The 144,179-nt window shown below is 34.8% G+C and overlaps 1 long non-coding RNA gene and 1 other non-coding gene across 2 annotated transcripts; one reads left to right on the top strand and one right to left on the bottom strand.

Moving 5' to 3' along the window:
* Positions 1-31,868: 31,868 nt before the first annotated feature.
* LOC140848699 (uncharacterized) lies at positions 31,869-113,882 on the top strand. The gene is made up of 4 exons (XR_012129806.1): positions 31,869-31,910; positions 32,310-32,352; positions 33,138-33,257; positions 113,773-113,882. It is a non-coding gene; the product is annotated as an uncharacterized lncRNA (long non-coding RNA).
* Positions 73,035-73,141, bottom strand: LOC140849331 (U6 spliceosomal RNA). Its single transcript, XR_012131071.1, has one exon. It is a non-coding gene; the product is annotated as a U6 spliceosomal RNA (small nuclear RNA).
* Positions 113,883-144,179: the final 30,297 nt, after the last annotated feature.

Genomic DNA, 144,179 nt, shown 5'->3' with positions numbered 1-144,179 from the left:
AACCAATTCTTCTTGTGTTTAGTAATAATAATTCTAGATATTAATATCCTAATGAGCCTAGTGCTAGTCAGTTTTCCAGTTTAACAGAATACCCAGGGTCAAACTTTGATAAACACAATATTTTGATGTAATTAAGAACTATAAACATTTTATTTACTTCAAATCTAAAGTCAATTAATGCTACACTATAATTATCTAGTATTTATTATATCCCAGGAACTATATTATGATTCAGATGCTGCTCATCAAAAATGCCAGCTGTCGACATTTGATGTGACATAAACCTGATATCTAAATGCTGAGTTTAACAAATATGAAGTACAAAATTGCTCCTATACTTGATGCCAAAGATGTTAGTGCTTCCAAAATTCCAGAGTAAAACTTTATTAATTTGCTCAAAATGGACTACTAAGTTACTAAGTTAATTGTTTGGTGTCATGAAGCCAGTGTAACAGTTTAACTTGTAATAGTTTGGGGAAAATCAAAATCCACTTTGTTTTCCTCCTTCCTTCTGCTGTGCTGATCATGCATTATGTTTGAGAACTAAGTACAATATTAGATGTTCTTTTGCATCACATCCTCCTCTCCATCAATATTCAAATTAAATATTGGTTTGCCTGTTTTTCTCCCATTTTGGTACACATAGTAAAAACAAGTTTTTGTATCAAGTATACTTCAATAAAAAAACTTTTTTTAATAAAAATGAATTTTTTGTTCACTTCTTGAAAAGGGAATATAGTAGCCACAAGGAGAGTTATCAGGACTATTAATGGTGCAGATTTCTCCGTAAAATTGGGACTATATAGTACCTAGACAATATACCATGAGGCCACAATTCTGTCTTCCTGGAGTCCAACAAGAATGATAGATTAATGTTTTATTGTCATAAACACATCCAATCAAACAGGAAATATGTGTTTACCAATTCCAGGTCGAGAACTTTTTAGTTTGTCTAGAAATCCTTAGTTAGGAGGCTGCAAAGGTGTAATCCTATTCCTGTGGTGGTTACAAAATAGGTGACCATGAAACGTGCACCTACATACAAATGTAGCTAACACGTATTCATTTATAGTGGATCTCAGAATTAATGGACCTAATACAAATACAACAACAATTTTAAGGAGCTGGAGATTACAAACCATGAGGAATAAATTATTCAAAGAATCGCACATGAATGTTCAGAAAAATAATATTCAGGAAAAATCTCTTATTAAACTTGGAATTACCACATTTCATTATGTAAGAGATAGTAGTTGAGAAGAGTAGGCAATTTGGAAGACCTGGCTTATGTGGAAATAGAATTTTAGTCCAGCATTTGACTTTTTTCATAATATACTGCTGAAAAACTTGGGAAGCGTGGGAACAAAATTAGTCCTAGTAACTAGCTAAACAAAATATCCATAAGATGCTGATAATGAATTAACATCAATGTAGAAAGTGTCCAGTGAAATACCACAGGTGTTATTTGACTTGTCTGGGTGACCATTTTTCATTAATGTAGCTGATTAGTATTCAGAGGGCATTCTGAATACCAATATACCAAGCTTGTAACTGACACAAATATCAAAATGATATCATAACCAGGATCCAAAAACAAATCATAGCAGGCTTTTTATTTTTATAGGCTCCAACATTTTTTAAAATTTATTACATTCAACTAACAAAATTATACATTGATTGGAAATCATATACATGTCAAATTGTTAGAAGTTTCTAAATTATTGCTCTCTATTTCTATATTTATCTCTTTTTGATCAGGTAACACATGAACCATTGATCCATTGACCAGCACTGCTTTAAGGAGTTATATTCCTATTTATTTTTTCAATGAGTAGTATAACACCCTATGGGTCTTAGTAGGTAATTAGCTTTTGAATTCTGTGTATAGTGCCAAGTCTTTTTTTTTTGTTTTTTCAGCCTATATTTTATAAGGTGAAATTTAACAGGAGTGAATCAAATATCCTAAAGCCATTTATTCAAGTAGATGATGAAAGAAATAAGAAATATCATAGCAGCTTCTGCAAAAGTTTATAAAGGCTTAGTTTATAGTAAGATCAAAATAAGTCATTGGGAATTAATAGAAGTTAGATGGTTTCTTCTGATTATTGTAGTAGTATGTTTGGCTCTTTGTTTTTGAGAAAGAAGCAAAGGCCCATAGAGCGGGGAAAACTGGGCCATTGCAGAATTGAATAGAATTCAGGAATTTTATAGCATAAATAAAATTTATGAATGGGTCTGGGGGGAAAATGAGGGTAGACATTGCAAGCCAGAGCAGAGGCAGAAAATCAGAGGGAACCAAAATAATGTTTAAAATAATAATAAAAAAAGATTAGTTTTTAATGATTTTAGAAAAATTACTCTTGCAACAGTGAAACCAGATTGTAGCCTGAGAGAGATGAGGGAGTAATAATGGGGAAGGACATGAAGAGATAAATCTTAGCATAAGAAAAAGGCAAAATCTATAGGACTTGGGGACTAATATCAAGTGAGAGTTATATTTAAATTTTCCCTTCACCCAGGAAGAAAAACTGGAAAAGGTTTTCATGGACAACTACCAGATGCTAACTTGTTGACTTCTTCCTATAAATGGCAAGAATCCATGCCAAGCAGGTGTGGGGATATAGAAGGACAATAACAGCAATATTCATTATCTTAGTCTCAGTAATTCCTCTTCTGGCCACCTATCATTTGGAAATGATCAATGTTCAAAGATATTTATTGGAGTTTTATTTAAAATTACAGCCAAATATAAGAAATAGTCTAAAGAACCAACAATGAGGAATGGTTATAATGGTTCCAGAAATAGAATGATCACAATAAAATACCATGCAGCTAAAATGTAATGTACAGAAAAAGCAAGTTGCCAAGCAATATATATATATATAAATGAACATTTATTTTTAAGACTTGAATATGATGCATTCAAATATTGACAATGTTTATCACTTGGCTATGACATTATAGAGGTTCTTAATTTTTTTGTTTTTATACTTTATGATATGAATTTGTTTATGCAATCAAGAAAAAACAACATTTAAAAAATCAGATCAAGCTCTATTATCTAAGACTATAGTTTCCCGTCTAACAAAGTAAGTTTACCTTTTCCAATTTTAAAATTTGTTTTTGAGTAAAAAAGACAGAAGCAAAAGAGTTGAAGTATAACTTTAACTGGTTCATTTGTAAATATTGCAGAATCTGCCCACAGAAATAAATAAATAATTTTTTGTTGTCGTTTCAGTGATGGAGAGTGAGAATGAGAAAAATTGTCCTGACCTGTATCATTTGCTGATTGCCATGTTATAAAGGCTCCCACTACAGCTGATACCAAATTCCCAAATTTTAGCATCCACCTTGCTAATTATCTGATATTTACCAATTGGCCCTCTCCAGGCAGCCTGAACCATCTCCAACTCTTCACTAACAGGTGCTCAACGAAGTTGTTGAGCTAAGCCAGTAAGGTTTGGTTATCTTCTATGTCAAAAGCTTTGTTCCTTGTGGGCTTAGCTTCCCTCATGCAATCATTACCACTTTATGCCATACTTAAAATTTTTCTCTCTTTAAATATTTTAGACATACACTTTCACTTCTACCCATATGATTGAAATTATTTAAGGAGACTATTTTTCTTAAAATTGGGAAATAAGAGAAACGTTTTTTATGGATCAACTATTAAAATCGATTTTTAAGAGCCTCCTGTCCTCTTTTTTTAAAATTATTGGTTGTGAGCTCATGTTTAACCACTTTATAATAAAAAAAAATACTTAACTAAAAGTTTAAGGTACATTCTACCTGCTCCGGTATTGACTTACTATTTTTTGTTAAAATTATTTATTTTGGGCAACTTCTGACTCTAAGTTGAATGGTCACTTTCTCCATGTCACCTTTTGTCATCAAACATTTCTTTCTTTTTGGTGAGTTCTGTATTAGAGGGATGTTCCACTTGTCCTTTCAATTATTCACCTCCCTTTCGAATGTTTCCTACTGCATACACGTATCATTCCTAAGCATTTGATGCCTATTAACTTCTTCATGATTATTTAAAAGACAGTAGTTCATTAACTATGCTCAGTGCTCAGGGCTCATGGACTCAAGTGTTGTAAGTCAGCTTTATTATAAATGATGATCAGATTTTCCCATACCTGCTCAGTAAGGAAAAGAGCAATTGCATTTTTTGCATACCTTATTATCTCTTAGTTATTTACATCTTCTGTTCATTTTTTTCTGTTGATGTATGATAAAAGGATGGAATTCAATAACTCAAGTGTATTATTGCATCATTAATTTTATTCCTCTATTTGTTATTAGAGGATCTATTTTTCTCTTTGCTATTTGCCTTTCACTTTATTTACTTTTAAAAACTAATTTTAATTAAGTTCTTTAGCTATAATTATCTCATTTATCTTATTTATTTTTGGTTGTCATCTTTTCATTGTAGAGATTAACTTGAAAATCATTTTGTTTTTCTCTTCAATACATAATCTTCTTACTTTTGTTTTTAAAGGCAATCACTTTATATTAAAATTGTCACATTTTAAAAGTGATTCTTTTAAAAAAGAATATTCAAAGCATTATCAGCACATGATATCTGTGCCAAAGATTACTTGAAAAGTGTGTTTTTTTACAACCTATATTAAGGGGATGGAGATAAAAGCAGGGTAGAATTCATCTAGTTTAGAATTTCAGGTTCTTCACTTCCTGTCTTTAGAACAATTGCCTTAAATACTTCTTCCTGTAAAAACATATGAACACTTGGAATTTATTTTCAGAAAGATGGCTAATCCTTTATTATGACCACATTTTATACAAATTTACAAAAATAATCTCTATATCTAATGGATGAAAGTAACATTTCCCTTAGAGAAGTCTTCCAATTTCCATATCATTGGGAGATAAATTTCCTTGGGAGATAACATCTCCTGTTTTTTGCACATCTTGCAAAGAGTAAAATTGATTGCTCTTGTTCTGGACTCTTCCTCCAAGGATATTTGCATAAAGAACAGCCTTGGATGATAGAGATTGTATCTTCCTTGAGAGTAAAGGAAGGGCAGGCATTCTTACTGTCCATTACAGAAGATGTGGGTTCCCTATGCTTAGTGTTTTCCTGTAATGAATCTCACTGCATGTGCAGGTAGCTTCTGTCCATCTCTGCATCTCCCTGAGACTAGTACTCAAAAAACTAACACAAAAATGCTGCTAATCTTGCTACTGCTCTTGCTGTGAATAAAGAAATATGTTTTGTCTCTGACCTAGGAAACTTCTTTCACTAGCATCCCTGAAACTATGACAGATTAACTTTGTACTTGCAAGTAGGGTAAAGTATCATACCCTTAGCCATTCTTCACATAAATACTGAGCCATCACTGGCTGTGGAAACAGATTATTGTACCAAATTTCCAAACTTCCTAAAATCATATGATTACTTCCTGATCACTTTCTTCTTGTTCCATGGATAAGCCAGATTTTAGCCATGAAGAAAAGATAGATTAAAAAAAGTATAAAGATAGATTAAAAAAGGTATAAAGAAGTTAAAAACACAAAAGATTTAAAAAATTAGAAGATAGATTAGAAGTCAATTTAAAACTAATTGCAGAGAAAGGTGATGAGGTAAATGCTGGATTGAGAACCACAAAAATAAGTGATTTTAGAGGAAACTAAAGTCTCAGCTGTGTAACTCTTAGAATTAAAAACTGTAAACAGAAACCCACAGTAATTAATAAATCAGAAATGGGTGACAACTTCGACCTAAGATGCAGACCTGTGTGCAAGTCTAAGAAACATTATTCTACTTCTATAGGTGGCTGGATAATGTGATCAGAGTGGAGACAATAAGGAGTTTTTGTGAACTTAAAAAATGCTACCATCTTGGAAGCTTTATGAGTAGAACCTGGTGATTTCCAAACTCAGGCAATCCTCCTGCAGAACATCTTAGGGAAGATCACAAAAAAACCCACAATCTCAAGCAGCAGCCATGTATTCTTTGATTTCAATGTGTGCCTGTGACTTCATAATAAGAATAGCTACTCTTTATCAAATATATATCATGCAACAGGCATTGTTAAATACTTAAAATGAGCTATCTAATTTTACCCTCAAACAACCATCTAAAACAAATACTTTTATTAACCTCATTTTGCAAATGAAGAAAATGAGATGTAGAATGGACATATAGTGTTAAAGTAGCAGAGGCAGGACTGAAATTCGGGTGTGTTTTAGTCCAAAGCCATGCACTTAACCATCACCCCATTGTCTTTAGTATCTTTATCTGCTAACCTGAAAGGAACAGATGATATCCAGGTTATGGCTTTCATGACCTTTATTTCTCCACTTTTTCCCTACTCCTAAGTTTCTCTTCAATTAATTTATACTCATAAAGTAGTTCTGCTTCTTGCTCTCAATGTGATAATGTTACAAACCATATGCCAGTGTTTAACTGCAGTGTTAATCCCTTTGTACTGTGCTGTTTGCTTTGTTATGCCTCTGTTCTGCTGCAAAGAAAAACTTGTCTGTTTCTAAAATTTAACATGTTTAATATTTTCTGTATTTTCATTTGTTGATTATAACCACCTAATATTTTGAAAATAAAATTCTTTACATGAATTCTATTATTCTTAATCTTGTGGCATATTTTGCCAATCTTGTTTTATGCAAAACATTTCTGACTCTTCATAATCAAACCAAATTGTCTCAATTAATTCTGTCGATTTTCTATTCTCATGTCTAGAGCAACATATTTCTTTGAATTCTCTGCTTCCCAGAATTCAGCAAAAGCTCATTAATTTTTTGGTCTCTTGAATAAAGAATTAATTATTACTTGAAATTAAATAGGCTCAAATGATCTATATTTTAAAGTTAGATCATGTGTCATGGGGGCAACTTGGTTCTCCTTAATCCACTGAGTTTTTCTTTATTCTCTCTATGTACACCACTTGCTTCGGTGAAAGAGAATGAGGACGTCTTTTGAGGGAGTCTGCCCAAAGTAGCCCCTTCTGCAACTAAGGAGATTTCAGCTTCTGAGGATCAAACCAAGCCTAGACAAACACAAGGATGAAACTCTACCGTGAGAGTCCCAAGGCACACATCCTTTCATGTTTGTCCATAGTCAGTCATGCTTTTCTTTTATAAGAAGGATCAGCTTGTCTTTTGGCATTAAGTTTTGCCAGCTCCAAAAGAAAAGCAGTATGTAAAAATTGTTAGGACATTGTGATGAATAAAGTTACTTTCACTTAAATAGGTATTTGAAAAAAAATTTAGAATAATGAGCTCCTACCTGAAACTTTCTATCTCTAGTGACTGATTCATATTCCAAGTAATATATTTTTCATCCTTCTATTTTTGGATCTGTAATTAATGGACTATGAGACAATTCAGAAATGTTAATTCTATGGGAAAATTTTTAATCATACAATAAAAGTCAAGCATTAATATCTATTGACATCACAGCATCAAATTTAATGGCAAAATAAGCCATCATTTTTATTCTTTACATTCACATTCTTATTCTTCTTGAATGTCCCTGAGTTTTAGTTACAATGATTTCTTTCAGTACTGTTTCATCTATATCCAAGTATCATCTCACTCAAGTGCAACTTGGTATGATACATAAAAATAGGTCATTATATAAATACTTTTAAAATATGAAATTCTAATAGTAGCAGTACAATTAACTCATCACACTCAGGATATTTACTAATGTATCAAATAGTATTAGCTAGATATCTTAATAAATTCCTCTGCTTTGTGAGAAAATTACATAGAAAATAAGCCTCAAAATATTTTCCTGTGTAAGGGATGCCAAAATATGATTCACATTTATTAATTTTATGAGGCATAATAATTTCTAATGGTACAGGAAACTGAAAATATGCAGTATTACCATGGAGTTAAAGTATCTTCCAGTTGTGACAGCAGCTGACTTAACGAGCCGATTCTAGCAATAATTGAGTTTCTGTGCTTTTCTTTTAATTTTACTACCTGATGATACCTGAGAGCAGTAGACTTTATTTCAGAATCCCATTAGGTACCATTATGAGATCCTGTTTCCTGGGGTTTTAAGATCTAACTGTCAGTCAGTGTGTTACAGTAAGCCTGGCTTTCGTTTGATTCTCAGGGCTCCACACAGTGGGAAAAAACAAAGAAGTATGTTCCATCATCCTGTCAAGGAGGTTTCTTAACAAATTACCTTTCCCCTCAAAAGAAAACAGAGAGACTTTTTTGTTGCTTTAACAATCTTCCTAGTTCATATCTTCTTTTCTAAGCTATTAAAGGGAAGAAAAACGGAATACCCACAGAGCACAGACATCCTGACAATTGATGTCCTTAAGATTTAGGAAGAAATTTAAGTAGCTAATAACTGTATAACAGTAAGCTGAGCTTCTTAAGGATATTTAGATCTGTTCATAAACCTCTGCTTTGTCTATAAAAAAAAATGGTATGTGGTATATATTTCATTTGACCTGTGAGAATACTGGACTTAAAGTTTAACAGTTGATTATTTCTTTTTCCTTTAGATAGTGTGTGATAGAAGATGTTCTCTACATCAGTTTTTTTTTTTTTTTTGGTCCATAAGACATCATAACTATTTTCTAGTTCTATCATATTGATGGATTTTTTATATTTTTAAACCTCACATTTTCAGTATCGTCAACTTAATGGTTAATTTCTGTAAGTCTCACCATTGCTACAACTCTAGAGTGAACAACCCAAAGCTAGGTGAAGATTAAGTCACATATTGAATTAGCTGGAAGTTTTGTTAACTCTCTCTGGGTGAATAGAACAAGAATTACTTCATATCAAAATCATTTTGGCAAAAATAAAAATGTATCTATGGCTGGTTCAAGTTATAGATTTCTATTTTTTCATTAAATGTAGGAATAGTCTTTCAATTGTTTTTAATAAAAGCCCATCAAAGATCTCAGAAATAAACTGCTGCTTAAGCATTAGACAGGATTATGGCTTCTTCTGGTTGTACTAAGGAAGAAGAAATGAAAACATATCATCTTTCAAAATTGTAAAGATCTAGGCCAGTTGCTTTTACCTTGAATTGGGGAAAAAAGTGTATAAATGGCCTCAAATTGATCTGTCAAAACACCATGATGTGGTCCTTTTCTGGTTAAGGACAGTATGGCACTGTATTATTCTCTGCTACGTTTACAGCCTTTCTGTGATTTTTTCAGGCTTCACTAAATGCATTAGTTTACATAACGCTAAGTCCAGCACTCAGTTCGCTTCAGACAGTCTGTCATACATCCGATCTACATTACATCACTCCCCTCTAGCAACAGCCGCAAGGGCAATACATAAAAACAAGATATGATATGCATTCTGGTCAAAAGCTGGCCATATGTGGGACCTGGACCCCTCCCTTTCTGCAGTTCCCATACAGAGTTCTACCTAAAACCATTAAACAGCTCAGACCAGTGAGCTTTTTCCCTAATGAAATGAAAAATAAATGCAAAAAAGTAGGAAGTTACATCATCTTCCCTTTGGACAGGGGAAGTCTTGAGTGAAGGCATCACCAGAGAAACTCTTAAAATAAATCTACAAGTTTCTAATTGTTAGAAATTAGGGATGAGCTTTAGTCATAGAGAAAAATGTTAATTCATATCAATGACATCATTTGAACAACCACTCATGCCAAATACTGTTTAGTAGTCTGCATATTTTTTTCATTAACTACTCACAGTAGTCTGATAAAGAGGACATGGCTTTCACCATCTTACAAAGAAAAAATCACATTGTCAGAGACTTTTAAGGTCACCTAGTTAGTATGTAACAAAGGTAGCTTTTAAACTCAAAAGTCTATGCTAGCCAGACTCCATAGTGCATTAAAACCTGTAGTCTTAAGTCAATGAAAAATATAAGTAATATAAATTCTAGGAGAAGACAAACAGAAATTTTGGTTTTCTTTTGATTTTAATATATGACTGCTTATCATACCTTTCATTGACTTCTTTGACTCCAAAGGCATTGATAAATGCTTAACCACAAGCATTTTATTTTGTATATTTTGCTTAACTCACTCTACTTTAGGCTGATGCCTTTGAAATATAAATAAAGGATAAATAGAATTGAAATATGCCATGGGTTCCTGCTATACAAACAAAGATTTAGAACATCAGCATTTCACATTATGAGGAAAACCAGACATGAATATCAGATCAGATACTGTCCTTTAAAAGGCAGAAAGCAAATAGATGTTTAGCTACTACATTTTTTCAGTTATTAGGCCAAATATGAGAATTCATTATAATATGATACATTTACATTAACATATATTAACAGTTGTTGGCTTACGTCTACAAATTTAAGTCTGTTTTAATGGTAACTAATACACACATGACTTTAAGGGGCAATTTTGACACTCAAGTTATCTATTAATAGGTAATTTATTGTCTAAACTGTGACACTTTAAGAATTAATAGGACTGTTAATAGTATTCTGGAGCAAAAGACATTAATGGCAATGTCCCAGGAAAGTTATGGTATGTAGGCACTCTATTTAGAAAAGGACTACTTTGTGTTAAAGATTTTTTAGGCACTATGAAAGATGTAATGAAATTAGAAGATGACCTCAAATGTTGACAGTATAATAGAATAATAAAGTTCACCCATTTACCTCTAAAAGCTAATGCAGAAAAGTGTATGATTAACTGCTAAATATAAGAAACTTTCTAAAAGTGCTACAGTAATTTCAATAAGGGAAAGTTCCTTGTAGAAGAAATTAACTTTGCTGATTATAGGAATCTGGATTGATATACAAAGAAAAAATAAAATGTCAGTAGCATTGACTGGTAACTTTCAACTTCTTTTCTATCCCCACTACCCAATTAATAATTCCTTTAGTAAACAAAAAGATAATGAATAGATAAAAAAGATGATGGTTTTAGAAGAAGCTGGATTATCATCCATGGTTAAAAATACCCTATACTTAGAGTAGAAAACAGATTAATATCTTTCAGCATTATATCACAACTTTAAATAAATTTATCAACATCTTTCTTTTTGTATTTAGTCAATTCACCCTAGGGGTATTATTTCACAAACTTATTGCCACAACATGCTGCTAACAAATTACCTCAAAACTCAATTCTTGCAAGAAGAATTTATTCTCATTGGCACAAGCCTGCAGGTTGACAGTGGTTCAAACGATCTAGTTGTGTCTTGGCTGGGCACTTCCACTTCAGGCTGTGTATTGGCTAGACTTGTATCCAGGCTGTGGTCCAGTTCAGTTTTCCTCCATTTTTGCTTGTTCTGGAAGTCAAGCAAAAGGTGTGCGGCAGCCACTCCATACATATTATTTTCAAAGTAAAGTACTAAAACACAAGCATGAACAAAATCACATATGCCTATTTAAGGCTTCTACATGGCTATGCCAATTAAAACTAAATTGGCAAAAGCCAGTTATATAGTCAATCCTGTTATGCTCCCCATACTTCCCTACAGAAGTGTGGATAATTTTGAACAATAATTTAAACTATCACAGGAATTATCCACAAGAAAACCATCTTTCCATCCAGATTTTCTTTAGAGTTTCCATGTTGCCATTTCTGATTGTGTTATTGATTCTCCAGAATTAATAATTCTAGGTACCACATGGTTATATGCGAAGGTGAGAAGGGTTTCTATTTTGCTGGTATATCATTAAATAGCTTTTATATTTGAAGGAAGAAAAAAAATGATACTATCTTCATCATACCAGAGATCCAACTCAAGATCTGCAGAAACAAATTTCTGTTTAAATAAACAACTATAATTTATTTGTCCAAATATTTTCCTTCAAGCATATACTCTATGCTTTGCCCTGTTACTAGTATGAGCTATAAAAACAGAGATATAAACTTTGCCCTGGAGCAGCCCATAGACTACCCTTGGAGACAACATATGAACAAGTACAACTTGTAATAGAAGTTCAACTTCTTTCTAGAGCTATTAATGATGTTATAAATAACTGCAGATCTACAGAGGGATTACCACCAGTGGGACATGATGTTTTCTGGAACCAAAGTGAAGTGGCTGAGTAGTAGTGACTTTGGCTGCAGGTTGTTACAGAACAGTCTTCCGGACAGTACAGAAAGACCTGCTTTCCTGACTGCTTTATAGGCACAGAGTTAGAATCTTCAAAGAACTGTTCAATTGTTTAATAATACAATTCAATCTGGAGAGTTACTTTCTAAATATTTTTACTGTCCAGTTTAAATGATTTGTCCAGTATCCAATGGTTTTGAGGGTAGAAATGATAGACTTAACATTGACATTTTTATAAAAAAGTACTAAATAATTGAGGACATTGGTTGTTAAAGTTGAGCTTGCTTAAAAACAACCCAAGTTAGCTTGTTGAAGGTAAGTGTCAGGCCTATATTCCAAATATTGTGACAGAGTATTACTGGATGAAGCTTGAGAAATTTCACTATTAACGATCAACAGGCTCTATCTAATGCAGGTGAGATAGGGCAGAGAGAAGGGACAAGCATCATGATTAATTTCCCCCAAAAATGCCGGGATTAGCATAATAAGAATAGGAGGGACTTAAGGCTAAGAAACCACTCCCTTAAATGGCCAGTCTGAGAAACAAAGGGGTTTTCTGATCCCCTGTCCCAGCCCTAGCAACAAGTCCTAGCCAACCAGGTGAATTTCCTCCTTTCTAGTGTTTATAATTTCCGGACCCTGCAGCCCAAGCAGTTTTCCCTCTCTTAGATCCCCTTCTAATTAGTAGGAGCCCTTTTTTTCACTCTTCATTAAACACTTTGCTGGTTGTTCCATACTCTTGTCTGTTGGCTGCATTCTTCATCTCCTCCAAGACGCAATCCTGGGAAAAACAGCATCTCAGCCAGTAACATCTTGATCATCAGGAAATAGTCAATGTTTTGGGCAAAAATCATAAATATTAATTGATAATACAATATTAACCAAAGGCCCTAGGTATCTCAGTTATTTTCTGACAATAATATGAGTGGTGTGATTTTCAGTTTTTGTCACTCAAATTCATTTACCTACTTACTTAGACATTGCTATGACTTAATAAATATTAGGCTGTTTTTCCTTCCCTTCATTTATTCACTGCTTTGACAAATATTCACCTGACACATTCTACCATGTATCAGGAGATGTAGTAGGTGTGGGATACAATAACAAACAGGATGAACCAGGTGATTATTCTAATGAACCCTATGTCCTGAAAGAAGATTCAGAGAATAAAAAATAATCAGTGAAAATATCAGATAGGGATATGTGCTTTGGGGAGATTTCATTATGTTGATATGCTAAGGAGTAGCTACTCTACTAAAAGAGCTGGAGTAGACTTCTCTGAGGATATGATTTTTTGAAGGTAGGCTGTAAGTCTCAAAAGTACGCTACCCTTCAGAGATAAAGGGGAAGACAAAACACCACAGGAAAAGGCTTAAAAAGGCCATGAGCTTGACATGTTCTGGGAACCAAAGGACAGCCAATCTTCAGGAGCAGAGAAGAGAAGGAGAGGGATCAAACTGGCTAAGTATAGGGGGGCCAGATTGGAAAGATTCCTGAATGTGGTGAGAAGGTTGTTTTGTATTCTAGGTAAAACAGGGAGCTACTGGAGGGTTTAAGACAGGGGACTGGTGTTGCCTAATTCACATTTTTAAAAGATCTCTCTTGCTGTTGTGTGGGAATGGGTGAAACAGGGCAAAAATAGATGTAGATTTCAATTGGAAGGCTGCAGGACAGGCAAACAGGTTATCATCAGTGGAAATAGTTGGGATATGGGGATATGAGGGATACATAGGAAACCTCCTTTGTATAGATTACATCTAGCATGTCTGTGTAGTTACAGCCGTGTCATAATCCTGAGGTTCTGGGAATGGTGAAATTAGAGCTTGAATTGAAGATGTGGGACTTGTTGGTTTGCTGATTCTTTAGAAGCTGCAGTTACTTATTCAGCTCCTTTGTTATTGTTTGTCATCAGTGTTTTCTAAATCGTTTCTGTTTGTAGTGATTTTTACAAGGAGTAGGCTAGACCTGTATGTCTACACTATAATGATCTAACTTTTTTAGGGATCATTCATTTGCCCATCCCGACTCTCAAGTACCTGTCCTATGACTCCGTATGACTTGTGTTCCTAGAAAGTGTGTTTTTTAGTTTATGAACATTGTCCACCTTGTCTATTTCCCTCCATTTCTTAATCATCGATTGTCTAGGAAGGCTTCCAGTTCCCTAGAAGCTTCAGTTCTTGGTGATAAGTCCACTCTCTGAAATCTAAATCCAACAGCATATTTCCTATTACAGTTTTTCCATCTCTACAAAGGGATAGAATTACCATTGACCTCTTAGGATTCTTAGGAAATTGAGATACTTAAAAAAGGTCTTTATGTAGATTATTGTTTTCAATATTGTTATTGCTGCCAAAATAGCTCTTGCTGTCCATTTTTTCAAATTCAGGGAAAATAAAACCATATTATCAAGAGTTTTATCTATAGTGAAGAAATCAAGTATTAATATTTATGTTACTATGAGATTATTTTGGTTAGCTCACCTTAGCAAAAGGGAATTTAATGAAAGACTATTTAGGTATTTTAAGAAATTAACAGCAGTTTGGGAGGACAAGTCTTAAGTGTGGGTCTGAATCAAGGAGGCTCTTGCTTAGACATTGCTATGACTTAATAAATATTAGATTTAGAGCAGGAGGTACACTGGACTTCTACCATGATGGTCTGGGCTGTGCCAATGAATCCTTCAAAGAGTATTTGCTTGTCTTATGTCTGCTAAATTAACCTGCAACATTCTGGAAGAGAGAACTCTTGGCTGAGCTGCTCCTGGGTGAAGGACAGGTTGACCAGACTAATTTGATCGTCTGCAACAATATAGGCAAAAAGCAAATAATTGACACTAAAAAAGAGTGTTTTTAAAAAGAGGGAAGAGATACCAATTACTATAATCTTAAATACTACTGCAGCTTTATAAAGTGCCTCTTCCCTGTGAAATTATGTACTTTGAAAACTTATATTTATTATAGTATTTATATGTAAGTTCTGGATCTCAAAGTTTGAGATATGTGAGTTTGAGTCTTAGTTCATGGACTTATTATTAATAAACATTATGACATTTTGCAAGATTTGAATCATATCAGTAAAATACTAATACAATGCTTGGAAAATGTTCAGTAAACATAGACAATAATTATCAGTGCTGTTATTAATATACGTATGATGCAAGCTGCTTGTCTCATCAACATAAGGAAAGTGAAATACATATAATTTAGCAATGTAATAGTTTACTACCAAAATCTAAAAAACATAACTTGTGACCAATATAGATCCCCTATCCTTTTACTATGCATTTGCTCAAATGTGCAGAATTAACTTTTAAATACATAGCATTTATTTTTAAAGAACCAAATATCTGAAATATAATTTGAAACATTAGCTCAAAGTGCAATGGTTTATTTCAATATAGTAACTCCATTTCCTAGTTACTGCATTTTTTATTTTAATATACTGTTGGTCCTATAAAGTACTATTCTCACCATCTCCCCACTTAATCAGTGTTCAGAAAGATGCATCCACCAATATTAATCAACAAAAGTTTCTGTCAGTCTCAGCCCTCAAATGTTAAATTATATTCTCCCCAGCAAGCCACAAAGCCCTTTTTGATATTAAAATATCTTTAATCTCATCATGGTCTATTGCACAGTCCATTCCTTTAAGCGATTAATCTCATTATATAACCTCCCTGGCCAACTTGCTCACTTTAAAAGGACTTCCCTTTTGCCATCATTGTAAAGACCAAAGGAAGATAGCTCTTTCCAAACCTCAAAGGGGAAGGATGTGATCTATTCTTTATTATACTTTATTATGTCCTTTTAAAAATCTTATCATATATTAGCAGTAATATTCATGACACTGGAGTACACTTACAATAGTCAGTTCTCATGGTTATCAAAAAGCTTCATTTTAGCATTTAATCAACTCTAAAAGCCATTCATTGCTTTGGATATTCCCACTGCAATGAATATTATCCATCCTTTTTTTTTTTACATGGAGAAAAAGATGGCATAGAGGATGGGACAGCACTCTAGTAGGGCCTTATCCAGTGCTTAAAAGGACGTTTTAATTTCCATAATGTGTTCTCCAAATTGCATGCTGAGGGGCTGTTTGATCTACGAAGTTTAGGAAAAATTTAAAAGTGTTGTCTTGCTTTCTGCAGTTAGGGCTTCTTTCAGGAAAGAGCAGCTGTCTTGGTGTAACCTCTAGCAAAGTATATGAAAGGCTGGATTATGTAGTTTTGGAGGAAGTGTCTTTCTTGTGTGGTGGAAAGTTCTGTCAAATCCATATTATCTCTTTTTCTGGTTATAGTACCACTATTATTTCTAATGCAATAGCTTCTTAGAAGCATGCTCATTAAGATGTTAAGCATCTTAACCTAGATTGGTTAAGAGACTTAAATTTTTGAAAGAGTACGAAGCCCTTCAACTTCTACTCACATCCACTTATCTCACAGAACATTATCCTGAGGGCCTTGAGGAGCAATTAAACTATTAATTGTCATCTCATTACTATTCCTATATTATTATTAGCCTGACGTAAGTTGGGGTTCAATAAATGTTTGTGATAAAATAAACCTGTTTGTCAGCTTGGAACTAATAACACTGAAGAAAAGAGATTCTCTGTTCTCTAGGCAACCCAACCAAAAATCCAAAGGCTTTTTTGTTTGAATTGTTTTCTATATCATATGTGACATCTAGGATGCATTTGACACTTGAGTAAATCTATTCTTATATCTTTTATTTTCTATGTTTCCTCCTACATTTGTAACCACTTATTACCTATTTTACTAATTCGTTTTTGTTCTTCTGAAATCTGTTTTGAGGATGTACACCAAGCTCATAGCCTTAAAAAAAAAAGAGAAAGTAATCTTTTTACTTTCTATGTAATTCAAATATTGTTTCTATGCCTGAGCTCCAATCTGACATTCTAATGTTATTTTGAACTTTATGCTGGGAATTCCTACATGAATACCCCATTAGCTCTCACATACAACATTTTTAGTTTATGTATGTTTGTCTCTACAGCTATACAGTAAGATCCTTGGGAGAAGGGACAATGTCTTACCGTACTTATTCCATTATGATCCCTCATTATTTTAACATTACTAGTATTGTTTAAAGACTCGTGATGATCTGAGTCACTGAGTATAAAATAGACTTCTGGTGTGCTTTGTGTTTCTTGATTGTTTAGTTTTACCATGATCTATGTCAGCATCTTCCAAGGACTATGTGGCTAAATAGATATGCTGCTACCAAGCAGCTAAACTTCATTACAATGTGCTCGGCAGGTGGCAGCATGCTAAGTGATTTACCTACATTACCTTAGTCAATGCCACAGCAGAGTGACAGCACAGTCACTCTGGTAATTTTTCATTAACTATATTAGAGCTGACGAATTTGAGGCTCAGAATGAGTAAACAACTTGCCCAAGGTTGTACAGCAAATGAGCAGCAGACATAAGGGTCAGGTCCATAACTGGCTTATTCCAGGATTTTATGTGCTCTGGGAGACAGCAAGTCTTCAGAGGGAAGAGGCTAAATAGTGTGGTATGGTAAATGCAAGGTATCAGACTGGAAAGAAACACGTCAAATGGGATAATCACATTCATGGAACATCATGGTACTGATAACAGATGAAGAAGAGGGGCTTCCCCGATATGTCGTCATTGGATATGGTCCCAGTGTCTTGCCTTCACTGAAGGATAGGCACATAGAAAAGGCTAAGGCTGGATCATTCCAGTACTGTGAGTTAGGTATTCAGAGTAAAAAATATTATCACTTAGAAAAAATAATGATATGCATTATTTTTATATATATGATCATATTTGGAAAGATGAATTTTTTGTATTTTCATCTTTATGTATTATGACTTTGTATTATAAAAATGTTAATTATATGTGGGGGATCACAGGGAAGACAGTGTAGCTCAGAGAAGACAAATAGGGACTCTGTGGCATCTTAGTACTCAATCATAAGGTGTTGTATGTATGTAATAACCACATTGTTTTTCTTGTGAAGCCTTCATAAGAGTGTATATCAATGGTACCTTAATAAAAAAATGTTAATTATATATAGTTTCTAAATTTACAGAACAGTGTGATAAAATTAAATTGCTATTTGTGTTAGAATTTGCAAATTCAAAAGCTTCAGTTTAAAATTAAAGATTACAAACTTTCTTCTCTTTGCCTTACCATTTTGTTCTTCTGGGATAGAGGCTGACAGGCAAAAACCAGGAGCTCTGTTCTCTAAAGAAAGCAGACATACAAGCATTAACCTCATTTAAATTTCTGAGTGATTTGATGGTTGAATTTCCCAACAGTGAAGTTGCAACTAAAATTGGTCAGCTTTAGTGTCATCAACAGATGTCCCTAAAACTGTTAGCAACTAATGGATTGCTTAAAGGCCCTTAATAGCTCATTTGTCTAGTCAAAACTCCATGAACTCATCTGTTGAAAACTGTATTTTCCTGTCATTAGAAAACTGAGTCCATTGTCCTTTAATTTTGAAATGACATGTATTTCAAATCAATTAAGGCAGAAAGACCAATTATCTGGTAAATTTGTGTCAAAGTGTTTTGAATTAGCTGGTGAAAAACATAAATATGGTAGAGCAGGCTGTGTATTGATCAAACAGGTAGAGGACCAAAAAGGAGGTGTATGAAATCTTAATACAAATATGTTAGCTCCCAAAGGGCTATTAAGTAAGATGTGTGTCTTCTTCCAAAGTTTCCCAGTACTTTTTAATAATTAAAGCTTATATTTAAAGGCTTCTATCTTTTCTGTATTTCTTTGAGGGGTTTGGGAATATTAGTTTAAAAGTTCTCCATTGTATCTTAATTTTAAACACTTTCATCTCTCTTTTTTCTTGTCTTCTAGTAGTCATGATTATAATCTACATTTTTTTCTGTAATTGGAATGTAACAACTTTTATTTATAGAAGTCGTGCTTAGAAAAAAAATGAGAGGTCTTTACCCTTCATGTTTCTATATTATCTATAATGATACATCTGATCCAAATTATGGTCAAATACATGCACATAGTTATGCAGAATTTCAGTATGGAATTTTTCAAAATACTACAGCCATGAGATATTAATGCACTTTTAACTGTCATAGTGTCACTGAAAAGGTAGCTATATTTAGTAACTTATCAATAATGGCTTTGCTATTGCTCTTGAAAAGCAGTTACATGAATGTAAATACGTGGTGAGAAACATACTTGGATGTGGAAGGTAGTCCAACTACATAATAGATTATTGAAGTTTTTACTTTATAATAAACATTCCCTTATTTTTAGTCATAAACTGACTTCATGTAACATGTTTTATTGGGGGAAAAATACAAGGTTTTAATTTAGAAATTAATTACCTTTCATAATATAGAGATAAATGAAGAATATTCTAAGTTTGACTTAATACAGGCAAATTATTTATCTTTTAATTCAATTGAGCTGTTTTTTAGAGGAGACTAATTTAAAGGGGTCTGTTAGGGAATGCCATGTTGAATAAAATGTTATTTTCCCCAATTTTTTTAAATTAAAATTTTAATTTTTATAAAAAGTTATTTTTTATTTAAAAAAGTAAAATTCAGACACAGTAAAAGTAGCTTTTTTAGTGTACAATTATGCAAATTTTGGCAAATGCATATGATTGCATAACATTATTAAGATAAAGATACAGAACACTTTAATTATACCAAAATTTTTCAAGTCACTTTGTAGTTAACCCCACTTTCACCCTCAGCATTTAACAGCATTGATCTGTTAACTATCCCTATAGTTTAACTTTTTTCCAGATGGCATTATAAATGAAATTGCTCAGTATGTAGCATTTGGAGTCTGACTTCTCCACATTGCATAATACACTTTAGAATAATACATGTTGTACTCACCACTGGCTCATTCTTTCTTACCATTGAGTAGAATTCCACTTTTGGATGTACCATGGTTTGTTCAACCACTTCTTTTTTTTTTTGAGAGGGCATCTCTCATATTTATTGATCAAATGGTTGTTAACAACAATAAAATTCTGTATAGGGGGGTCAATGCTCAATGCAGAGTCATTAATCCATCTCAAGCATAGTTCTCTTCAGTCTCCAATCTTCTGAAGCATAACGAACAAGTTCTTACATGGTGAACGAATTCTTACATAGTGAATAAGTTCTTACATGGTGAAGAGTACAAGGGCATTCATCACAGAAACTTTCGGTTTTAATCATGCATTATGAACTATAAACAATCAGGTCAAATGTGAATATTCGTTTGATTCTCCCACTTGATTTATATGTGGATCCCACATTTCTCCCTTTATTATTATTTTTATTTTTAATAAACTGCTGAAGTGGTAGGTAGATGCAAGATAAAGGCAGAAAACATAGTTCAGTGTTGTAAGAGAGCAATTGTAGATGATCAGGTGTGTGCATGTAGACTATGTGCTAATCCGAGCTAGACAAGGGCAATAAAACATCCATGTATGCAGAAGCTTTCTCTCAACACAGCGGGGGGGGGGGGGGTGAGGTTCTAAGCTTCACCACTGTTGTTCCCCAATTTCCCACCTGATGGCCCCCCCGCGACTGTGCCTGTCTTAGGTTGTTCCTCCCTTGAGGAATCTTACCCGTCTCTGGCTAACCAGTCATCTTCCAGGGCCATGCAGGGAAATGTAAAGTTGGTAAGTGAGAGAGAAGCCATATTGTTTGAAAAGGTTAGCTTTTTACTTCTTTGCAGATTTATGCCCTGTGGCTTCTATGCCCAGCACTTGTCTCGAGGTATCTTTACCACCTGGAGGAATTATGATACTCGGTAAATTCGATATGAGGCACGAATTCTATTTAAGGGTTGTAATTAGGAAGGAAGAAGAAAAGCTATAGAGGTAGCATATGGAAGAAAACATGGGAGGATTGATTATTTTTTTGACATATCTTCTTGTAGAGTACCTTAAGTATGTATAGGTTTTAAACTACTAACTAACTTGAGCACACATATTAACATAATAGGAATACGGTGACATAAACAAAGCAAATCTATAATTACCAGCCATCTCCAGTGAAGCCAAGAAAACCATTTAGGCACCCTAGGCATTTGTGAAAATTAGTCTATGATATGATGGATATTGTCCAACTATACTTGAACAGTCTGAGAGAAGTCAGACAAATTAAAGCAACCCATTTCTGGGATCTGTTCACATCCCGTAAGTTCTTTTAACTGTAGATAGTCTATACTGGTAAGATTTTGGAGCGCTACAATTTGCACCCCTCCCAACTCCTGATTGAGTTCCAACAGTACAGATCCGGTCAAATTCGTTGTCTCACTGTATGCACATGCCAGCCTAGACATCTCCCTCCTCATTCCAATGGCAAGTCCAGGAAACGGTGGGGTGGACGCAGCCACAACCGCAGCATCGCCCGGATCCCTGTGGAGGCTTTTTGATGATCATCCCCCGGCACGAGTCCTCCAGAGAGTGCTGATGCCGGAAGCTCCTCCTCATATGGTATCTTAGTTCTTTTTCTGGGTAGCCAAGCTAGACCTTGATCTTCTGCATAGAAACAAACAGACCCTTTGCCCACACTTTGACATGCCCTCTATACCACTGTGTAGAACTCATTGGAGGTCAGCACACAGGAACTGATTTTTTTTTTAATCTTTAATCTACACTTACATGAAGAATACTATGCTCTCCCCTATATCAGGTCCCCCCTAAAAACCACATTACAGTCACCGTCCATCAGCATAGCAAAATGTAGAATCACTACTTGTCCTCTCTGTGTTGTACAGCCCACCCTCCCCTTTCTCCCTCCCCCCCATGCATGCTAATCTTAATACCCCCCTTCTTCTTCCCCCCATTATCCCCCCTGCCCACCCATCCTCCCCAGTTCCTTTCCCTTTGGTACCTGTTAGTCCATTTTTGGGTTCTGTAATTGCGCTGCTGTTTTGTTCCTTCAGTTTTTCCTTTGTTCTTATACTCCTCAGATGAGTGAGATCATTTGGTATTTCTCTTTCTCCGCTTGGCTTATTTCACTGAGCATAATACTCTCCAGCTCCATCCATGTTGCTGCAAATTTGACCACTTCTTAATAGAGAAACATTTCTCTCATAGTATCTAACTGTAGTTTTAATTTACATTTTCCTGATGGATAATCATGTTGCACATTTTTTCATGTGCTGATTTGCTATTCTTTGGTAGAGTGTGTTTAAATGTTTTTTTTCTATTCTTTTATCTCTTTCTGTTTTTCTTGGTTTTCTTATTGAGCTTTGGAAATTTTAAAAAATACATTCTATGTATACATGTTTTGTATTACATGAGCTTTGAAGATATTTTCTCCCAGTCAGTTTTCTTTCAATTCTCTTAGAAGTGTCTTTCAGAGAACAAATGTCCTTAATTTTGATCAAGTCCTATTTATTACTTTTTCCCTTTTATGACCCATCCTTTTGGTGTGGTATCTAAGAAGTTTCACCTAACTCAAATTCAAAGGTTTTCTCCCAGATGTTTTATAATTTTAGGGAGTGCTCTTAGGTCTGTGATTGATTATATATTAATTTTTAATGTGGTATACGGTAGTAATAACAATGCACTTTTTTACCTATGTACTTATATTTGTTCCATCATCATTTACTGAAGAGACTATTTTTATCCATTGAATTGTCATTGTAACTTTGTCAAAAATCAATTGAGAATATATATGTGGGTTTATTTCTAGATTCTCAATTCCATTCCGTTGATCTATGTGTCCATCCTTTCTCTAATAACATACTGTCTTGATATGTACAGCTTTATAGTAAAGTCTTGAAGATTTTGCTCTTCTTTTTTGTTTATTCTTATTCCTTTGCATTTTCATATACATTCTAGAATCAGCTTGTCAGTTTCTATACTCATAAAAAAGCTACTTGAATTTGGATAGAAATTGCATGACTCTTAGAACATTGACAATAATATTGAGTCTTGCATTTCCTGAACATAGCAAATCTCTCCATTATTATTAAAGATCTTTCTGATTTCTTTAATCAGTATTTTGTAGTTTCTAACAGATATATCTTACACAACCCACTGTTTTTTTCCACCTTTAGTTTTAGGTTTTCACATTGCATCTATGTTCAAAGAAGGTTTCTCTTGATTATTTTTACTGGGAGTAAACTGCTGTTATTCTTTACATAACTCTTGCTAGTTTTGTGGAGGTGAGTGGTGGGGGGAATCTCTGCTATCCTGGTCCAGCTTCACTCTTAGGCACATTGCTATTCCTCTGTTCTTAGCGATGGAAATCTCTCAGTGATCTCACTCCTTTTCCAGCTGTAAGGGGTCTCAGGGTCTGGGTTCATGATGTATCCCTTCCTCTACCCCAGGAAGAGAGGATATTTTTGGTTGGTTGTTTTTGTTTTTCTATTCCTCTTCCCTTAGCTGTAATGGGTTTTATCTATGGCCTGAGGATGGCAGTGTTCATTATGGGTCCCTTACAAACTTTAGTCTTTCATTTCATGGGTGATATAAGGGACAAGGATGCCAGTGGAGATCTATATCTTTTCCTCAGTAGCTGTTTTTCTCCTCCTCCAGTCTTGCATCATTAATGAGGCTTTCTCTAGACCCTTGTCCCCTAATCAGTATTTTCTTTTGAGCATATAGTAAAAGACTGGAAGAGTCTGCAAGTTGGTATGAATTCCTCTTGCATCTGTAGCATCCCAGGTTTCTTTACTCATTTGTGAACTATTACACTCAGTACTTAGCCATTTATTAAATATTTCATCTGAATTCTTACTAGCTTGTATCACATTTAGCAACTACCACAGGCAAACAAGTGGTACCATTTAGTGTCTCCTTGGAGATGCTGGTCTTTCAAATTTTGGGTTATTTGATGGTCATGTAGCCTTACATGGCTGATGGATTTGATAAAAGACATAATCTTAAAAATAAACCAGTTTTTTTCTTTTTTTGTAGTAAGTGTAAATGATGGTTCTTCCAGGTTTCTAAACCCAAGCTAAAGCCAGTGGTGACAACTTAAGGAATTCTGCAATTACAAGTAATATCTGAGTTAGACATATGAGTGCAGTAACATAAATATGTCAAGACAATTGGAAGAATTGCGTTATTTTATTTAATTATTTTATTATGGGCTATCTAATTTTTTTACTGTGTTTCTATGCACACATGTGAATGAGTGCAAGATTATCTATGTGTAAAATGTATTATAAAATATAAAACATATTTGATAAACTTATAAAATTAGAAAACAATGGCATGCTTTTATTATGAAAGAGAAGTAACCCAATGATTTGCTTTCGTCTGACCTAATAGAGATCTCAGTTTACATACCAGAACAGTAATTCCTTACAAATACAAAAAAAATGAGGTTTCAGTCTATCAAACACTGAACATTTGTAGTTCATAGAAACATGAGCTTCTAGGAATTTTAAATAAAAATATGAGATCCCTAATTTCAGTATTCATAATGCAGTGTATACTGATATGTTTAGATGGCTTCTGTGTTTTGAATACTGTGTTTTGTTTTGTTTCCCTCCTTTTAAAAGAAGGTCCACTTGGTTGTTCTGAGAAATTCAGTATGAAATTTCCATTAGTGAATATGCATAACATTTTCCAAGGTGGGCCTTTGCTTTAAATATTTAACAGTATTTTTAAAAGCTGCAAAATTGGACAAATTAATGCATTTCTAATAAAAATGAAAGATTACATGTTCTGATTATGTTGAAAAGACTGATGACAGGAATGATTTGGGGCACACATGTTTTGCCTGCTTTCCTGCCATGGATGGTTCTAATAAAAATATTTAAATCTGAACCTTCTGGTTTTTATTCCAGAAATGGAAATATCAGAATTAAAGAGCTTCTACACCCTCCTTCATGTTATATAATATAAGATGTGTATAATGGGGTACAGCTTGAAATGGAACTTTTCTATTAATAAAAACAAAGAGAAAATACATACAATAGCATAAAAGAGAACTATATTATACAATGAAAATATGGACACTGATGAAAAAGAGAAAACCTCTCCCTCTCCACTTTTTAAAAAAAATGTTGTTTTGAAGTTAGTCAATATCCAGAAAGGATCACATATCACAAGCATATAGCTTGATTAATTTTCATAGCTAAATAACCTCATCTTATCAGCTCAGAGATAAAACCCACAAACAAAACAAACATATACTCCAGATCATTAGCAACATAATAGAAGCTTCTTTCTTTTTCCTTCTAGTCACTACACCTGTGAGGGTATTCTTTACCCTGAGTTCTAACAGCATAGATTAGTTTTGCATGTTTTTGTACTTCCTATGAATGGAATCTTGCTGTATATGTTCTTTTCTTTCTGACTTCTTTAACTCAACACTTTGTGTGTTAGATTTATTTATACTCCTCTATGTAGTTGAAAACCATCCGTTCTCATTGTAATCTGGCATTTCATTTGGTGAATATAGCACATTTTGCCCAATGATAGGAATTAGGGGAATTGCCAATTTTGTGAGAATATTATAAATGTTGCTATTTACATTCTAGTACATATCTTTGGCAGTATGCACAATGCTTTAGGTATACACCTAGGAGTGGAATTGCTGGGCCATTAGGCATGCACATTTTTAGCTTTGGTAAATGCTGCTATGAAAACTTACAAAGTGGTTTTACAAATTGATACTCCCACCAGCAGGGTATGAGGGTCCCAGGTACTCTGTATCCTTGCTAACACCTTACATTTTCTATCATTTTTACTTTTACTAATTTATCAATGTTTTTTCTTTTATGATAAGTGCTTTTTGTGACCCATTTGAGAATCTTTGCCTGTTTACCTCAACGTTTTTCTTTTGTTTGTCTCCCTAAAATTTTATTGATTTACCTTTCATATTCATCTGTGTTATTGATCTTCAGCTAATTTTTGGTTAGGTATGAGGCAGAAATCCAGGTACATTTTTTTCCCCATAAAACAGAGCCTGTACCACTTACTTAAAAGATCATTCATATCTTAAAGCATCACTTTCACATTTCTCATAAGCCAGTTATATTTTGGACAATTTTGTAACTCTTATTCTATTCAGATGGTAGAATTGTCTGTTTTTATATTATATCGCATTGTCCAAATAGTATAAAGTTATCTTAGCTACTGGTAAGTGAAATGAGTTTTTCAGTTTTTCCTAACTTCTTTAATATTGCCTTGGCTTGTATTAGCAATTTTCATTTCCATATGGATTCTGGAATCTGGTTGCTCATTTACACATACATATCCTTGCTGGCATAAGTTGGAGCTACATGAAATCTGTAGATTAATTTGGGAAAATTAATATTTTTGTAATTTTAAATTTCCAGTCAAAATGGTTATCTCTTGTTTAATTTGTCTCATGCTCTTTTGGAGTTTTTAGTCTAGAGGTATTGCACATCATTTCTTGATTTATTTAATCACCTGATGTATTTTTCTAATTTATATATTTTTATTTCAATTTTACCTGTTTGCAAATATATAGAAATATGATTTATCTTTTGTTGACTTGTTACATCATCTCCTTGTTAAAGTCAATTTTTAATCCTTGGAATTTGTAGATTATTCTGAATTTTCAATGTAAACAATCATCTTGTCTTCAGATAATGCCAGTTCATTTATTTTATCTAACAATTTTATCTCTCCTTTTGTCCCCTTGCCTTATTGTACTGGTGAGTTAAAGAATTAGTATAATGAATAGAAGTGAGGATAGTTGCATCTTGTCTTGTTTTCATTTCTAGGGAGAAATTTTGCAGTAATTGAGTGTGATGATTACATTTGTATTTTCTGTAATCTCTCTTGCTTAATCTTTTTACTTAATCAGGATACATTTAAATGTCCAGTGGATCCATTAGTTCAAAGGTGAAAAGAGGGAAGGATCAGCAGGTCAGGAGAAAATGGACAAAGGAATGATAATGGTTTCTTTTATTAGTTCTTTCCTGCTCTTTAGAGAACAGGAATGTCTAAAGAAAACAGGAAAGCAGAAAAAAGATTCAGAGATTAGAAAAATTCTGAGTAATAACTGAAATCCTCTCAGAACTCTGATGTTAGGGACTGTAAAAGAAAATATCAAAGAAGACTTGCTTTAGTGACTTCTCCATAACTAAACAACTTCACTTTTGAAATAACATCTGTAATTGTTGTAAAAAAATATAATGTAGAAATTTGGTGTATTGTGAAGAGATGCTGTCCTTTACATAGTCTGTGTCTATTACAAAGTGAGATTATTCTTTAAATCCAATAATCATTCTTACAATCCCACTTTTATTTACAATATGCATCACCAATGAAACTTTAAGGCCCGACATAATAGCTCCAGATTTTTATTTATCTTTTCAAGCCATAAAATAGTTGGACCAAAATTTGGATGCCATATATTCACTTTATAAGTACAATATTTTTTGTTTGTTGTGGTATGATCCATGGATTATATAATGGTATAACTCAAAGAAGCATATTCATTAATCAATTTAAAAGTGTTTATTGAAATATGTCCAAAAAACCAGGATGGTAGATGCGAATACAAAAATAAAACACATCAGGTGTTTATTTATATGGAGCGTACTTTGTGGCATAGACATAAGGTAATTTCAAGGTTTTATCAAAACATTGTCACAAGGGTTTCAAGCAATATTGTTGCTAGTAAACATTTAATCAGTGGTTCTCTGGTGACAAAAACCCAATTTTGTAGCATTCACCAATTCCCACAGTGTAAATACTCTTCTTGTAGCTATTTTAAAGCTACCAATGATTTAGCAACTTGCTCATGTAATTCCTGTAAATTTAAAAATTAGTTTTTTTAAGACCATGTGAGCTAGCTCTTGTACATCACTAGAAAAGCTACAGGTGAGGACCAAGGACTAACTAAAGGTATGGCCTAAGAATAGTACATATAAATATAACTGGTCAAAGACTTTTTTCTGAAAGAGGTGTATAGTAAGAAATATTTGTTAGCCTAAGAGTGAGGTGTTGCAACAAACACAACTTTCACTTTATAACTACCTGCTCTGATGTATAATGTGCCGAACAATATGACAGTCTTCAACAATAACAGTGAGGAAATCAGTTGTTTTTCTTCCCTCATGTTATTATATGTATATGTGTGTGTATGTAATTGCCGTAAAATACAATGCCAATTAGTAGAAAGATAAAGTGATACTGGAGTATTGGAGGTAATAACAAGGAAACCTAACACAGTCAGGAGGTGGGATATGGGAATTAGTTAGTCACCTAGTTAGTAAATTGTATTCATTCTTTCTTCTAATATATATTGTGGGCCAAATATATTCTAGACAACATGAAAACCATGTTGAAATAAATAAATATTTTTCTTATGGTCATAAAACCTTGAGTCTGGTCTTTTCAGGGAAGGAAAACTAAAGCAAATAATCACACAAGCAAGTATGTATTTCTAAGATGTATAAACTACTATAAAAGAAAGGTGGGAGGTGCTTCAGGAGAATGTAAGAGGGAATACCATTTAATCAGTGGGTCAGAAAAGGTTTTCCTAAGAAAGTCTTTTGAGTTGAGCTCAGCAGGATGTGTAGGAGTTAACCAAATAAAGAATGGTGTCAAGAGCTTCTCCAGCATAGATAACATCACTTGAATGCCCTGAAGACAAGGAGAAACATGTTGTTACTTAGTATGTCATCCTGAGAAGAGCAAAAGAAATAAGGACGAAGAAAGCAGGAGGTGAGGCTAGCAAGGTGGGCAACAGCAAGCTTAAAGGTTTTGTAAAATCTCAATAAACTTGAACTTGACATTAAGAGCTATATGAAATTCTTGAAGGGTTGGAAAAGGAAATGATTAAAAAGAAAAATATTAACATATGTTCCAGATTCTCAACACACCTACTGACAACTTCAGGAAACTAAAGTTTTTCCCATTAGTCAGTGGTGGCTGAATCTTCTCCAGTGGAATTTATTTAGTGCAGATTTTATAGATTGATTTCAAAGAGAATCACTGTACCCAACTCTTGTATTTAGAAAAATTTTACACTAATATTTGTGGTAAAAAAATTAACAGCAAAAATGAGCTATTTACCTTAAGTTTGATTATGTCTTTAAGTCTAGCTTGTGGGGACATCTACCACCCTCAATTTTTGTCCCTTGTACTGGTTTTTCCCTCTCTCTAAAATAACATTTTTGAGTAAAATAAGAATTAAGACAGAATATTTCATTACAGCAGCTTCAAGAGCCAAAATGAATCTTAAGCAGACTTTGAATTTAGAAAACTTTCCTTGGCCTTATTTACTAGGTGCTTCCTTTAAGTAGCTAGAGCCTGCCAGACAGATGATACATGCAATTGCATGAGATGGGAGAAAAGAACCTAAGTCCAGTGCTGATATCTACTGTTTTTCACATTGGTATTGTTTGAACTCTTAAACTCTAGATCTCATAAAATAGTTATTCATTTGCTATTTATTCAGTGTCTACTATATGCCAGATGTTCAGGATATATTAGTGAACAAATCAGACAAACATCTCAGTTCCCGTGGAGTTTACATTTTAGTAGAGGGAGATAAATAATAAACAATAAACATAAGTAAATGCAAACATATTAAAGAGTGATAAATATAATACATTGTGTGGTGGAAGATGGTAAGTGCTATAGAATGAAAAGCAAAAGAAAGGGTAAGGTGAATTGAGAATGTTAGGAGGGGGGGGGAAGGATAGAGTATGAAACAGAGTGGCTGGGATAAACCTTGAAAATTCAGATGAGGTTTGAGCCAGGACTTGAATGAGGTGACGGGTGGGCAAAAACAGTGCCCAGAGAAAGAGTGTTCCAGGAGGGAAGGGGACAAGGGGACAACTAAAGCAAATGTCCTAAGGCAGAAGCATACTTGGTATGTTCTAGGAATAGCAAGAAAGCAGCTTGGCTGTAGATGAGTGAGTGAGGGTAGAGTACAAGAAGGTGAAGTCAAAAAGTAATGAGGATCTAGTTTATGTAGGACCTACGAAGCAATTTAAGGACTTTTGGCTCTACTCTCAGTAAAAGGAGGAGCCACTGGGGATTTTTCTTCAACATTTTGGCTGTTGTGTTGACAATAAATTTTAGGAAAGTAAGGGTAAAGTCAAAGAGAGTTCTGCAGAACTCAGGTAAGAGATGATGGCAGCCCAAGCAAATGGCTATAATAATTAGTAAGGGAATAGGATTCTGGATATATTTTGAAAAGAGATCCCAAAATATTTGTGTGATGGATATGAGACAGAGAGGAGTCAAGGGTGACTTTATGGTTTTTTACATGAAGAACTGGAGCTTTGCCATTAATAGGGACCATTAGAACCATTAGATGGGGAAGACTATAAGTAAATGATAATTATCAAGACATTAGACATTCCAAGGGAGGGTTCATGAAAGCAATTGGATACATAGTTTAGAATTTAGAAAGAAGTATGAATTGGTGGTGTTATTTTGAAAGTCATTAATATACAAAGGCTATTTAAAGCAATTAGACTAGATAAAAATCACTAAAGGAGTGAGTATAGAAAGAGAACAGAAGAGGAAAAAACATTGAGCTCAGTCAACTTGATATTAAAAGGTTGGGGGGATTTTTAAAAAGTAGTAAAGGATACTGAGAAGGAGTGACCACAGAGAAGTTAGAAAACCAACAGTGTACAATATCCTGGTATCCAAGTTAAAGTCAATTATTTAAGGAGTGAGTAACAACTGTGTCAGCTATTGCTGAGGGGACAACTGAAATGAATGAAATATAACTATCGGATTTAACAAGTTGGATCATAATTACTTAGCAAGAGCTACTTCAAGTAAAAGATAGACTTTTGTCTAGAGGAGAGGAGTAGGAGAGTTTCTGGAAACAGTATTAAAATCATATGGTGTTTTCCTATAACAAGGAGAAAATGAATGTGGAAGTTGCTAAAAGGGGAAGGGAGAACAATAAAGAACATTTTATGTCAGGAAAAACAACAGCAGTCTGTTTAATGGATTGAGAGTTGTAATAAGATGAAAAAAGAAGATGATATAGAAGAAGTGAGGAGAATAGCTGGAAAGAAATGATTGAGAAGGTAAATGGCATCTAGTGCAGGAGTTGTAGAAAGATAGGTTTATGTACAAAACATGGAAACTGATCTACAGATAACAGAAATGGAGCATGTGGTGTACGTACAGATGCTGCAAACGGTATTGATATGGTCTTGGGAATCTGTAATCATTCTCTTCTGATCACTTTGGCTTTCTTAGTAAAATAAAAGTTCATCAGCTGAGAGAGGAAAAGGGAGAACATATGTATGAAATATGAGGATAATATAAAAATAATCAAGAATAGTGAGAAAAGGCATGGACTGTGTTTTTATATGCTTAGTTTCAGCCAATGAGAGGCACAGTAGAAGATCAGTGGAGTACAGAGAGGTCAGAACTTTTAGTCCCTCAGCTGCCTGCTTCCAGGTTGCAGGTTGGCAGGGACTGCTTTCCCCAGAACCTAGTAATTGCTCCTTTATTCTGCCACTTCCAGCCTACAGAGGATAACAGCTTACCACTACCTGTTAGCCCTAGGGTGCTTCACGATCCCTTGAAGGTTGACTTAAAGGAAAAATGGTGCCTGTACTAAGCTTTTCTTAATTACCACTTTAGGGTGTGCCACCTGTTTTCTTATTAAAAGACTAATTGGTACCAGGAGTAGTGCCAGGAAAGAACCTTAAAATTAAGATTCTGAGATGCATTTGTATAAATTTTTTAGAAGTATATATATAATATATATATATTCTTCTTGCCGGGTAAGGATGATAATGGGCAAGCTTTGTTACCTCAGTTCCAAAAAATGATCATCAGCAAAGAAACAGGAGAAAGTGCTGATGGAAGACAAGGTTTTGTGGTCAAGTGTCTATGACACTTGGTAGCCATGGTGACAGTAGGGTCACAAACTTTGCAACATGGGACAGCTCAGCTCCTCGGAAGGTCCCAGGGATCCGACAAAGGTAAAATGAAAAGCTGATTGTTTTGGATGCTTTATTGCAGTGTTTAGATGGAAATCTTTAACAAGACATTTTGAAGGGGTCTTGTATCTCCCTCAGAGATAAATCAGTCCTAGAGCCTAATCACAACCACAGTAGATTTACAGAACTAATTAAATGTACAGTTCTACCAGGTTTGTGTATTAAGAAATGGTCAGGATTGTGAAAGAGTGGAAGACTGAGGCACTGAATGGGAACCTTAGGGAAAAAAAAAAAAAGAAAACTAAGAATTGAACTCCCAAATACACCAGAAACATTCTTGTTTATGGAGGTAGATCCTGTCTACATGAGCTGGAGTAGTTACTCCTCAAAAGATTGCCAATTATTCTCAGTCTTAATTCCCAATCCTTTTATGTCCTGCAGGTATAAGAAGAGCTAGATGACAACATAGTTTAAATGGACACATGTGAGTACTGATCTGGAAGGAAACAGCCTGTCTGCTGAAAGAGTTGCAGAATTTTGCTTATTTGTATCATTGAGTCTGAAGAGCATGAATGAGAGGGATTCTAAGGTTGTTAGGCCAGTAGCATGAAATGTAAGACTAGTATGGCTTGAGTTTATTGAAATAAATCTATTATCAGCATTCACAATTTGTATTGATTTAAGAACTGGAAGTGAACATGAATAATATGCTAAGATGTTGAGTTGAAGGCAGGTCAATGAGATGTTGAAATTTGCAGAACATACTGAACAGGAAAGGTGCTCAAAGGCTCAAAGAAATTTAGAATGAATGTATTATTGGAAATCTGCTTAACCAATTCCAAGCTTCAACTCTAGGGGAATCTGAGGAGACACATTTTTCTTCAGGTCTTTGTAGAAACTCTGTGATCAACATTATTTTGTAAGCTGGAGATGATGGTGGGAGATGTTACGGAATTGAGCTCCCAAATATCCATGGGAGTAGTGGAATCCTGACATCCTGGGGTAACAGAGATGCCTACCTGCATGCAGAAAGGCAGAGACAATTGCCATAGTAAACTTCAGAGAGAAGTCCTGTTCAGAGTACTGCCCCAAGAAGAAATATACAGCTAATTGATCATACAAGCTCTAGGAATAAAACAGGTGACAGGCTATTAAGATACCATCTGAAATATATAAATGGGAAAATTCTAGACCTAATGAGCAGAAACCAGATTCAAATTTCTCTAGGGAATTTATGGTCTCTTACTCAAATTCTAAGCCTTTTCACAGAATGCAAGATACTAGTTTATGGAGAAAGCTACGTCTCTTTGAGGAAGTGTTCTTCAATGCAGCCACAAGTGAACCTGCCTCCACAATTTCACCCTGAGAAACATACAGCAATTTATGAAAGTAAGTACATACAGGAGAAAGAGTAAAATGCAGCCCGTGTTTTTCTTTAGACACTGGTTCTAGACCAACACTAACCTCAGTGACGTTAAACACACTGGACCAATTTGGAGCTTAAAGAGTTCAGAAGACAGATAGGGCCTCAGGTCAAGTCAAACTCACAGCGATTGTTTTCCTAGTCCCAAAATAAATAGTGAAAATAGGTATATTTAATACATAACCAAATACTCATATTAGTTCCTTGATTAATGAAAGATGCCCTGCAATGGTAGAAATGGCTTTGTGGAAGCTACTGAAGCATCCCACCTTCTTGTAATATATTAAAAGCAATACTGTACTCCTAGGGAAATTTCGGAGATTAGAACCACCATCAAAAAGTTGATTCCTATTATCTGCCTATTTACCTCTCCTGTTCAGCCAGCACAAAAAGGCAGACAGATTGGTCTTAAAACAGGGCTGTATTTTGCCAATTTAAGGGGTCTTCCCAAAATGAGCTACAGTTCAAATGTTGTGTTCACTCACTGTTTCTAGTATACAGCTTTAGATATAACATTTTTTTACCCTATTTTTCTGTTAGCAAATATCAGAAGCCATTTCCTTTTATTTGGCAATGAGAACAATACTTTCACTGTCTTACCTGAGGATTATTTCTAATTTCTTGCTTTCTGTCATAATAGAACAGAGAGACCTTGGCTTTCTGGCTATTCTACAAACCATGGCATCTGGCTATTATATTGATTACATTACGATAACTGAATATACCAGGCAAGAAGTAGCAACAAGCTAAATTGCCTTAGTATGATACATGATTGCTAGAGGATGGGAGATAAACTCCAAAAACCATCTGTCAAATCAGGTGTCAATTATGTCTCGATAAAGCTGGGGAAGAAATAAAAAATAAGGCACCACTTGACACTCTCAAAAAAAAGAAAAGAAATCCTCTGAAAGTGACAGATAAATTATTGAACCATTTACAGCCCACAAAGTTAACACATGCTTGACAAAATTGCTAATGTTGTAGATAATACACATCACATCTAAGTGTGCAGCTCCAACTTTGCTACATAATTAAGAAGGCAGTTTTAAATTGGGAACAAATAATAAATGTTCTGCAGCATCTCAAGGCTGTAGTACAAGCATCCCTGCATTGGACCTCATAATCAGCAAACCCAATAACTCAGAAACATTTGTGTCAGATACAAATACTGCGTAGAGCTCCTGGCAAATTCCAATGTGGGATTCTATTATGAAAGCAACTATTTTCCATTGGAAAAATAGACTAGATTTCTGTTAGGCCATGATAATGTCTAAGCACTTGACCATAGGGCACCATATAACTATGTGACTTGAAGTTTCCACTATGAAATGAGCGCTATTTTATTAAAATAATCTAAAATGTGAATGTGCACCACAGCATCCTATGCTGTTTCAAGCATGTCTGAAGAGTACAATTGCATAACCAGCTGTCTTAGACTCCCATGATATGTGCTTCTGTTAAGTGCTACAGTTTTTTTTCAGGAAAAATTCTTCCCTTTGAGAAGGGACTGTAGCTCCGGGGGTAAAATCTCAGGGCAAAATCCCTTTGAAATCTAAATCAGTCAAAGGAAGAAATGAAGTTGTAGAAATCCTTTTGTTTCTTACAAGCAGTGTACTTCTGCTCTCCTGTATCTCTTATGACCAGGTTGCAGAAGAAGAGGCCTCCACCCAAACTCTCCAGTCCAAATAAGCCCTCTCTCGCCCTTGTAATTAATTACCTATTGACTACTTCTCTCCACCCCTTGGAAACATCTACTGTATGGAGATTCACTAAAGCCAGCGAGAGATTCTGGAAATATCACAATTTTACCCACAGGACAGAATATCTGGTTGTCTAAGACAAGCTAAAGGACATAAATTCAAGATACACTGAGTTACATGCAGTGGCTAATGGGTTAGCTAGAAAGAACGAGAATCTGAATGGGCAGAGTATGAAGATATTCCTATGGAAGTTTCCTCACTGCAAGTCTGTAGTAGAGCAACTTCTCAATAATCTGATAAACAGCATGACGCTTCCTCTGGATGCCAATCAGCTTCTTTCCAGACCCCTTACCCCATGCTTGTTCACTAGGTTCATATACAAAGCGACAAAGAAAGATTGTACGTTAGCTCAACAATATACAATATAGTCTTCTTACAAAGGCTGATGTAATTACAACCCTGCTTATTGCCCAAACTGATGCTGGCTGATGGTGAGACTCTGATATAGCACTATTCCCCTGGCATACCAGCCAGCCACCTGGTAGAAGTGTGGAGACTTTCTATCATGGAGGAGACAGCAGTTTGTCCCCATAGGAAGAGATGTATTTTCACAAGTGATGTGCTTTACATGAACAGAATTTTTGTTAGTGCCTCCTTATGTGGCTGGTCTTTTGCTGTTGCCTTAAGTGATTTTGGTATTGCCATAGTATTTATACATTATTGCCTCTATTAAAAACAACTCATTTTATAGCAAAATAAGTACAATAATAGTTATATGGGTTCTGCCACATGTGCTAATACCAGTGGCATTTAGCTACACAGAATTCTGGAATGGTCTGCTGAAGGCCTGTTTAAGGGACCAGTTGGGAGCTAATGGTCTGCAAAGCTAGTGAAATTTCCTATAGGATGTAGCATATGTGTGAAATCAAGGCCCAAGAGATGGTGCCTTCTTCCTCATAATCAGAATTCACTGTTAAGGAAACAATGGGTAACGGTAAAATGGGATTTATGTTGCTAACATATCTACTAACTGGACTAAGGGATGCTGTGCACTGAATTGTGCCCCCACCCTCAAATGCATATGTTGAATTCCAAATCTGCAATATGATTTTATTTGCTGATAGGGCTTTTAGGAGGTAATTAAGGCTTAATGAAATCATAATGGTGGAGTCCTAATCTGATAGGATTAGTAGACTTGTTAGAAGAGAAAGAGACCCTCTTTCCAGGTACATATACCAAGGAAAGTTCATGTAGAAGTCAACTGTCTCAAGAAGGAAGATAGCCTTCATTAGAACCTGACTGTGCTCCTACCCTAATCTCATACTGCCAGACTTTGTGAGAAAGTAAATTTCTGTTGTTTAAGATACTTGATCTTTGGTAGTTCGTTATGATACCCAAGCAAACTAAGACAAGGGTGTTTTGCTTCCATCCCATAATCTTATGCTGTGCACTCTTAGAGGCATTAGTGATCATGGTAGAACATGCTCCTTATTGTATTAAGATGGAACCTGAAACTGCCTTATTACCATTTTGGATGCCACAGGCTATTAAACAGTCAGAGAAAAGGTTCATTCTTCTCTTACGGTGGTTGAAAATGAGGTTAATTCTAAAGTCTGTAAGCTAGGACAGCACAGATCCCAAAGGATTCACTGAGGTGCTGCTTAGTGCAGTATCCAATAATCAGGCCAGTGGGAAATAGAGGTGGTCTACAAAAAACACTTGGAGTTGGGTCATCTCACTAAGTAAAGAACACTGTCCGATTGAGGTGCTGTCAGATAGCAAAAAGAATATAGAATTTGAGGACAAAAACAGGAATGATGCATACCTACACTTGCTTAGTGGCCAGCTACAGACTGGAACAATTAAATATGAATATTAAATTATTTATTTTCTCTCCATTTTTTCCTTGCTATTTAAAAAAGGAATAGAAATATTAGCTAGTATTTTAGATTTCAGGTGTTAGTCTGACTGAACTGATAACATGACTTGCCAATCATAAGATAGCTAAGAAGATATTGTGCATTCCTTGTTGGCAGGACAAGAGGAAGAAAGATAACTGGGTCAAGGACAAAAAGGTGGACATTGTCATTTATCTTCCATGTTCACCTCCAGGTCCATCATGCCCCTTCCTTATTTACTGTTGACCCTCAAAAGCTCACCTGTATGGACTGGGCTTCCATGATCTTTGGTTACTGATTGGGAGAGACCAATAGGAAGCCTTCACAGAATATCAGAGTGAGGGAGAAGAGGGATGTCAGAAGTTTTAAGTTTTGAAGCTTCTATTTCATCATCTCCTATTTCCACTTTTGTAAGTGCCTAGCATCTTAACTATGCTAAATAACCTCTGTGCCTATTCATGTAATATTCTCTGAAATTTGCTTCCCTCCTTTTCCTTGGAAAATTCTTATAATTCAGGAAATGTTCAGGGGTAGCCTTTTCTAGGAAACCTTTCCTGATTCTCCAGGTCACTCTCACTACCCTTCCCTTATACTTTTATTTAAATTTTGCACATATCATGATCAATTGTCCTAATATGTTATATTCTAACCACCAGTCTAGTAGACTCTCTCTTCCCTGAGACTGGGGACCAGGTTTTTTTCATACTTGTATTCTAAGACACAGACATCGTTTTGACATTTAGTAAATTCTCAGTAACACTTGTTACACCAAAGTTTCAATAAGTAAGCAGAAGGAAAAAGGTGAAGTACAACAGTGGGAAGCACAACTGCTGGAAGGCAGAGGCAGTTAAGATTCCTGGTCTCAGGGATGCTCATAGTGTGAGGTAAAGGGAGTCTCAGGGCATTAGGATGGTATTGGTAGGTGCAAGGATAGCCTCAATTATAGATGGTGAAAGCAGCTTTACAAGTTCTAGTTTGTCTACAGACAAGTTTTAATGCAAAGGCTTTGATGCAATGGAGGATTCAGTATATTCATCAGTAGAAGGTTAGCAGAACTGAGAGAATGAAACTATGTTTCTAAGAAACAATAACCTAGAAATGCCACTATTGATTCAATACACCTTTCTCAGCTGTGCCTAACCTAGGTATTTCTGAGCCTAGAGAAAAACTGTTTTGTCAATGCCTACTCCCAGCTCCAAGTACCCTAGTTAAATGCTGAAGGCACTTTAAAATCGAGCAATTAAGGACTCAAGAGACATCCTCATAACATTTTAAAAACACTCACTGGCTTAGCTGTCCCTGTTTCTGTTAAACTCCTGATCTGATCTGTTCAGTGCAAAGCTGCGAGTGTTAACTCTAGCAGTAATACACTGTAAGTTTTTTGGAAGAGACACAATGAGTTATTTTGATTTATAATTATGTAACAAGTTAAATTATGTTATAAACTTGTCTTCTGAAAAGTTTAGAGAATGACATCTGTAGAGAAGCATTTTTTTCCCAAAAGAGTTTGATTATGATGATCTAATTTAAGAAAACTTATAAAATAGAATTTAGAAAAAAAAACTAAAATAGGATATACACATTCTAAAACAAACATATATCTTCAAGCCAACCATAGAGGAGATATTTAATAAGTATTTATTGAGTGCATACATCCTTAATTAAATACACTGAAATTGAAAACTAATGAAATTATTTATATTAACAGAAACCAGAGGCTATTCTTTTCCTTTGGTTTCTGCAGATGTTCATAGCAGCAAAAGTTGATACTAATGCATTATAAGTAAACGTGCTATAGGAATCACTGCCAATAATCAGCTGTGAAAAGGTCATCTGCAGATGCCTCAAGTATATTTACGCACTTCCTCTCTGGGTACTATATTCAAGCCTGGTGTCTCTTTCAACTAATATGTTGAAATGGCTTGGTTCTTGGATTAGTAATTCTGGAAAATTTTTCCTGAACTTTCCTTTAAAGTAAACACACTGTTGTGAGAAATATGGTGAGCAATGTTTCTTGGGAAACTTAACTAAGTTTCCACTTATCCTAAAGCATAATAAGATATTTGTTTTCTTTATTTTTGATAACCATCTATAACTGTACCATCTTTAACTGTGAGCTGCAATGTACCATACACACTTCAACATGCACACATACCTTTTCTTTAAAAACAAACAAACAAGGAGAACAAACCTCCAACAAATCAACTATATTCTAATATGGGAAAAATGAGCTACTATCAACACCATAAATGGGCAGAGCCAGGCTTCTAGCTAGTGACTTAGAGTTGGCTACTTAAATTAAGGTAAAAAGATGTGCAATATATGGATGATTGAGATACCAGTTTAATCACTTTCTTCATGGGTTGGAGGTTGATTGTTATTTAATCCAGCAGGCTTTTCTTTTCTCCCTGAGTATCTCTGTTGCTACTTATGTTGCGAAATGAAAAACTAGGATAGAAGATATTTTTTTTTTGAGAGGGCATCTCTCATATTTATTGATCATATGGTTGTTAACAATAAAATTCTGTATAGGGGACTCAATGCTCAATGCACAATCATTAATCCACCCCAAGCCTAATTCTCATCAGTCTCCAATCTTCTGAAGCGTAACGAACAAGTTCTTACATGGTGAACAAGTTCTTACATAGTGAGTAAGTTCTTACATGGTGAACAGTACAAGGGCAGTCATCACAGAAACTTTCGGTTTTGATCACGCATCATGAACTATAAACAATCAGGTCAATTATGATTGTTCGTTTGATTTTTATACTTGATTTATATGTGAATCCCACATTTCTCCCTTATTATTATTATTATTATTATTATTATTATTATTATTATTATTTTTAATAAAATGCTGAAGTGGTAGGTAGATGCAAGATAAAGGTAGAAAACATAGTTTAGTGCTGTAAGAGGGCAAATGTAGATGATCAGGTGTGTGCCTATAGACTAAGTATTAACTCAAGCTAGACAAGGGCAAAAAACATCCACAGATGCAGATTTCTTTCAGAACAGGGGGGGTGAGGTTCTAAGCCTCACCTTTGTTGATCCCCAATTTCTCACCTGATGGCCCCCCTGCGACTGTGCCTGTCTTAGGTTGTTCCTCCCTTGAGGAATCTTACCCGTCTCTGGCTAACCAGTCATGTTCCGGGGCCATACAGGGAAATGTAAAGTTGGTAAGTGAGAGAGAAGCAATATTCTTTGAAAAGGTCAGCTTTTTACTTCTTTGCAGGTTTATGCCCTGTGGCTTCTATGCCCAGCATTTGTCTTGAGGTATCTTTACCACTTGGAAGAATTATGATACTCGGTAATTTCGATATGAGGCACGAATTCTACTTAGGGGTTGTAATTATGAAGGAAGAAGAGAAGCTATAGAAGTAGCAGGCGGAAGAAAACATGGGGAGATTGATTATTTCTTTGACATACAGAAGATACTTTTTTTTGAAAGGTAAAGAAAACACAAACTTTGATGTTTATGCTAGACAAAGCAGTTTAAGATATGTAATTGCTGTGTGGGTCAGCAAAAGAAGATGTGCATTTCATTCAAAGATTTCCTGAATTCTTGAAAATCAAGGTGCTGGCTAAAATATGTTTTATTTCTATGTAAAGAAGGTAGTTGTTGCTCCTTTCTAACTTTTTCTCCATCAAAATCAGAGTTTTAAAATTGTCAGGCCACAGCAGGTCTGATGATGAGATGGAATAAATGAGCTGACAAGTGAAGGAGAAGTTTAAATGTGTCCTACATCTGTCTCATTTACCTTTTCTTCTCTAGTCTAGTTCATTTCCACAGAGAGGGTGCAAATTTCAAAATAGCTGTTTGAAACACTTTTAGAAATTTCAATTTCAGGGTGTTTGTAAATTGCCTTGTATAGTAAAAAGTTATATTTACTCTATATAAGGGAGCAAAAGGAATACAGAAGGAAAAAGGGAATAAGGGAAACAATATATTCGCTGCAGTTGGGACCCAAGCCCTTCCCTCACTCCAGCCCACAATCAGGAGGGAGAGGTACAGCGTGGGGAGGATATAAATGCTCAGGAATCCTGCATGCCTGACTCTGGAGATCTGCTCCAGAAAGACAAGTCCACATTACACTGGGCTTTGGTGATTAATAGGATTGCACACCGTGGAGAGTTGGGGCACTCTGGGGAGATAAGATTCTTGTCACTTGTGCTGGAAAGGCATGCTCTGTTGATCCCAGTGAGACCCAACACCAGCAGTGGGAAGTGCACCAGAGTTGCAAGGGTCTGAGGAAGCTCTGTCTAGAGAAAAATGACACTTTCCGAGCTCTCCCTCAGACTAACTGGATGGGTGCTTGAGAGAGCCAGCTCTGAATGCTCCATCTCTCTTGATGGTGGCTCAGTCCTTGTGGCAGTGTTCCCCTGCACACCCACACCACCTGGCACACTCAGCTCAGCAGTGGTCCAAATTTGCTGCCTGGCAGACAGTGAGCAGACCATACTTTCCCAGCCTTTCCTCAGCCCAACTGGTCAAGGGATTGTGGAAGTCAGCTCTGAAACGCTCCAGTTGCCTTGCTCGGGGCTCAGCCCTGTGGCAGTGCTCCTCTGTTTATCTATCTGCCCTTCACAGCCTGCTCATACCAGAAACAAGCAGCCATTGCTGGCAGGCAGAGGATGGCCTACCCACAACTAATCACAACAGAAACAACTCTGCTCCCTCAAAGGAGATACAGAGACAAGATGGGGGAATCGGCCATTGCCAGCAGACAGGTAGAAAGGCAGGTACCACCCACAGCCCACTAACAGCAACTGTGGCTCAACCATAAAAGAGGACCAGGCACTGGTGAGCAAGCAGTCTTGAGCTTGTGGGCACCATATGATGCCACCTCATAAAGTCATACTTTCAAGACCAGGAGGCATAGCTGATCTATCTCATACAAAGAAAGAAATATTGAAACCCATACAAAATGAGGAGGCAGAGGAATATATTTAAAAAAACATATGACAAAACACAAGAAAAGGAGCCAAAGGAAATAGAGATGATTCTTCTTAATAAAGAATTAAAACTAAGTATCCTAAAGATGCTCACTAAACTGGGGGAAATAATTGATATCAGTGAGAACTTCAACAAAAAAGATATAAAATAAGAAAACAGCCACTCAGAGCTGAAGACTATAACTGAAATGAAAAATACAATAGAGGAAATGAATAGCAGATTGCTGGAAATAGAGGAAAGAATCAGTGTGATGGAAGATAGAGAACAGAATCAAGCTGAGGAACAGAGAGAAAAAAGGATCTCTAAAAATGAGAAGATGTGAAGAGAAGTGTATGGCAATTCCAAATGAAAGAATATTTGCATAATAGGAGACCCAGAAGGAGAAGAGAGAGACAAAGGAATAGAAAGTCTCTGAAGCTGAAAACTTTTCCATCTGGGGGAAGGAAATAGACATCGAGGTCCTGAAAGTACAGAGAAGCCCTAACAAGAGGAACCTCAAGAAGATAAAGCCAAAACATATATTAATTAAAATGGCAAAAATTAAAGACATAATTTTAAAAGCAGCAAGAGAGACAAAGGCAGTTACTTACAAGGGAAACTCCATAACGCTATCAGCAAATTTTTCAGCAAAATCTTTACTGGCCAGAAAGGAGTGGCACGAAATATTTAATGTATTAAAAGGGAAGAACCTACAACCAAGACTTCTCTATCCAGCCAGGTTATCATTCAAATATGAAGGAGAGATGAAAAGTTTCCCAGATAAGTAAAGTTAAAAGAATTCACCACCATTAAACTGGCCTTGCACAATATGTTAAAGGGATTTCTTTAAATGGAAATGTTCTTAAGCCTTTATGTTTTTCTTCAGTCAAAATATACCTACAATAGAGGTGGTAGATCAATTACTTACTAAACAACTATGAAGTTAAAAAAAATTAAATCAACTATACACAAAATTAGTCAAGGTATACACAAAAGTAGATTATGACATGTAATGTGGAGGAGAAATCATACAAAGTTGTACCTTTAGATTGTGTTTGAAATACAGTGACCATCAACTTAATATACACTCATTTATTTGGAAACTATCTGTGGATCTTATGGATCTATGGGTCTTATGGATCTTAGACAAAATAGATTTCAAACATAGTAACAAGAGGCAAAGAAGGACATTATATAATGAAAATATATTTCATGCAAATAATAGGGAGAAAATCTCAGGAGTAACAGTACTTATATCAGACAAAATAGATTTCGAGACAAAGTAACAAGAGGCAAAGAAGGACATTACATAATGAAAAAGGGATCAGTCTAAAAAAAGGATATAACCATTATAAATATCTATGCACCCAACATAGGAGCAACTAAATATGTAAAGCAAGTACTAACAGAACTAAAGGGGGAAATAGACTACAACTCAATCATATTAGGAGACTTTAACACACTGCTTACATCAATGGAGAGATCAACCAGACAAGAAATAAATAAGGAAACAGACACTAAACAACCCATTAGACCAGATGGACTTAACAGATGCATACAGAACATTCCAGCCAAAAATGGCAGGACACATTTTTCTCAAGTGTATAAGGAATTTTTTCCAGAATGGATATCACATATTAGGTCACAAGAAGAATATAAATAAATTCAAAATGATTGAAATAGAATCAAGCATCTTTATAGATGGCAATGATATGAAACTAGAAATTGATTATAAGAAGAGTACTGAAAAAAACACACACACATACAAACACATGGGGGCTAAACAACATGACTGAATAGTCAACATACAAACACATGGGGGCTAAACAACATGACTGAATAGTCAGTGGATCAATGAACAAATCAAAGAGGACATCAAACAATAAATAGAGATGAATGAAAACAAAAACATCAGGAGAATAATTCTGTTTACAGTTACATCAAGAATCTAGTGGCTCAAAATATGTGGAATGCAGCAAAAGCAGTTCTAAGATGGAAGTACGTAGCAATACAGGTCTGTCTCAAGAAACAAGAAGAATCCCAAATAATTTAACCTCACAATTAAAGAAATTAAAATAAAAAAAGAACACATAAAGCCTAAGTTGGTAGAAGGAGGGATATGATGAAGATTAGAGCAGAAATAAAATAGAGAAGAATAAAACAACTGAAAAAAATCAATGAAACCAAGAGCTGGTTTTTCGAGAAGATAAACAAAATAGGTAAACCTCTAGCTAGACTTATCAATAAAATAAGAGAGAGGACACAAATAAAATTAGAACCAAAAAAGGATTAGTTATAACTGACACCACAGAAATATAAATAATTATTAGAGAATTCTATGAAAAATGATATGTCAATAAATTTGACAACCTAGAAGACATGGAAAAATTTCTATAAAAAGTATAACCTTCCAAGACTGACCCAAGAAGAAACATAAATCTGAACAGATCAATTACCAGTAATAAAATTGAACTGGTAATCAAAACTCCCCCAACAAATAAAAGTACAGGACCAAATGGCTTTACAGCTGACTTCTACCAAATGTTTAAAAAAAGAGCTAATATCTATCCTTCTAAAAGTATCCTAAAAAGTTGAAGAGAAGGGCATACTTCAAATTCATTCTATGAGGCCAGCATCACTCTAATACCAAAACCAAAGACAAAACAAAAGAAGGAAACTCTAGACCAATATACCTGATGGACACAGATGCAAAAGTCCTCAACAGAATATTAGCAAACTGAATTCAAAACTAAATAAAAAAGATCGTCTATCATGACCAAGTGTGATTTACTCCAGGTGAAAGGATGGTAGAATATTTGTAAATTAAGCATTATCATACACCACATTAACAGAACAATTAAAAACCATATGATGATCTCAATAGATGTTAAAAAAAGCATTTGACAAAATTCAATGTCCATTCATGATAAAAACTCTCAACAAAATGGGTATAGAAGGAATATATCTGAGCAAAATAAAGGCCATATATGACAAATACACAATTAACATTACACTCAATGGTGAAAAGCTGAAAGCTCTTCTTCTAAGATTAGGAACAAGACAAGGATGCCCACCCTCCCCATTTTTATTTGACATAGTACTGGAGGTCCTAGCCATGGCAATCAGACAAAACAAAGAGAGAAAAGGCATGCAGAACTGGTATGGAAGAAGTAAATTGTCACTCTTTATAAATGACATGATACTATATTTTAAAAACCCTAAAGATGCCACCAAAACTATTAGAACTAATAACAGGATTCAGCAAAATTGCAGGATACAAAATCATTATACATAAATCTGTTGCATTCCTACATACTAACAATGAACTAACAGAAAAAGAATCAGGAAAATAATTCTGTTTGCAGTTACATCAAGAAGAATAAAATACCTAGGAATAAAACTTATCAAGCAAATTAAAGACCTATACTCTGAAAACAATAAGACACTCATGAGAAAAGTTAAAGAGGATAACAATAAATGGAAATCTATCCCATGCTCATGGATGGAAATAATATTGTTAAAATGGCCATCCTGCCACAGCAATTTAGATATTTGATGAAATCCCTATCCAACTGCCAATGGTGTTTTTCAATGAATTAGAGCAAATATTCCTAAAATTAGATGGAATCACAAAAGAACCTGAATAGACAAAGCAATCTTGAGAAAGAACAAAGCTGGGTTTATCACACTTCTTGATCATACTACAAAGCTATAAAAATCAAAACAGTATGGTACTAGCACAAGAACAGACCTGCAGATCAATGTAACAGAATAAAGAGCCCAGAAAGAAACCAACACATGTCTGGTCCATTAACATACAATAAAGGAGCCATGAATATATAACGGCGAAAAGACAGCCTCTTCAAAAACTGGTGTTGGGAAAACTGGACAGCTACATGTAAGAGAACAAAACTATATTACTGTCTAACTCCATACACAAAAGTCAACTCAAAATGGATCAAAGTTCTAAATTGTAATTCATGAAACCATAAAACTTTTAGAAGATAAGTAGGCAAAAATCTCATGAACATAGGCATGAGTAATTTTTTTTTTGGATACATCTCCTTGAGCAAGGAAAGTAGAACTACAGCAAACTAAAATGTTTCTATACAGCAAAGGACACCATTAACAAAACAAAAGGCAATGTATAACATGGAAGAATATATTTGTAAATGATATATCCAATAAGGGGTTAACACCCCAAATAAATGAGGAACTCATATGCCTCAATACCAAAATAACAAATAACCCAATTAAAACATGAGCAGAGGACCTGAACAGACATTTTTTCCAAAGATGATATTCAATGGCCAACAAGTGCATGAAAAGATGCTTCACTTCATTGTCACGGAATTGCAAATCAAAACCACAATGAGGTATCACCTCACACCAGTCAGAATGGCCACTATCCAAAAGACATGAAATAACAACTGTTGGTGAGGATTTGGAGAAAAGGAAACCCTCTACACTGTTGGTGGGAATGTAAATTGGTGCAGCCAGTATGGAAAGCAGTATGGAGATTCCCTAAAAAATTAAAAATAGAAATACATATGACCCAGTAATTCCACTTCTAGGAATTTACCCAAAGAATGCAAAATCTCTGACTTGAAAAGAATGCACTCCTATTTTTATTGCCACAGTAGCCAAGACATAGAAGCAACCTAAGTGCCCATCAATAGATGAATGGATAAGAAATTGTACCATTTCCAACAACATAGATGGACCTAGGAGGTATTACCCTCAGTGAAATAAGCCCAGCAGAGACAGTCATATACCATATGATTTCACTTATATTTGAAATCTAAAAACAAAAAAATCCCTAAGGAACAAAATGATAGACTCAGAGACACCGAGAAGTGACTAGCAATTACTGTGGGAGAGGGGTTAAGATGGGTGGGTGAAATATGTGAAGGGAACAAAGAAGCACAAAATTTCAATCATAATATAAATTAGTTATGGGGATGAAAGTACAACATAGAGAATATCGTCAATATTCTGTAACATTGTTCTATGTTGACAGATTGTAGCTACACTAGTTGGAGTGAGTATTTAATAGTATATATAACTGTTGAATCTCTAATTTGTATACTTTAAACCAATGTAATATTGTATGTCAAAGAGTATATAAATTATACTTCAATAAATATATGTCAACACAAAAAGTAATGAACTATGACTTAATGATTTTTTATAGCTTATAACTTTTATTATTTTAAAAGAACTTTTTGAAGTAAAGATGCAGATTTTTATCATGTATCAAAATTGTGTATTCAGATTAAAAATATAAGAAAAACAAATTGGTTAAGATATTTCTAAAATTTCTTTATATACAGAATCTGACATTCTCAAGTCACTTTTTGGCTCACAGTCACCAATTTTTTTCCCATGAAACACAATTATTTGTGTATTTCTTAGGACATTGCTCCAGAATTGCTACCAGGACTTTTTCCCAAGGCTGCTGATCCCCATTTTGTATGTTTTAAGGCATAGGTACAAGTAAGGACAGCTGCATAATGGTAGTTACCTGCTATACAAAATGTTCAAGGTACTCCCTGATTTTAGAAATGTTAAAAGATGAAAAAGAAAATGTGACTCAGAATTAGCTAGATTATAAAAACAACATGAGAATATTTTATGTGTCATGAAATAAAAGATAACCAATTATAGCAAGGTCAGCTCTGTTATTCCCACCTTCCTACAAATAGAGTATAATTTGACAATTTAGAGAGCGATAATAGAAATTCAAAATACATGATGAAAGACTGTGTGACTGAAGGTAATTAATATCTGATATTAGAGGTTTGGGAAAATAAAGTGAAATAAAGCAAAACACTTCTTTTTGTAGACATGGTTGACTGCTTTAAAATACTTTTCTATTGACTACTTTATGATTCTACGCCACCCAAATTAAATTCTCTAGATGTCATTCTAAACTGCTCTACTTCTCTTAATCAAAATATTCAATAGATCATGTCACAGCTAATTCACTGCAGTTGCTTAATTAAATAACAATTCATAAATAACAATGTTTATGAGAACAATAAATTGGATAAAAGATGGTCATTGAAAATCTTTAAAATTGAAATCATGTCATAAACCTTGTTTTTTTACTTTTATTTTTTTAATTCTATAGCTGGGCTGCAACATTCAATTGGATTTGGTTTTGTTTTACATCAAGAACAGCATATACTAAACAGGCAGTCCAAGATGGATAGGAAGATCTTGGACTCACCTTCTCTCAGAGACACAACAAGTCTATAACTACATATGGAACAATTCCCTCTGAAAAGAGCATAAGAACTAGCTGAACAGTTACTACACAACAAGGAATAAAAGGGCCAAGCTGAGATTGGTAGGAGAGGCAGAGATGTGGTCTTGCCCAAAACCCCAATGCCTGCACAGTATCCACCATTGGGAGGGGCCTTACGAATATTGAACTCCTCCATGAGGAGTGAGGGGTTTGTGCCCCACATCAGGCACTCCAGTCATTGAGACCTTCACTGGAGAGGTGAACCCCAAAAACATCTGAATCTGAAAGCCATTAAGGGCTTATGTCCAGGAAAACCATAGGACAATAAGAAATGAAGACTTTGCTCCCAAAGGGTTTACATGCAGATTTAGTCATCCTGGGACTCAGCACTGAAACAGCAGTTTGTAAAGGGCTCTGATATTATGGGAAGGAGATTTATTTGCTAATCTTAAAGCATTTTCCAGAAGGGCAAAAGCCTATTGGGACTTTATCCAGGAAGGGAGGTGCTAACCTGCACCGTTTTTATATTCTCTCTCTACCTTGCTACTGCTGGTGCTGGCAGGCACTGTTTTTTTTACTGCCTCTCTTATGTCTGTCACTCATGCCCCTGCACAGATTCTACAACGCCACCAGAGGCAGTGAACAAGTACCACACCACTCCATATTACTGCTATGACAGGTGAACACCCTGACCCCCACCATGTTACTGTTGCAACCCCCACTGAGGCAACAAGTGGGCACCCCACCTGCTACTCTTGCAGTCAAGTCAGAGGTGACAGGCAGGCACCCTGCCCCCACGCTGCACTTGTGGCCCTGCCCCTGCAGTCCTCAAAGAAAAAGAGCAAGAGAAAAAAAAGAAACAGAGAGGAACTACAAAACAGCTAGAAAACAATTAACAAAATGGCAAGTATATATATATTAATTATTATTTTAAATGTGGATGTACAAAATTCTCTAATCAAAAGACAGAGCGGTTGAATGGGTAAAAATGCAACCCATCTGTATTTTGCCTGTAAGAGATTCACCTCAGGTGTTAAGAGACTCACAGATTGAAAGTGAAGGGGTGGAAAAAGATGTTTCCTGCAAATGTAAACAAAAAGAAAGCTGGGGTAACTATACTTATATATGAAAAAATAGGCTTTAAAACAAAGACCTTAATAAGAGAAAAAGATAGATGTTACATAATAATAAATAGGTCAATACAACAAGAAGATGCAACACTTGTAACTATTTATGTATCCCACATAGGAGCACCTAAATATATAAAGTAAGTATTAACGTAACTAAAAGGAGAAATTAACAGTGATATAATAATACTGGGAAACTTTAATGCACCACTAACCTCAACGGATAGATCATAGACAGAGACCATTAAGGAAACATTGGCCTTAAATGACACATCAGAACATCAGACCAAATGGTCTTAATAGACAAATGTAGAACACTTGATCCAAAAGCAACAGTACACGCATTCCTCTCAAGTGCACATGGAGCATTCTCCAGGGTCGATTGTATACCAGGCCACAAAATATGCGTTAGTAAATTTAAGAACATTGAAATCATATCAAGCATCTTTTACCAAGTGGTATAAAGCTAGAAATCAATTATAGAAGAAAATTGGAAAAATGATAAATATGACAACATGCTACAGAACACAGTATGGATTAATGAAGAAATCAAAGAAGAAATTAAAAAAAAATACCTTGAGGCAAATGAAAATGAAAATGCAATGTGCCAAAATACATGGGATACAGTAAAAATAATCCCAAGAGGGATATTTTTAGTGATAAAGGCCTATTTCAAGAAATAAGAAAAATCTCAATGAAACAACCTATCTTTATAACTAAAGGAATCAGAAAAAGAATCAACAAAGGCCAGTGTTAGTAGAGGGAATAAAATAATGAGTGGAAATAGAGATCAGCAAAACAATGGAAAAGGTCAGTGAAACTAAGAGTTGCTTCTTTGGAAAGATAACCTTAATTGACAAATGTTTATCTAGATTCACTAATAAAAGGAAAAAAAAAGATCAAGTAAATAAAATCAGAAATGAAAGTAAACATTACAAGTGATACCAAACAAATACAAAGGATCATAAAATATAAATACTACTTGATCTTTCTTACATGTGGAATCAAAAAGGCAAAACAAAACAAAAATCATAGACATGGAATAAATTGATGGTTGCCCGTGATGGGAGTGGCAGTGAAGGGGTAGGTGAAACAGGTTAAGGGGATCAAAAGGTGCAAAGTTCCAGTTATAAAAGAAATAAGTAATGTGAATATAATGTATGTTGTGGTGACTATGCTCAATAATATTGTATTGCAAATTTGAAAGTAGCTAAGAAAATGTTAACATTTCTCACCGCAAGAAAAATAATTTTTTAACTTTGTATGTTGACAGATAGTAACTAGACTTATTATGGTAATCATTTCACAGTGTATACAATGAAAATCATGTTGTATACCTGAAACTAACACAGTTTGTCAATTATACTTCAATAAAAAATACCATATATTGCCATAGAGACAAGACTTGACACAACCATTCATCTTAATAAATGGTTTGTGAAAATCTGAAATAACATCTCTCCACAAAAGACTGCCTAAAATCATCATACTTAATATTTAATACTTCCACCTAAATTACGAGTAAGTATTCACTTTGTCAAATTTTTAAAATCAAATTTAATTGCATTAGAAGACATCCATCATACTATGACACTGTATTATGTCTTCATTTGTATTATTTCCAAAATGTTTACTTAAAAACACATTGTGTATCTTTCTGAATTTAATTATGATACTTATAGCATCATTTTTCATTTTTCAGAGGAATGCAAATATAAAACATGCATCTTTTATAGTCTAGATCACATAAAATGTGATCATGCCTCAGACTTTGTTGAGGAAATAGCCCTGAAACTCAGAAAATTAAAAAAGCAACAGTAATTTGAATGACGAAAGGAGGAAGACAGGCATCAGTCACACTGATGTGAACAAAAAAATAAGGGGATAGGTCGACTCTGATTGATGTTCTAGAAACACCAGAAAATTTCAAGCTTGAAAACTGGTTTTTAATATGCCAAGCATCTGCCAACAATCTATTATAACTAAAGATACCTCTACTGAGCATTTTCTGATCAGGTACAGTGTTTCAGACATGAATTTAACTTTAGGCTTGAAGTTAGCTACTGTGACCGATTCTTAGATTTCCTTGAAGAAAGTAGCTTAAAAGCTCTCAGATAAAATGAAAACCATGAATTTTAATTTAGGAATGTAAATTTAAGTTTAAGAATGCAAAAATAATATTTTATTAGGCTGCATTTCCTTTTAAGAGCAGATTTTATAATGAAAGGGCAAGCTATCCAAACACAAAAATCTAATATTTAGTTATTCTTATTTTCCTTGTGAATAAAAAGTCTGTTGCCACAGGGAAAATAAAGACCATCTGTAATATTATGAAAAACACTTTTTGGGGAGTGTTTTAAAATCGCAATCATTGGATTTTAAGGTTGTAAATGATTCTGAATTATATTTAGGCAATACACTAAACAGAAAGTTGAAAATTAAAATTTCCAAAAGGGCAACTCTGCCACTTGTTTAAAGATATTTGAAAAAACAAAAACAACATTTACCCTTTTCAGCAATTTATTTAAATTAAATTAAAAATCTCGTGGAATGTCCAAACACTGGTTTATTCTGTGATTTGAGCTATTTTTCATTAGCTTCAGCAGAAACAGAAAACATTTGGTTACCCTGCTCAGTACAAAGGAGGAAGGATAAAATTTCTCATTTATAGAGCAACTACTGCTGACTCTATATTCTTCCTAATAATATCTCATTCAATCCTTACAAAGTGATGCATGTCATACATATACATGTATATGTACATATGTGTGTGAGAAATTAAGTGTTCAGATAGAATTAAAGTTGCTATTCAGTAGACCTTAAATTAGGAACATTGTTACCGATTCCCAGTTAGACTCAGTGTAATCCCTTCGGTCCTTGAAGTGGAAGAGAAAAGCAGAAGAGTAAGTCAGAGATGAAGGAGTGAAGAGGAGAGTTTTGAAGCATGAGAAAGATTCAGCCCTGTTGCTGGTTCTATTGAAGGAAAAGACCATGAGCCAAGGGTTGCAGATGACCTCTAGAAGCCAATACAGGCCATAAATTGACAGCCATAAGGAAATGGGGCTCTTAGTCTTATTATGGCAAGGAAATTCTGCTCACAACTTTAAATAAATGAGCAAGGAAATGGATTTTCCCCCAACAACCTCCAGAAAGGAAAGGAACTGTCTTGTCTATACCCAAGATTAATATTAATATATATATATGTATGTATATGTATGTAACATGTAATATAGAATATAATGAAATATTTATAAACTTGTTTTAGACATTGTATATAAATTATATTTAATTCTGCTTCAAGGAAATTTATTTTAGAAATTAGAATTGGCTAAGTCAATATTAAGGAAGTGTAAACATGTCTCCATGGGGGTGAACTCAGCATTTGAAATGTTTCATAGGAAAGCGATGGTGGTAGTTGGGACTGTTGATAGTCACAGATAGCTGCCGAGGGTGAAATAAAATCATTACATAGAAGAAACTTAGAAAAAACAGTACTTTTAAACATATTAAGCTAAATGAATATTTAAGAGCATTTAAATACATGAGATTTAGTGGGCTGTTTTTACTTCTCTGAAAACTATAATAAATGTGCCTTTTCTTAAAAAGAGCATAGGTGTAGTAAACTTCAACTTATATAAATCTAAATATGAGTTGAACATTCTGCTTACAGGACAAACAGAAGAAATTTATCAAACTGAAACAATATGTATATAGCAATTAGAGAGTTTTACAATCAATTTTTTATTTATAACAGCTTAATGGCTGTATAGTTGACATACAATAAACTGCACATACATAAGTAAACAATATTACAAGTTTTGACATACATACATACTTGTGAAACACTGAACCAATCAAGAGGAAGACCCTACAGTCTCCTTTCACCTTGTAATCTTTTCTTACCATTCTTCTTTCCAGCCCATTCCCTGACAGCTGTTTATATACTTTCTGCCACCAATGCAGACTTGTCTAAAATTTTATGTAAATGAAATCATAAAGTATGTAACCTTTTTTGGGGGCTTTTTTACTCTGTATAATTATTTTGACTCATCCATGTCTTAGTATCTATAATTTTTCATTTCTTTTTATTAGCATTGCCTTGCTTAGAAATAAAATCAATATGTTATAGGAATACCTTCTGAAGATGGGAACTTGCTGTGTTTCCACTTTTTGGCCATTGAAAATAAAGCCATAACCATTTGTTTTTGTATGGAAATACACTTTCATTTCCCTTGGATAATTACCTACAAGTGGAATGGCTGGATCATTGAATCATTGTAAGTTACCTGTTTAAGAAAGTACCAAACTCTTTTCCAAAACAATTATACTATTTTACATTTGCACCAACTTTCTTAAGAGGTACCAGTCTTTCACATCCTCACCTATAATTGCAATGGTCAATCTTTAATTTTAGCTGTATGCCATTTGTATATCTTTGGTAAAGAGTCTGTTAAAATCTCTTGCCATTTATATTGGTTTGTTTGTTTTCTTGTGGAGCATTGAGAGCTCCTTATATATCTTGGAGATGAGTCCTTTATCAGATAAATGATTTGCAGATGTTTTCTCTCAGACTGTGGCTTGGCTTTTCATTCTCTTCAATAGTGATTCTTGTTATAGTGGTGTTTTCAATTTTGATGAACTATAATTTATTATCTTTTATTCTTTTCTCTAAAATGTACTTTCAATATTGTACCAAATAATATTTGCCTATTTATCCTATGGTTTCTTCTATAATTTTCATGGTTTTAGGTTTTGCATTTAGGTCTATGCTCCATTTGGAGTTAAGTTTTCTATGAGACAAGGTAGTGGTTTAAGTTCTTTCTTCTTTCTGTTTTAACATATGAATAAAAAATTTGTACAACATTTTTTAAAAAAAAACTATGCTTTCTCCACTGAATAGTCTTTGCATCTATTTCCAAAATCGGTTTTCTATATATGTGTGGGTCTGTATTTGCACATATGGTTATATTCCATTAGTCTATTTGTCTACCGTAAGCTACCACAACATTGTTATTTTAGCTTTATAATGAATCTTTAAATCAGGTTATGTTGGTTTCCTCACTTTGTTCCTCTTTGTCTAGTCTTTTCTAGTTCACTTGAATTTCTATATGAATTTTATCATTGGCTTGTCAAGTTTTGACAAAAAAAAAGAACTGGGATTTTCATTGGTATCACAGTTAGTTATATTGGGTAGAACTGTCCTCTTCATGATTCTGAGTCTACTGATTCATGAAAATATCACTCCATTTGTTTAGGCCTTCATTAATTTCTCTTAGTCATGTTTTGAAATTTTCAGTGTTCAGATCTTGTACATATTTTGTGATATTTTTGCCAAAGAATTTTAGCTGTTTTGACGCTAATGCAAATGGTGTTTTTAAAAATTATTTTTGATTATTTCTAAAGTATAGAAATACAATGAATTTTTGTATTGATCCTGTGCTCTGCAGCCCAGCTTAACTCATTTATTATTTTAATTGGCTTTTGTTCAGATTCTGTTAAATTTTCTTTATAGATGAATAAATAACATTGATTCTCCAAAATATTTATCATCTTTGCATAAAGAAATTTTTACTTCTTTTCCAGTCTGGATGGATGCATTTCATTTCTTTTTCTTGACATATTTCACAGGATAAAACTTCCTGAATGATGTAAATAGAAGTGGCAAGACTTGTCTTGATCCTGATCACAGGGGAAAACATTCTGATTTTCACTATTAAGTATCATGTTAAGTGTAGATTTTCCCCGGATCCTCTTTATCAGGTTTAGGAAGTTTGCTATATTCCTAGTGCTCTGTGAGCTATTATCAGGTATATATATAGAACTTGTCATATGCTTTCTCTGCATCTATTGGTATGACTATAATTGATATGACTATACAGTTTAAAATTTTAATTTGTTAATATAGCCAATAATACCAATTTTTGAATGGTAAACACATCCTGTGTTCCTGGGATAAACTCCAGTTTGTCCTGATGAATTGACCCTTTTATGTATTGTATTTACTTTGCTAATATTTTGTTTAGATTTTGAATACTTTTTTGTGCAATACATTGTTTATTTTCTTGTAATGTTTTGTTAGGCTTCAGTAGTAGAGTAATGCTAAGCTCAGAATAAAGAGAAATATTCCATTCCTTCAGTTTTCTGGAAAAGATTTTGGAGAACCAATATTATTTATTCATTATATATTTTGTAGAATTTATCAGTGAAACCACTGTGACCTGGAATCTTCTTTGCAGAAAGACTTTAACTACATATTCACTTCCTTTAATAGATCTAGAGTACTGAGACCATCTACTTTCCTGGAATGAGCTTTGGAAATCTGTATGTAAATTATTACTGGCATAAAGGTTCTATTTTTTTATAATTTTCTTTTTTTTTTAATTTTTTAAATTTTATCATAAATCTACAATTACATGAAGAAGATTATGTTTACTAGGCTCTCCCCTACCCCAAGTAACCCCCACAAACCCCATTACAGTCACTGTCCATCAGCATAGTAAGATGTTGTAGAATTACTACTTGTCTTCTCTGTGTTGCAAAGCCCTCCCCTTTCCCCCACCCCCCACATTACACATGCTAATCATAATACCCCCTTTCTTCTTTCCCGCCCTTATCCCTCCTTACCCTCCCATTTTCCCCAGTCTCCTTCCCTTTAGTAACTGTTAGTCCATTCTTGGGTTCTGTGATTCTGCTGCTGTTTTGTTCCTCCAGTTTTCCTTTGTTTTTATACTCCACAGATGAGTGAAATGATTTGGTATTTGTCTTTCTCTGCTTGGCTTATTTCACTGAGCATAATACCCTCTAGCTCCATCCATGTTGCTGCAAATGGTAGGATTTGTTTTCCTCTTATGGCTGAATAATATTCCATTGTGTATATGTACCGCATTTTCTTTATCCATTCATCTACTGATGGACACTTAGGTTGCTTCCATTTCTTGGCTATTGTAAATAGTGCTGCGATAAACATAGGGGTACATCTGTCTTTTTCAAACTGGAGTGCTGCATCCTTAGGGTAAATTCCTAGAAGTGAAATTTCTGGGTCAAATGGTAAGTCTATTTTGAGGATTTTGAGGAACCTCCATATTGCTTTCCACAATGGTTGAACTAATTTACATTCCCACCAGCAGTGCAGGAAGGTTCCCCTTTCTCGACAACCTCACCAATATTTGTGGTTGTTTGTCTTTTGGATGGTAGCCATCCTTACTGGTGTGAGGTGATATCTCACTGTGGTTTTAATTTGCATTTCTCTGATAACTAGCAATGTGGAGCATCTTTTCATGTGTCTGCTGGTCATCTGAAATTCTTCTTTGGAGAAATGTCTGTTCAGCTCCTCTGCCCATTTTTTAATAGGATTATTTGCTTTTAGTTTGTTGAGGTGCATAAGCCCTTTATATATTTTGGATGTCAAGCCTTTATCGGATCTGTCATTTATGAATATATTCTCCCATACTGTAGGGTACCTTTTTGTTCTATTGATGGTGTCCTTTGCTGTACAGAAGCTTTTCAGCTTGATATACTCCCACTTGTTCATTTTTGCTTTTGTTTTCCTTGCCCAGGGAGATATGTTCATGAAGAAGTTGCTCATGTTTATGTCCAAGAGATTTTTGCCTATGTTTTTTTCTAAGAGTTCTATGGTTTCATGACTTACATTCAGGTCTTTCATCCATTTTGAATTTACTTTTGTGTATGGGGTAAGACAGTGATCCACTTTCATTCTTTCACATGTAGCTGTCCAGTTTTGCCAGCACCATCTGTTGAAGAGACTATCCTTTCCCCATTGTATGTCCATGGCTCCTTTATCAAATATTAATTGACTGTACATGTTTGGGTTAATGTCTGGAGTCTCTAATCTGTTTCCCTGGTCTGTGGCTCTGTTCTTGTGCCAGTACCAAATTGTCTTGATTATATGGCTTTGTAGAAGAGAGTGATATTGGGGAGTGAGATCCCCACCACTTTATTCTTCTTTCTCAGGATTGCTTTGGCTATTCGGGGTCTTTGGTATTTCCATATGAATTCTTGAACTATTTGTTCCAGTTCGTTGAAGAATGTTGTTGGTAATTTGATAGGGATTGCATCGAATCTGTATATTGCTTTGGGCAGGATGGCCATTTTGATGATATTAATTCTAACTAGCCAAGAGCATGGGATGAGTTTCCATTTGTTAGTGTCCTCTTTAATTTCTCTTAAGAATGTCTTATAGTTTTCAGGGTATAGGTCTTTCACTTCCTTGGTTAGGTTTATTCCTAGATATTTTATTCTTTTGGATGCTATTGTGAATGGAATTGTTATCCTAATTTCTCTTTCTATTGGCTCATTGTTAGTGTATAGGAAAGCCACAGATTTCTGTGTGTTAATTTTGTATTCTGCAACTTTGCTGTATTCTGATATCAGTTCTGGTAGTTTTGGAGTGGTGTCTTTAGCATTTTTTATGTACAATATCATGTCATCTGCAAATAGTGACTGTTTAACTTTTTCTTTACCAATCTGAATTCCTTGTACTTCTTTGTTTTGTCTAATTGCCATGGCTAGAACCTCCAGTATTATGTTAAATTACAGTGGGGAGAGTGAGCACCCCTGTCTTGTTCCTGATTTCAGAGGAAAAGCTTTCAGCTTCTCACTGTTCAGTATGATGTTGGCTGTGGGTTATCGTATATGGCCTTTATTATGTTGAGGTACTTGACCTCTATACACATTTTGCTGAGAGTTTTTATCATGAATGGATGTTGAATTTTGTCAAATGCTTTTTCAGCCTCTATGGAGATGATCACGTAGTCTTTGTCCTTCTTTTTGTTGATGTGGTAGATGATGTTGATGGATTTTCGAATGTTGTACCATCCGTGCATCCCTGGGATGAATCCCACTTGGTCATGGTGTACGATCCTCTTGATGTATTTTTGAATTCATTTTGCTAATATTTTGTTGAGTATTTTTGCATCTACATTCATCAGGGATATTGGTCTGTAATTTTTTTTTTGGTGGGGTCTTTGCCTGGTTTTGGTATTAGGGTGATGTTGGCTTCATAGAATGAATTTGGGACTCTTCCCTCCTCTTCTATTTTTTAGAAAACTTTAAGGAGAATGGGTGTTATGTCTTCTCTGTATGTCTGATAAAATTCCAAGGTAAATCCATCCAGCCCAGGGGTTTTTTTCTTGGGTAGTTTTTTTGATTACCACTTCAATTTCTTTGCTGGTAATTGGTTTGTTTAGATTTTGTATTTCTTCCTTCATCAGTTTTTGAAAGTTGTATTTTTCTAGGAAGTTGTCCATTTCTTCTAGGTTTTTTAGCTTTTAGCATATAGGTTTTCATAGTATTCTCTAATAATTCTTCGTATTTCTGTGGGGTCCGTCATGATGTTTCTTTTCTCATTTCTGATTCTGCTGATGTGCATTGATTCTCTTTTTCTCTTAATTAGTCTGGCTAGAGGCTTATCTATTTTGTTTATTTTCTCAAAGAAACAGCTCTTGGTTTCATTGATTTTTTCTATTGTTTTATTCTTCTCAATTTTGTTTATTTCTTCTCTGATCTTTATTATGTCCCTCCTTCTGCTGACTTTAGGCCTCATTTGTTCTTCTTTTTCCAATTTTGATCATTGTGGCATTAGACTATTCATTTGGGTTTGTTCTTCCTTGTTTAAATATGCCTGGATTGCTATACACTTTCCTCTTAAGACTGCTTTTGCTACGTCCCACAGAATTTGGGGCTTTGTGTTGTTCTTGTCATTTGTTTTCATATATTGCTGGATCTCCATTTTAATTTGGTTGTTGATCCATTGACTATTTAGAAGCGTGTTGTTAAGCCTCCATGTGTTTGTGAGCCTTTTTGCTTTCTTGGTACAATTTATTTCTAGTTTTATGCCTTTGTGGTCTGAAAAATTGGTTGGTAGGATTTCAATCTTTTGGAATTTGCTGAGGCTCTTTTTGGGGGCTAGTATGTGGTCTATTCTGGAGAATGTTCCATGTGCACTTGAGAAGAATGTGTATCCTGTTGCTTTTGGGTGTAGAGTTCTGTAGATGTCTATTAGGTCCATCTGTTCTAGTGTGTTGTTCAGTGCCTCTGTGTCCTTACTTATTTTCTGTTTGGTGGATCTGTCCTTTGGAGTGAATGGTGTGTTGAAGTCTCCTAAAATGAATGCATTGCAGTCTATTTCCTCCTTTAGTTCTGTTAGTATTTGTTTCATATATGCTGGTGCTTCTTTGTTGGGTGCATATATATTTATAATGGGTATATCCTCCTGTTGGACTGAGCCCTTTATCATTATGCAATGTCCTTCTTTATCTCTTGTTACTTTCTTTGTTTTGAAGTCTATTTTGTCTGATACCAGTACTGCAACACCTGCTTTTTTCTCCCTATTGTTTGCATGAAATATCTTTTTCCATCGCTTGACTTTTAGTCTGTGCATGTCTTTAGGTTTGAGGTGAGTCTCTTGTAAGCAGCATATAGATGGGTCTTGTTTTTTTAGCCATTCTATTACTCTGTGTCTTTTGATTGGTGCATTCAGTCCCTTTACATTTAGGGTGATTATCGATAGGTATGTACTCATTGCCGTTTCAGGCTTTAGATTCGTGGTTACCAAAGGTTCCAGGTTACTTTCCTTACTATCTAAGAGTCTAACTTAACTCACTTAGTATGCTGTTACAAACACAATCTAAGGGTCCTTCTTTTTTTTCCTCCTGCATTGTTTATATATTAGGTATCAAATTCTGTACTTTTTGTCTACCCCTTGATTGACTTTGGGGATAGTCAAATTAATTTTGCATTTGCCTCACAATCAGCTGCTCCACCCTCTCTACCTTGATTTTACTACCTCTGGTGACAGCTATCCAACCCTAGGAACACACCATCTATGGCAGTCCATCCAGAATAGATGGTAAACTCTCCTAGCTTTTGCTTATCTGGAAATTGTTTAATTCCTCCTTCAAATTTAAATGATAATCTTGCCAAATAAAGTAATCTTGGTTCCAGACCCTTCTGCTTCATGGCATTTAATACATCATGCCACTCCCTTCTGGCCTGTAAGGTTTCTGCTGAGATGTCTGATGTTAGTCTGATGGGCTTTCCTTTGTATGTGATCTTATTTCTGCCTCTGACTGCTTTTAGCAGTCTGTCCTTATCCTTGATCTTTCCCATTTTAATTACTATGTGTCTTGGTGTTGTCTTCCATGGGTCCCTTGTGTTGGGGGATCTGTGGATCTCCATGGCCTGACAGACTATGTCCTTCCCTAGATTGGGGAAGTTTTCAGCAACTACCTCCTCAAAGACACTTTCTATCCCTTTCTCTCTCTCTTCTTCTTCTGGTGTCCCTCTAATGCGAATATTGTTCCGCTTGGTTTGGTCATGCATTTCTCTCAATATTCTTTCATTTTTAGAGATCCTTTTTTCTCTCTGTGCCTCAACTTCTTTGTATTCCTCTTCTCTAGTTTCTATTTCATTTATTGTCTCCTCCACCATATCCAACCTGCTTTTCATACCCTCCATCGTGTTCTTTAACGATTGGATCTCTGACCTGAATTCATTCCTGAGTTCTTGGATATCTTTCCATACCTCCTTTAGGATGTTGATGATTTTTATTTTGAACTCCCTTTCAGAAAGAGTCATGAGGTCCATATCATTTAAATCTTTCTCGAGAGTTGTATTAACAGTTTTCTCTGGACAAGGTTCCTTTGGTGTTTCATGTTTGTATATGGCGCCCTCTATAGTCTGGAAGCTCTATTCTGGAGCTGCTGAGCCCCTGAAGCAATCAATGTCAGGGGTTGCAGGGGAGAGGTACTGGTGCCTGGGGGTAGGAAAGAGCTCTTCCCTGTCTCCTGGCTGCTGTGCCTGTCTCCCCTGCCTGCATGAGTGGGTCAGTCACACAGCTATAAGTTTATGTCCCAGAGCAGCTGGATATGAATCCCTGCTTTCCACAAGCAGCTGGAATCCCAGTCTCCCCAGGAACTCTGCCTGTATTAACTTTCCAACCCAGTAGTCATGCGAGTCTCATGAAAGCACAATGAAATGTAGGTTTGTGCTCCCAGAGCAAATCTCCGGAGCTAGGTATTCAGCAGTCCCAAGCCTTCCACTCCCTCCCTACTCCATTTGTCTTCCTCCCGCCAGTCAGCTGGGGTTTGGGAGGGGCTCGGGTCCCGTGGAGCCACAGCTCTGGTACGTTACCCCATTCGCCGAGGTCTGCTCTTTTCTCCAGGTGTGTGCAGTCTGATGCCATCCTCTTTCCTGTTGCTCTCTCAGGATTAGTTGCACCAATTCAATTTTCTAATTGTATCCAGTTTTAGGAGGAAGCCTCTGTCTCTCCTCTCATGCCACCATCTTTTACTACAATATTCTTTTAGTGGCCTTATAATATTTATATAATCTGTCCTGACATCACCTCTCTCAGTCCAAACATTGGTCATTTTTGTCTCCTCATTTTTTTTTCTATTGGTCAATCTGGATGAAGATTTGTCAATTTCTTTTTACCTCTTTAAGGATCCAGCTTGGTTTCATTGATTATTCTCTCTTGTATTTTTCTTTTTCTTTGATTTTTCTCTTGGATTTTTCTTTTTTATCGTTTCTTCTGTTTACTTGGATTTTAATTTGCTCTTTTGTGTGTGTGTAGTGTGTATGTGTGTGGTAGAAAATGAGGTCTCTCACCTGAGACATTTATTCTTCACTTAACTGAGAATTGGATGCTAGAAATCTACTCCTCACTAGGTACTGCTTTATCAGCATCTTTCAAATTTTGATATATACAATATTTTCATTTTCATTCCATTTAAAATATTTTCATTTCTCTCTTTCATGGCTTCTTTGACTGAGTTACAATCATTTATATAGATAAACATTTCTGTCTTGTATCATTTTTCTTCTCCTGAAGGGCTTTCACTTTTCTTGTAATGTTAGTCTTACGGTGATGAATTCTTTCACCTTTTGTATGTTGAGAAAGTCTATGTTGCCTTCTTTTTAGAAATATATTTTTGTTTTGTATAAAACTGGAGGTAGAAATATTTTCTTTTTCATATATTAAAGATATATCCTTAACTATTTTCTTACTTGCATTATTTCAACAAGAAAAGAAATCTGCTGTCAACCTTATCTTGTTCCCTCTGTAGGTAGTATGTTCCCTCCATTCCTTATATTTCTAAGAATTTCTCTTTAGCACTCATTTGACTGACTGGATCATGATATACTATGATATACCTTACTGTAGTTATCTTCATGTGGTAGGTGTTTGCTCACATATTATGTATTTGAGGTTCATTGGTCTTCTTGGACCTGTGGGTTTATCATTTAAAATCCATTTTGGAGTGTATTTGGCCATTATTTCTTCAGCCCTCTCCTTTCAGATTTTTCAGTTACACAAATAATAGGCTACTTAAAACCATTTATAGCTCACTGACCTTCTTTTCATTAAAAAATTTTTTTTCTATGGGTTTCATTTTGGATAGCTTCTACTCTAATATCCTCAAGTTCACTAATATTATTTTACACTATGTTTAATCTGTCATTAATCCAACTCGGTGTGTGTTTCCTCTCATTTTAACTTTTACCTATAGAAGTTTAATTTAGGACTTCTAAAAATATTTTTAATACCTTTCCTTTTATTTTCAACTTATTCAACCTAGGTCAAGCTATGGAATAGTTTTCATGACTGTTAATTTCCTTGTCTACTAATTCTAACAAGTTGTTAGCATTAGGTCTGGGTTTGTCTGTTCTGGGTTTGATTGATCAATTGCTTTTTCTTTTCATCCTGCAAGGGTCATGAGTTCCTGTTTTGCATATCTGGTAACATTTCATGGTATCTGAGCCACAGTGAATTGTATCATTTAGGGTGTAGGGTATTTTGAATTCCTATAACTATTCTTGAGTTTTGTACGAGGATTCAATTTAATTACTTAGAGATGGTTTGATCCTTCTGGGTCTTGCTGTAAGTATTTGCTAGGGAGGACCAGAGCTGTGTTCCACATAATACCTAGAGCTTATTATGTCCACTACTAAGCATTCTGCAGACACATTTCTGAGTATTCCATACAATGTCCTCAGAATTATGAGCTTTTCCAGTGTGCTTGGTGGGGACAGGCAAGATTCTCAATGCCCCGTGTGAGTGTTGGGTTTTATTCCATGTAATCTTTGGGTTGTTTTTCTGCCATCTTTTATCATTTCTTCACACACATGAGATAATCAGTACTCTGCTGAATATACAGAGATCCCCTGCAGTTCTCTGGCATTCTCCCTCTCTGAAACCCTCTTCCTTTGGTGCTCTGTCCTGTGATCTCTAGCTACCTTGGTCTTTCCAGACTCAGCTCAATCTATAGGATTCAAGGAGCTTGTCAGGCTGTGCACAAGTTTCCCCTCCTTGTGCTGTGGCCTGGAAATTCTCTCAAGTAATCTGGAAAATTATAGAACTCATCTTGTATATTCCTGTTTCCCTGGGATCACTATCTTGCATTGTCTTATAAACCAGTTTTATATATTTTTCTTGATTTGTGTTTGTTTCAGGCAGGAGAGTACCTATTACTCTATCTTGGCTAGAAGCAGAAATCTGAATTAATTTTACAGTCTCTACTGTAGATGATTTATCCTGCTTCATCATAGAATTCACCTGTGCTGACATATTTTTTTTCACAAGGGAGAGAATTTTCATAGCTCTCACATTTGTTTATATATAAGTCATCATCACTGAAGATGGATTCCTTAAGGATCCATGACTTGCTCATTTGTATTTTTTTGTTTGATTTTGTTCTCTAGAATCTAGCAAAATGCCTACTATACTGTGGATTTTGATCGATGGCTCTATGAATAAAGGGCCAAATGAAAACATATAAAGGAGAAAATAAAAAATAGAATTTGTTTTTGAATTTCCATCTCTCCTGGACTAAATATTTGTGTCCCCACCCCTGCCCCAAATTCAAATGTTGAAGTTCCAACCCCTAATATGACTGTATTTGGAGATGGGGCCGATAAGGAAGTAATTAAAATTAAATAAGGTCAATTTAGGGTGGGGCATTACTCCAGTAGGGTTAGTGTCCTTATAAGAAGAGATACTAGAGAGTTTCCTGTCTCTCTTTCCCCATAAATACACAAAGAAAGGCAATGTGCCCACACCATAAGAATATGCCATCTACAAGCCAGAAAGGAAGAATTCACCAGAAACTGAACATGCTAGCTCTGATTTCAGATTTCCAGCCTTCAGAACTATGAGGAAAGAAATGTCTGCTCTTAAGTCACCCAGTCTATAGTGCTTTGTTACAGAAGACTGAACATACTAATATGCCATCTAAACTTAGGAAATATTAAAGAAAAAAGGATATAAATTTTGTATTGAAAAAAAAGCATTGGGAATAATTTAAATGACTGAGTTTTTGTATGACCTATTTAAGGACAACAGCTTATGAAAATACAATTCTCCAAAATAGAAGTGTTTTTTTTAATATGTGCCTCTTTTAATAGTCACCTCTTCTTATTTCAATTAAATCACATTGGAGAAAAATATACTTTATTTGTATTCAATAGGAGTGTTCCATAAAATGACTTAATCTGTGCCAGAATAGTAACCTCTTACACTGAATTCATTTCTAGTTGGCACCCCTTGAATTTCTGGAACCCTGTATCAGAAATGATGTGAAAACACCTAATTATGGATAATAACTAGCAAATAGAAACATCTGCTCTTTGACCTCAGGAGAGATAGTTTGATGTGTCCTTAATTCTGTTCAAATTGGGATATTTTCAATTTTTTATTTGAACATAATAAGCACACATGTATTAAGAAAATAAATGTCAGTTGTTAAATTGATAATGTTTGAGCCTGCCTCTTGCCTTTTTTCTTTTCCAAGACAATCAAGGATCAGTTTTATTTTAAATAGACCATAGAAAATACATGGACCCTCTGCTGGAATTTCATTAGAGCCCCGGGATTGAAATGAACTTTTTAAAAATCCTTTGGCACTTCCTACAGTTATTATTTTTAAATTAATTACTTGAAGAAACAATTACTATCAATACTAACTAACACCTTTGTATACTTCTTTGAGTTTACAGAGCTTTGAGTGTTCACAAAGCCCCATGAAATCAACTTCACTTCAACTCTCAGGTACACATGGCAAGTAACAGCCTCATTTTCCAAAACAAAAAACTGAAACTGGCAGAGGATAAATGACCTATCTATGGCTACCTCACTGAAAAGTGGTGGGGCCAGGTTATACCTCATGTCATGCTCAGATCTTACTTGATCTTAGGAAAATATCATGGGCATATTAATTAATTAGCACTTGTCTTCTGGTTAAAGTATCCAATTGATGGTTTGTGCAGTTACAAATTCAGGTTTATAATCTCCTTTGAAAGAAATCTATTACTCTCTATCCATCATTAGGAAGATTACCTAAATTAAATGTGATAATATTCAATATCATAGAATCAGGAGGGCAGAATTCTTTTCTTAGAACACTGCAACTATGGTCTCACATCAATAGAGGTTTCTCAGCAAAAAAGACATTAGCCCCTTATGACTGGTGTGGTAAATTCTTTCAAAAAGCTTTAAAATAACTTTGATAGTAGGAAAAATTACAGCATTTTGGAGCAACTCCATTTCAGGAAAAATTCTGAAAGAAATCCTATTAGCAATGGACAAATATAAAAAATGGTTAGTGAACCAAATGGGAGAAGATGGAAGGAGTAATAAGATATCCTGGAGGAATTGTCTTTTGCTTATTAGTTTAAGAAGGATGCAGGCTTCAAACTGGGTACTTGTCAAGAGGAAAACAGATGAATCCTCTTTAATTCCCATGATGCCATTGTGACACTGGATACTGTTTCTCTAACAACAAAATGCCATAAATCAAAGGATGAAAGAATTATCTAACACAGGAGAAATAAATATGTTTAAAAATTCTTATCACTACTTTCTCCCCCCCTCCCCCATTATATCTTCACCCACTGACAAGTGCTGAGTTACACAGTAGTCAAAATATCACCTGAGGTCAGATTATCATTGAGGAGCACTTGTTACAAAGAGCCATGTTTTCGATGGCATGAGGCAAACACTGTGTGGCCCTTTACCAATATCAGCCCAAATGGAAGTTTCCCGTGTTTCCCTGGTTGGAACACTGGCACCTGGTTAACACTGAACAACTGGTAATGGTTATTGTTATCACCTACTCTTCCTAAATGAGATTTTTGTCAATTCAGCACTTCACATAATTTCTTCAACTAATCTGCAGTTTCTTGATTTTGTGAGAATTCCAATTTCATATACTCTGGAAAAGACTCCTTTTCCAGACCAGGACACATGGCCATTAGCAAAACATTGTTATTCTTCCAGCAGCCAAGTGGAATAATTTGTGACATCATTTACTTTAAAAGTGTAGGGACAATTGACAGAAGATTTGCCAGCCTAGAAAAAATGACTAGCCAAATCTTAAATCTCGAAAAATATTTTTCTAAACACTTTAGAGATGTAATATTTAAGCTTATTTACTATTTAGCACAGGCTTTCATATTATCACATGATAAAATATTTGAGATGAACATTTTCTAAACAAAAACATAAAATTGTTTAATTACTCTGAAGATAAACTCTAATTCGTGTGGTACACTTGCAGGAAATTAGGTTATCTAGATTCTCAGTGCATTATGTCTAATGTCCTGCCTGTTAGCTCAGCATTTCCCATACTGACATGACATAGTATGAAGATGGTGTTTCCTATTCAAATTAATTTGACAATGGTTTGTTAAACAAAGCAAAATAGGTTTCTTTACTCCAGAATTTCTTAGAGCCTTCGCTAGAAAATGCATGTAAATTTCCTAGATGGAGCTATAGAGCAGGCAGCATTTGCTGAATACATTTTCCTGTGGAATATATTTTTCAAGGACATTTAATAGCATCTCTCTAAGAAATATTTTCCTAAGAAAAATAATCTTTTTGTGAATACTTGTGATTGATTCATAGTTTAAACACAGAAATAATTCAACTAATGAATCAATACTAATATGGATACAACTTAGAGGAATATATACTTGATTATTTGTTAGATTACATTATTAGATCTAAAAGAATCTATAAAAATGTATGAATGGTTTTATTAGATTTTAATTTTTCATGGAAATGACATAAAATTTCAGGTATTTTATTTAATACCTTATGGGTTATGAACTATAAATCATATTTTGTTTTTAAAATATTTAAATAAATGGGGTTTAATGTATTTAAAATATCTTTTAATTTGGGAAGAAAACCAGAATTATCGATGAGATGTAGAAGAAATCAAAATGATACATTATGATGGCACACTCAACATTCATTATGTTTCTTGTTCACCTGTAAAAGTTTTTAAATTGAACAATGAGGAAATTCAATTACTATACATTCTCCAGCAAAAATGAAAATAGAATAAAATATCACAAAATAAAAGAAGGCTTTGTGGCCTAAAAGTGAACATGTGTCAATATGAGCTGGGGTTTATTATACACAGGGTGAAATATAATCCTCATGATATATTTTCCACTGGAAAGATTAGAATTAAGGGACTGGTGTTAGTTACAAAGTTTCAGTTTCAAAGTTTTAGTTTATAAAGACATGGAGAGGTTGGTACTAAAGAATTTATAGATTAAAAGTTTGAAAATAAGATCCAACAACAAAGCTTAAGAAGTCAAAGTTAATTAACTTTGGGAACAGTGAATGAGGGAGGACATGACTACCTTGAGGATGATTCTGACATAATCATCTTGAATGGTAAGGAACTACACATATTATCATCACCAACACTGGAAGAGGAAAGACTACAGTTTGAGAGCATTTTTGGGTTTTTAGACTGCTTAATATAAGGTTATAACATAGATAGTAATTATTTATTACATTGAAATTCTATTCTATCCTTTTTTGAAAGTACATACATATAAATATATACACACACATAGCATATATATTCAAAAGAAAATTAAAATCTTCCTATGTGAGGTGCTGCTTTAAACATTTTTAGGATTCTGCACAAGTGAGGATATATGGCAATCAACCAACTCAACTTATGGCCAACTCAACCAACCATTTTTAGTGGTCAATTTAACAGTGGAAAACTAAATGAAGCAGTGAAGGGGAAGAGTTACAATAAAGGGTAACAACAGTAGCAGTGACAACGTTTCATGTGTGTTTTGCGGTACAGGGCAGTGAAAATGTATGGGTTTAAACAAATTTGATTTCTAATCCTACTTCATTTATTGGTGGTCATGTTAAAAGGGCACATAATCTCTATGAACTACTTCTTTACACAAAAAATGTAGATAGTAATACATACATCTTCCTTTGAGTTATTAGAAGAATTATATATACTGTTGGCAGTATATCTGGCTAATAATGATAGCAATGTTTATTGGTAACCTACATTTCTTAAATTAATTTCTGTAGATTAGTAAGTTGAGGCTCAAAAAAGATGTACAAATAGCAAGAGAAGTACCTCAGATCTGAATCCAGCTTTCCTGACTCTTAATTCAGGGCTCTATTTATTATACTAGAGAAATGTCTCTCCATCTCCTATAGTGCATCACAATTTTACATTTCCTTTATTGAGAATTTATCATTTTTAACCTGTCTTATTATATTTTATGTATTATCTTTATTCATAAATTATGAGCTTTTTAAAAGCTCATCTATATTTATATCCCTCATTTTATTGTAAAAATTATTTAAATATCATAGATGTTCCAAAATGCCTATTGAATGAATAAATTAATGAATTAGAAAAGAATGGCTGTAATGATTAACTCCCTTTCAGTGGGTCTGAGATCTCAACTAATTCCAAATTCTTCTTTGGTGAATGCTACAATGATCTAAGGTATAGATAGCATTTAAAATCATTATAAATTTCCCAACTTTCCCTCTGGCAAACACTATTTAGATATATAATAATCATGCTAATTTAAACTTTGAATTTAATTCTTCTCAATAATTTTATTGCCATTGATACTAGCACTAATTTTCTACAATACTTGGAAGTTTTAAACTATTGTGATTTTATAGAAAAAATCTAACAGAAAAAAATTCAGTTCTACATTTTTAGTAGGCTTTCATCCTATTAGTTAATAAAATGCTCAAAAGTAGACTAATCCATTTTAAAGAAAAAGTCAAGGTATTACACTTTGGACACATATTGCACATATGAAGTCTTAACTGAGATATATAAGTTAATCAAGGCCTAATTAAGATATGTAAAGTTAATCATTATATTTGCAATAGGAAGATAAGAAAATCCTCTCTGCTTAATATATTACTTGTCTAAAGGAGTCTGATGTTATAATGGGGTTGTACACTATAAAGATAAATTATAAGTTTCAAATGACACTATTTAAAAACAACTATTAGAATCTTGGAGAGTATTTCAAAAAAAGATGAAACAGGAAATTTGCTCCCAATTTTGTCAAAGTTGCAAAAATCCAAGGAAAGGAATTGGGCTGAATCATTTCTCTAGCCTACAATCTAAGGCTGGTGAGAAGCAGCTGAGTGATGATTACTGTGAAGAAATGACACCAAATGAAATGGAGACATCTGAAAATACTCAAGCTCACACCACAAAATGGTGTCATATGTAAATTCTATTGGAGTCTTTGAAAGCTTATGATTAACCATTCAAACAGCACAGTAGCAAATGTTTTCCTCTCCTATAGTCCATGTTGAAACCTTCATGATAATTAGTATCACGGGCAAATGCCACATATGGTTTAAGTGGAAATTTCTGAAGATTATAAAACACAGATCCTATATTTGATTGAAAATAGTTGGAGAAGCACAAGGGAAGAAATCACCCTATATGGAGATTGTTAAGCCAAAATCAATAGCACTTTGGGGGACCTTATTAATTTAATTTTATCCAGGCTTATGTATAACACCTGGCATTTTTGTGAAACTGCAGTCCTAAAAATATAAAGCCAAACAGAATATATAGAAAAAATATCACATTGGGGAGACTAGTGAATGCTAAAAGATATGGTTATAACAAAACTGTCACTCAAGGAGTCAACCAATGTACACATAATTGGTTTTTCCTTTAGCTGTTCTTTGCTATGCTTTCATATCCCTATTTCCTTCTAAATTCTTTTAGTTACAGAAAAATGTTTAGTAATTGTTCTTAGCTAGTACCTTTTGTTTCTGGCAGAAATATCAACTTAAAGGAGTTCATGAAAGGTATTGGCAAGAACCCATGACCATTAGAATAAATGAGACTTCTCTAATCAATGTGCATGTATTATTGTAGACCCCATAAAACACTGTCTATTAGGAATTGTGTGGTTCTAGAAGAAGTATAATATGAGATTTATGACTGTAAAGTACTTGCGATTTAGTTGGGTATGTAAGATAATATGAGTCTTTCATCCTCTGGCTCTAGTCAATAATCTTATGTACTCATTCCTCTCATTCATTCTATAAGGAAGTCCTCATGGAATGACCTTCAGAATCTACTTCAAATCTTTACATATCTTTGCCAGCTTTCCACTCTAAGTTTCCATCATTGTCTCCAGGAATAATGTCATAGCTTTTTAAAAGACATCTATGTCAACTTCCCTCTCTTCTTTGCTCCCCTCTTCCACCTAATCCATTCTTTAAAAACAGCAAGAGTAAATTTTTGAGATAAATTCTTCCCCTGCTGAAAATCCATCACTGAGTCTCCACCAAATGTGGAATAAATCCAAACTCATAGCCTTGGCCTTTACAGCTTTAAATAAATTGACCTCTTCCTATCTTTTCAAGTTCACTTCGTAATACTGCTTTTACTGTCTCCAGAATAAGAAATGTATAAACCTTCTTTCTGGTTCTGAGTACAATATATTTGTAATTCCTCTAGAATCTTTACATTAGCTGTGTTCTATAACTAAAATGGGATTGGATGTCTCCTTCATTTAATGTATCTATCAGCTTAAACGTTTCTCCTTGGGTAAATTGTATTATTTAAATATTGCTGTTAAACAAATCAGAACATAATTTAATCACTTAAAACAACAAACATTTATTATATCAGTTTTTGTGGTTTTTGTGGGTAATAAATGGCTTAGTTGAGTGCGCTTCTTAAAATATGGAAGCTGGTTTCCCTCAGAGTGAGTCAGCAAGAGATGGAAAGCCCTCTCCTCCAGCCCAAGGTGGAATTCATAGTCTTCTTCTTAAACTAATCTTAGAGGCATGACATCTTATCATTTCTGATGTATTCTGTTCATTAGAATCTAGTGAATAAACCTAACCCATACCTAAGAAGAAGGTTTTACACAAGGTCATGAACACCAGCAAGTGAGAATCTTTCAGGGCTATCTTAGAGGCTACTTCACATCAGTCTGTGCTAAAGGGCCCCGATGATTCATGTCCCTTCCATGTGCAAAACGTACCCCATCCCAAGGTTTCCAAAAGTCTATCCAGCAAGAGCTAAAGATCCAGAATCTGATCATTTTGAACTGGTGTAGATGTAGATGAGGTTTCTCAAGAATATGACTATAGCTGTTTGAATATGGTTCTCCTTGATTTGTAGAATTATGAAACTAAGGAGACAATATACATATCTTATCCATACACATACATGCAAAATAGAATAGTGGAACAGGAATAGTAAAACTGCTAAAGACGGTCATCTTCAAGAATGAGGCAAAAAGAAGTCCCTGGTCTATAGCAATTCTGAAACCCAGTAAGGTAAATGTTGGAAGTTTATTGATGAGTTTTCAAAGCCTAAAAATAATTATTTGGATTCTCAGCTCCATACTCTGGGCTCTTGGTTTCATTCTGAGGATTCTTTCCTTTTCATGAAACATAATACATGCTTTCAGCTTACTTCCTGCCAGTAGAATTGTGAGGGTCCAGCTAGTTCTTTATATTTTATGCTATCTCTATGTCCTTTCTATGCTAGCGGTATTTCTGCTGATACAATTCTTTCAAAAACTCTGTGGGCCACCTGTGACTCTCATGGGAGTTTACTAAAGAGCCATGTCTCTATACTCTTCTATATGCCCCTTCCATATCTCATGGTCCTCCTGAGATGACAGCTGGACAATTTCCTTAAGCTTCTTAAATACCCTATGGCCTTTCATTTTTATTAAGGTATCATTGATATACACTCTTATGAAGGTTTCACATGAAAACAATGTGGTTAATACATTCACCAATATTATCTAGTCCCCCAACCCATACCCCATTGCAGTCACTGTCTATCAGTGTAGGAGTCACTACTTCTTGTGCTACACTGTCTTCCCCATGATCCCTCCCATACCAAGTGTACTAATCATAATACCCCTCAATTCCCTTATCCCTCCCTCCCTACCCACCCACCACCACCCCTCCCCTTTGGTAACTGTTAGTCCCTTCTTGGAGTCTGTGAGTCTCACACTGTTTTGTTCCTTCAGTTTTGCTGCATTGTTATACGCTACAAATGAGTGAAATAATTTGGTACTTGTCTTTCTCTGCCTGGCTGATTTCAATGAGCATAATACCCTCTAGTTCCATCAATGTTGTTGCAAATGGTAGGATTTGTTTTCTTCTTATTACTGAATAATATTCCATTGTGTATATGTATCACCTCTATAATATTCCATTGTGTATATGTACCACCTCTTCTTTATTCATTCATCTACTGATGGACACTTAGGTTGCTTCCATATATTGTTTATTGTAAATAGTGCTGCAATAAACATAGGGGTGCATATGTCTTTTTGAATCTGAGAACTTGTTATTTTGGAGTAATTCCTGGGTCAAATGGTATTTCTATTTTTAGTTTTTTGAGGAACCTCCATATTGTTTTCCACAAGGGTTAAACTAGTTTACATTCCCACCAGCAGTGTAGGAGGGTTCCCCTTTCTCCACATTATCGCCAGCATTTGTTGTTCCTAGTCTTTTTTTATATATATATGGAACACTTCATGAATTTGCGTGTCATCCTTGTGCAGGGGCCATGCTAATCTTCTCTGTATTGTTCCAATTTTAGTATATGTGCTGCCGAAGCGAGCACTGTTCCTAGTCTTTTTAAAGACCCTATGGCTTAATTGAGAGAATCTGTGAGACACATCTTTAATCTCTCTAAGTTTTTTTGTGTGACTGAACAGGATAATGAGACAAAATTTTTGCAGGTCTTAAAAGTTTCATAGTAACACCATCAGCTTCTTCTTTAGACCATGTTCTTCAGGCAAAACCCTGGGTTTGATGTTTGCTCAGAGCCATTGTTTATTTTTATCTTTTGCTGTGTAGAAAGGCTGAGAATCTTCAAAACCATCAAGATCTGGCTCTTTTTGTTTACCAGCTCTTCTCTCTATTTAGTTCACTAATCTTAAATTTTACTATATGCAGCAAAAGGAAACCAAGTGACATCTTCAGCATTTTGTTTTGAAATCCCATCAGTGATATCACCCTGTTCTTTAGACATGTTTTCTCCATTTCATATAATTTCCCATAACAAGGCTGCTAAATATTCTGCTAATATTCCCTTCATTTTCAATAACATTTCCTGCACTTTTGTGTAAACCTCCACCTGTAGCATCCTCAAAGTCCAAAACAGTGTATTCAAGACATGGTAAGCCTTTATTAAAACTCTCCTAAAAACTTGCTGCCTAGTCCAAAACTCCTTCCACATTTTTGATATTTGTTATGGCAGCTTTGCTATTCCAGGCACCCAGATATGAATATTTTCTATTGCTGTGTAATAAACATGAAAAACATAGCATCTTTGCACAAGAAATGGTTTTTACCTCCAGTTTCTTTGGGTCAGGAATCCAAGTGTAACTCAGTGATTCTAGCTCAGCATCTCTCACAGGCTTCAAACTGTCAGCTAGAACTGCAGTATTTGACTAGAGGAGGAAACTCACTCATGTTGGTGAGAGAGATTGTTTCCTTGCCATGTGCACTCTCCAAAGAGTAAGCCCAAGACGGAGCCACAGTGGTTTTGCAATCTCATCTCAGAAGTGATATCCCACCACTTTTGCTGTACTCTTTATTAGAAGTGAGTCAATAAATAAAGTACACATTCAATGAAGATATTTATGTGGACATGAAGACCAGGGGGTGGCGATATTTGGGGCACATTCGAGAGGTTATGCACAAGCATCAGCTATGACAACCCTATATAAATTAACCATTTAGTCCCTCCTTGTGTTAGTCTATATTAATTCTCTGCATTGTACTTTTTATTTGATGGGTCTGATGTTTTATTTATGTCTGCACTCATTGTCACAAATTACAGTTAGGGAACAAGCTAACACTGCAAAAATAGACAAAAGCAAGTTAATGCAAAACCTTATAGAGCATGTCAAGGGAACTTATGTGATCACATCTATAATTTTACACTCAGACAGAAGGTCTAACAAGTCCAATGTGGCTGAGTCAAAGACCACTCATCGAAGTTAAGACAGGTTTGGCATAAAAGATAGAAGCCTTCATGAATGTGACTATCTAGATTTTCCAAGGCATAGAAGTAGGGGAAAATTTTAGATGGACAAATAATACAACAGATGTTTGAAGAAGAAAATGTCTTCTCCAGGAATTGTAAAGAGTTTGATAGCAGGGAGAATATTGAGAGGTACTATGTTTAAATACAAAAGAGACATTAAGTCTTAATAAGTAATTGGGATCAATGTTTGGGGAAAATGATTAGTCAATCTGCTCTTTTCAAAATCACCCTATTTTCTCTGAATATGGAATGGAACTTTTTTAACATGGATTTGAGATTCACCTTAATATTCTCAAGGTCAAAGGCCCATGGCAGATACTGGAAATTAAGTAGTCTGTGGGTTTTATCTAGTGTGGTCTACATTTAATAGATGTATCATAGACAGTTCTGGAGTATGATATCAGAACTCAAACAAAATAAGAGAAAGAAGTAGATTATTCTGAGTAACTAGAGCACTTTGAGAAGATTGGGAAATATGGCCAGATAATTGCTTCGAAAACCATGGAAAGGGATCAAGCCTTTCATACAGCTCTGTCCCACCTGAGGGGAGCCGAAGCTGACTACAGTACGTTCTCAACAGCTCAGCGTTCCCTTAGTTTGTTCATACTAAGACCTCAGCACACAGTTGCTAAATGGAATTCAATCATGCCTCTGTTTCTGTATTGGACTCCTCAGTGTGACTTGAAACATCCCTGCTTGGTACTTACGTGCTGCGATGTGTCATGTGATGTGTCATGTGATCTGTCACGTGATGAAGCTTGCAGCATTACTGTTAGTGGTTGTATTCTGTGCTTGGGAAAAGTAGCCCTTTCAAATTATTCTATAGGCTACTGTTTACTCAAACCACCAGACTAAATGATAGTTCTTCCTCTACAAGCTTCAAACACTTTGTCATTATAATGACATCATATGAAAAATCGAGAATATTGTAAAATTAATGCTTGTATAATGGTATCTTAAATTGCTTCAGCCTTAAGTGAAATATTTTTAATCTATAGAGAAAAAAATCAAAACAGATTGCTTTTGTAATACTTGTCACCCAATGCTATTATAAATCATTTATAACATGGCAAAACTCAAAATTCATTCAAATCATGTATATTGAATAACAGTATGTTCCCTAAATGAATGAAGCATATATGTATATTTTGTGGTGACACTTTGGACAGAAAATAAAATTAATATTTCATTCAGGCCTTAAAGATATTGATATTTTAAATACTCATTAAAATTTATATGTATCTATTTATGATTATTCCATTGAGAAAGTATATTGTATCTTAGCAGTTTAGTATTTTTAGGAATTCAAAATTTTTCTCCATATATACTGTACTTTAAAATTATTTTATTTAAGTAGGCTAGAATAAGCTAACAAATGATTTAAGATTAAGGTGCCATGGGAAGTAGAGTTGACTAAGATGAAAATAAAATAACAATCTAAGACATATGTGTTTAAAATTTGAACTACAAATTAAAGCATGTAAAAATAGATATTTTTGAGACATAGTATTTTACAGATTTAAAAGATTTTGTTTTCATTAAAATTCTAGAAAATAATTTGTCCCATATCTTTTTTTCTATACATTATTAGAATTATCTAAAGATTCTTTATTTAACAATTATCTATTCATTACTTCAGAATAATATTTTTCCCAAGTGTAATAGAAGGCAGGTATGTACTTCAGTGCACTTGAGTCTAACAGGTAAGACTGTAATTACATCCATGGTAGATTGTCTGCAACTGAGGGTTGTCAATACACTGTTAATTTATTGCATCTTTGCAAAAAGTATAAACATGGTTTAAAAGCGCAGGATATTGTCATATGGACCTATATGCTTACTTTCGCCACACTGTGTTCTAAATTGTGTCACCATCACATTACTCACAGAAACTTTTCTTACTGTATATGGGCTTTCAAGCTCAGAGTTACCACGAATCTTAAGAAATAAAATCAACCAACCACTTCATGCTGTTTTCCTGTGTAATTCATTTTTTGAGTATAAAACTCAAACATTATAAATATTACTCATAAGATTTGAGCAAAGACCCCAATGGTTCCTAGTGTCTCAGAGGTGAAGTGGTCATCAGTGATCTTTGCTGCCACTTCACTACTCCAGCATTCTTCCCTCTAACCCACCTGTTAATCTCACACCATTTGAAAACATCCCTTTTGAATATTTAGCTGGGGCTCTGGCCATTTTTATAGTGAATTTTTAAAGGATGTGTTGATACGATCTTAACAAAAACTCTTATAGCAAGGGAGACTAGGGGGATATTTCTTTATTCAAAACAGAACAAACCCTATGGTTTTATAAATACAGTAGCTAAAGAATATGGCATTGATTCCAATGTGATTATAAAAGTATTTGGGTACTACTCTCCTCATATATGAGGTTTCAGTTTCCATTATCTAGCAACCTGTATACTTGCCATGGTAATAATTACTTCATATGTGTCACAAGCCACTTCAAAGTAAAGAAACAGTATAATGGAAAATATTTTCAAGAGCAATTCATTAGACCGAACAAATGGGACATAAATTCATATTTTATAACAACAAAGATTATCTGTTCATTTTTAACATTAGAATTGCAGTGGACTGAACACTTCTGGTTTAAACATGTCATCTCAAATTTATAGTGAATATTCTTATGATGTATTACCTTTTGCCATAATCACTTGTTGCAGTGTCACTTGAGTAAAGTGAAAGATTTTGAAGTTACCCATGAAACACATTTTGGTAGTTTATATAAAAGTGAACTGTATTGTTTATTACAGAAATCTTAATCCAAAAGCTTTAAAGTATTAAATTAATAATTTTTACTTCTGGAAACCAATTTTCAAACTAGAGTTTATCCTTATCTGAAATGTTTCAGAGAAATCAATGCAATTATTTTCTTTAAAGAACTCTTTCAATGTATATACTATCAAGAAAATTAAAACCTTGCTAATATCTAACCAGCATTTCATTAGTTTTATCATGCATCCCATACTCAAGGATGGCATGATCATATACGTTATTTAAATGAGCAGAGCAGGCCAGGCATGTTGGAGAGTATAGAAATCCAAACAACACATGTGCTATCTAAAAGAAATTCAGTTTAACATGCAAACAAACAAAAACAATGAGTGGTCAAACAGAATCAATCTGGCAGTCTAGTTGAGAGGAGGGGTGGTGATCACAGATTCTAACCCTTTATTTACATGGCAACCATCTATGCTGGATTTGAGAGCACCCAAAACTAAATAACTATTCTTTATTTATCATATACTTGAATAAATTATCTATGCTCCATTCATTCTTAATTTTTTAATGTTTTGATTGAAATATGGGCTGCAGTTATTTCAATATGCTATTGCTCAACTCTGCCTGGAATTTATCCTAGTATTTGTCACCAAAATTGAAGAATTGTGAGAATCACCTCTATTCTACCTGGTTTTTATTACAGGTGAGGAGACTGAGACCAAGAAAGGTTAAGTGCTTTATTCGATATCCTAAAGCCAGTTAGACAAGATTCAAACTCTTTTTATTTAGGCATAGTTTGTGAATATGCAGGAATACCTTTTTTGTTGCACTTTATTATGCTTTGCAGATGTTGTATAGCTTTACAAATTGAAGGTTTGTGGCAACTTTGTATTGAGCAAGTCTATTGGTGTCATTTTTCCAACAGCACTTGTTCATTTCATGTCTCTGTGTCACCTTTTGGTAATTCTCACAACATTTCAAACTTTTTCATTATTACTGTATTTGTTTTGTTGATCTGTAATCAATAATCTTTTACATTACTATTGTAACTGCTTTGTGGTGCTATGGACTGTGTTCAGTAAGATGGTGAACTTAATTGATAAATGTGTGTGTTCTGACTGCTTTATAACTGTCCATTCCCTTCTCTCTCTCCCTCTCCTTGAGCCTCCCTGTTCCTTGAACTTCAACAGCTATAAAATTAAGCCAAATAATAACCCTACAATGGCCTCTAAGGGTTCAAGTGAAGAGTCACATGTCTCTCACATTAAGAGAACTAGGCTAGATAACATTAAGAGAACCTGAAGATGTGAATGAATTTCTGTAATCTCATGATCAAACTTTAGTGGATGAGGAGTTGCTTCTTACCATCTTCTTATAACTTCTGGTGAAGATGCTGTGAATGTTGTTGAAATGACAAAAGAATTTAGAGTATTCCATAAATTTATTGGACGAAGCAGAGGCAGGGTTAGAGGATTGACTTCCATTGTCAAACAGCATCCCATGCTGTGAAAGTAACCGTTCATGAAAGGAAGAGCCAATTGACGCAACAAACTTCACTGTTGTTTTAGTTCAATAATAAGATGCTATTTTTTTAAATAATAAGATGAAGTTGAAATGGCTCATTGATCCATAGTTGGCAGATGGATGTTCTGTTAGCAGGCATAAACACAACATTGATTTCATGGTACATCTCTATCAGAGCTCTTGGGTGACCAGGTGCATTCTCAATGAGCAGTCATATGCTAGAAATATTAAACTTAGTTTATATTAAGCTAGAAATGATTAAACTTAGTGAGGAAGACATGTCAAAAGCTGAGATAGTCCAAAAACTAGGCATCTTATGACAGACAAGTTGTTAATATGCAAAAGAAAGTTCTTGAAGGAAATTAAGAGAGCTACTCCAGTGAACACATTATAGGAAAGTCAATCCGCCTGACTGTTAATATGGAGAAAGTTTTAGTGTTCTGGATAGAAGACCGAGCCACAACATCCCCTTAAGCCAAAGTCTAATCCAGAGCAAGTTTCTAACTCTTTTCACTTCTGTGAAGATTGAGAGATGAGGAAACTACAGAAGAAAAGCTTAAAGTTAGCGGAGGTTGGCTAATGGACTATAAAGAAACAACTTTCTCCATAGCATAAAAGTGCAAGTTGAAGAAAGAAGTCGTCCAGAAGACCTAGCTAAGGTAACTAATGAAGTTGACTACACCAAATAATAGATTTTCAATGTAACCTTATTAGCTTTATATTGAAAGAAAATATCATGCAATACTTTCATAGTTAGGAGAAGTCAATACCTGGCTTCACACTTCACAAGACAGGCTGACTCTCTTGTTAGGAACTAACACAGCCTGGTAACTTTAAGTTGAAGCCAGTGGTCATTTACCATTCCAAAAATCCTAGTTCCCTTAAGAATTACGCTAAATCTACTCTACTTGTGCTCTACAAATGGAACAACAAAGTCTGGATAGAGCACATCTGCTTACAACATGGATTCACAGACTGTTTTAAGCCCTTTCTTGAGAACTACTCAGAAAAAAAGGATACCTTTCAAAATATGACTGCTCATTGAGAATGCACCTGGTCACCCAAGAGCTCCGATAGAGATGTACCATGAAATCAATGTTGTGTTTATGCCTGCTAACAGAACATCCATCTGCCAACTATGGATCAATGAGCCATTTCAACTTCGTCTTATTATTAAAAAAATAGCATCTTATTATTGAACTAAAACAACAGTGAAGTTTGTTGCGTCAATTGGCTCTTCCTTTCATGAACGGTTACTTTCACAGCATGGGATGCTGTTTGACAATGGAAGTCAATCCTCTAACCCTGCCTCTGCTTTGTCCAATAAATTTATGGAATACTCTAAATTCTTTTGTCATTTCAACAACATTCACAGCATCTTCACCAGAAGTTATAAGAAGATGGTAAGAAGCAACTCCTCATCCACTAAAGTTTTATCATAAGATTACAGAAATTCATTCACATCTTCAGGTTCCACTTTTAAATCAGTTTACTTGTTATTTCCACCACATCTACAGTTACTTCCTCCACTGTACCGCAAAGCCATCCATGAGGGTTGGAATCAACTTATTTTAAACTTCGGTTAATGTTGATAGTTGGCCTCTTTCCAAATCATAAATGTTCTTAATGGCATCTAGAATGGTATATCCTTTCCAAAAGGTTCTCAGTTAACTTTCCCCAGATCCGTGATTCAGAGTGATTACTCTTTATGGTAGCTGTAGCCTTACGAAGTATGTTTCTTAAATACAGACACAGAAATATGAAGTGAACAAAATGCTCTTAGAAAAATGACACCAATAGACTTGCTCAATGCTGGGTTGCCACAAACCTTCTATTTAAAAACACATAATATCTGCAAAGCACAATAAAATGAGGTATACCTGTAAATGACTATGGCAAGGTTGCAGGGTACAAGGTTAATAATAAAAGTCAATTAATTTCCTATATACCAGCAATATACAAGTGATATTTAAAATTAAAATCTCAGTAATATTTATATTATCATGCCCCCCAAAATGAAATATCTAGGTATAAATCTATCAAAATATGTATAAGCTTTATATGAGGAGAACTATAAATATATGATAAGTGAAACCAATAACTAAATAAATGGAGAGCTATTTCATGTTCGCAAGACGGAAATAAGCATGGTTGTCAAAATGTCACTTCTATAGAAACAATGCATTCCCAACAAGTTAGTTTGTAGATATTCACAGATTGATACTATAATTTATAAAGAGAGGAAAAAGACCCAGAATAACCAATATGATATTGAGGGAGAAGAACAAAGCTGGAGGACATACTACCAAACTTCAAAATGTAATATAAAGCAATAGTAATCAAGAGAGTGTGGAATGTTAAAAGAAGAGACAGATCCTTGGAACAGTGGACCCTCATAACTATAGCCAACTGGTCTTTGACAGAGGAACAAAAAGGTGTTACAGTGGAGGAGAGACAATCTTCAAAAAAGGTTCTGGAAACATAACATCTACATGCAAAACTAAAATTGAAACTAGACACAGACTTTACTCTTGTCACAAATATTAATTCTAAATGAATCATAGACATAAATGTAAAACATGAAATTGTAAAATTCCCTGAAGTTAACAAGGAAAAAATCTAAATGTTTTTTTTTAGATACAATACCAAAGGCATGGTCTATGAAAGAAAAAAATCAATAAGCTCGACTTCATTAAAATGAAAAATTTCAACTCTGGGAAAGACACTGCAGACAGAATGAAAAAGAAAGCTACAGACTGGAATAAAATATTTGCAAGAGATGTATCTGATAAAGAACAAAGAACTCTTAAAACTCGGTAAGAAAACTAAAAGCCCAATTAAAAAGTGGGCCAAATACCTTAACTGACATCTCATCAAAAATATATATACAGATGGCAAATACGCATATGAAAAGATGCTCCAGATCGTATATCATCAGTGAAATGAAAATTAAAACAATGAGATACCACAACACACCTACTAGAATGGCTAGACTCTGGAACACTGACACCACCAAATGCTGGGGAGGATGGTTAATGACAGAATATCATTTGTTGCTGATGGGGATGCAAAATGGTACAGCCACTTTGGAAGATAGTTTGCCAGTTTCTCATAAAACTAAACGTGCTTTTATCATACGATCCAGCAGTGATGCTCCTTTGTTAATTGCCCAAAGAAGTTGAGAACACGTGCCCACGCAAAAAACCTGCACAAGGGTGTCTATAACACCTTTACTCATAATTGCCAAATTCTGGAAGCAACCAAGATATCCCTTAGTAGCTTAATGGATAAACAAACTATGGTACATTCAAACAGTAGAATATTATTCCATGCTAAAAATAAGTGAGCTATCCAGTAACGGAAAGTCATGTAGCAAACTTAAATGCATGTTACTAAGTGAAAGAAAAAACCTGAAAATATACATACTGTATAATTCCACCTCTATGACATTCTGTAAAATGGAGACTGTGAAAATATCAGTGGTTGTCAGATATTAGTGGGAAGGAGGTATGAATAGCCAGAACATAAGGGATTTATAGGGCTGTGAAAATACTCTGTATGATACTAGAATGGAAGAAACATGTCATTATAAATTTATCTAAACCAATAGAATGTATAACACCAAGAGTGAACTCTAATGTAAACTGTGGTGTTTGAGTGATAAACTTGTACCAGTGTAAGTTTATAAATTGTAACCAATGTACCATTTTAATGGGGGATGTAGACAATGAGAGTCTACACAGGTAAGGGTGGGCAGTACATATGATATCTCTGTATAATCCTTTCAGTTCTTCTCTGAACTGATACTACTATAAGAAGTAGTCTTTAAATACTCATTAGTTTTATTTATTAATATAGCTAATACTTATTTTATAAATATCTGTGATGTTCTAGGTTCGTTCCATATCAGGGCTAGAGATAATGGCATGGAAGATACATGTAATTCTAGCCCATAATTTCTGCTCTGATGAGAAGGAACGGGTCAGGTAATCCCTATCAGGTTTTTTTTTAGCTCAAGACTAAGTTAATTTTCTTGTTTAAAAACTGTTAGGTCTGCTCTCTGTCTAATGCTTTTAGCAGCATTAGCTTGTTTAACGAAGCTGATACTTCTTCCGAATAACCATGACACTACTAGAATTAATGGGAAGTAGGAAATTTTTTCTGGCTTTAGAAAAACTTCCTCAGTAATCATATCCAATTAAAATACCTTGATATTCTGGATATAAATAATGAGTTTTACAGTCAAAACTGTGCACTTTCTAACACAACTACAAGTGGACATCTTTCAGTGATTTTTAAGACATAAATATCTGGTATGAGTTTCAGTGGCTAGAAGTAACAGCAATAAATAAGAAATGTGGTTATTCCTCTCCTGTCCATTTGAAAATTTATCAGTTCTGAGCTTTATCAATAAAATATTTCATTGGAGAAAAATATTTTCCTTTTAAGACAAGCATATACTCTGAACTAAAATTTGTTCCTAAGTGTTCCTAGTTCTTTATTTTCTGATCAAAGTGATTTTACATATCATATTTAGCAATATTCATGCTGCACAATACTACACTTCAAGTCTCAATTATAAATACTGAAAATATGAAATAATTTTTGGACAATGTACTAAAAAAGGCCTCTAGCCTAGGTTCTGCTTCTACGAGACTTCAAAATCCCCAAGAGACAGAATTTTGGGGATAACAACCCCTGAAGTGTGTTTGTAGTCTTTCATTTTAATGATTCTCACCGTGATAACATTTGTGATAATTTTAGTGTTAGCTGGATAATAGATTTTTTTTTTTGAAAATTTGGAAAGGGTATGATTGAACATGTTAGCAGTAGTATATTTCTAGGATTAAATAATATAAACAGATAAACACTTTAACAAATGCTTTACAGGCATTATTTATAGTAAGACCAAATTAATGATTTTGATTGGAAAAATTATTTAGTAAGGCATTTCTTCTAAGCACTTAGAACATTTTTATTTTTCAAGCTGAAATATTTTGCAAATAACACTAAAGATTTTACTAAATTAATGATTCATATCAATAGTCATTGAGTACTGGTCATAAGGCTGCCACATAGCACATTTTAATGGGAATTATATGAAGAAGATTCTGAATATAAGTTAGGAAAAGAAAACTTCTATATAGCAGGGTACTAAATAAATAAGACCAAATGTGGTAGGTGCTTAGTCATACCAAGAAAAGCGGTAAATTAAAGGTGAATATTTAGAAAAACAATGTCATAATTGAGATGAGTACTAAAGGAGTCAAGATATATATCATAAAAGGTGATATTTCATAATTTTTTTAAAGATCATATATTTCCTGATGAATTTGATAGACATTAATGAAATTCCAATTTGTAGCTTTTTATAAAGCTGAGACATTCCTTACAATTATTGTAGACCCTTTTACATTCCATGACTTAGACTGTATCCTCAGATGCTGCTGATTTTTGCCTGTGATTTGTCTTTGGATTCTATTCATTTATGTTCACTCTCTGCCAGCTAACCACACAAGAAGCGTCTCATCTGGAATTGCACAGCCTTCTACTGAGTTTCCACTTCCTTTGCATGACAGGTCAAGGAAGGTTATATAATACAGTGTTAAATTGTGGCTGTTGGCTTAGGAAAGTCTGGCATTATGCCATTTCTATTATTAGTTAGCTCTGTGATATTGGGAAATTATGTAGTATCTCTGCAAATTGAAGAGTATGATTCACATAATTATGAGTATCAAATGATTATGAATATAAAATACAATAATGCAAGTAGAATGCTTAGTCCTTGGCATGTAATAACAAATGATTTGTTCACTATATTACTATATGATATAAAAATGAGAAGACATATTTGAATAGAAAAGTGACATAGTGCTGTTCCTCGTAAAATCTGATCACAGAATTCTAAATAGTTTGATTAAGAAGAGACCTGGTTATGATCCCATCAAAAAGGTGGATGCAATGTTTTATGCAAAAGGTGATTGTCATAGTCAGTTCAGGCTACCATAACAAAAATACAACCGACCGGTGGCTTTAACAACAGACTTTTATCTTCTTACCGTTTTAGTGTCTGGAAACCTGAGGTTAGAGGGCTGGTATGGTTGGTTTCTGGTGGGAGCTCTTTTCTGGATTGCAGATGACTTTCCATATGCCCACTGATCTCTCCTCTTTAGTCTGGGATGAGGGTGGGGAATGGAGGAAGAGTATGACCCGATGTCTCTTCTTATAATGCATCAGGGCCCATTATGGCCCCACTTAACCTTATTTACCTTCTTATAGTCCCTATCTCCAAATACAGTCACATGGGAATTAGTGCTTTGGCATACGAATTTTGGGTAACAGTGGGGGACACAATTCAATCCATAGCATTAATGAATACCTAAAATACAATTTTGGCAATGGGAATGACATAAGGAGACATGACTCAATTATTTTTTTAAATTAAGCTATCATCGATATACAGTATTATGAAGGTTTCACATGAACTGTATTGTGGTTTCAACATTCACCCATATTATCAAGTCCCCCACTACCAGCCCATTGCAGTCACTGTCCATCAGCATAGTAAGATGTTATAGAGTCATTACTTGTCTTCTCCATGCTGTATTGCCTTCCCTGTAACCTACCTATATTTTGTGTGCTAATTATAGAGACCCTTAATCCCTCTCTCCAGGCCCCTTCCCCTTTGTAAATGCTAGTCCCTTCATGGACTCTATGAGTTGGCTGCTGTTTGTTCCTTCAGTTTTGATTTGATGGTATATTCCACAAATGAGTGAAATCACTGGTACTTGTTTTTCTCTGTGCTATACTGCCTTCCCCATAGAGCTCCCCACATTATGTGTACTAATCGTAATGCCCCCTTTTCCCCTTTTCCCTCTCTTCCCACCCATCCTCCACAGTCCCTTTCTCTTTGGTAACTGTTAGTGCATTCTTGGGTTCTGTGAGTCTGCTGCTGTTTTGTTCCTTCAGTTTTTGCTTTGTTCTTATGCTCCACAGATGAGTAAAATTATCTGATACTTGTCTTCTTTCTCCACCTGGCTTATTTCACTGAGCATAATACCCTCTAGCACCATCCATGTTGTTGCAAATAGTAGGATTTGTTTTCTTCTTATGGCTGAATAATATTCCATTTTGTATATGTACCACCTCTTCTTTATCCATTCATCTACTGATGGACACTTAGGTTGCTTCCATTTCTTGGCTATTGTAAATAGTGCTGAGATAAACATAGGGGTGCATATGTCTTTTTCAAACTGGGCTCCTGCATTCTTTGGGTAAACTCCTAGGAGTGAAATTCCTGGGTCAAATGGTATTTTTGTTTTGAGTTTTTTGAGGAACCTCCATACTGCTTTCCACAAACGTTGAACTAATTTGCATTCCCACCAGCAGTGTAGGAGGGTTCATCTTCATCCACAACCTCGCCAACATTTGTTGTTCTTTGTCTTTTGGATGGTGGCAATCCTTACTGGTGTGAGGTGATATCTCATTGTGGTTTTAATTTGCATTTCTCTGATGACTAGCAATGTGGAGCATCTTTTCATGTGTCGGCCATCTGAAGTTCTTTGGAGAACTGTCTGTTCAGCTCCTCTGCCTATTTTTTAATTGGATTACTTGCTTTTTGTTTGTTGAGGTGCATGAGCTCTTTATACATTTTGGATGTCAACCCTTTAACGGATATGTCATTTATGAATATATTCTCCCATACTGTATGATGGCTTTTTGTACTACTGATGGTGTCCTTTGCCATACAGAAACTTTTTAGTTTGATATAGTCCCACTTGTTCATTTTTGCTTTTGTTTCCATTGCCTGTGGAGATATGTTCATGAAGATGTTGCTCATGTTTATATTCAAGAGAGTTTTGCCTATATTTTCTTCTAAGAGTTTCATGGTTTCATGACATACATTCAGATCCTTGAAGAACCATTTCGAGTTTACTTTTGTGTATGGAGTTAGACAGTAATCCAGTTTCATTCTCTTACATGTAGCTGTCCAGTTTTGCCAACACCAGCTGTTGAAGAGGCTGTCATTTCCCCATTGTATGTCCATGGCTCCCTTATCATATATTAATTGACTATTTATGGTTGGGTTAATATTTGGACTCTCTATTCTGTTCCACTGGTATATGGGTCAGTTCTTGTGTCAGTATCAAATTGTCTTGTTTACTGTGTCTTTGTAGTAGAGCTTGAAGTTGGGGAGCATAATCATTCCTGCTTTATTTTTCCTTCTCAGGATTTCTTTGGCTATTTGGGGTTTTCCGCACTTCCATATTAATTTTAGAACTGTTTGCTGTAATTCATTGAAGAATGCTGTTGGTATTTTGATAGGGATTGCATTGAATCTGTAGATTGCTTTAGGCAGATGGCCATTTTAACAATAATAATTCTTCCTAGCCAAGAGCATGGGGTGAATTTCCATTTATTAGTATTCTCTTTAATTTCTCTTAGGAATGTCTTATAGTTTCAGGGTATAGGTCTTTCACTTCCTCGGTTAGGTTTATTCCTAGGTATTTTGTTCTTTTTGATGTAATTGTGAATGGGATTGTTTTTCTGATTTCTCTTTCTGCTAGCTCATCATTAGTGTGTAGGAATGCAACAGATTTCTGTGTATTAATTTTGTATCCTGCAACTTTCCTGAATTCAGATATTAGTTCTAGTAGTTATGGAGTGGATTCTTTAGGTATTTTTTTTATGTACAATATCATGTCATCTGCAAACAGTGACTGTTTCACTTCTGTCTTACCAATATGGATGCCTTGTATTTCTTTGTGTTGTCTGATTGCTATGGCTAGGACCTCAAGTAGTATGCTGAATAAACGCAGGGAGAGTGAGCATCCTTGTCTGTTTCCCAATCTTAGAGAAGAGTTTCAGCTTCTCACTGTTAAGTATGATGTTGGCTATGGGTTCGCCATATATGGCCTTTATTATGTTGAGTTACTTGCCCTCTATACACATTTTATTGAGAGTTTTTAACATGAATGGATGTTGAATTTTGTCCAATGCTTTTTGAGCATCTATGGAAATGTGAATGGATATGGAATTTTGTCCAGTGCTTTTTCAGCATCTATGGAAATGATTATCTGTTTTTTTGTCCTTCGTTGATGTGGTGGATGATGCTGATGGATTTTTTTATGTTGTACCATCCTTGTATCCCTGGGTGAATCCCACTTGATCATGGTGTATGATCTCTTGATGTATTTTGAAATTCTCTTTGCTAATACTTTGTTGAGTATTTTTGCATCTGTGTTCATCAGGGATATTGCTCTGTAGTTTTATTTTTTTGTGGTTTCTTTGCCTTGTTTTGGTATTAGAGTGATGCTGTCTTCATAGAATGAGTTTGGAAGTATTCCATCATCTTCTATTTTTGGGAACACTTTAAGGAAAATTGGTTTTATGTCTTCTCTAAATGTCTGATAAAATTCAGTGGTAAATCTGTCTGGCCCAGGGATTTTGTTCTTGGGTAGTTTTTGTTTACTGATTCAATTTCATTTGGTGGTAATTGGTGTGTTTATATTTTCTGTTTCTTACTGGGTCAGTCTTTGAAGGTTGTATTTTTCTAGAAAGTTGCCCATTTTTTCTAGGTTGTACAGTTTGTTAGCATATAGATTTTCATAGTATTCTCTAATAATTCTTTGTATTTCTGTCATGCCCATTGTGATTTTTTCCTTTCTCATTTCTGATTCTGTTAATGTGTGTAGATTCTCTTTTTTTCTTGATAAGTCTGACTATGGGTTTACCTATTTTGTATATTTTCTCAAAGAATCAGCTCTTGGTTTCATTAATTTTTTTTCTGTTGTTTCATTCTTTTCAATTTTATTTACTTCTTCTCTCATCTTTATTATGTCCCTCCATCTGCTGACTTTGGGCCTCATTTGTTCTTCTTTTCCCAGTTTCAATAACTGTGACTTTAGACTACTCATTTGCAGTTGTTCTTTCTTCTTTAAATTGGCCTGGATTGCTATATATTTCTCTCTTAGAACTGCCTTTGCTGCATCCCACAGAAGTTGGGGCATTGTGCTGTTGTTTTCATTTGACCCTATATATTCCTTGATCTCTGTTTTAAATTGGTCATTGACCCATTGATTATTTAGAAGCATGTTGTTAAGCCTCCATGTGTTTGTGAGTTTTTTTGTTTTCTTTGTATAATTTATTTCTAGTTTTATACCCTTGTAATCTGAGAAGTTGGTTGGTAGAATTTCAAACTTTTTTAACTTACTGAGGCTCTTTTTGTGGCCTAGTATGTGGTCTATTCTGGAAAATGTTCTGTGTGCACTTGAAAAGAATGTGTATCCTTCTGCTTTTGTGTGTAGAGTTCTGTAGATGTCTGTTAGGTCTATCTGTTCTAGTGTGTTGTTCAGTGCCTCTGTGTCCTTACTTATTTTCTGTCTGGTTGATCTGTCCTTTGGAGTGACTGGAGTGCTGGAGTCTCCTAGAATGAATGCATTACATTCTATTTCCCCTTTTAATTCTTTTACTGTTTGTTTTACATATGTAGGTTCTCCTGTGTTGGTTGGGTATATAGATATTTATAATGGTTATATCCTCTTGTTGGATTGACCCCTTTATCATTATGTAATGTCCTTCTTTGTCTCTTGTGACTTTCTTTGTTTTGAAGTCTATTTTGTATTATAAAAGTACTACAGCACCTGCTTTATTCTTCTATTAGGTGCATGAAATATATTTTTCCATCCCTTCACTTTTAGTCCATGTATGTCTTTTGGTTTGAAGTGAGTCTCTTGCAGGTAGCATATAGTTGGTTTTTTTATTTTTATCTGTTCAGTGACTCTATGTCTTTTGATTGGTGCATTCAGACCATTTACATTTAGGGTGATTATCGATAAGTGTGTACTTATTGCCATTGCAGGCTTTAGATTCATGGTTACCAAAGGTTCAAGGTAACTTCCTTAATATCTAAGAGTCTAACATAACTCACTTAGTATACTATAACAAACACAATCTAAAGGTTCTTTTTCTTTTTTCCCTCCTTTTCTTCCTCCTCCATTCTTTATATATTAGGTATCATATTCTGTACTCTTTGACTATCCCTTTTTATTACCTATATTGACAGCTATTTAACCTTAGGAACACTTCCATCTAAGAAGTCCCTACAAATTGCACTGTAGAGGTGGTTTGTGGGAGGTAAATTCTCTCAGCCATTGCTTATCTGGACATTGTTTAAACCCTCCTTCAAATTTATATGATAATCTTGCCTAATAAAGTATTATTGGTTTGAGGCCCTTCTGCTTCATTGCATTAAATACCTCATGCCACTCCCTTCTGGCCTGTAAGGTTTCTGCTGAGAAGTCTGATGTTAGCCTGATGGGCTTTCATTTCTTTGTGATCTTATTTCTGTCTCTGGCTGCTTTTAACAGTCTGTCCTTATCCTTGATCTTTTCCATTTTAATTACAGTGTGTCTTGGTGTTGTCTTCCTTGGGTCCCTTGTGTTGGGAGATCTGTGGATCTCCATGGTCTAAGAGACTATCTCCTTTCCCAGATTGGGGAAGTTTTCAGCAATTACCTCCTCAAAGACACTTTCTATCCCTTTCTCTCTCTCTTCGTCTTCTCATACCCCTATAATGCGAATATTGTTCCGTTTGGATTGGTCACACAGTTCTCTCAATATTCTTTCATTCTTAGAGATCCTTTTCTCTCTCTGTGCCTCAGCTTCTTTATATTCCTCTTCCCTAATTTCTTTTTCATTTATCGACTCCTCCACCATATCTAATCTCCTTTTAGTATCCTCCATTGTGTTATTCAACTATTGGATCTCCATCCTAAATTAGTTCCTGAGTTCTTGAATATTTTTCTGTACATCCATGAGCATGTTAATGATTTTAATTTTGAAATCTTTCAGGAAAATTCATGACATTGATTTCATTTGAGGCTTTCTCAGATGTATTCATAATTTTGCTTTGAACCAGGCTCGTTTGACTTTTCATAATTTGTCTGTGGTGCCCTCTAGTGACCAGCAGCTCTACTCTTTGGAGCTGCTCAGCCCCTGGAGCAATGTCGGGGTCTCAGGGGAGTGGTGTTGGTGTTTTGGAGGAGGAAAGAGCTGTTTCCTGCTTCCTGGATGCTATGCCTATCTCCACTGCCAGACCATTGGGCCGAACACAGAGGTGTAAGCCTCTATGCTTTGTGTTTGTAGCTGCCATAGGTGGGGCTTCCCTCTGGCTGGCCTGAAACCAGGGCATGGTTGCCAGTTTGCAAGCCTGAGCCAGGTGCAGGCTAGCTGGGAGGAAGACACAGCAGGCTGCGTATCATGGTGGGGTCCTTGGAGCTGCACAGCCATCCCGGGAGATGGAGTGCCTGAAGATCTTGAAAGTTCCCAACCTGTTGGGTTAAGTGCACCTGGACAACTTTATCTATCTGTCCTTTCTCCTGAGCCATAAGCTCTGTGCAATCCTTGCCCCTTTAGCAGCCCTCTCACTTTTAGGAAGTCTCTAAGACTGCCCACCCAGATCAGCCGGCTATGAATCCCTGTTTTCCACAAACAGCTGGAATCTCTCTCTCTCCAAGTATTCTGCCTATAATAGCTTTTCAACTACACTAAATCACCAGAGCACCATGCAATGTAGGTTCATGCACCCAGAACAGATCTCCAGGGCTAGGTGTTCAGTAGTCCAAGGCCTCCACTCCCTCCCCGCTCTGTTTCTTTTCCTCCCACCAGTGAGCTGGAGTGGGGGAAGTGCTTGGGCCCCCCTGGTCACAGTTTTGGTACGTTACCCTGTTCTGTGAGGTCTGCTCTTTTCTCCAGGTGTATGCAGTCTGGTGCAGCCTTCTTTCCTATTGCTCTTTCAGGATTAGTTGTATTGAATTATATTTTTGTCTTATATGTGGTTTTAGGAGGAGGTCTCTGTCTCACCTCTCATGCTGCCATTTTTAATCCAATCCCAATAAAGTATTTATTTGAGAGATTTTTGCCTATGTTTGATTCTAGGAGTTTTATCGTTTCATGACTTACATTCAGGTCTTTGATGACTTTGAGTTTACTTTTGTGTATAGGGTTAGACAATAATCCAGTTTCATTCTCTTGCATATAACTGTCCAGTTTTGCCAACTGGACAGCCAAATGACAGCTGTTGAAGAGGCTGTCATTTCCCCATTGTATATCCATGGCTCCTTTATCATATATTAATTGACCATACATGCTTAGGTTCATATCTGGGCTCTCTAGTCTGTTCCATTGGTCTATGGCTCTGTTCTTGTGCTCGTACCAAATTGTCCTGATTACTGTGTCTTTGTAGTAGAGCTTGAAGTTGGGGAGCATAATCATTCCTGCATTATTCTTCCTTCTCAGGATTTCTTTGGCTACTTGGGGTTTATTGTGTTTCCATATGAATTTTAGAACAATTTTTCTCTAGTTCCTTGAAGAATTCTATTGGTATTTTGATAGGGAGTGCATTGAATCTGTAGATTTCTTGATGAAGGATGGACACTTTGACAATATTAATTCTTCCTTTCCATGAGCTCAGTATGTATTTCCATTTATTGGCATCTTCTTTAATTTCTCTCATGAGTGTATTGTAGTTTTCAGAGTATAGGTCTTTCACTTCCTTTGTTATGTTTATTCCTAGGTATTTTATTCTTTTTGATGCAATTGTGAATGGAATTGTTTTCCTGATTTCTCTTTCTGCTAGTTCATTGTTAGTGTATAGGAATGCCACAGATTTTTGTGTATTAATTTTGTATCCTGCAACTTTCCTGAATTCAGATACTAGATCTATTAGTTTTGGAGTGGATTCTTTAGGATTTTTTTATGTACTATATCATGTTATTTGCAAACAGGGACAGTTTAACTTCTTCCTTGCCAATCTGCATGCCTTTTATTTCTTTGTGTTGTCTGATTGCTGTTGCTAGGACCTCCCAAACTATGTTGAATAGAAGTGGGGAGAGTGGTCATCCTTGTCTTGTTCCTGATCTTAAAGGAAAGTCTTTGAGCTTCTAGCTGTTAAGTGTAATGTTGGCTGTGGGTTTGTCATATATGACCTTTATTATGCTGAGGTGCTTTCCCTGTAAACCCATTTTGTTGAGAGTTTTTATCATGAATGGATGTTGAATTTAGTCAAATGCTTTTTCAGAATTTATGGAGATGATTATGTGGTTTTTGTTATATTTGTTGATGTGGTGGATGATGTTGATGGATTTTTCAAAGGTTGTACCATTCTTGCATCCCTGGCATGAATTCTACTTTATCATGATGGATGATGTTTTTGATGTATTTTTGAATTCCGTTTGCTAATATTTTGTTGAGTATTTTTGCATCTGTGTTCATCTGGGATATTGGTATGTAATTTTCTATTTTTTTGGTGTCTTTGCCTGGCTTTGTTATTAGAGGGATGATGGCCTTGTAGAATAAGTTTGGGAGTGTTCCCTCCTCTTCTACTTTTAGAAATCATTAAGGAGGATGGGTATTAGGTCTTCAGTAAATGTTTGATAAAATTCATCAGTGAAACCATCTGGTCCAAGGGTTTTGTTCTTAGGTATTTTTTGACTACTAATTCAATTTTGTTGCTGGTATTTAGTCTGTTCAAATTTTCTGTTTCTTCCTGGGTCAGCCTTGGAAGGTTGCATTTTTCTAGAAAGTTGTCCATTTCTTCTAGGTTATTCAGTTTGTTAGCATATGATTTTTCATAGTACTCTCTTGTTAATCTTTGTATTTCTGTGGTGTCCATAGTGATTTTTCCTTTCTCATATCTGATTCTGTTTATGTGTATAGACTAATTTTTTCTTGACAAGTCTGGCTAGGAGTTTATCTATTTTGTTTATTTTCTTGAAGATCCATCTCCTGCTTTCATTGATTCTTTCTATTATTTTATGGTTTGTGATTATATTTATTCCTACTCTAATCTTTATTATGACCCTTCTTCTACTGACTTTGGCCCTCATTTGGTCTTCCTTTTCTAGTTTCATTAATTGTGAGTTCAGACTGTTCATTTGGGATTGTTCTTCTTTCCTGAGGTAGGCCTGTATTGCAATACTTTTCCCTCTTAGCACGTCCTTTGCTGCATCCCACAGATTTTTCAGTGTGGAATTATTGTTGTCATTTGTCTCCATATATTGCTTGATCTCTGTTTTTATTTAGTCACTGATCCATTGATTATTTAAGAGCCTGTTATTAAGCCTCCATGTGTTTGTTGGCTTTTCTTTTCCTTGTGTAATTTATTTCTAGTTTCATGCCTTTGTGATCTGAGAAACTGGCTGGAACAATTTCAATCTTTTTAAATTTTCTGAGGCTGTTTTTGTGGCCTAGTATATGATCTATTCTTGAAAATGTTCCATTTTCACTTGAGAAGAATGTGTCCTGTTGCTTTTGGATTGAGTGTTCTTTAGATGTCCTTTAGGTCCATCTATTCCAATTCATTGTTCAGTGCCTCTGTTTCCTTACTTATTTTTTGTCTGGTTAATCTGTCCTTTGGAGTGAGTGGTGTGTTCAAGTCTCCTAAAATTGATGCATTGCCTTCTATTTCTGTTAGTATTTAATTCTGTTAGTATTTGTTTCATATATGTAGGTGATCCTGTGTTGGGTACATAGATATTTATAATAATTATGTCTTCTTGTTGGACTAACCCCTTTATCATTATGTAATGTCCTTCTTTGTCTGTTGTTACTTTCTTTGTTTTGAAGTCTATTTTGTCTGATAGAAGTACTTCAACTCCTGCATTTTTCTTCCTATTAGTTGCATGAAATATCTTTTTTCCATCCCTTTACTTTCAGTTTGTGTATGTCTTTAGTTTTCAACTGAGTCTCTTGTAGGCAGTATAGATATGGGTCTTGTATTTTTATCCATTCAGTGACTCTATGTCTTTTGATTGGTGCATTGAAACCATTTACATTTAGGGTGATTATCGATAAGTATATACTTATTGCCATTGCAGGCTTTAGATTCATGGTTACCAAAGGTTCAAGTATTTAATTTACTCACTTAGTATGCTATTACAAACTCAACCTAAAAGTTCTTTTATTTTTTTATTCCTTTTCTTCCTCCTCCATTCTTTATATATTAGGTATCATATTCTATACTCTTTGTCTATCCCCTGATTGACTTTGGGGGTAGTTGATTTGATTTTGCATCTGCTTAGTTATTAATTGTTTTACCTTGCTGTGATTTTATTTCCCCTCGTGACACCTCTGTAGATTTAGGAATACTTCCATCTATAGCAGTCCCTACAAAATGCACTGTAGATGTGGTTTGTGTGAGGTAAATTCTCTCAGCTTTTGCCTATCTGAAAATTATTTAATCCCTCCTTCAAATTTAAATGATAACTTGCCAGGTAGAGTATTCTTGGTTTGAGGCCCTTCTGTTTCATTGCATTAAATATATCATGCCACGCCCTTCCAGCCTGTAAGATTTCTGCTGAGAAGTCTGATGTTAGCCTGATGGGTTTTCCTTTGTATGTGATCTTTTTTCTCTCTCTAGCTGCTTTTAAAAGTCTGTCCTTATCCTTGATCTTTGCCATTTTAATTACTATGTGTCTTGGTGTTGTCTCCCTTGGGTCCCTTGTGTTGGGAGATCTGTGCACCCCCATGGCTTAGGAGACTATCTCCTTCCACAGATTGCAGAAGTTTTCAGCAATTACCTCCTTAAAAACACTTTTTGTCCCTTTTTCTCTCTGTTTCTTTTTGTGCCCCTATAATATGAATATTGTTCCATTTGAATTGATGATACAGTTCTCTCAGTGTTCTTTCATTCTTAGAGATACATTTTTTTCTCTGTGCCTCAGCTTCTTAGTGTTCCTCTTCTCTAATTTCTATTCTATTTACCGTCTCTTCTACTACATCTAATCTGCTTTTAAATCCTTCCATTGTATGTCTCATTTCAGATGTGGAATTTCTTAATTGAATGTCTATCCTAAATTTGTTCCTGAATTCTTGAATGTTTTTTTGCACCTCTATGAGCATGTTTATGATTTTCATTTTGATCTCTCTTTCAGGAAAATTATTGACTTGAGTTTCATTTATCCCTTTTTCTGGTGTTTGTGAGATTTTTATTTGATTCAGTTTCCTTTGACATTGCATTGATTCATTTCCTTTGACATTGATATTTGCATGTGGTGGCCTCTAGTGCCCAGAAACTCTACTCTCTGGATATGCTCAGCCCCTGGAGTAATGTCAGGGGTCACAGGTTAGCGCCAGTGGTGCCTGAGGAAAGGAAAGAGCCATTTCCTGCTTCCCAGCTGAAGTGCCTGTCTCACTGTCAGATCCAGTCAGCTTACACACAGGTGTAAGCCTCTGTGCTTTGTGTCTGTAGCTGTCATAGGTGAGGACTACCTCTGGCTGGCTGATGCCAGGGCAGGGACTGCCATTTTGCGAGCCAGTGCCAGAAGGCTAGGAGGAAGGTGCAGCAGGCTGCGTATCACAGTGGGGGGCCTCAGAGCTGAGTAGCCAGCCAGTGGTTGGGAGCACCTGAAGCTCCTGAAAGTTCTCATCCTGATGGGCAAAGCATTCCCAGACAACCTTTCCCACCTATCCCTTCTCCCTCACAGCCAGCTCTGTGCAAACCCTGCCCCTTCAGCAGCCCTCTAGCTGCTAGGAAGCCTCTCAGACTACCTGCCTTTCCCTTGTCCCAGAGTGGCCAGGTGTGGATCCCTCTCCTCCACAAATGGCTGGAATCTCAGTCTCTCCAAGTATTCCACCCATCTTAGCTTTCCAACCCCACTAATCTCCAGAGCTCCATGCAATGTAGGTTTATGCTCCCATAGCAGATCTCCACGGCTGGGTGTTCAGCAGTCCTTGGCTTCCACCCCCTCCCTGTTCCATTTCCCTTCCTCCTGCTGGTGATCTGCAGTTGGGAAAGGCGTGGGTACTGCGATCAAGGCTTTGGTACATTAACCTGTTTCATAAGGTCTGCTCTGTTTCCCAGGGGTATGCAGTCCAGTGCAGCCTTCTTCCCAACTAATCTTTCAGGATTAGTTGTTTTAATTATATTTTCGTATTATATATGGTTTGGGGAGGAGTTTTCTGTCTCACCTCTCACAGTGCCATCTTGAATCCTCTGCATATGTCCTTTTGAATCTGGGAACTTGTTTGACATGATTCAATTTTGTTAAAGATCTACAGAATTTGACATCTATCTGGTAGGGAATGAAGATAATCATCAAATTGAAGATAACTTCAAGGTTGCTAACATGAGTGACTGGAAGAAAGTGATGCACTAACAAAAATTAAAATGGAAGAGAAGAAATTTGATGTATGACGGTAATGGTTTTAGTTGTCATTTTCAGAAGGAAGTGATTCTTATATGTATTGATCCCTGACCATGAGATTTCTACTGGGGCCTTAAATGTAAAATATAAAAGTAGTGAATAGAGGTGGTCCTGCCTTCAAGCAATACATAGTCTAGTGAAGTCTTGGACTGGACCTTAGAGGAAAAGTCATAGCTAGATTTTAAGGACTCACACACATTGAGGTGTTAGTAGAAACCATATGTCTGGCAAACACTTGGGATGATATATCAGGAATGATTTGTTTGTTTAAAATTATTCCAAATATTACTTTTTGTTTCACAGTGATTTTTGTTATATAAAACTTTATAAAAAATAAAATATTATTGTTTAAGAAAAAAATAACTGGATTTGGAGTTCAGTGCAGGCATTTTACCCCTAGTGAAAGGAAACAAAAATCAAAGTCCTAATTAATATCTGTTTATAAAGCATGGTGATGATTAACTGTTGCATGCTTCAGGTATGTTGTGTGATTATTAAATATCTTGTTAAGAAGAATCCAGTAAATATTCTGCCACCTGATTTCTACACATAGTTTATATGTTCTTCATCTTTGTCTCATAAAGGTGAAATTTATCAAAGAAACTCTTGCCACAGACTTGAAACAACATAAAGTTCTCCAAAGTGATCACAGGAAGTACTGATTAGTTTTTCACACAATGTGGCAGACATTCAAAGAATTAGTGGACTCTTTGGGTTTTACTTAGCTTTCTAATAAAAATTCTTTGTGACCTAGGGTGACAGCAGAAGGCAAGCTGGGATTTACAGCAAAGGGCAGAGAGAGCTTAAGGAGAGCAGGTCATAATTTTGGTTTAAAATGAGCTTGTCAATGGGAAGAGGCTGTGGACAATTAGTATAGCTGCAATAGACACTGTGAACAAGTCAGTAGCAACTTAATAAATTTACTGTCTTTATTTACTGTTCAATGAAGATTGAAGTGTTGTTAGAAAACATTCCTTCTCTTATTCTCTCCATCTTTTGATGAATGGATAAATTGAAGAAAGTAGGAACACATCACCATTCATGGGTCTGTGAGAATTTTCTCATTTTGCCAAGTAGGAAAATTATAGACAATCCTTCTTGCCATCCTCTTCACATAGGCCAGGAAGAGAAAAGATACCAAGCATATGTTGTTTGCCTCAAATTCTTTCTAACTTAGGAGTTTTGATGGTTTAATGATTGTATTAATGACTTTACTTTGTACAAATTTTTAAAGTTATGATTTCCATTTCAGTAGTTTTTGTGGATACCAAAGCATATTGTTTTTAGCAGGAACTTCAATCTAAACCTTTGGGAAAATTAAAAGAAATCTTTTCCAGGTGTCTCATGCATAATAGGCACAGTCAATTCCAAAGAGCCTCAATCCTGTTTTATGTGTGTATGTTTCAAATAATGAGTTAAGCTTAGTGACAACTTTAAACACATACATTACACATTAAAGATAAAAGGCCATATTACTCTGAATACTATGGATCTGTGTTAAGGAGTTTGACGCTAGTCATATACAGCTGTTTGTATGTGTAATAGCAATTTAAAAAATTTAAACTTCAGTTCTTCATTTGCACTAGCTACATTTCATGTTTTCACTTGTTATACTAGTGTCTAACATGTGGAATCACATGGAATTTATAAAATATTTTCATCCTTACAGAGAGTTATATTGAATAGTGCTGTAATTATCTGAACTTTTAGACCAAGGTCCTATCCTCAATGAATTGACTGCCTAATGGATGGAACTGAGACTAGCTAATTAAAATATTTATTAAAATCTTCCTTTAAGACAGGCTGGGTACTAGAAATGGAGCAGCAACTGAGAAAAGGTAAATTAACTGCTGTGGAAGACTTTATAATTTTCAAAATTAATATTTATTTAAACATTAGACTCTTCTAGGAATCATTTCTACTTGGGATTCAATTTGTTATATTACTTTTAATGGTATTAAGCTATAAGCTTGGTACTTAGGACTCCACATAGTCACATCAGCTCTTTAAGGTTTTCATTCTAAACATAATAAAGAAACCATGTTCACATAATTATCAAGCTCCAAGCCTTGTGATAAACCTTGTCCTCTCTTTCCAAATTGCTATGTCAAATTCATTCAAAAGCCATATATGAAACCAAGGACAAGATGAAATGATTCATAAGTTGGTACCTTTATCATATTTTTATCATTCCACTAGTGCTCTTTATCATATTTATCATTCCACTAGTAAAATATTATTAGTATTAGATGACTGTGGAGTCCCATGCAACTGAGAGCAGAGTGTTTGCTATGAAGCAAACTTAAACGGGGTGGACAGAAGCAATGCTAACAGGCTGCAACACAGCTCTACACACTCCTGAATTTGACAGGAGTAGACACATTCATTTGGCATGTAATACAACAACATCAGGTGGCTCTGTTTGAGATAAGGCTCCATGAAGCCAGAGAGATGAAGAGACTAAGCCACAGAATGTGATGAATCTTACATATGAGAGTCCCTGGCCAAGCTTGTATTGGTTGGCATAAGGATTACCTTTCAGACCCAGGGATTTTAGTTCCACCTTTATATATGCATCACAATACTGTCAATGACATTTAGAGGCATGCTATGAACACTTGAAAGAGAGCGCACTACATGAACAGTCTGATAGAATCATTTTCCTTGTCCTTTAATAACATTTATTTTACGCATTTGTGGAAATAATGTGGAATGTTATAAGGGATCACAATGAAGTTTGAATTCAGTTCGTTTGCTTACTTTTATTTGGTTTGGAGTCTGTAAATTCTATTCACACAAGTATCTGAATCTCTATCATGATTCCAGGAATGCTTTACCCGCAAAGAACTATTAATATTAACCATTTGTGAATGTCTAATGCTGTTTACTCACCATCCCTTTCTGGAATGCCCTTTGCTGGCAATATTTTTAATTCATCCTTCATGATGAAACTCAAGTTCCAATTCCCATTTCATTCAAGAATTCTGAAAATGTTTATTAAGTAATCACTATGTTCCAAGTACATTTCTCAGCTTAGGGAAACAGTAATGAAAATAAGAAACCAGTTTTTGCCCTCATGAACCTTACTGCCTTAAAGGGGCAATAAGAATATAAATGCAAATATATAATTTTAAAGGCAAGGTTGTGTTACATGAAGAAAGGCGATGTGGGACAGAGAATATGAGTGGGGTATCATATCATAGGTATGTAGTCAGGGATGGATCTCTGAGGAAGGATAGTTGAGAAAATTTCCAAATGGAGTGATGGAACCATGTGACATCTGGGAGAAGAGTATGCCTGGCAAAGGTAAGAGCAGAAATAAAGCTGCTAATTTAGTACAAAAAGAGAAGAGTAGTAAAAGGAGAAGAAATGAGGAGGACAGAAGTGAGAAATGAGCTCAGAAAGTGAGGTGGAAGACTGATGAAGTAGGGCCTTGTAAGTTCATGGTATTTAACTAAAACTTTGTGTGACTGGAAGCTATTGGAAATTTTGAGACAGGAAATGATATGAACTGTTTTAAGATTTAGAGTGGTAACATGGCTGCCAAGTGAGGGATAGTTTAAAGGGTCAGGAATGGAAGGCAGGATATTATTGAATAGTTACATGAAAGATGATGGAGGCTGAAAGTATGAACAGTGAACATTATGGAAATTAATCAAGTTCAGGATTAAAAGAGGCAGCCGTACTTGCTGATATATTGAGTTTGGCATGTGAGGAAAAGGTAGGAGCAAAAGATAAATTTTTTGTCTGAGCAACTGGATGAATGTGTTCGACTAGGGTAGGAGCAGATGTGTGTGGATGCATCACAAATCACAAGTTATTTGTTGTAGCCATGATAATAGAGAGCTGCCTACTGGGCATATTTCTGAAAACGTCAGGTAGATATTTGGATACATATATCTGGAGATTGGGAGTCTTCAGTGTATTGAGGGACTTTAAGAGACAAGGAATTGGTTGAGATTACCTAGAGAGAGAGTGTAGACGGAGAAGAGGGGACATTCAAGGACTAAGCCCTTGGATCATTATCACACATAAATTGGCAAGAAAAGGAACTGGCAAAGAAGTGATCACTTCCTCCGAGGAGCTACCAAAAAACAGCACATCTATAGTGTAAGTCCTATAATGGAGATCCTGTAATATTCCTTATGTCTCCCTAGTAGCCTTATTATTTTTGTAAATAACAATTGCAAAATTATTATTTTGTAAATTATAATTGTAAATTATATAAAAACTATTTCCCTTAGCTTACCACACAGTAAACACACAATGAATGTTTCTATTTATTATTTATTTATTTTTGTGTGTTTATTTATAAACACATAAATAAATGTATTTTCTGAAATTACATAATAAAAAGCAATACTAAATTTCCCATGATTGGAAGGCCATGATGATGTATTCCTCTGTATGTCACATATTTGATTGTTCTCTAAACCTTATATTTATTATTGATACCTAAGCTATCTTGTTTTTAACCTCACTGCTTCCACATTTATCACCCCTTCGTATTTTCCTACTACTTTTCTTTCTTCAGAAACTGAGCATATTTTCTATCATCAACTTTATTTCTATCACTGATCATGCCTTATCCACCCATTCCAAATGCAGAACAATTTCTACAAGGATGCACAGTCACTGTCTGTTTACTCAATGGGTCAAATTTTAATTTATACATAGGCTGTAGACCAAACCCTGCAGACTTAGAGTATCAGGCTCTCTGATAGAACACCTATGCCTGCAGGCAGGTATCTGCAGATTGGCTTCAGGTGTTTGCCCGCAGGAGCTCATTGAAAGTCAATGCAAATGAGGCCATTTTCCCTAGCAGAAGACATTAACCTGCAGGAACCTTGTAGGCACAGGTGTATTTTGGGACCCTAACAGTGTACTTCTTAAACATATGTATAACATTATATGTTAATCATAAATACTAGGTCAACTAGCGAGGAGAACTCAGTAAAGTAGGTGACTGAGGAGATGTGTCAACAAGCAGAGGGGACAATTACAGAAAATGTCTTTGTCTACCTCCCTGTCTGTATGCTTCATCTCTGCCACCATTCTGGCTCTCCTTCCACCCTGATTGTAAGAAAAGATAATTTGAGAATAATCTTAAGGCACATTGATAAATGGAAAATATACAGGAGCTAAATGCAAGTGATGTGAAATGCTATTGTTTTTTAAATATAATAAACTAATTAAATTTAAGCTAAGCCACATAGGGTTCAAAACCATTTTTTTATTTCTGAAATACATTAATTGTTCACTGGTAAAGTTTAATAATTCTACAAGGTCAAACTGAGCTGCAAATCTGGGTAGTAATTGAAAGGCAGTTCTTTATTTTCTGCTTTTTAAAATTGCTGGCACTTTTGGCGTATTTTATCAGTGAAAGCATTAAACAGACTCGCGTCCTTCCCTAACTAACCACCGCATGGTGAGCTTTTCCTAAACAAGAATCCCTTCAGTGTCCTCACAGTATGCACTTCATCAGCACACACGTGCTTAAATGTTGCCTTAGGAACTGTTTCACTTTATAAGGACTTTTTCCTCTCTTCACTTACATTATAACTTTCCTCAAACTAAGCAACATAGTCTCTATTTCCTATACATCTTTTCACGCCTGCCTCCACAACATGCATTCTTACTGAATTGATTTGTATAGAAAATTCTTTTTTAAAAAAATAACCTGTTTCTTTAAATATACAATGTAGTTTAATACATGTGATATTCTTGAGATTCAAAACAGTATTGGAAGAGGTCTAAGAGAAGTTACAATCTTTATGCATATTGTGCAGCACACAAATTAAAACACATTTGACATTTGTGAGGGATTTAGACTCTGCTGTAATTTCATGTGCAGGTGGGTGCTTAATAAATAATTTTTGGTGATAAGCCAAGAATGGCTGTATATAGGATTTGAGCATATGCTCCATGGTATTAATGATAAAACATATGTTTAAATACATTTCCATCCAAGCCTGGGACATATTGCCTCCATCCTTTACTGAACATCTCCTCCAAAAAGGCCTCCTCATCTTGAAATAAAAATGTTTTAAAATCTAAGAATGTTGCCCTGCTCTAGTTCTTTTTCCTGCTTGCCAATAGCATAACCTTCAAAAATGCAAGTCTGACAGTGCCTGCCTTGCTTAAAAACTTTCCAAGTCTATACCATGGCACCTGGGACCCTTCACACATTTACAATCTGATTCTAATCTACTATGCTTTTCCTGTCTTGTTTTCTACTACTTTCTCCACCCACCCCATCATGCAGCTATATTGTTCACTGTTCTCTGAACACATCATGACGTTTCACACCTCCATGCTCTTTTTAGTACTATTTAATCAGCCTGGGATGTGTTTTCCAGCCATCCTTGCTTGGTAAGCTCCATTTAGACTCTAATTCCTTTTTTAAAAAGTTTTCTCTTCTAAGAGTTCTTTCCCAACTTCTCGATCTTTCTTTGCTCTGTCCCACCTCATTTCCAGCTTAGCTGTTCCAAGTTAGCTACCCTCTTATTTGCATCTCACACTTCCCTTGGATTACTTTTATGGAGCGTGAGCTGAAGCCCAGGTGACAAGGATGGCCATGGTTAAGCAACTTCCTTCAGGAGATTCTTTACATCTATGCCGCTCAGTCTGCATATACTCCATTTATTTTTAAAATAGCTTTTGAAGTTCAGAAATAACATGTTTTGACAGTATGAATATAAGCATTAAAGTTTTATGTGATAAAAATACAGAGATAATAATAGACTATTAGATATAGAAAATACTAGAAATAGAAAATAAATATAGAGAAAGTAGAATGTTATCCAGTTATGTCAGTTCCCCAATTCCAAAATAAACAATTTAAACAGCCTAATGAACATTCTTTCAGGGTTTTTTTTTTTCAAATACTTTCTCAGATATAGAAAGTCAACTAGATTTTTTTAAGAAAAGAGTGTCTTTTTAATATGCAGCTTGATTTTATTTAATTGTGGTCCTCTTTGTACATTAAAACAACCAGCTCTACCTTATACCATGTATCTTAGACTTTTAATTAATTTTTGTAGGTAGTTATAATAAATTATTATTTTCATTGGTATTTAGTCTGTTTCCATTTACTTGTTATAATCAACAATGCTACTGTGTATTTCCTCAGATATATATATCTTCTCCCCAAAACTAGGTTCCATCTTGTTTGGCTTTCTATCCACAAGAATAACAAGAGATTCATTAATCCAAAAAATATATAAGTATAAAAAAGAAACAGCAGAGGCTTATTAAATACAAACTATGAAGCAAAAATTGTATATATTGCTTCCTTATTCAAGCATAATTATATGGAGCTCATCATAAATGTTAAGTAGCAAGGTTCTCATCTTATTTTAAAATTCCCCCTCACTTAATCTTTGAAACTCTTAGTGTGTGCCTTTGACCCAATCCGATTTGGAGTATTTCTTCTCTTTAATGATCAACATTCTTTTGTTTTGTTTTGTTTTGTTCTCCTATTTAATTCCATGAGGTACTTGGTTCACACCCATCTAAACTAGAGGAGTCTGTTCCATTTATATTTGGTTTCTTAATATTAATTAAAGGTTGTTCCCAGTTACTGCATCACTATTTCTCAGGAGTTAAAGAGCTTCCTGTCACTGTGCATAACAGGAGTTATTTTCCTTTAATATATTGCAAAATCCCTGTGCTCTGAGACATTCTGTTTTGTTTTGTTTTGTTTTGTATTTTCTTTTAAGCTGTATTTATATCTTTGGCTAGTTGTATCCCTGGATGGGCAGCTACTTTTAATTTCTTGTCATGCCGCTATTTACCATTCTTTAGACAGAGAAAATAGTGTTCCTTTTTGGAAAGGAGAAGAACTTGCAGAGTGGGGATGGTCCATTAGGCAGATCCTTGTGGAGAAGCAATACTCAGAACCTCTCTGGTCACAGCAGCCTCTGCTTTTACTGTTTAACCATTTCCTACCACATGCTGTAGGCTATAATGACAGCTGTGTTCACATGATATCATGCCTCTGGCAGAAATAGGAGCTGCTTGGAGGAAGGGCAAGTTTAGCTTTCTTCACTTTTTCTGGGCAGAATACCTGATTCAGATTAGTTGCTCAATCAATTTTTGATGAAAGGAGTTATATATGAATAAAGTTTCTCCTTATTAAAGATGGAATCATAAAGATAGCACATTTTTAAGTTATTTATTGCTATTGATCACATTGATTCAGATGAAACTGCACATGTTGTTTAGGAAGACAGGTAGTCACAGCTCAGAACTTTTCTTCTCAAATACAATGTTTAAAAATGTTCCTGAGGGCTTACACAACCTATTATTTTGGGTATGGCTTTTTAAAATTAAGGAAGAGAACAAAGGTCTGGAAAACTTTACTACATAGCTTTGAAATCCAAGGGTCATTATTTAACCTTTTACACAGAAGTAAAATGTATTTCTGGGGAAAAAAAGAAACATGAAAAAAGTTACAGTTAATATTAAGAGGAAAATTTAACATAATGCTTATTTGGAAAAGGAGATAACTTCTGCTTCAACCTGAGGAATATTTTTCCCTCATCATAATTAGAGCTTATTTTCTCCAGTTATTTTCTTCATCTTTATCCTAGAGGAGAGATTAGAACAAAGCTAGAAGGGGCCATCTACAGTTTTACTGCAAACAACAGTTCATCCATGTTCTCTGTGGATATGTTGACCATCTGATGATAGAATGAATGTAAAATGGAGGCAGCAAACTACCAGGGCTGTTCAAACCCTTCCTTTTCATTTGTGCTAGTTACCTCTGCCAGACTTCTGCAAATAATTGTATTTCTCTGTAGGAACAATTTTGACTGTCATTGCTCCTAGCATATTTCTTTAAATGTGCTCTTTGAAAAATCTGGCTGGAAATGATTTCTAAAACCTATATATAGTGCCTTAACCCCACAGCCTGAATGTACTGTTACTTCTCTCACATTAAACTAGGAACTAGGGAATACAGTTTCTCCTGAATTTATTCTTCTGTGTAAGCACAGGGTAATCCATATTCTCCTTTCTGGTCATATGTATCTTCTACTATAAAAGAATTCCATATACATCCACTGACCTTTGTAAGTATACTCTCTGATCCCTCTGTATATTTTAATAGTTTCTATTGAATACATATGTTACTACTCTGGTTTTAGACAATTACCCATTAATTTACTTGACAATCATCTTTTTTTATGAGCTTTCTCAATCTCACTTTCCAGGTAAGTGAACTGTAGAAATGGAAACATTAGCCAACAAACATAAAATATTAAATGTGAATTTCTATTTGTGACTTGTTTGTCCAGAGGATTCTTAATATGTTTTATTTATTTTGAATTCTTCCCCACCATGCTATTGTGAGTAAAATGCAGCCAAAATATTCAAGATTTGCTTAAAGACATGCAGTACACTAAGGTTCATAATCCTGTATGTCTGGCATTTTAATATTCGTCTGTGTATTTGGCAAGTGTTTCTATTCTCTTGTCTTCTTCCACACTTGAAAATGAAAAAGTATAGGAGTATAATATATTTACTAGTTTAAAAATATCTAAATAACTTTGGGATACAAATGAATGTTGGTAGCATTTAGCATTTTATCATTATACAGAAATCTTCAAAAATACAAAGCAATTTTATACCTTCACTTTTTAGAGAAACATTTTTTTCCCTAACTAAAAGTATTCACTTAGAAGCCCTGAAACCCCATGAAAATATATAAAGCTGGTACTAGACATCCAATTGTCAATTCCAGTTGACATACTGATCCATCTTTCCTTTGGCTGTGCTTTGGTAAGTCAAACTGCCTTGTACTAATCAGAAGGCTAGTGGACAGAATTGGATAACAACATTGTAAAATGGAGAGAATATGGGGAAAATGTGTAAATTTGTATCTGGCTTAGCACTGCAGAGGAAAATTCTAAATAAATCTACAAACCAAGCTAGCTGTCAATTCATAAGCATTAAAACAGAGTGCAGCAATGTCTCTAAAGGTACTAGCTGGTTTAAATGAACATTATTTTCAAAGAATTTTGGAAATATAGCAGGAACTTATTTCTAATGAGTAGATGTTTCAATCTGTGGAGAGTCCTATGCATGCCAAAATATATATATATAATATATATATATAATATATGTAATATTATATATATATTATATATATATAATATAATATATAATATACATAATATAAAATATAATATATAATATATATAATATAATATATATATATAATAAGAGTGTACTGCCTCTTAATCCATTAGTGTGGCTATTCTTAGGCTTGTTCAGTAGTTCCAATTTAACCCCAAAATCCACTTCTATTTACTATTAATTTACATTTGGAAATCTAATTCCTAGCCAGTTTTTATTTTCTGATTTGCGGTGTATATGTGAAGGATGAAGAACACTTATCAGGATATTATTAATTCAAAACATATTTATTAATTCTAATCAAGAATTTAGTGGTGCTTTCATTAGTTCTGCCTCTGTAACTCCCCAAAGAAATGAATTGTGTTGTATTTATCAAGTTAGTGTATTTTTATGGCTCATTCAATTTGAACTGATACAACATTCAAATTGTAAGTTTAGTGGGAGCAAATGACCAAAGTAAAAAAAATTTTTTCTACTTTTCATGTTCTGATTTTTTTTTTGAGAGGGCATTTCTCATATTTATTGATCAAATGGTTGTTAACAACAATAAAATTCTGTATAAGGGACTCAATGCACAATCATTAATCAACCCCAAGCCTAATTCTCAACAGTCTCCAATCTTCTGAAGCATAATGAACAAGTTCTTACATGGTGAACAAGTCCTTACATAGTGAATAAGTTCTTACATGGTGATCATGTTCTGATATTTTGAGGGGGAAAAAAAAAGGATGCTTCTTTCTTATTCATCCTCCAAGTAGCCTTAACTAGGATATTTGGCCAAATTAAAATAATAAAAAAATTGAAGAATGTTTTATCTCTGATGATAACTTACAGCCAGGACAGAATTTGGGATAAATATGAAAAGATGTAAGAACAGGAGAACTGGGCACATGAGTAGGAATTAATAATTATAATCATTTCTCACAAAAGTACTTTAAAATTACTTTGTAGGTTTGGAATCTAAATTTCACATGTAAGTATTTTTTTCATTCAGATGACAGAAAAGAGTTAAACTTATAATTATATCTAACTAGTAGACATTTAGCCATTTTAGTTTTACAGGTGGCTTTTCCAGGATGATTGTATAGAATCTCCCAATAAAAAAAAATAAGAGGAAGAAAATTAAAAGAAATTATCTCCATAGTGACTTAGAAGTTTTATTTGTCATTATGTGATTATGACACTTCTCATATGTTTCAATCTCAAATCACTTCCAATCTCTAAATTTTTTGTAATTGTTAGTAATGTAACATTTGTGTTTAGTCATGGAAAGAAGCAGAAAATATTGAGTAAATGTAATGTAATGTCTCTCTAAACCATGTCCACTGAACTGAACATATATTGCTCAAATTCTACCAAAGCTGCCTTAAATTGAGTGTTATGGTCCAATAAAATTATTGATAAATTCTAGAATGAAGTTTTAAAAATAGCTGGCTTCTGCTTGTAGCATCTGAAAGCTCTTTTTGCAGATACAGAGTTTGTGGATTTTGATATGACAGTAGGAAAACCTTTTAGGTAACAACTAATGGTGGATAGAAACAGACTAGTTCATTAACGGGTGGTTTTTCAAGACCCCAGGGTGGGGATGATTCAAGCTAATTCTGCGTGGGTAATAAGAGTATTTCTTTAAGACATAACTGCAAAATTAATATAAACTTAGAAATGGATGCCAAAGGTTGTATTATCATCTTACAAATCTTAAATATTTTTCAGTATGCTAATACTTTACAGTGAGCAAGTAATTCACAATTTAGCCAGAGAGATAAAAAGGGTTACACATAAGCTTCTTTTATACCTGAAAGGGAAGTTTTAAAAATCTTGTTGGTAAATTCTTTGTATATAAGTGAGAGAACATAATAGATTCCCTTGCTTGAGATATAGCATTAGTATCAGTCCAAATCACTAAAGAAAGTCCAATTTTTTTACAGTAATATTGGATAATTTTAGATCATCATAAGGATAACACCCACATTCTACCTGAAGTGTCTGAACTGATTGCCTTTGATGCTTGCATAGTAGCTGTATCCTAACTTCTGAATATAAAAATGTTTTGCAATATATATAGACTCTGAAAATATATCCAACCCAAAATAAAATTGTACTCAGTTCTTTTGTTCTTTCCACCATATAACTTTAAATGGTTTCTTAGAAATGATTGGCAGCTTGATTTCCAATTTCACAGATTTCAGAGGGAAATCAAATTCCTTCTTGTTGAACCATGCATTTTGCATGAACTTACGCATTTAATTTGTTATACCATTTTCCTGCTGCTGAAACACATATTCAGCAGGATTTTTGTCTGTTTACTTTTAGTGTTGCTTTGATTTTTTTTTTGTTTGTTTGTCTCAACCGCTGACACCTAATGATAGCACAATTAACACCATTGACAAGATCTAGGAAATTTCTTATAACCTCAGTGCCTTTTTAAAAACAGAATTAGTAAAGAGCAGGTTGGGTGCGGGGATATCCAAAATTACACACACACAAAATGAGAGACATTGGATGGTTGTAGCACCTAATATACAAACTTTAAAATGTTGCCTTTCAAATAAATGTCTGTTCTTCATTGCATAGGAAGGAAAAGAAATAGATGTCACGCAGTTGGGCAGGCAAGTCATGTGATTATAGAGGGGAATCAGCCTTTAAATTTTGGGGCTTCTCGGTGCTTGTGACACACGCTGATTGCCAATCTAGGTAAAACAAAATGACCTAGAAGGAAGACTGCGCCTCCTTTGTTGCTTATCTCACAGAACTTTCAGGTTTTCTTCACACATTGTATTCATGCCACTGTCAGAATGTTGACTGTCTAAGCTCTGTTCAGTTACAAACCTAATTAATAAATCAACTCCATAAATATGAAATCACTGCTAAATAAGGAATTTTAATGATTACTTCAGTTTAATCTGAACCAGATAATTCATAGTTTACAAAACCTCAGTTTGAATTAAATTTACATTAGTTCACAAAAGATATTCTATGAAGTTATACCTCTCAGATACTTCAGCAGAGCAATTCAATTAGGTAGCACAAAAAAATAAAAAGGAAGAAGTATTTTTATAAAGCCATCAATCAAACTAAAAAAAGCTAGCTGTCTTGATATTATGAAATTAAATTGTGTTCCTAATTTTCTTTATTCTTATTTATTCAATGGCTATATACTTAAATCCAGGTCTCTTTATTATGCTATTAATTATTTATAAATGAATACTATTACAGTAACCTTTTTGCAACATCCAACTAAAATGTCTAAGAAAAGATGTATTCTGGGACTAAATTGACAAAGAGATGGTAAAGGTATTGCTGAACCAGCTAAACATGCCATATTGCTTAGAGTAAGCATTTAGGTTTCACAAACAGAAAAACCTAGTTTTCTTTTCCAAAGTTACTGTCAGTTTTTTAAAATGGCAGGTTAAACTGCTGCTTCTGCTCTTTCATAAATGTTCATTTGAAAATGATTGGGTACTGTCAATTAAAAATCATGCAGAAAAGGGTTTACCTATTGATAGAAACTATGTTGTTATGTTAATTTGAAGGGCTTATATATGTTTAAAGATTTGTTGCTGACAGGTGATCATTGTAATGAATGTGTCTGGGACTGTGCAGACTTTAGGAGAGCAAATTTACTATGGTCATAAAAATGGGCTTTGATTTCTGCCTGTTTTGACCTCTTTCACTGAGATAACCACTAGATAAGGCCAACCTGGAATGTATTTATTATATTTGGCTCCACTGTATGTCTAAAAGGCATGCTATTTATTACTGGTTCCCACTGACTTATTTTCCTGCTTTTTTCTTTCCATCTCTTTCTCTCTCAGTTCTACTTCTTAGGCAAATATTAACCATTCCCCTTTTCCTTCTGGCTATTTCCATTTATTTTTTATGCCCACTCCCCAAATTTCCCAAGTTGTATTTGTACATCAAACCATTCAGCAGGTCAGGCAGACAGGAAAACCACCCTGGTCTTCATTGGCTGTGCCCCTCCAAACTGTCAAGGTTAGTAATAAACATGGAGTTTGCTGAGGTTTCTGTCAGGACTTTAATTGCTTTGGCTTAACATCTAAAGTTTCTGACATGTTACTTCCATTGGCAAAATGCTATGTTAATTTTTCTTTATTTTAAGATATTTGATTGGCCTATCACATCTATAGACAATATAGGTTATAACAGTCATTGAAACAGTAAAACCACTTGACTTTGAGGTATGTCAAATCCATACTACATAGCAATAGTAGGCATCCAGTCAAGATTGTTTGTTATATAACATTCATATTTTGCTGTCATTTTAAGGTATGAATAACCTTCTACAATGTTAAGAATATACACCTGAGAGTTATGTTTAGAACTGGGGAAATAGAAGAGATAAAAACAAACAGAAAAGATGAAAACCAGGAAAAACAGAAAAGTGATCATTGTAACCTTGTATACCCATCTGCCCAATTTAGTCTTTATGTACTTTTTGTTCATCATGAGGTGATCCTAGACATGCAAGTTAGATCTGCCTTAAATTTAAAAAAATCTATTCATATAATTTCAGATCACAAGCACTTTCTAAAGACATTTGTGATGCAATAAGAGCATAGATTCTAGCCAGTTTTCTGGCTACATACGGAATATTCAATTCCTGTCATGTAATTAGTGCTGTATAAAGATGAGCTATTATTCTTTACAAGTGTTTTAGACCATTTAGTATTCTATCATACATTATAATGTATAAATGCTTTTGAGAATTTATATATATATATATGTGTGTGTGTGTGTGTGTGTGTACATATATATTTATTTATATTATTTAGTTTCTGCTCCTATAGACACTGGTGCAAAGAACATTGTTGTATGGCATCTTCTTCTTTTCCCCTAAATTTCTGCTTGCTTCCCTGAGGAGAGATTTAAAGTTATAGAATTATTGGGTCAATAGAAATTACTACTTAAATACTCCTGCTACCTACTGGCAAATTCATTTCTATAAGTATTACTAAATTATTCTTAAGTAATTGTGATAGAGCCATACTGACCACATCCATATTACATGCTGTCCATTTTTTTTTATTAATCCAGTGGTTTTAATAAACTATAAAATATTCATTATATAAAATAATGTAACATTAACTCTGTTTTAAACCAAACTATATAAAGTAACTATTGAATCCATTAAAAATATTTATTAACAATTCTGACAAATTGAAAAATGACACAAACACTAGCTGTTGCTTGTTTTGTTCTAACTGTTGAGAGTGGATCTAAGAACCATATTGGTTTTGAATTGGATTTTTCTTTGGCTCTTATTTTGGGCAATTTACTCCTTTTTTGATATCATTAATGTACAATTACTTGAACAACGTTATGGTTACTAGAGTCCCCCCATTATCAAGTCCCCCCCACATACCCCATTACAGTCACTGTCCATCAGTGTAGTAAGATGCTATAGAATCATTAATTGTCTTCTCTGTATATACTGCCTTTCCTTGTCCCCTCCAACATTATGTGTGCTAATCGTAATGCCCCGTTTCCCCCTTCTCCCTCCCTTTCTACCCATCCTCTCCAGTCCCTTTCCCTTTGGTAACTGTTAATCCATTCTTGAGTTCTATGAATCTGCTGCTGTTTTGTTCCTTCAGTTTTTCCTTTGTTCTTATACTCCACAGATCAGTGAAATCATTTGATATACTTGTCTTTCTCCACCTGGCTTATTTCACTGAGCATAATACCCTTTAGCTCCATCCATGTTGCAAATGGTAGAATTTGTTTTCTTCTTATGGATGAATATTCCATTGTGTATATTCCATTATGGCTTCTTTATCCATTCATCTACTGATGGACACTTAGGTTGCTTCCATTTCTTGGTTATTGTAAATAGTGCTGCCATAAACATAGGGGTGCATCTGTCTTTTTCAAACTTGGATGCTCATGCTGTCCTTTTGAAGTGATGCTCCTCTCTGTCTCTGTGTTGACATAAATTGTGCTTCTCAGATTAAGAAAAAGTTTTCTGTTCTGGAAATGACTATGCATCATAGTGTTATGTACAGTATACCAAGTACTGGTCTTGCATTTGGAACTTTAATGGAGAAACAGAATTGCTTTCCAGAATATAAAAATATATTTTGGCTTTTTGTTTGTCTACATATACTTATTTAGGTGAATAAAGAAACATATTTCTACATCATAGCTACTTCAGAGTATGCTGGCCAATCATTCTTCCCTTTTACAATTATTCAGTCAATGGTCAGCACTTCTTACTTGGTGAACTTCTATATTCATCTCCCTTAGAAATCACTGGTTGAGTTTACTAAACACTTTGCTCAGGATTCTCTTATTGTTCCGGGTTTGTGTGTGTGTGTATGTGTATGTGTGTGTGTGTGTGTGTGTGTGTGTGTGTAGGGCAGTTTGTGTGTGTTGTAATTTGTTTTGGTTGGTGAGGTCCCTAGGATCTAACCTCTAGCTTCTCTATCAGAAAGTAAACTCCTCAAAGGCAAATATAAGATCCCCTTTATTTTACATTAAAAAATATGTTAAGAAAAATAAATAATGCACAGGTGCTTACAGGTGAGTATGGAGTAATAATATAAAGGTTTTATTTTTGTGATTTTCAGTATGTACTGAAACATGCTGGAGGATAAATTGATTGTCTCAAGGATTATCTGCAGAAATGGCAAGTATTTAAAACTAAATCAAGATTAAGGCCTCTAACTTTCTCATTGACCTCAGGTAAGAATGGCTAAAGAATTTTTTCCTCTTTAATTTATTCCTCTGATTTCTTCCTCCAAAGTTTTGAGGTTGTCACTTCTTTGAACATTAAAACAAAACAAAGCAAAAATATTGAAAGATGTACAGACAAAAGGATAGATTTGAAGTACTAAAAATTAACTTGGGTCTTATTACTTTAGTTTGTAAAGTATCTTTCTAGACATAAGTTGCTGTTAGTAAAGTTTCATATTTCCCCCAATTTTTGTTGTTCTCAGCAAAACTTCCTGTAGAAAACTCATGTTTTAAAATGACCTTGAAGTCATAAGCCAGATGCTATTAATTTTAGAAATTCTTAATTTCAGAATTTTTTGAAATACAAGATTGCAAAAAGTCCCCAAGTAGAATTCACTCTTTAAAATGAACTAATTTAATACTTTGAATTATCTGAGATCAATGAATAACATGGATTGTATCAATTCACTTTATACAGAAACTTAACCAAATGTTTGGAACGCTGCTATGCGAGGAAGATTCAGGAGTAGTTGCTAATCTAATGCAGGCCGGGCAGAGCGGCAAATCATAGCCCGACCTAGTTGATGGAAGAATGGAATTGGTTGTCTGTAATCTTAGGCTTATTTACATTACAGAATATTACATTCACTAGTCTGGTTCCCTTAATGACAGAAACAGTACCAGAATTTCTGACTTCTAGGTAAATCTGAATTATATCAGGTAAAACAAATTTAACAGAGTATAAGAATCTTGGTGATTTTTTATATATTGTTGATAATAAATATCATTATTTTAGTTAGGAAACATTTCATTGTGAATAATAATGATAATAACTAATATTACTTAAGCATTTTCTAGGTTTCAAACATAATATTAAACATTTTATCTAGATTATTTCTTAATTCTCTCTCCTAACAATGCCATGAGGTAAGTTGTTAATGATACACATGAGAAAACTGAGGTTAACTTGCAAGTGGTAGAGCAGGGCTGTAAGAAATATGCAATGGAAGCTACAAAATTATATAAAATGAGCTGTGAAAATACATATTTAGGATAAAAGTCCCATTTTTAGTGTTGAGAAGCATCAGTTCCTTCTGCCCTATATTACCTCAATAAGGCTATTTCCAGGTGCCCAACTTTACTTATGGGAGGACACTTAATCTGCTCATATTAAAGAAGAATGACACCTATGTGGTTCTCAAACTTTCTAGGTTGATGCTACCCTTGGTATTTCAGTAATTATTTCATGTTATTCTGAGGCCACAACAACTACTTAACAGTTTCTTAAGTAGTTTAGGCCAAACAACTTAATAAGCATTTGAAGAAAATAATACATAGACATCAAAAGAAAAAAATTGTATTTTTGAATATGATTTCATAAATGGTATATCTGTGTCTGATGAATACTGTAACTTAAAAAGTATAATATGATGTGCTACCCACTATCTTAATTTTCAGTTTTATTTTGTTCTTTGCCTGGGGCTTTGTTTTTATCACAGCAATAGCCAAAGTCCCAGCTTTGCAAAAATGTGTTATCATTGAAAGGAAAGTAACAATCTAAAGTTGAAACTGTGATACATTAGGTTAGTAGTAGTTTGCATGGTATTCAAGAGATATTGATCAGAGGGTTGCTTTAAAATTTTTAAATATTTCACAGTGGTTCTGCGAGTTTCTCGCAGTGAACTAGGGCACAAAAGTATGAAGTGTAGAATCTGTGGCACACTAATTTTGGGCTGATCTTCAAGGCATATTATTCATGTGGAGTTGCCCTCTCAATCTGTAAGAGAATTTCCAGGAATTGACATTTTTATTAGGTATTTCCAACGATAGTTGAGAAAAAAAAACAGTCATACATTAAAATTAGATTAGCATGTATTTCTGACTCTCAGTTTCTTATCAGATTGACAGAAGGAGGCAATAATCCTGACCTGTATGGGTTATTATGTGTTCTCAGTTAAATAGTAGATTCATTCTTATTACTTCTATCTGGCATTAATAGACGTAAAGCCATGGGCAATCACTTTGCCTCTGTGGTCTTAAATTTCCTCATGGATGATGTGAGGGTATTGAGTTAGGTAGTCCCTGAGAAAAGTTCCAGCTCTAAAATTCTTTATTTCCGTTGACACTAAGAAGATAGAAGATTTTGTTGATTCTGTTTCCTCAGCCCAACTTGCTTTGCTAATATTCTGTAGATATGACTAGTAATTAAAATCACACACACAAAACAGAATTTTATTACTGTATCTTATTTCTAGATATGCTTGTTTTCAATTATTATTCTTTCTTCGCAGCTTCATTTTAAATTATATCACAGGCTTAAAAAAAATCTTTTGAACTGCTACACACATATAAGAAATCTCTCAAAATCTTCCATAATGGAAAAGTCATCAGTTTTGAACTATGATCTTCTTTCACAATGAGTTATGTAGGTCAAATTTCTTTTAGAAAACAGAATTTCAACATCTATTGTTAATTCATATATGAGTATATAATCAGATATAATTTAGTCATCAAATTTTTGAGGTTTTTGTTTTTACTATATTTTCCTCTAAATACTTAAGAAGAAATAAATGAGAAACAGAATTTCAGTCTAGTCCATAAAACAAGAACAGAGAAAAGAGGATATATTAAGAAAAATGGTCATAAAAGATTATAATGTGTAACTCAACCAAAATTGGAAAGAGTTTCAATTTATATTTTGATGAGTGTTGGTTACTCCTTGAAAAATATTATGAATTCTGGATATTTGCTGAAGCTTGTTGACCAATTTAGAATGAAGAACATGTTCAGTAGGGAAATCTGTTCATAAAAAAATTAATTAAATATTCTTGAAGATACACTTTGAGTTTTCCAAACTTCCACATGGATAAAAGAACTCTAACAGAAATTCCTCAGTTGGCTCTGACTCCCTTCAAAATCTTACCCAGTGTTGAATAAAATCCCTCAGGATCATCCAAATGACCTAAAAAATACTTTTCACACTCTTATTAACTTCTATTGTACCCTTTATTTTTCAGTATTTTACAAGCTACTTGGATGTGTTTCCTAATAGTTGCAAAAATTGTTGGTGTTGTGTGAAGCCCACTTGACAAACAGCAATGAAGGGACTGGAATTGCTTAAAATGCCACAGAGAAACCATCTCCAATTTCTGAATATATTACTCTGAAATTTGCACTTAAAAAATTGGCTGTAATTTTGACCTCAAAATTAAGAAAACTATGGGGAATCTCTGGCTAGATCTCAAATACAGGTATTTCCAGTACAGCAAATCAGAACAGAATAAACTTCTCATCAGATTTTTTCAGCCTCCCCTTTTTCTTTTCACTATAGTTACTGGCATCATTATGCTCTAATAATTCAGTTTAGAAGAGTTGAAACCATTTTGAAGTCTAAGTTTTTCATCAGCTTTCACATTCAGTAGGAAACCAAACCCAACATGTTGATTTTTGCTTAACCGTATTTGTGATATCTACCTGTTATTCTTCATTCCCACCGTATTGCCTTGGGAATAGTCCCTTCTAAGGGGATAACCTCTTAATTAGTCTTCTTTATAATTTTCTCTTTCTCACTTTAAATTTAACCTAGTCACTAGCTGCACAATTTTCTTTCTGTAACTGATACCTGTCACTCGCTGTTTCCTACAAAAAACAAAAACTGAAAAAAAACCACCTCTAAACTACCTTTTCCCTTAATTCTCAATGCAATAAGATTTTCAGCCTGTTTTTCACACTCCTTTCCTTAGATCTCCCTTTCACACTCCAGGTTTTCCAGTTATGGACAAACTCATCTGTATTGGTATAATAGTCCCTTTGCCCAAGATCTGAATTCTAGTGTCTCAACGTGAGATGCTTAGGAATCTTCCTTACCACCTTAATATTTTTTTGTTAAAATTCCTATCACATTTTTCTACTTAAGTCCCAATGTTTATGGAATCTTTTTCAATGCCAAATAGAACTAATTCCTTTTAAGTTCTGTAGCATTTAATTTTTGGTTCCATTACATGAGCATCTGACACAGCAGAGTGAGTATCTCTCCTAGAGCACCGTGAACAAAGGAATCACATCATTTTCATCTTTGTCCCAATATACTGTTTTTCATGAGGCAGGTACAGAATAAATAGTTGTTACTTAAAGGTTTAGTTAAAATACAGACTGACCGAATGGAGTCATTTATAAGGACTAAGTGATTTGGTCCAGCTCAGTGAGGAGAAAGAACTCTCCCTCTTCCCCAGACTGCGGTGCCCCTAATAGCAGCAGCTGAGCTGCCACCATCGTTACAACAGGCCGCTGAATCTGGAAGCAGCCGACTACAGAACCTTGCTGTCTTTGCTCCAGTGCGGAATGCTGGGGATCATCTAATTAGCATCTTTGATGCTTCTGCCACAAACCTTATCATCAAAACGGGCGCATCATGTTCTGCATCTCTTGCCACCTAACTCAGTTCCAAATCTAAGGCACAGAATGCATTTGGCAGAAAACTCTAGATATGAGGAGACTGCGAAATGGGGATTTTCATTCTCCAGCCTCTGCAGTACAAGATAGCACTGTAAAGAGGGTTTGGGGCCAAGGTTGTATGAGCCAATGTGTGGTGCCGAAAAGTCCTCTCCTGGAATTATTTGCCATCCATATATACTCTTCACCCTAAATCTAAGTTTCAAATAAGAACAACTGGATCCACAACATAATCCCAGCTAGCATGATGCATAAAATTAAAACCTCTATTCTATAAAGAAAAATGGCTCCTATCAAGCATCTCTGTATAATCATTTCTTCTTTAATTCAGTCATAATCCTGTCTTGAGAGTTTGTAAACCAAGATAAAATCACAAAGTTGTTAACCATTACCCACACTGAATATAAAACTGTAAGAGAAAGGAAGAGATGGAGGAAAAATGAAAAATGTGGAGTTAATATACATACATATATCACAGAACAAGGAAAAAATTGTGTTTATCTACTGAAGGGCTCATTTTTATATCTGGTAGTGATGCCATGTCTGGTCTTTATAATATCCTTCCTCCTCTTTTAAATCCATGTTTCATTTGCTACTCATTCACAGCCTCACAGGATTCTTTATTCAGATGGATGAGTCGAACATACATATCTCAAAGTCTGAGCTCTCAGAGACCCTCACTAGGTTGAAGTGTTATAGTTTTCCCATTAATTTTTTTAGCAGTGTGTATGGCAGTTCTGTCAGGCACATCAGAAGACGCACTGGTTTCCAAATCTTTCCTATGTCTTAATGTGCAACAGCCACACCGTTTCCCCTGATTAATGAGCATCAATCACTGTCACCCACACAGGAAACTCCTTTTGTATATCTGATTGAGTGTCATGAGAAATAAAGTGGCCAGGTGTCAGGCACAACCCTGTGTCCAATAGAACTGTCATTATAAGAATTTCTTCCTTGGGGGCTAAGATCTCTAAACTTGGAGAGCCAAGGTCACAGGGATTAGAAACAACATTTTGTGAATGGGTCATAAAGTGGGATAGTGGGAGATGCCACTCCTACTCCCTCCCTTGCTTCCCAGACCATATACTCTAGCTGTGTCAGAAACAGCACTATTATCCCAGTTGCTGGTTAAGAAAACAGAAGTATTATCCACCACCAAATCTTATAAAGTTCATTTTCAGTTAGAATTATTACTGAGTAGTAAATATAGTTCCCCACTTTTTATAAGGCTCACTGTCTCTGGGTGATGGCACACGCGTATGACTGTTGAGTCCTGTGATTAAGTATCACCTTGCTCCTCTTATTTGGCTGCAGTGAGATCCTTGGTCAGAAGCAATAATGGGTGGGATGTATTAGAGTGTAGAAAGCTTTCAATCAGTTTATGGATATTGTTTGCAGAATTATTTTGGGCAGGAAAGACAAATCAATATGCAGAATATGTCTGTGTTCCAATGTAGGCGAACTGTTCTTTTTTCCATTCTCAAAGAACTACAAGGTAAGTAACAATTTACCAGGCAATAGGTGTTTTTTCCTGGTTAGGTTGTCATATTGGAGACTCAGCATTACTCTTTTCTCTTCTAGGAAACAAAGCACTTAGGCTAGGAAATAGAACATTTATTCCAAATGTCTATGTGGCCCTCTAGAAGTCAGGAATTCTATTATAAGAGAAAATGTAGGGAGGAACACGTAGACTGGGCCACACACTTAATCCAATGATGTGGATGCAAATCTAATCTCATTTTAAATTCAAATTATTTTAACAGTAGATAGAAGTGAAATGATAAAGCTTTATAAATTAAATGCTTATATAACTTCATTAAACAATAATGCTAGGTCATTTGACACACTATCTCATCAAATTTTCATGGTAGTCCATAAAGGCTTGTTTTAATATAGGCATCTAAAGTATTTGGTTTAATATAAGCATTCAAAAGGCTAAGAGATTTTAAAGATTTTGCCTATGATCAGAGAAGAGGGTCAGAACTAGGAGATAAGCCCAGGGTTTTTCAAACTCTACCATTGTTTCTTAAGCAGAGATACTGCTTGACTAATTATGTGGTTGGATTGAGTGGCTAATAATTACTATTTACAGTGTACTAGGCATTAGGTTATCACATTATGTAGTTTCCCATTTAATCTCCTTAGTGACCGCATAAAATGCATATGTTATCATCTCCATTTTGTGTTGGTGAAATTGAGGCTTAAAGAATTTAAACAATTTACCTAAGACCATATAGCTAATAAGCAAGATTCAGCCCAAGGCTGTAAGACAACAGGGCACACACTGCTAAATACACACAATGCTGCCTTTGGAAGTAAGGTTAGATGGGAACCAGGTACCAGCTTAGACATGGCATAATTTGTTTCACAAGTTAGGAAAATCTAAGGCAGGGATGTTACCATAAAGAAATAACCTATTTCTACATGCGGAATTATATACACAGTATGAAAAATAGTCTAAGCAAAAATTCAACATAAATTTTATCCTACAGAAATACTGAAGAATGAATTTGAATAAATTCCTGTTGAATCTAATGTATGACTATGGAAAATGAGCATTGCACATCATGTACATTGTCACTCAAAAAGATGGAAGGCATTCGACTTCCTATAAATATATCTTTATAAGTCTTCTTTTTAACAGCCATTTTATGACCTAAATTTATGCTCTACAATTTAAAACTGACATTTGAACCAGATATTTGTATTGAGAATTATAATTTTTTATAATAATTCAATATTCTATGGAATAAAAGTTTAAATGTTCTAATGTAAGTTAGATTTTTGTTTTAAATGATTAAGAAAAGCTTCAAGTATCTTATTGTGCTGTCAATGTAGAAACAACTCAAGTACAATATGGATCAGCGCAAATATTTCATCCAAAAGAAAAGAAAGTCAGTGTAGCAAGCACTCTGAGAATAGTAAAATGCTTAGTTACTATGGAATGTGTTTGACAGTAAGATTTTTAAAAGATCTGAGAGACTGACCTTTCTTTCCCCCAAAACTAAGTAGACTTTTTAAAATGAGCACATCTGGTTTATGTTCCTAAACCTCTGGCCTTTAAAAGCTTTGTTCCCAATTCACACAAAATACCGTTCAGGATTGCTTGACATAGTGACCCTTCCCTGTAGGTGGTTAGGTGAATAAAGTGATTAAATAGAATCAGGAATTTAACATACATATGTGTGTGTGGGTGTGTGTGAGCAAGTTAACATTTGCATCCTGAAATGATTAGTAAACATTGTTCCTGAGCATATCCTAAGCAATTCTATTTTTTTACAATTCTAATGATAAAATATTGTTTTGCAAGAAGCACATTTGTCTTTTTTGTAAATATTATCTGGTACTCTGATCTGGTAATTTAGAACAAAGCATATGGTGTTAAAAGCTGAAGGTTTTTTGTTTTATTTCAAAGCTCCAGTGCTGTCACTGGAAAAAAAGCCAGGGAAAGGATAGTGAGGTTGGACTCATAAATCCAGATGGCCATTCAACATTAAACAAACTCCTTGGTACTCAATTGAGTTAAACATTAAATGGTGCACTGGCAGGGACGATTTCATTTCTATGAGGCCCACTAATAAAATGCTCAGAGTTATTTGTGTAGAGTGTAATTCCTTGTGACTATGCTTTCCATTTGCCTCGAGGACACACCAGTTTAAAAGTGTTCAGCACACTACACGATGCATAACAGGTAATCTGCCTAATTAAGTCCTATAAGGATGTTCTAAGTAAAATGCTGAAGAGCTCACATAACCTCTGCTTCACCCTCCCCATGCACCAGAGCTTCTGAGATTGAGAAACCCCAGCCATTAACTCAAGTGTTTACACTTGGAGCTCAAATTCTACTTTGCCAGAATGGCTCATTTCACATTTTACAAATCTGTTTTCTCATTTGTAGGCAGAAAGAATCTGTCATATTTTTATATTATAATTCTCAACTTGTTCTGATAGTGAATAAGCTAACATATAACGGCAATTCCTATCACAGAAATAGCACTGTGACCAAGACTGTTATATTCAGAGACCCAATAAAATTTACATCCATATTTTGAGTGCATTCATTTGGTATATTTCAATGAATTATTAATTATGGCCAACAATAAAATATTATTTTGCTCAGATGCACAGCAAAAGGAAAGATGCCCAAGAGAAATTTATCTGACAGCTCAGAACCAAATGGCCAAAACCCACTCTATGGGTTACTCTACCCACGCAGCATGGAGCACATTTGACCGTCAAATGCACTCAGTGAATGTTTTTCTCAACTTGTCAAGTGTTTTACCAAGAGAATAAAACCTCAATTTAATGATTAAAAATTAAAGTGATAGATGAGAAATACTTTTTTGAAAGCTCCTCAATTATACTTAAAATTAATAAGTAACAATGATTTTTATTCAACTAACATCAACATGGCTAGAATCATTATGCTACATAACCAAACTGCTTATTATTATCTTATTTAATCTACTTGTATTGACACAAAATATTCACTACCTCTTATCATACTCCCTTATATTCATTATTTCCATGCTGCTCAGTAAAAGCCTAACTAAAAGGGAAACCTTATACTGATCACTAACTCATCTTTTTTTCTATGTACATCTTTCCAGTTTTTTCTTTGTTTCTTTATCTTTAGGTAGACTGCTTCAACCTGGGCTTTTGGCAACAGTTTTTTTATTTTTTCCCACAATTGTACACATTGCTCAGTTATGGACCTTCCAGTCTGTTGCTTGGCCGCTGTCTTAGAGATATTTCAGAGATGTCAGCTAGGGACTGGCTAGTTACTAGCAGGCCTCCTCATGCCGCTTTAGTTTAGTTGCCATTGTCAAATGACTAGTTCCTAGTTTCCCAGCCCCAGAAAGAAGTTAAACGTACACACCTAGAGACAATGAGCACCATGAAGAGTTGGTGTTAGTCAGCTAAACATACTTACCTACTTATAGACCCAAATAATTGGAGGCATACTTTGTAGTCCAGAAAAAACGGATTTAATTCCTTGCTGTGTAAGGGGGTTGGGGGGAGTTGCTTGATTCTTATGCCTCAATTTCTTCAGCTGAAATAATAATACTATGTAGTTCCATTCAGAAGATTGAAAAAAATATTTGTGGGATGTTTGCAATGCCAGGCATGTAGACATAGTGCTAACAAAGAGTAGTTTCAATTCGATCAGCTCTTACAGTTCTAAAATCAGTATTTTATATCAAAATAGTTCTCTCTTGCCACTGCTTTAACTGTGTCTTCCATTATTCCATCTTTGAATTTCCACAAGCTATTCATGATCTTCAAGCCAGTACATCAAAACATGTATGATGCTGGATTCTCCACTCATCTCCAACTGCAATTGTTGCTCTCAGTTTTAGTGACCTGTCCCCCCAACCCCCACTCATCAGAGATCAGAGACAGCTAATTAGTGCTGGTACTTTTTTTTAATTTAAAAAGTTTTAAGAATTATTCGCCATTTTAAAAGGAAGTGTGAGTTTTCAAACAAAAATATAGATTTTGCCTTCCAATGAAAAATCCAAAGATCGGTGGTATTGGACCCACATTAGCTCATGGCAAAAATCAGTTGGGCCTGGGAAATGGCTTAATTCTTTTAACAGTTTATCCATCACAACTCAATCTTCTTCCAACTTATCTGCTAGGTGTGGTTCTCTTACAGGCATTTAACTTTGGGTTCTTTGCCTCAGAATCTTGTTCTAAGGCTAAACTATGAGTGTGCAATGTCTGTATTTAGGCTTTATTTTTGTTTCCTCCTTATTTTAAAAAGGTATTTTGTCATTACTTAACTCAGTTCCATCTAGATGTGAAACTTTTACAACTATCCTCTCTTAGTATATTTTTAAGCACTTTTGTTTTAGCCTCTATGTCAAATATATGCGCAAATTATATAATTATATATACATTTTTAGCTTCTAAAATTCAATTAAAATCAATAAACATTAAGTGCTGGCTATGAGATATATGAATTATGAATTTATAACAGGTGATGCAATTTAAAAAAGACAAATACAACAAAGGGCCTATCTTAATGAGAAAAGAGGCAAGTTTGAAGTAAAATTCAAATACAAGACTAAATGAAAATTGATATAATAGTGATTCATACAGGAAACCGGGAGCACAGAGGAAACAACTCATGGTAGCATGTGGCAAGTTGCTAGAGCCAATGACATTTGGGCCAGGCCTTGAAAAGTAGCATTGACGTGAAGAAGAAGAAATAAAAGGGCAGGGCAAATGGACTAGCAGGATGAAAGTATGGAAAGGCACACATGCTAGACATAATTGTTACTCTGGAGATCAAGATGTGATGAGGAAGCACATGAAGGGCAGTGGAAGATAATGATGTTAAGGATGTTGCAACCAGAATGGCCTTTTGCTTGACTGAGATGCCAAAGAGTTAGAACTTAATTTTGTAGACACGAAGAAATTACTTGAGAAAGTTGTTGAACAAAGTAGTCATATGACAAGTGTTTAATTCTAGTTTGCAAAATAAGATTCCACAAGCATTAGGTATCAATGAACAAGGTGAAGGTAACTGAACCTTGTCTACTACAAACATCCACTGATTTAAGGGTAAAACTATACCACCCAGCATTGAGAAGATGGACATTCCTGTCTAATGTGAGAAACCGGGAAAGGTAAAAAACTGGGATGTCAGGGACAGGCGTAATATTCAGTGTGGCTGGTCAGTTTTGTTCAGTAATTTGCAAGATGTCACAAGAATCCATTTTAATGTCCATTCTGGGTATAAGTGCCCCACAGTCCAGTTCCAGATTGAATACCAGTCATCCTGTACTACACAAGAGCAGAGGGTACTCTTCAACAAACTCTTTACAAACCTGGACATTCGTCTTCTATTTTTACCTAATTCTATGACTTCTAATTCATCCCATTTACAAAAACTTAAAATGTTATGGTAATATACTAATGTTCGTCCCTTTTTATTACATTAAAACCATCTCCTTTTTCAAGATCACAGAAAATATTAATAGTCATATATTTTCTCTCTCTGGGATTAATGTTTTCAGGATCAACATTACTAATGAATATTCTACTAAAAATAAACAGATTTCCTTTACTATCAAGGTTACTGTAAGAGGTGTTTTCCAACTCACTATGGACAAGTAATACTAGTAAAAGTGGGATTTGTTGCATTTTTATTAAAATGAAAAAGACTAGACAAAAACTGGGAAATGAGACATTCTAAAAGTGGTTTCTGTATGTAGCTCCAGACATCTTTTTTATCCTTGACTTCTATCTTTCTTTTACTTCTAATATCAGAATGTAAAATATTTTTTATTTTTGATATCTATTTTAAAATTACTTGAAAAATAATTACATGCTCTTGATAACTTTTTAGAATGTCATCTTCATAATCTATGTGTTAGTTCTGCTTCATATATGAGATTATTTTATAATAAATCTCCATGATTGGGATCTTGGAGAAATTCACTTTATATCAACGTTTTAGAGGGAAAGGTATGATGGTTCCTTTATAGCTCAAAGTACTGAGATACTTGGTTTTCTTCATTCTAATCCCCACCATTGACCAACTAGAGTTAACATAAGCTTTATCTACATGAAAATCTATAGCACAATTAAAGCTATTGTAATTATGGAAATAATTAATTAAATGGATTCAAAATCAGTACATATCAGTAATTAGTACAACTCTATAATTTCTCAGCTATGGAACATTCCTGAAAGACATACTTTTTTTGTCCGATGTTATATAGCTACTCTGCAAAACTTATATGCTTCCCAGGACATAATGAAATGTTTTCTATCTGGGAAGTAGTGCTTGTTCCTTATCAAGATATATGGCTCCTCTAGATCATCTGGAATGCTTTCCTTTACAATCCTTGTCTTTTGCCTTGCTCCTTCATCTTGGCACAAGGGGCTGTGCTTCGTTATCTGCTCTTAGCTAATATGCACTATCTTTGGTTTGTACATTTGTGGCAAGACACAGTCATTCTTTGACATATATTACCCTAATATAGCAGTGTTTTAAATATCAAAAATATCTGGACCCAGACCGTCCCTAGAATATCGGCTTCAGGACAGAAAAACATAGTCTCTCTTGTTCACTGTTGTATCTACAACATTTTGTCTGGTTTTCACTGATACCGCTTCAACAAAAGAAGGGACCACATTGCCTCATTTCCTCCATGTGTATAAATGTCCTGGTTTCTCCGACAGCCTCCAGGGATACCTGAGATCTTTCATAACACGATGGTAGAAGAGGGATTGGGGTATCTTGTTATGGCATGGACAAGGAGGAAGTTCCAGCTTACAACCCAGCCTTTACCAGCCTGGATGGGGCAATAGTTTTCCTTCAGTGTGTGAATGAAATAAAGTGGTCTAAGAGTATTATCCTGCCAGGTTGCCCATTTCCTGGTCATTTGGTTAGAGAGAGAACCCTTTCTGTTGTTGCTATTTTTCATTTGTTTGGCGTACTTTTGGTCTGCACTGTTGGTGGGTTTTGGTTGCTGGCTTCTTCTGCTGTAAGTCTGGGATGTATGAAGCAAGAAGGAAACGGAGCGAACTCACCGCTCTATTGCTCTTCGGGTCCCGAAGGCTCTAGCCAGTCTTCCACATTCTGTCTATCACTCACAGTCCTTTTATGTTTGTTTTATATATAATGCTCAGGGTTTAGAACTGCACTTAAAAGGAAAAATAGAAAAAAGTATGTCTATCTTCCAAACACTTGGGAACTAAACCATACAGTTCTAAACAATCCATGGGTCAAAGAGGAAATTTTGAAGGTAAACAATATATGCATGAATAAATGTACCTGAGTGATGGACAGGGCAGTGGATGAAAGCTGTCTCAGAGACACCTGAAGTTATCAACAGCCTAAGATCTAGGTCTGCAACCAAGCAACCCTGTTGCTGTCTGAGAGCCACTGCCAAGATGTGACCACTATTGGAAACAGCAGCCCACAGAAATCGTCATGGGGAACTTCAAGTTGAATATGGAATGGAAGGAGACATAACGTATCCCTCAAAGAACTTTTCCATTGTTTCCTGGATAGCCACAATACAGTAGTCATTGTTGAGATATATATATATGTATATGTATACATACACACACACACACACACACACACACACACACATATATATATATATTTGGCTATGCTTTTTGCTCAGCAGAAAGCATATAATCTTGGAAGCATTGCAGTCTCAGTGCTAAATATAACATTTGGTAGTATTGAAGTCCCAGAATTCATTCAGTGTTCTAAATGCCTACATAAGAGATTAATATATAAATAGTAGTCAAGTTTCATATTGATCAAAGATACCTAAAATAGGTATTTTAATGGGTACCAAAATAGGTAAAGATACCTAAAATAGGAATTATAATGACATGGATTATCAACTATACTAATTCATCTAGAGCTAGCCATAGAGGCAAGACTTCTGCAAATGGGATATTCTTTTATGCCTCTACCAAATAACATGTTTTAGACAGACCATTTAGACAAGAAATTTTAAATTTAAATGTTATTTTTTGTTTTATGTACTGTACATTTTATTTTTTATTTTAAGGTTAATTTGTGAGTTCTAGGTTCCCTTTGTAATATATAGATTATAATGTGGAATTTCTTTCTCAATGGATATACCTTTAAATTGATAGACCTATATATTCCCATACTGCAAGGGAATCTACTATGCTCCAGGTGCCAGAAATGCACCAAACTGCCTCTGAGGAAAACTGCATTGCCCAAAGTCCTGGTGTAGCTCTTTATCTACTTTCCATACCAAATTGCCCTTTCCCAGCTATAACTCTTTGGACCAAGAATAGAAACTGATTAACTAAAATAGGAAATTTGATGGTTCATGATTTCTAAACTAGCAAGAGATAAGGTTTAATTGCTTGAGAATATAATTTTCTGGATGATATAGTAACAGAAAATTGTCAATACATTCAGCTGCTATTAGATTTTTAGAACCATCACTTTGCCCTGATGATGTTATTCACTATTCAGCTTTCTCTGTCTGGGAGAGCTGATGTTTAGAGAAACATTCTGCCTATTTGGGTCAGTGTCTCAAGACTTAAGGAAGGAAAATCTTCCCCCATTCTCCCAGTTTGTAGTTTCTTCCATGCAACTAAGTACATAGGGAAGACAAATGGAATTATAATGATATGGATTACCAACTCTACTAATTCATCTAGAGCTAGCCATAGAGGCAAGACTTCTGCAATATCTCTAGGTTTGCCAAGTATGTATATTTGGATTTATATATCTTTGTAACACTCAAAACCATGCCTTTAAATCCCCTCCTCAATTGTAGCTATCTTTCCTCTTAGTACTTCTCCTGAGAAGATCCGTACCAACTCTGGTTGGTAAACAGCGCTGATCACTTCCAGACCCAAATTCTGGTTACACATGGTATAATCTTGGCAACACGATAGAAGGGATGGAGATGTCCTGTATCATCTAGCTTGCCTCTTGTTTGTTCACTAATTCCTTAGTGCTAACCCTCAATCTACTTGACTTTACTATCAAATATGTGCAAATCATATCATGCTGTTCATTTAAAGAAACAGTTTCTTTTGCTTTCTATTATATTTTATGGAGAGAGAAACTGAAGTTAAACTGAGATATTTTTGTCCTTCATTGTCTTTGCGCTCCTGTTTTATTTTGGTTCTATACCTGTTTTTCTTCAAAAAGTCATCTACTTATTTTTCTGTTGCTAGTTGTGTGTCAACACACTAATTTGTTATTTTTATTCCCTATCAGTGGGATTAAGGAGCTCATATAGGCAAATAAAAATAATTTTTATCTTATGGAGGGCAAATAAAAGACCACTTGTTTAGCTCTGCCTTGCACCCAGAGATCCTGTCGACAATCCCTGTCATATGGAAATTCTGGAGATCTTTGCAATAAACCTTCATTATTTGAGGTAACCTAGGTGAGGCCTTTGTTTTTTGTATTTAAAAGTGCTCAGTTCATGTGCTTCTTAATGCCAGAAAGATACACTCATCTCTTCCCATTAGGACTTTACTGTTTGTTCTCTTTATGAAATGAACAGACTTGCTGTGAAAGATTCTAGTAGTAAAATTCTTCCTTTATTCATTAATAATACCTACACTTTTATAAGCATAAGACTAATGTTTGCCTTTAGAATTTCTAGTACTTAGCTGGGTCTAGAATTTTCTAACTGAATTATGTCATCAAAACTTTTCATATAAACTATGTTTTCTAATTTTTCAAGTATTTATTCTCTAAATAACTGGATAATATTTTGGGATGTTAATTTACATTTAAATATGCATTTTTTTCTTTTTCCCTTCTCTCTACTTAAGTAGACAGTTAGTTGGCTCTGTGCTTTATTTCCTCAGGAAGGTATATAGCAACATTGAATTCAGTGGTAACCTATAAAATTTCCTGGAAATTTGTTTTCTAATAATCTCAGTATATGGGAAAATGTAGGATCTGAGAGAAAAAGAGGTCTCGGGAGGAACAGGAATGAGAAAAATATTTCCATAGGCTCATAAAACCCTTCATTGGCTGTGGGAAGGAGAAAGGTATATAAGCTCTGGAATGGTAGGAACTGGGGTCCTATTTTCTGACACTGGTGGAAGCAGTGAGACCCCAAAGAGATAAAAAAGTTACAGAAGGCATCTCTAGATCTAATAACTGAGGCATTTGCAATTCTGCCTCACATATGATTCCTGTATCCTAAGTGACATCACATGTAGTCAATACATCTCCAGACCTGATTGACAAGCACAAACAAGTACAAGTAAATGGAGTATTTCTGCAGTCAAGTTTGTAGAGTGTCTGAAAAGAGACTACCTCATTCCACCAACCACCTGGACCCAGTATAAGATTCGGGACTCCAGAATGTGGTATCAAGTTGAGGACTGGGGAGAAATTCCAACAATGACTAAGAAAAAATTTGTTCTATTTAATAGGATGTAGGCTAGAGAGCAGGAACCAAGTTAATTTAGAAAAGATTTTTTACCCTTTATGCAAATTATTAGAAGCCAGTCACATTCATACCATAAAGTGTAACAACTCTGGTTTAAATATATATTGTACTATTTAGATTTTTATACATTAGTTAATCATATTTTTTGATTGGGATAGTAAGAAGTATTTCAACAGGATCCACATGTTACCTTTTATCTATATTCACAGGAATATCAATATTTTAAAGAAAACAAACATATTTTAAACTAAGAATATTGTTTGGTTACCTGGTAGCGTTAGCACATAACTTTGAGAGCCTAAAGACAAGAATTAATTTTAGAAAAATGAGATCTTCAGAAAGATCTCATTATACTTGGAATGTCTAAAGATGTCAAGGAGCATCTTTCCTAGATTTCAAAGGTTCAACAGTTTATAGTCTACTGTATTCCTTTCCTCTCATGAGACCAAATGCTTCAGAGAAATGACCTTCTAATGTGGTAAATTGAGATCTAACTACTAATTACTAATTGTTATTGCAATTCTTGACCTGATCTCTAGAGCTGGAAATCAAATCCTTGTCTCTGGAGTGTAACCAGATGTAATAGACAGCTTCTGAGTCGACGCAGAGAGCGCATTTTAGCAATTGAGTGACTTTTAAAGTGTTTCCTTAATGAACAGCATTGGATGTAATGTGTTTTGAAGCTTAAACTAGGTGAATGTACTTTTCCTTTCACTGATAGTAGTTAAACACAAAATTTCTCTATTCCTTCATTTAGAGTGATGAACCATATTAGTGAAAAAACATATAAGAAAGTTCCCCATTGGTACATTTTTAATAGCTTCAAGCTGTTAAGAGTTACATTGTCCCTAGGTATGGCGTGGCACATGTTATGCTTAAATGATTAGCACAGAGACTCTTTTGATATACAGACATTTTTCTGTTACTGGTATCAGCCATGAAAATGTATTTCCAAGCAATTAAGCCTTAACTCCTGCTGGTTTGGAAGCCATGAACCTTCAGATTCTTATTCAAATTATTCAACACCTACCACTGGTGGGAAAAAAATACAACTTCATTAGTAAAAGCCACAAAGAAACCTATTGATAAATTTTTAAAGTTTCTTTAACATGGGAAAAAATGCAAAAGTGTTCAGATTGTAAATTAACCACACAACTCCAAAATGACCTCACTTTCTCTTTTCATAACTCTAAGGATTTACTTTATGAGGTCTTAAGTTTAACAACATACTTCAAGAAGAATTCACACAGCAAAATAAATATATGAAAGGTTATATGGAGGGGAACAGGGAGAAAACCAGGGCAAATGGAGTCAAATCATTACAAAGTGCAGTTCAAATTTTTCAAAATTCTTTATGAATTATGTTTCCACTAGGCAATTCTGAAATTAGAACTATTGGGTATTGGACAAGTAGATACAGTATTTGACAATTGATTCCCATTATGTTTATGGACAATTTCTTCTCTTTCTCACTCTCTCAGAAGTTTGGTAAGTTTCATGGAAATATTTATACATGAATCTGTTTTCTTATCTCTAAAAAAATTAAGGCAGAGGAGTAACATGAAATGGGAATAGAGAGGAACTTTCATCAGTAGTAATTTTCCTTAGTATTGGGGGATTTTAGGGGGTAAGTGTTTTTTATTCTAGAGGATTGTAATATTTTCAGAGCCTTACTGAATCAACTTGTTCTTATATCTCATAAGCAGATTGACTTCAAAGGAAAGGTAAGAAATGTAATGTGTTTTGAAGCTTAAACACACTCCAGAGACAAGGATTTGATTTCCAGCTCTAGAGATCAGGTCAAGAATTGCAATAACAATTAGTAATTAGGATTTAGATCTCATATTCTGAAGTAAATCTTTTGAAATATGTATGATAAAGGTAGCATTGTATTTTGAAGTGTGTGTGATGAATTAGACTTTACAACATCTTAGTGTGAACTAGAGTGTGTAACTTTATCAAATTATTGATAGTGAAATGTTCTACTAGTGATTTCCTTTTTATTTTCTATTTATATTGTACTCCTGGATAGTAGCTTGGTATTTTCGTTCCATATGTAAACTTTTCATGTATTTTTATTCCATATGTAAACATAAAAAGTTCTATTTTTGAAGGAAGTCAAATCATTATTAGTAAAGCTCTGCACAGGTAGATAACTTACCTTTTCTTTAAATGCTTTAAAAGCTCTGCAGTGGATTTGCTAGATGTTCTAGATCCATTATGTTAATCATTCTTTCATTTAGGTTTTAACTTCATTCTTTGAGTTGTTAGTCTTTTATTCTCACAATAATGACATGCTATCATGTTTTTAGCCTTTCAGGTGGAAGTTATTATATATACACTGCCAAATTATCTTGAGAACTTGGTAAGAAAGGGGAATGAGCCAAGTAGAAGATTTATGACAACACTACACCATTGGAATTATCTCTAGAGAGGTGACTCTGTTTTATGTATTTTCTCAATTGACTACCAGGAATTATATTTATGACATCAGCATGGAAACAATCCTCACTACTGAGTTAATTGATTATTATCAGAGTTGATTATAGCAGATTTAGAAAGTAGCCAAAATTTGCCATCTGTTGCCACTTTCCCCATTACTTTTATCCTTGCCCTTTAAGTGTTTTATTAAACTCTTTATTAAAACCTACCAAAGTTTTGTAGAAAAACAAATAAGTGAGGACTTATCTTCAGCAACTTAGAATATCCTTAGAGAGATTAAACAATTAGAGTCTCCTCAGAGAGATTAAATAAAACATAATGAATTTAAAGAACAGCCCACCAAAGAGTAAACTATGTGTCAAACAAGCAGTTGGGAGTTGGGACAGTAAAGACTTGAAAGACCTCATTTATATAACAGTTGTTGGAAGTGGAATTTGATTTGGCTATTTGATAATGGTTGGAATTGCCTCTGAGAATGACTAATTCTAAATACGTGTGGGGAAGATAGTCAGGGGCAAATAAACTATTTTATATTCATCATTATGGTAATAAAGACAAGTTCATTGAAGCCTGATTGTGGAGGACACAAAATAGCAGTTTAAAGTGTTTCACGTTTTACCTTATAAATACAGGGTTATTTAACTATTTTGACTCTGGGGAGTGACAGGACAAATATTTTGCCCCACAAGATTAATCTTTCAGAAGAGGAGTTTGAAAGGGATATGATGTAAGTAGGAAAGTCTGTAAAAGTATTCTAGGTATGAGAGGTAATAAAACTCTCAACTAGAGCATGGCAGGGAGATTGGCAAAAGGATAACTGGAAGAGGCCCTCTCTGAGAAGAGTTTGTAAGACTTAGATATTGATTCTGCAGATGAGTTAGAGAAAATAGCCAACCTAATTCTGACTTTATAATTCTTTATAACTGAAAGAAAAATAATACCTTTAAAGATATAAAGTTTATAAATAATAGGGTGTTATATTAAAGTTGAGGTTTCAATAAGCACAAATGTATTGTAGGTGATATATACATCATCAGTGAAACTCATACACATAATGATAAATGAAAGAAATCAGGCACACAAGTGTACCTACTCTATGACTCCATTTACATAAAGTTCAAAAACAGGCAAAAGTAATAGGTGGTAATAAGTCAGAATACATGTTAACCTTGGTGGGTTCTGACTAAGATGGACAGCAGGACACCTTCTGAGAAACTGGAAACATACATTTTGATCTGGGTTGTGGTTACATAGGTATATATCTAAAAATTCACCAAGCTGCACTCTTAGAGTTTCTGTGTTTCACTGTATGCACATTTTCAGGCAAAAACATCTAGAGAAATTATTTATAGAGAAATAGCAGGATATTAATTAGTAAAAAAAAAATTTTCTGAATTTTGTGATACTGAATTTTTGTGAAGTATTTACCATTGAGATTTTTTAAACTTTACAATTTGCAATTTCTTTCCTTACTCATAATAAATACTCACTTTTGGAACTAAATAAAAGAAGATATATAATAGGCATAAAATACCAAAGAGAAGTGCCAAATTTCCACTTGCAGATATTCATTGGCAATCTGTAAAAGCCACTTCCATAACTCTTGGACTCTTCAGCTAAAGCAAAGATATAGACAGGATATATAGATGACAAAAAAAAAAAGCAAGGATATAGAAAGGATATATAGATGACCAAAACACTTTTGAAAAAAAAAATTGTAGAGAGCTATTTCTATTCTATAAATCTCTATTCCTCACTCCAAATTTGAGGTGTGTGGGGAGGGAGGCAGCTACCTCCCTTATGCAAACTTCATTGGAAAATTGGCAAAGGAAATGAGCAGACATTTCACTGAAGAGAATATACAGGTGGCACCTGAAAAGATGTTCAACATCATTAGCCATTAAGTAAATGCAAATTAAAACCAAAATGAGATTTTTATTAGATACATTTCAGAAATATGAGACAAACGAAGAAACTACCAAAGGATACCAAGAAAGAGTAATTAGTAAGAAGAGTGCTGTGCAGTCACGTGAAATGCAGTAATGCATTAACTTTGTGGAATGCTGCCGATGGGTCAAGACAAGAGCTGGGAGTTAACCAATGGATATGACTTGGTTCTGTCACACTTCCCAGCGATGCCTTCACACATTACTGCACAATGCAGTGCTCTAACTACACAGTGCAGCAGGAAGAATCTCTAGAAATATAGCCTTACTGGGAGGTAGAAATTGTGGTACTCCAATGTGATATTATGCTTTACAAGAAATACATATCTGATAGCCATCCCCATTTCTGGCACAGAGTTCCTAAAACCTTTGGAATTTCCTAAGTTATGAGAGTGATAAAGCTGTCTTTGTAATGTTAATGAGGTAACTTTTGGAAAACACCTAAGATGGGGGCTGGTTATAAGAGTAGCCAACCATGTGATTAGAGGTTTGGAACTTTCAGTCTCACCCCTGACCTCCTGTGAGGGGATAGGGGAGAGGGACTGGCATTGAGTTCAATCACGAATGACCAATGATTCAGTCAATCTTGCCTATGTAATGAGACATCCATAAAAACTCCAAAAGATGGGTGTGGAGAGCTTCTGGGTTGTTGAGCATGTGGAGATTCAGGGAGGTTCAGTCGTGCACCTGGAAAGGGCATTGAAGTTCCATGTCCTTTCCTATACCTGGCCCTGTGCATCTCTTCATCTAGCTGTCCTTGTTTGTAATGAACCAGCTGTCTAGTAAGTAGAATGTTTCTCTGAGTTCTGTGAGCTGCTCTGGCAAATTAATTTGAACCTCAAGAGGGAGTCATGGAAACCTGTGATCTATAGTCAGTTGTCACGTGGGCTGGTGCCTGGTTTCTGAAGTGTGGGGGACGAGGGGAGTCTTGTGGGACTTGGCCCTTAACTTATGGAATCTTATGATATCTCTATAAAGATAATCTTAGAATCCAGTTGAGTTGTAGGAAATCCATCTGGTGTCTAGGAATTACTTGACGGTATAGGAAAAAGTCATCCCCCAACACATCCTGAAATCGGGTCCTAGAACTTTCATTCAGTATCCTAGGAAGTATAACTTAACAGCAGACTTTCTGGGGAGGAAAAGACCTAATATGTAATATTCACTGATTTCCTTGCTGTATATCATCACCATGACGTATTTCAAGCTGCCAGTATGATGTCATTGAGCACATAGTGAAGAAGAGATGTGCATTTGTTCCAGAACACTCACCCCAGCACATAATGTAGAAATATGTGAAAACGTCAATCACTGAGTATACTACTAAAAATAGCATATTAGTTTAAGTAAAAGTTCAAAGAAGTGCTTTCCTATGGTCCTCTCAGGAGTAGGTATATGTCAAACCTATTGACAAATATTTCCATTTCATCATGAGAGGAATATTAGCCCTATTCATATCCTAGCTGTAACAGCTAACAATGCTCCATTCTTTTCTCAAATCATGGCAAACATTTCAATTCGTATGTATATCATATGTATATATCAAATAAGTCTGCAACTTCTATTTTTTGGTGTATATGTACAGGGAAAAAGAGTTTTATGTTGGTGAGACTTTAAAAAAATTGTTTTATTATGTGTCTTTTACAAATCAAAATTCCATCATCATTAGTGTAACAATAAAAGCACGAAAGTACAAACAGATACCCATTCATTTTAGGAAGGTTATCATGAAGTTGCATTTGGAATCTCAGGGAAAATAATTTATAAGGAAAATTTCACAACCTCTCTACATAGGTCATGTACCTTTTGGAAAGTGGTCACAATGTAAATCATCCCATAGAAATAGATCTGAAAAATTGAGCATAGCAAAAAATGTTGCACAACTAATTTTCTATGCCTTGCTGTCTCTATTCATTCCTTGGAATTACATTATACTCTCAATTGTCCCTGACCCTCTGGAAAATTGCAAGCTAAAAAATTGGGCAAGAAGTGGAGGAAGCATGACCTAGGTATGTTTGACTCAACTATCTAAAACTAGCTCAGGTTACAATTTGTGAAATAAGTAATCATCTAGTTTCTGAAGTGGTTTTAGTTATGAAAAAGTGTGATTGGTAAAGCATCAATTTCACTTGAATTTTAAAAATCCAAGTCAAAATATATATTTTTTCAAACTATATCTTTTCCAAGTCTTACTGTAACACAGATTTTCCATTTGTCAAGGGAGGGAGTACTTTACCATGAACCAAGTAGTTCTCCAGGAAGAAAAAAAAAATTAAACTCTGTAAGACTGTATGACATAAAAGGAATATATGCCTTCACTCATGGTTCTAGGAGGAAATAGAAAAAAAAATGCAAAAAGCAGGACAAGTTTTTCCAATATTCACTCCTACAGCAATTCCATTTTAACATGTCATTACCAAGAGTAGCTTTTTTGGGGTTCAAAATTTGGAATATGAAATATTTTGTCATAAAATTGATTATTTATAGCTCCTTACATTTATATATGATGCTGAGAAGTTTCTGAGCTTCCTGGAATTTCTATTAAGAATTTTAGATGTTTCAGTAGAATACTGAAATGCTAAAGCTACTGATAACAATATGAGCTTGAGTTAAATAGGTATCATTCTAAACCATTTCAAAACTCCCATTTGGTTCATAATACTTTGTTTTCAAGTGTCATGCACACATTGCCTTTTTACTGTGAATATTTTAATTTGCTTTTTTTAAAAATTGGGCTACATAGCCAAATTTCCCTAATAAGTTTTGGTGAGAAATAGCTAATGAAATAAGACGCTACAGTGTGCTATGCAATTGCTAAGTAGTAATATTTTTGTTATTAAGATGTCTTTATTGAAATCTCTTTAACGCCCAAGGATCCTTGCCTCATTCTGTCAAACTACTCCTCACTAGTCTCGTTATTTCTGATATCATTGCAATGAGATTTTAGAGTCAACCATTACTTTCTATTTCAGTAATGGCAGAAACTGAGGCAAAAAGAATATAAATGCATCACACAGCATGTCAGTGGCAGATTTGGGAACAGAACCAGTGTTTTTAATTTTCTTGCCAAAAGCATGCTCCAGAAAACTGAAAAAATTTGTCTTAAAAAAATGGGGGGAAAAAGTCATACAGAAGTATAATATCACAATTGCTTGGTATTATGATGCTAATTAGTGTTTCTGAAAAATCTCTATAAAGTTGATTCATTGCTTGTAATGCATTTATTATTTAACAACTGTGTAGAGAATTACTAATGCTTAGATATAGAGTAACTACAGAACAACAGATTATGACAAAAAGCACATATAAACATATTATCCTGAGTTCCTTAATCTTTACATCTTAATCTGTAAATTATCACTTTGTAAAACAGTTACATTATTTTACTGAACCCCTTTCTTTCAAACACAAACACCCACATCTAGTCCCTTTGCTTAAAAACACTGTAAAATAAAATTTTAATTGTTAATTAATTCTTGTGGCTAGGCAGAAAAGACATCTCCACAAACTGATCAACAGAGAGTAGTAGATAAGCTTAATACCGTTTCTATTTAAGTATAAAATATGTCTGAAATGAAGAGTTCAGTTTTAATGCTGTGTGTGACAGTCTATGCAGATTCATCTTGATTAAGTATTAACAAAGGATTGTGGACTGTTCACTTAGTAGAAGTTGCCTTGTCCTACTGGACATTAATACCATGTGCATGATAAAAAAGTTCCCTTAAAATGCTTCTTTTATATAATTTCCCATATTTTCTAGTGCTGAAAGCCAAAAATTCCCATAACTAATAAGCATATAGACAGACTATAGAAGTTTATTGTAGAAACTCTCCAACAGTAAACATATGCAATCCTTTCCAATTTGATTGTACTTTATTTGTGCAAAACTCAAAATTGTTTCTTCAAAACCTTCTGGTTTCATTTCCTCCTTGAAAAGCAGTTATATTTTATTTAATCAGCATTACTGAAGCATTATTAATCCTCTGACTTGTTATGGCACTCTGTATTTGACATATCAAATAATTGTGTTCTTTATAAGCTTAGCATTTAAAATTTTAGCAAATATTTTATTATTATCCATGATTTTGGAAACATAGAATGTTATTTTAGTAAAAGTTTCATCTTATTTATACAAATGAATGTTGTATTTCCTTTGTTTTTATATTATCATTAGATTTGAATTCTTGTTGAGATTTCAGTTTTAATTATCTTTATTTACTTGTTTAAAAATTTCACTTAGTTGCACATCTTTATTTCACTGACTTTTTTCATGTAACATTATTTTATTGTGGATTTTTAAAAAGCACATAACATGAGATCTACCATCTTAACAAATTTTTTGTGTACAATGTAATATTGTTAAATATCAACACAATGTTATAAAAGAGATTTCCAGAACTTTTTTTCATTTTGCATGATTGAAGCTCTCTACCCACTGAACAACAACTCCCCATTTCCTCCTCTCCCCTAGTGGTTGCTGTTTTATCTCCTCTTTTTGGTATCTGTTTCTTGCCATTTCCTTGGTCTCCCAGTGGCTTTTATCTCTCCCAGTCTCCCAAATTTGTACACCAATCTTTATTTGACATAATTAAGAATACAGTGCCATCAGGTAGTACAAGATCCATAAACATTAATGAATAAATGGTCACAGCATCTTTTCATGTATTAGGAACCCCCACTTCCCCTCCAAGCCTCACCCCTACTACTGCCATCATCATTCTAAGAGGGATTTGTCAAGTCCTTTTTCTCTTCAATATTAGGAAGATGAAAGTTAATGAGTGGAAACAAGAACTCAAAGAGCTGAAAATCTATGAGTTGACACTGGAAAGAGCAGTTGAGAAACATAGACCTAGAAACAGTGATAAAATAGGTCACAAGGTGGATTTGACCAAGGTGGAGCTTTTAAGATATTTAGGAAGACTTTTGAAATGGGAGTTGAAAATATTTTGCAATACAGAATGAATCAATTCCTCTTTGAAAATGTTCAAGGAAGACAAGTCAAGATTAAAATTGCTTCTATTTGTTTTGGTTGATAAACTATTTATTGAATTTGTATAACTATATTTGGGAGACAATCATTTGGGATTTTGCACATAAGGTAGTTTACTATATAACATACTCGTATACATGAACCCAAACTTACTTTCACAATAATCAACAAACTGCCATTAAACAAAAAGTATAAGTTGATAAAAACAGCCATAATATTTCTTGAAATGTGATAGCACTGTCTGAGGAAATTTCAGAAATATCTGTAAATTATGCTTTTGGAGGACAGAGATAATCAGTAATGGATGGTTCAAAAGGGAAACTAACCTTAGGAAGCTTACAAAATTAAGGAAACCTAGTACCATCTCTAATTATAAATTATAAAACAGGCATTAATTTTAACCTATCCTCCCTGGACTTTCACTTTCATGGAAGGTAGAATCCTACTGAACGGATGGAGAGGAAAGGCAAATGCTTTTGTCTCACATCCCTTCCGAGCCCATATCTTGACTACTTGAGTGCTGTCAGAGGATTATTGACTAATTTCAATCAAAAGGGGATTATGCTGTCGGTAGATTGAGAAGGAGAACCATTATGGGAAGAAAAAATAATAGAAGGCAGGCACGAGGGCCCTGGACTTTTACATGTGTTTTACCTCTCTTTCGCATAAACATGCACATACACAGGCACACACGCATTTTGCAGAATTCATTAAATTATTCTGTTATTGAATCTGAACAACTGAATTCCTATCTGCATCTCTCCCTACAGTTCTTGAATTACCTTCATTCATATATGTGGCAAGTCTTGTAAATCACATACCCTCCATTAACAGCTTCTTCTAAGCTAACAAGATCCCACAATTGTATTGCTGTCTACAATATGCCCATGTCTAGGTAAAATAGTCTATACCAACCATGGCAGTCATGTTTGTGATTCTTCAACTTCCCTGGCTCCTTGACCAAGTATCTCTAAAAGAGAGTAACAGCATAATTTTCTGAGAAGCTTTTACTTCATTAAATGATTTCTGCTGGCACTGCCCACCCATCTAGCCTCTGTAGGACTGGGACTATGGAAATAGGTATGAAAATGAAGGTCAGCATGCTTACTGTATTGTATCGTGATTAATAAATCCTTTCTCTCTGACCTAGAGTCTCATGTTTTCTTCTAGCATACATAAAACTGGTACACTAATTTGTTAACTTGAAAACAGTGTAAAATATCAAACACATCAGAATTTTTGACAATAAACATTATTCTTTAAAGTTTTCTTCATATTGCTATGTATACATCTTATCCATTATTTCTAATTGTTGCAAATAATTCATTTAATATTGTATGAGCAAATTTGCATAAGCACTTTTGTGGATTTGTGAGAGTAATTATTTGCAGAAACATAAATCCAAGTGCAGGACAGCTAAATGTATATATAGAGAGAGTATGTGTGTATGTAAATATACATATATAAATAACATATGTAAGTAATACATATATTATGTGTTACTTATATATAATTTATACCTCTATACATTCATACATGTATTTATATATATATATATATATATATATATATATATATATATATATATATATATGTATATGTATATACATACACACTTACACATTTCATTTGTGTGTTAGGACCAGATTGCTCTGAAGGGTTATGCCATCTATATTCCCACCATCAATTCATGTGCATTTGACATTATTCAATTTTATATTTTTTGTCAATATAGCAGTCATTAAATTATATATCATTTTAGCTCAAATTTGCATTTCTCCTACTACTAATGATTTTGAGCATATCTTCATCTGCCTAGATCTTGGGATTAGTCTGCAAATGGCATGAATATAAGATTTTTTTGCTCAAACCATAAACAATCTGCTAGAAACCACACAAAAGATCATCCTTCCCTGAATATATCTTCCCATTCAATAATTGTTTAGAATGTACTTGACCCATTTCACCCTTTGTACCTAATTTAAACATCTTCCTTTCCCTAGGCAGATTAATTTTTTTGGTACAACAATATCACTTACTGGCTACACAAATCTATGTTTTAATATGACTATTAGTTCCTAATAACAGGAGCCATGCAGGAGCCATGCCTTGTTTCATAAAAAGAATATTTTCAAAAGCACAATTAGCTTGAAGCAGATAAGAAAAGATATTCAACAACAATTTTTTGGGTTGGGTCTCACCTCTCCTTAATTTAGGAGATTCTAATGCTTACAACTATTATCTCTAGAAAGAAGAACTTGGAAACCAGAGAGGAATGATTCCCTTAAGACATCCCTTTTACTTACACGTGGAATACCCTTGCCCATAGCAGTGACTCTGGCTCCTTGATAGAAATGAGATAACTAGGGAGAGTGGGAGCTCCCTAGCAATTTTTTGGAGTCAGCTTAGTTTTAAGAATTTAAGCAAGGACATGCCTCATTTATCTTTCTCCACTCTGATGCCACATTGATCCCAGAATGAATGGACAAGCTAACCACAGAATCTTTTATTCTCAATAATTGTATTTCTTATGTACAACCTTACAGTAGTTTTGTCTCAGAAACAGTGCCTCCCAAAAGTCTGAAGGTTGGACTGTGCTGTGAGGCTTATAGTGTGTAGTTTCTTATTTGTTTATAGAAGTTACCAGAATATTAGAGGCAGGGAAGGTAAGGATCAGAGCCTAGCATTGATTTCTCTAAATCAGAATGTTTTTCAAGGAGCTGAGCTCCATTTCCTACTCCTTTTTTGTTTTTTTAAATCAAACTTACACATTTATGTGTTAAAAGCAATGTTTCCATTGATGTCAGTGTGCTTAGGTAGTTGAATACACTCTATAGCAGTAGGGACAAAGTAGTGCATTACCAATTACAGCCAGTGTAGTCACAGAAGTGACTCATATGTTTGTCTTTTATGGGCATGTGTACCAAGATGACCAAAGTGAGAGATATTCTAAAAGTGAGCAGCATGACTAAAACATGAAAATCTTAATCAGTATAGTATAGTATAATATTAATATGCTATTCATTAAAAACCTATTGCATGTTTTTAATTTGGGTTCTGGTAGAAGATGAGAGATGTCATTTTAAGTTCAGATTCATGCTGTATGCTTGGGAAGCAACTGAAGGATTGGAGGCAGTGTAGTGATATATCAAGACTGTGTTCCAGAAAGCTCAATGACAATACAGTTAAGGAAGAGGCACTGGAGGGCAGGGAAGTGACGTAGGTAAGCACTGAGGTAATCTAGACAAGAAGACGTTGTAGTGAAAGTATTTCAATGCTGCTCTTCAGTCGGTGCTCAGAACCAACCCTAAGGTCATAAGCACCTCTATGTCTACTAAAGGATAAGATAATGGCTAATTTGCTTTAGGAATTTTGATTAAGGAAATGTGTTTCAAGCATACTTAAAAATTTGTTTTCAAGCAACAACTTTTTTCCCAGTGAAAACTTGCGGAGAACCATAAATGTTAGAGCAGAAAAATGGAGCAGCTCTGAGTTCAGTGGGTGTGGTAGGACGTAAAGGCTCTTTGGCCACTGATTTTTCTCTTCACCTCACCTCATGACCTGGCTTTTTAGGAAACTTTGTCACAACCTAGGGATGTGAAACGGTTTGAAAATGACTAGATTAGAGCATTCTGCAGGCATTGTAAGGTTTTATTATTTGTATCATAAATTAAGATGGCAGCAGCAGCATTGTTTCAAGAATGAACTCTTAGCTCTGTATACAGAAAACCTGTTTCTACAGGTTTCACATATATATAAGGAATATATATTTCACATAAGATATAAGGTCTAAGGTTGATAAAAAAAGGTACAGATAGGATATTGTTAACAGTTTTCATAATATTTAGACATTAAACATTTTAAACCAACTCATTTTTACATTTAAAAAAGACTGAATTTTGAATAAAATATTCAGTGTATTTCCATGTCTTTTTTGTATTTGGTAAATATGGATTCCACTAGCTCCAGTCTCAGAAACAAATCACAACTATTCTGTTTTAAGTCTTAGTCTTTTTCGTCTTTCTGTGTTAACACTACAATAATAGCCTAATCATTCTCAACTCCTTTGGTATTTATTGCGAGGACATTAATTCTGATGGGCTCATTTAGTATTAATGTGGATGTCATAAGTACTTCAGTAGGAATAGGATTTCTACTGGAATTCAGCATTAATTAGCCAGGTCATTACTTCAAAGTGTTACTCTTTCCTTTTAGAACAGCTGCACTTGAGCATACTCCTTCCTGCAAAGTACATCAAGGCTCTTTCTGTTAGAAGGGGCACTTCCAAGTACTTGAATCTATTAAGAGAAAGTTGTAGAAGTGAACTGGATACAATAGACAAGGTGTGGTAATTACCAGACAACTGATTAATAGAAAGCTGATGTTTTAATTGAACTTCTGTGGTCCCTACAATAGCTTGAATTGAATAAGGAACTTGATTGCACTTTAAATTTCTCTGGAGCATAAAGAAGCAATAGTATTAAATAAAAGGTTCAAATAAGTCCTTCAATTTTTCATGGAGAGTGAAAAAA

The sequence above is a fragment of the Manis javanica genome, chromosome 4 (assembly GCF_040802235.1).
Source record: "Manis javanica isolate MJ-LG chromosome 4, MJ_LKY, whole genome shotgun sequence".
Classification (NCBI taxonomy): Eukaryota; Metazoa; Chordata; class Mammalia; order Pholidota; family Manidae; genus Manis; species Manis javanica.
Note: the sequence above shows the minus strand (reverse complement) of the source record. Positions and strands in the feature narration are given on the sequence as shown.